We start from the raw sequence: 144,179 nt of genomic DNA on the forward strand, positions 1-144,179 counted from the left end.
CCTCCCCTCTCCTCAATGACTCAGAGTTTTTCTTTTTATACCATGATTAATTAGGAAGTTGCTAATAAAGAAAACTGACAGATCTTGATGACAGCAGTGTTTACCACCCATTTGCAGTGTCCCTAGGAAATATCTGTCAATTTTAAATAGAAAAGGCTAAAGCAATTGTTGGGAGGTTTTAAGGAGAACTGCCCCCCACCCCCAGCTTCAATTAAGAGCATTTGGGACCCAAGCGATGGCGGTACCCGCTTCAGGGCTCCAAGTCAATTGGCAGGTATAGGCCTATCTTACCTGTAGACTGATGGCCAAGGCCAGTCTGCTAGAAGTCAGCAATGGCTCAGCAATGTGAAAATTTTGAATGTCCCCAATTTTCTATTTGTTCAGTAGCAAATATTTTCAGACCAAATTTGGTAGAAAAGACATGCTAAAAGTTGCCCTTACTAATAAAGGAGAAAAAGAGACTTAAATGAGCAGAAGGCTAGAAGAATCTTTCAGTATAGAGGTTACCGCCATATTAAGTGGGACTTTGGGATCAGCTGGCAAAGCCACTAGAGTGGTAGAGACCATTGTTATGGAGACTCTGCCCAGGCGGGGTATCAAGGTTGGAGTGAAGGCTTCTCATACTCGGGTGGGAGCTCATGAGCACAGGGTGGGATGCGCTGTGTAAAACTGTGAAATGAGGCAAAAGGCAGTCCCTTATCATTTTGAAAAAGTACAACCAAAAGTTTCAACTTGAATAAATGGAGCAGCTTGCTCATCTGGATAGCCAGTCTGTCACTTTCTTGCAGATTTTGGGTTAATATGGCTCCATATTCTCTCCACCCTTCCCAATGGCTCACACTTTTGTCAAACGTCTCTATCACTTAGGGCAAGAAACTATAAAAGCACAACACATTCCAATCTACCGAAGAAAATATTTTCCATCAGAAACAGTTACACAGCAGCACAGATTGCTTACTACTTCCGTGACAAGGAGACAGCAAGAAATGGGGGAAAATCGGAACGACTTCAGATTGGGCAACGGAAGTCAGAATTAGCCAAATTCCTCTGCGAGACATTATTTTGAGACATATATCAATAAGTTACAAACACAATTAGTGAGGCCCCGTTTCACTCCATTTTAAATGTGGCAGATGGGTGCTAAGGGATGAGGGAGTGAAATGGAAAGAGGAAGATTTCTGAGGACAAAATACATGATGGTAGATTAAACCAAACCACAGCTATCCTTGCCTTTCAGTGGCCATTCTGTTATGTGTCTCACGTTTTTGCTAAGAGAAGACAATGGCAAGGCTAAAAAGACAAGGAGTTCCTTAACGGGCTGTGTCCTGCTATCAGGTGACCAAGAAATCTACAAACAAGAGATGGCTGCTGGTAAGTACTCTAAACTGTTCAGATTTACACCGGCCATCAAGGTACACTCGGTCTTCGTGATGCTGCTGGGAGTTAATGGCTAATATGCCAGAGCCGTCAGTTCTTCCTGATGTGGGATTATTGTGTGGAATGCGACACAATTTGATTGAGCACCATTGCTAGATTGTCCAAAGGGTAGCTGAAGTGACACCCATTTTCCTGGCACTCAATCAAAGATCAGTGAAACTGTGTACATACTCCTTTCTCTTTCAGTGGATCAGTGTTGAAAGAAGAATATTATCAAGGGCCGGAGGGGATGAGAAGGGAACTCCTCTTGAAAAAATTAGCTGTTCAGAGCAGTCTTTTCTAACCACAACCCTCTCCGTGGCTCCTCCTCTCAAGGTTTCCTTGTCTGGCCTATTTTCACCTATGTTTTGCAGAAATGCCCCACACTCAGGAGGGCCTCCCAGGCTTCCCCTGGAGGTACGAGGAAGGAAGATGAAAGTGCCTAGAATGGTCTTGACAGTGGGGCTTGGCACTGTTTTTGCTCACATATTCAACACTTGCATAGACACAACAAAAAATTACTGGAAGCCTAATACCTCATATTCAGCCTCATACTGAAGAACTTTATTTTCGTGTTTTTTTTTTAAGCTAAAATGTTATTGAAAACAAAATTTTCTCACTAGCTGCTTCAGAACAATATACTGTATTATGAAGCTCCGTACATTTTAAATGTTTTTGAAATCTTGACAGGACACTGTTAAGTCCCCGTTTTTTATCTCCCCTTGAATTTTGAATTTTAAACCATCTTCTTCCACTTCCAGGTTCTTCTGCATCAAGACCAGGCTGCTGGATGGAAGGAGCTGTGAGAAAAGTGCACGAGAAATAATAAGTGTGGAAAACACAGAAATGGAGCACCCATGGGGCTGAAGATGGCCTGGACTCAGCGAAGGCTCTGGCTCCCGAATCTGTGGTCCCTGCTGGGCAGCCTGAGGCAGGCCAGGCCAATCTGAAACAGCAGGAAGAGGGCTGTACAATGGGTCCCCTTGAATCATGCTACTAAAAAAGGTGCAACAAGAAACAAGTCCCTGTGCATTCTTAGTCACAACTGTGGGCAGAAGAACCCATCCGATTCCTCCCTTTGGTATTAAATAACAGTTTAAAAAAGCTTTTTAGAAACAAAGCAAATACACGGTGGGACTGGAAATGTGAGCCATCCCAGGTTAGTTGTCCACTGAAATGAGTCTCATCCCTAGTCATAAATAAATAATCTCTCTCCTGGTCTGACTTCCACGCCAGGATCAATATCTCTTAACATCTTACTTATTTTATTACTGCTTTTGGTTTTCCGGGACTGATTGAAAGTTGCTCAGAGGAAATCTTTGGTTTTGCTTAAGTGTCCGTGACATTTAATCATGACTTTCCTTGAAGTTTAATTCCAACCAGTCAATCAGTTAATCCACTTCGATTGATTCTGGGCTCTCGGTTATTGGCTTGCACTCATTGGGCATCCGCTGGTGTCGGCTCAGCTGGGTGGCCTGCGTGAAGCTCCTCTCACACCTCTCGCACCTGGTGGAGGCAAGAGAGAAAATTGAGACCAGGGAGCAGGGCCTGCAGGTTGATGGACTTCCTCTCATCCTGCCTAATCAGAACAGACACTCCAAAGTGGCTTCAGATTTTACCGGCTCAAGAGGTTTAATTGGTGGCTCCTTCCAAGGCCTGGATGCCTGAGATGGGACAAAGCCTGGCTGATGCAGAACAGAGGGATCTGTCAATAGGCAGAGGGAAGGTGATTTCTCCAGAGAGCCCTGTCCTGCTGCAGCTCTGATCACTGTCAGTTCAAATAGATAAAGAACAAAAAGAGATTTTTAGGAGTGAGCCATCAAAGCAGCAGCTTGTCTGCAGTTTTCTGCTCCGTATCCCCAAAGAGAAATTGATGACAAATAGAATTTCACCTGCTGCTAATTTAAAATCGGGACTTCTACTCCCCTCAGCACAGCAGCCAGAGAGCCATCATCTTTGAATTCGGAAACTGGAAGAAGCAGTGCATTAGTTTTCAGTGACTGTGGCGGGTGGGTGTGGGTGACCGCTTTTGGGCAAAAGCTAGAGTATCACAGCTCCACCAAAGTTAGGGTTAAAAAATGTTTGCATTGGGATAGGGGACTCAGAAAAACCCGAAATCAACCAATGTTTGTGTGCTTCAAATTCACCTCTACAAGGTACAGCAGGAAGAATGTACACGTGGGCCGTAATTAAGAGTTGGTGTGTCTGATAAGGAGAACACTGGCATCGCACTTCAGGAATATCTCCTCCCCTCCTTAACTTAAAAAAAATGCTAGGGCTTCCCTGGTGGCGCAGCGGTTGAGAGTCCGCCTGCCGATGCAGGGGACTCGGGTTCGCGCCCCGGTCCGGGAAGATCCCACATGCCGCGGAGCGGCTGGGCCTGCGCGTCCGGAGCCTGTGCTCCGCAACGGGAGAGGCCACAGCAGAGAGAGGCCCGCGTACCAAAAAAAAAAAAAAAAAAAAAAAAAAAAAAAAATGCTAACCTAGAGACCCTGGGCCTAAGCCATCTTCCCTGCAACACACACCGACTAGCTTGATGGCTACACAACCTTCAAAACACACACACACACACACACGCGCGCGCGCACACTGCTGCAGCAAGCTGGGCATGGACAGTGGCTTCCCTGTCACTATTCCACTTGTCTGGGCTGCCTGGAGCACTGGCCGAGCACCCACTGGGGCACAGCAGCCCCCTCAGCGCTCCCCCTAATGTCCTCTCCTGAAACCTTAAAAGGAAAAGATACTCAGGAGAGCTGCAGACAGTCGTTCTTCTTTTAAATAATGCAACCTTCGGTGTCAGGTCCCTGCACTAGTAGGGCTGTGGTAAAGCCATCAGAAGAAAATCCACACACGCCCAATCACTTGCCACGTGCCCCACTACCCGGTAGGCAGCCCTGTCTTTTTCCTTTTGAGTAAATTACACAAAGTGCCTTGCCAGGGAAATAATTACCTATAAAAATAAAACACATCTATCCCTACTAGGGAGTCTTGCATATGTTTTATCGTTGGAAGGCTGGAGCTTGACTATCACGCTTGGATTTTTCAGGGCTCCTGCACCAGCTGAATGTGTCAGCATGAGGAAGTTGTGTTTCTTCAATTGTCTTTCGGGGGATATTTTTAGCAGCCTGTTCCACTGTTAAAAACTGCACTGTGATCTTGACAAATGTATAATGTCAGCTTTAATGTATCAGCCCTATCAGCTCAATGAAAATAACTCAGAAGTATTGATCAGCTAATGATTTTTGGTGTATTCATTAACATCCATGGGCAGCTCATCCCCTCTCCAGAGCTCCTGAAGTGCTGATGACATGCTAGTGAATTGCTGATTGTTTATTAGAAAACTGATTAGTTACTAAATTAGTGTGTCAAAATATACTACCTTTCACTGCTTGACAAACTTTCAAATTATTATATTCCTTTTTTTAAATTTTGAAGCTCTAGAATCAATTTCAAGGAGACCAGAATAGTTTCAAAAATTATAAGTTATGACTAGTTACCGAGGTCATGTTTTTGCACCTCTGATCTTGTGTATCAGAATATAAAGAATTCAGAAGTGGGAGGTGTAGTGCTTCACACAAGGCAAATGTGTATGTCTATATGTAATATTAAACACCCAGATTGGGCAGAGACCGTAAGAGGGGAGTTAACATTTTTCTCCTGTGTTTGCCTAACTGCCTCACAGATATTTACACTCATGGAACCATTTGTTGTCATAGTCAGGAAATTTACTAAGTCTATAGGGCTCTCCTGAGATCATCACTGAAAAATCATCTCTAGGGCCATCTGCTCACCAAGTGTGAGTAAAAACACGTGCAGATGTGTAGAAAATTACCTTAACTTAGATCCTTTCCCTAGGAATTTCCCCTTCCTGAGGAAAGTGGGCTACTAGAAATAATACCCGCGTGTGTTGGTAATTATAAGAATGTAATTTGTATAATTAAGGATGTAAAGAGAACTTGACGTAAAAATATTTTTAAATAAGGGGAGAGCCTCAGTTTTATGTTCATCATCTTTAATTTCAGAACAAAAATCCCTTCACAAATTATTTTCACGGCTTAATGGAACACATCAGAAGGACAGACTCAACGCAAATGCTTAGGTTCTGGCGGGTCAGAGTTGGACTTCAGCTGTGTTGGCACGGAATTAACCCTGAACTACAATCCCAGCCAAGTGACTGGTCATGGGCACCTCTGAGCCTGGATTTCAGGCGGTTTAGCAGAATAAAAAAGAAAGAAAGATGCGGGTAATGATCCAGGAGACTAAAACTGCTCTGGCACACAGGGTCTTCCTCTCAGTGCTGACGTCACAGCCTTTAAGGAAACATTGCAGGAACAGTGAAGTGGAAAGCCATCCAAATATTTCAGCAAAGAGAAATTCCCCAACTTTCTGCCAGTGTGGGCATCTTAATGAGACTTGAGTTCCTTTTAGATTTGAGATCATCCTTTACTTAATGTGATAGTTGACTGGCTCACAGGTACAGAGGGAGCTTAACAATCGTCATCTGAAACTGACAGATGTGCAAAACGATGTCAAGTTTTGTTCACAGAAAACCTACAGGAAGCTTTCTTTCTGGTCCTCTATGGCCTGTCACCAAATATCTCCCGAATGAAACCAAATTGCTTCGTACGTATGATGTGCTTAATGCATTTTACTGATGTGTTTTTTTTGGTTTGCTTTAATTTTGCCTAGATCTTGCTAAAATATCAGATGCTCTTTGGAAAATCCTTTGATTATTTTTTATACTGAGCCAAACTGTCTTCACTTAAGGCACAAACTTAGTGGTATTTCCCCTGCTTCTAATGAAGAGGAAGAAAAGAAACTCTCCTATGGAAAGTCCTGGTCTTCCCAGGCACAAAAGCCAGGCATCAAGCAGCTCACATGGATCCTGGGCAGAGCGGCCTCTCTGAGATGTTGAGAGATTATGTTTAGTAACAGAGAAGGAGAAGGGGTTCTCACTGTAAAGAGTAAGTTTGAGACTGACAACTTCCTTCCTGCCCTCCTTCCTTCTTTCCTCTTTTCGATAAAGTGCTTGGCAATTGCTGTGAGATGAAATGATGTCTTGAATTTGTTCCTTGTTCTCCACGACTTCCAGCCTCACAGTACAAACGGAAAGTACAAACTTCAATATGATCCTTTGATATGTGCTTTTCCTATGATCTCCTTCACCTTATAAATGCTGCATCCACAGCCTAGGTTAGCTGCTGATAAGCCCATGATCTACCTAGAGCATGGGGGATGGAGTCTTTCAGTGGCATTTCAGCCAATCAGATTGTGAGACAAAGCCTGGAGTGAAACTCTCATCTCTTACTGCCAAATCTTCTCCAGGCTTCTTGTATGGCAATAATCTTGATCTGCCTTGAAAAATGACTTTTCAGCAGAAGATATTAGAAGCTAGAAAAGGCTCTCCCCTGTTGTGGCCTGGCCCCTAACAATCTTGCAAAGGCCTCCCAGGCCCTGGGTGGGTAGGACAATTTGGGGACTGAGCCATTTGGGGCATGGGTTGTGTATCTTTACAAGATTCTTTTCTTTCTTTGCAACATTGTTTCAGCCAATACCCATTAGTTGAAGTAGTAAAATTAACCATTGTGGCAAAATCCATTTTATTGACTAATCTGCAATAAACTTTTTTTGAATGTTTGCTTTATAGGCTTGTAAAGGGATATCCTCATAATATTTACAAATGTCCATGGGATGGATATCCATGAGCTATGGTTGGAAGATTCCCAAAATTCCCTTGGGGTAGTTCAATCCTGAATGATCTGGTTGTATACACTGAAGGATTTAGCTTTCCATTTCCTAGAAGACGTTTAAATTTTGCACTTATAAAATACACGTACACTCAGTTCTCCCCTGGCAATATGTTTAACATTTTATAAATTTAAAAAAACAAACTCTACAGCATATGGCTATCTTAATATGAAAAGAAGCAGGAGGAACTAAAACAGGCACAGTGAATCTAATCCAACCAACTCTGGTGTTTCCTTTTTTGTTTTTCCAGATGAAATCAGGTTATGGTCCCCAAAAATACTGTGAGAAAGGAAAAACATACAAGGACTAAAGCCCTTCAAATATTAATCTGATGAATTAAAATTAAGTTAAAATGGCACCTCTATTGGAAACAGGACAAAAACAGGATATTAAGGAAAAAAAACTGACTGGAGTCAACGAGGTTATACTTAAGTAACACCTTAACACTAATAGAAATCTATTTCCCATGCTGACCCTGAAACCTCTTCAATTAATTACTAAAATCTATTTACACAGCAACAAGATAGAAATCAATCTGATCCCTGGCACTGTCTCCATCTGGCCACCCTCTCTAATATAAGGGGCCAGGAGGATTGTCAGTCCTCCTGCGTCTCTGCTTTTGAAGAGCTCTCTTGCTCAAAGGCACAGGGAATGTGCCATTGTCATCTTCTACATCTAGAACAGTGGTGAAACCAGAATCTGTGAACCCCCGAGGGCCTAGGGGAAATGACAAAGCCCACTGTGCAGACACAGACACCTGCCACAGGGAACTCGAGGACTGTGCTAACCTACCTGGCCCTTAAGGGTAGATTTTAAAAAAGGGCCCCTTGGGGCTATGGCAGCCCCAGAGGGCACAGCTTGGCTGGCGTAGTGCAGGTTGGATTTTTAGACCCCATCCAGTGCCCTCAGCCAGATGCCTTTATGCAGTAAATAAGCCCCACCTGTGTACACAGACAAAAATTAAAACTTTTCACTATTAATTAATATCATAAATTAAACCTCAATGGAAAACAGTTAAGAGTAATGAATAAAGGTAACTAATTCATGGAGAGGTGGGTAAAGATGACAGCCTTTTATGAGCCTCTCCCTCTCCTGGCAGACACCAAGCCAGGCAGGACCCAGACCAGCAGGACTCTGCCACCCCAAGCTGAGCCCGGTCTCAGGCCAAGCACCATGGCAACTGCATGCTACGCCAGCAGGTCCAGAGGGAAAAGCATGGGTGATGAGACTCTGGGAAGACTCCTTGGCTGAGACCAAGAAAGGGGATTCACCTCCTACTGCCTGAATCATTTCCTTTCTTGCTTGATCTTGTCCTACAGAAGGTAAATAGGCTGTTCATCCATGCCCTTTTCATGTTCCTCCTTAATCAAGGAAAGTCATTATGGCAAATGAGGAAAGAGAGATATAAGAGAGTTGAACAAAAAAGAGTCTATCACACAGACAGTAAAATCTGCTCTGAGATGACCAACCACTCACCCAACCTGGCTCACCCTCCCAAGCCTTTCCATGTCCCACATGGGCTACCAGAAAGCCTCCTTTCCTTTGTATGTCTGCAAAACTCCTACTCATCATTCAAAACACATCTTAAACATCATCTTCTCCAGATAGCACTGATTACTCCACTTTCGTGCTACCCCAAAACACTGTATATACATGCCTTATTGTTTTTCACTTTTGCACCCTTCACCCTAGGTGGTAATACTTGCTTATTAATTGGGCTTCCCCATAAACTATGAGGTCTTCAAAGACTAGGGGGCTGAGTTTCATTCACCTTTATATCTCTTGTGCCTAGCAGGGTGCCTAGTACAAAAGAAGGTGTTCAATAAATATTTGCTGAATGAATGAACACATATATACATGAATGAATGAATGAATGAGCGAGTGAATGAAGAGACCATCTTGCAGGATTCAGATGTCCACCGTTTTCATGACTGTGCTATATCTAGAAACATAGTCTCTCGCTCAGGTGCCCTTACCTTGCCAAAGCCCTTGGAATTCCGTTCTCTTTCCACATTCCCTGAATCCTCAAGGACTCAGACATGCCCTATGTTTGGTTTGTTTTTCTTTTTTTGCATTAACATGATAAGTCTGAGATCCAAAGGGCACGCTGAAAAGCTACCAATTGGCTGCTATAATAGATTCAAACCCCCTTAACAAATATAAAAGAGGAGGAAATCCTTCATCAGAATCCTAAAGGGTTCAGATTTCCCAAGAGACGATTCATTCAGCTGTCCTCGATTGTGGCCACCTCGCTGATGGTCAGGGGACTTGCTTGCTGATGGCCAGAGATGGTATTCTGCATGTCTCCTAGCTCAAATTCTAGAAGCACAGACCCTCAGAAACCAGAAAGAATCTTAAAGTTACTTACTCCTACTTCCTGATTTTACTGGTGAGAGAACAGACCACGAAGAACGTCTCATGTCCAATGTTGCACAGCTCAACCCAGGATCAGTGTATAAATTTCCTGACTTCATTTCCCCAGTATCGACCACTAAACAAGCAGGGCCTTTTGCAGCCTGGACGCTGAATTTCTAAAACAGCTTTCTCCACCAGTTGGCTGAGCCAGGCAGTGCTGGGCCACCTTGTCTGCCGGCTCTCAGGAAAGGCTCAGAGAAAGAAGGGATACGGTGCGAGCCGCTACTTACTTGAAGGGCTTTTCTCCAGTGTGGGTTCGGATGTGGTTGTTGAGCGTGGTGGCCCCAGCAAAGGCACGACCACAGTAGCCACATTTGAAAGGCCGGTCACTGGAGTGAGTGACCACGTGGTTCCTCAGTTCTGAAGGCTGGGAAAAGGACTGGGAGCAGTGGCCGCACTGGTATGGTCTGAAACAAATGAAGACACTGCCTGGTCATTACGTTCTATGTCAGTCAGCAGACGTTAGCAACACGAGGCAAGGGCCAAAACGTTCTGGTGACGTTCTCTCAGTTTCTGTAACAAAGCATAGCACTGGGGCTGCTAGGTTCTCATGGCTATACTTGTTGCCACACGAACAAAATTAACAGAGCTGATGAGAGCCGTTCACTCCCCAAAGAATATTCCTTTCCGGTATTAGCCATACCATTTCAAGAACTCCTATTTCTTGTTTGGAGCCCCACCCCCAGGCAAATATTGGAGCGTTGAGAGTACAGACTTGATGAGGCACTATAGTACAAGAGAAGATATGGAATTGTCTCTCGTAATTCTGGGGCACTTTAACTTTTCAAAGTGCTTTAACATCAATGATCTAGTTTAATCTTTACAATAATCCTCTCAGGGAAAGCGGATGTTATGATCTCTGTCAGTTCAGAAAAGTGAGGATAAACTGTCCTCAAAGGAAATAAGCTCTTGATGCCAAGGTCACACTAGGGTGACTCTGGACCTTATTCTAAGTCCCAGGTAAAAATGCAGGCAAGTCAGCAAGCTGCATGTGTGTTTTAATAGATACTAGACTGTCCTGGGGTCTGTCTATAGCACACCCCCAACTTGGGGTTGTGTGATAGTGCACAGGCCAACACAGGCGTGCACCCAGATTTGTTTCTTTGTAAAAGAAATCCTGACTTCTACTTACTCTCTCCCCGCCCCGACCTAAACTGATATTTATCCACTGGGTCTTTTTTCGTGAACTTCGGCTCCCCAGTTTAATCTGGTAGCAAGCAATGATTTATAGCAGCACAGAAATGACAGGATGTCACTATGCTTGCAGGAGGACTGGGATGCAAAAGCAAATGGAAGGAAGTTGTGACAAATACCTGATAATTAGCAAGATTATCAGAGCGCATTCTTTTCAGCTCATGAGAAAGAAATCAATTTTTGGTTTTCATAAAATAAATTAAAATTCTGTCTTCTCTACAGAAGTTCTTCTGCTTACTTAAGCAGAATCTGGTGAGTGATATAAAACCTGGGGAGTTTTCCCTATTCGAGGCTATTTCATATCATTCCTTGACAGGGCTCTAATTTGTTTATCAAAATTTTTCTTGAGAAAATTAATAATCTGTCATGAGCGATATCAACAGAGCTCAGGAAGCCTTGGTTTGTGGCTCAGAAATTTCTAGCTGCGTTTAGAAAGCCAATGGCAAAAGCAGACTTAATTGCTCTACCTTTAGCAAATGCATAAGCTCCAATGACCAGAAACCAAAATGAAGGGCTAGGAAACAATGGTGACCGAGCATGTACAACAATTCAATTACATGCAAAATAAAGTGTACCCTCTCATTTGTCAAGTGAAGTGCTTAATTGTGGCTACTTGCCTCACTGAACACAAATACGATTATTTTACCAGGCTTCAGCGCACTGAGCACTGATTGTAGAATTTTTTAGCTTGATTAATAGTCTGGGATTGGTCAATAACTCAATACTATACAATTTTAATTACTTACATTTAGAAATCTATCTAACTGCTCTCAAACAAGTTTCAAAGAAATGTATATAAGAGTCCTTGGTAAGGAGTTTATCAAACTTGACAAATTGCACATGCATTTAATTACAATCATGAAATAAAGCTTTGAAGCCATTAAAATCATATGTAGATGAAAATATCCTTTTGTCAAATTTATTCTTTGTAGTAACCATTAACCTTAAAGGAGTCCTCAAGAAATCATTCCCTCAGGGGTGAATTTTTTAAACGTATTGAAGATTATAAACAAAATAATACATGAATATATGCTATATCCACTGACAATTGATTTTTCTAATAGTGAAGGACCATTAACATTTATTAGCCTCTGGTTATCTATTTTTAATAGCTATCACAATAAACAATTAGCCACTAAATAAAACCAATTAATCTTTTTTTTCTGACTCTGCTGTCAAAAGTTGGGGTGATTTATTTCCTATAGTCCGAAGTCATTCCATCCTTTTTATGCTAATAGTCAAGGTGGCAAAGATTTACACACAGAAGAGATGACCATAGAGAGGCTTTTGCTGAATTCTTATATCAAGGTAACACCAATCAAAGGCAAATCAGATTATAAAACATCACCTTGGCCAGTACCAGCCCGAGCGGTATTTGCTAGGTATCCCGTGACAGCTTTTAAAACTTTGCAGAATTCAGCTGACTGAATGGAACAACCTCGAATGGGCGAGATGGGAGAGGTGAGTCCTGCTTTAGCCTCTGACCCCAATTAGCTGTGGGACTTGACAAGTCGCCCAACATCCCTGACTCTCCATCTCCTCATCTCTCTGGTAAGCAGGATGGACTGAAGTAGATGCCCTCTCGCATCCCATCATGTTCTGCTCCTGCTTTCAGATAATCAACAAGCACGTGCCACCTAAGGATCTGTCCAAGACATGGCCTCACAGTAGACAGCATCGACAATGTGACCTCCATCCTCCATCGTACGTACCAGCCAGTGCCCTGCAAGGAGAGCTTTCCACGGTTTTGTGTGTCTAGTCATGCTAACTAGAATACAGACCATTTAAACTTACTTGGTAAACAGTTGAGAACTCAGAGCAAGAAGAAAATCTAGTACCAAAATACAGGACCCAACTTTAGTTGATCTCAAAAAACAAAGTGATATCCCTTTAATCCTGGTACCTTAAAGAGTAAGATTTTAGAGCATATGGTCATATTCACTGTCGCAGAAACTGATCTCATGCAGAATTTAGAACTAAAATGTGTACTCTATTTGCCACTGTGTTAACAGATTCCCTCTCTCAGCCTAGAAATACATGGAAAGTTAGGCCTCAGAAAATATAGACAAGATACTTCTTTCCCTAGATTTTCAACATTTCCTAAAAATGAATAAAAGGAAATGCTCAAAAAGTAATTTTAACATTAATTGTATCCTAGAGTTCATCTAAGGGCATAGGAATACATTCAAGACAGAATGAAATCTTCAAACCCAAGAGCGGGGCTTACTTAGAAAACATCATCATCACCATAGAATCTCAGACATCATAACTTCTTTTGGGACAACTGACCACAGGATTTAAGACTCTGTATGGATGTTTTTAGTAGCACACCCTGACTCCTCACCTCTTAGGTTACAGCTAAAGGGCTTTGGGGGCACAGAATCAGTTGCCATTACTCAGCTTTTTATTGTGATGACTAACATTCCCATTAACTTTTCAAGGTCTGGTCAAAGGGTCAATACTGTGGTGGGGGAGTGGCAGGTACAAACTACTGGGTGTGAGATAGGCTCCAGGATGCATTGTACAACATGGGGAATAGAGCCAATATTTTGTAATAACTGTAAATGGAGTGTAACCTTTAAAAATTGGATATTAAAAGAAAAGACTCATAGAATAAAGGGTGGGGTTTGAAAAGTTCTACAAATACTAAAGGGATAAAAAAGTGAAAAAATAAAATATCATCATCAACCAAAAAAAAATTAAAAAGTAAGCCTTAATTTCTTAAACTTTTGGATACAATCAATTTCAAATCCCAAGTTCTGTTCCCTTTGATGTGTCATACCAGAAGCAGCCCAGGAGGACTGGCATAGTCAAGTGCTATGTTCAGCTTCACTCTTTGTAGGATCTCATGTCATTCAGCAGCTGAATGGGACTCTCCTTTCTAAAGCACTTTGATTCTTTCCAAGTCATCATACACATACAGCATTATATTATTCTCAAAACAAATGCAATGAGCATTCTTCACAAAGAGATAACATTTCATAACCAGTAAAAACTTTTGGCGGGGTTTTTTTGTTGGTTTGTTTTGTTTTTAACGCTACTTGAGACATCTAGCAGTGCTGTCAATGACGGAAGTGTTCTATAACTACACTATCCAATATGGGAACCACTAGCCACAAGCAGCTACTGAGCACTGGACATGCGGCTAGGGTGACTGAGAAACTGAAGTATTATTTTACTTAACTTTGACTAATTTAAATTTAAATAGCCTTGTGTGGCTTGTTCCAACACAGAAATATCAAGCTTCACGAAAAACTAGAACGTGCTCTGTCCTCAACAACGAAATATCTAAAAAACAGACAAAGCCTGTGTCGATTTAGTTAGTGTATATCAATGCCAGTAGATTTTTAAGCAAAAAGAAAGCAGCAAGACAATTTTGTATGTCCCCTGGCATTCTCTGTAACTGGTGGCTCCTCTGCTAAAGATGACTCCAGTAAAACGTGCAATTCATTTACTCTGAGTCTGTAATTGGTTTGTTGTACACATAGGAAAAGGATGAAACATTTAACAAAATTAAGTGTGGTTTGGTTTAAAATATTATTAATCCTTCTTTGATTTTTCTTTCATGGCATGAAAGCCTCCAGGACAAAAGTTGTTCAGTTGGGCCCACAACTGAACAACAAGCAAGGAATGTCTCCTTGCTCCCCATCAGTCAAGCCCAAGTGCACATCTCCCGAGACTTCACACAGGGCGTTACTTAGGTCCACTGCTAGCTGTGTGGAGTGAGAAAAGAACTAAGCTCTATGTAAGGAGAAAAAGATTTCAGGAAAGTGGCTCAAGTATGCAGCCGAAACACTGGGAGAACATGGAAAGAAGGTAACCTTCACACTTGGGGGAGGGGGAAACAATGGAACACGAGAACACTGACACATTCCAAAGAAACTATTATGGTGATGGATTATCTCCAGGCTCCTCCCACCAAACAGCTCCTTCTAGAGTTATCTTCCCCTCTGGTACCACCACACCCAATTATAAACAAGGATACTCAAAACATAAATGTGAACGGCTGACAGTATGCCCAGGAGGCTAAAGGCAAACCTTCCCCAGGTAGCACAATCAGAAAGGAAAGGAAAAGGATGCAAAATAAAGATAAGCACTAAAAAGACATTCTGCAGAAAATAAAAGAGAACATATTCATCAGAAAATAATCCACTATGACTGAAGGCATTGCTTACCCCTTTCTGGACTGCCCCCGCCCCCAAATGGGACTGTTGAGAGTTTCTGTAGCAGAAAAACAGAAGAGAAAAGGGATTTCTAATTCCTGTTTCAGGCACAAGTCAGTCAAGCTGCCCTGGCCCAAGTAATAAGCTTATGCCAAACCTCAAATGTTTATGAGGTCCCTAAGTCCCTAGTCCTCAGTCTAGATCTAGGTTAATCTAGATTCTGACAGCTTCTTCCCTTTGAATTCACTCAGGAAAGAAAAAGTCGGTAGCTTGAGAAAAAAGAAGAAGAGACTTTTGGTTTTGTATGTTTAATATTAACAGAATAAAATCAAGAAATAACGATTCTGTGCCTCCTGGGCTCTCATACGGGTATATTTTTATCTTTAATGCTAATTCCTACTTTGAAAGGTCAAATGGAATTTTTTTCTGCGTTCAATGTAAATAACACGGTAGTGAAAAATGGTAATGCTGACAACCCAGGGTATCCTCGGATCTCCTTCCTTTATATCAAGGCATAGACTTACTGATGGTCCCTCACATGAAAAAGCTCACAAATAAAGACACACACAGTCTCTTTCATGAAGGTTCAAATGTCTTGGGTTTCATGGCCAAATACTCAGTGTGCTGAGTGAAAAATCTTTTGGACCTAAGATTCGGGGGCCTGTTTCAAATTTGGACGTGTTTGAAACTCTAACCTGTTTACTTTCTGACTTTGTCTTCTGTGTCTCCCTTTCTTGCCTCTAGTTCTAGCAAGATTTTCCTAGCAAAATAAAACGTTTGAGTTTTTCAAATAGAAGGGAAATGGTTTCTGACTGGCAGGTTCTAAGCTTTTTCACTGTATATGGCTGAATGGGCACAAGCCGCCAAAGACTAAAAGCCTCCAAATTTATGGAGTCAATCACTAAAGTAAATATGTATATTCAGCAGTTGTAAGTCTCCACATGGATAATAAGAGGAATGACTCCAAATTTCACAACCGTGCACAAACTGATGTTCCATTTTAGTGCTGCATGTTTCTCCTCTTTAGCAATTCACCTGTGTGGTCAAGAATTAGGGAAAGTATCTCGTACTTCAAAACTTGCCGGTACCAGGAGAGCATGCTAGGTTCTAGAACACCATACAGAACCTATATGCTAAAAGCAAATTATGTAACTCAATGAAGTTATGTATCTCAATGAAACTAGTGGGTCAAAGAGACTGGGCATCTCTATTTCCCTTATCTCCAGCAATCAACTCAGATGTGATGGAGTAATTCAAGCATCTCCCCATTACTAGTAAGAAACATTGTACTTTCTTACTTTGCCTATAAAGGGACTAATTCTTTGAACTCATAATTCTTAGTTTTAACTTATTCATGAATGACGGTGAATCATACCACCTCTTAAGTCTTCACCAACAAAGCACAGGGAAGAGAGAAGTAGGAACCCACTGCTTTAATAATGTGATTCCACCCTGGTGATCTACCTGAATATCAAGCACATTACTTCACCTCATCTGGGAACCTGGCCAAACGACACCTGGGTATCTGCATCAAATAAGCCCACCAGGGTCTCGCACTGGATGGGAGTCTCAAGCCACTTGGATTTTTGCCAGTAACTCTAGATTAGCTTGGAATCAGCGATGACCTAACAGTCTCTCGTGGAAGTCTATTTTGTACATGTTAAGTTTTCTAATTTGTAGGGTACTTTTCTGACAGATTACATAGATGCTTTATAAATTCTGACATTATTATTTGACAGAACAGACTTCATAGGGACTTAAACCATAATCCACATACAGTTTTCGAAGTGTAACTGGGGTCAGACAAAATAGTCTGTTTTGCTAACTTTCTGTTTACCAAGACATATTTTCATTGTTTTATATGACATTCAGCATGAAACTGTATCATACCTAAAGCTAAGCTTTCTGTTACTGTATCCAGAAACTTTCAACTATCATTTCATCTTACCTTGTATGTTCAGTTACTATGACCACAATGAACCTGTGCAAGTAACAGATCCATACACCTAAACTCATTCAATTCAAAAAGCAAGTTTATAATAACAAGATTTTAATGCATTTTTATATTTAAAAAAATAAAATGCTTTGCAAACTCTGAATAGATATATCTTGAGGCTATCTGTATACTTGCAAGGAAGGCAGACTTTAAAAAAAAAAAACCCTGTTGGAGTAAGGAAAACATTTTCAAAACTTTTGTGTCCCTTCTAAAGCCAGTAGTACTAAGATATGCAGAAGTCTGTGGATATTTTCACCAGGCAACTCTCCTATTGAAGGTAAAAGATTATAAAGACACAACCGCCTTAACAGCTGTAATACAAATGCTTCAACATCAATCAGTCACAGCAATGCTTGATGCCAAGCAAGTAGTTTCTAGAATGGCACAAATAAAAATATATACACATGTAAATGTGCACATGTACCCTAAAATGGATCATTATTATTTCTGAAAAGATTCACCCCCTCTCCACCACACTTCTATCCTCCCTGCCTGCTTGGGTTTGAGTACACTGTCGTATCCTGCAGAGCTGGGAGGGGAGAGTTGGGTGTATATCATAAGGCAAGGAGAGCTGAGTGGCTTAAGGTTAATCAGTGGCCAAATTAAGAAAATAATTCCGGAGTCCTGCTTTCGAGTCTCCTATCCTACTTCCAAAATTTACTTTCTGCTTTTATATTCAAAATATTCTTAGATATTTGGGGTTTAATCAAATTTTCATAGGATGTGAAGGGGAGATAAAACACTGTCCTTTCTTATTGAATTAATTTGATTTTTGTCTTTTGCACTCCCAGCTATCAAGACTGTCGAATAAACCAGTTTTGACTCATAAATAATAGTTCCATTATATCTACTGTGCCACTCGTCAGAGTACCTGAAATTTTAATTCACTTGTTCAGCTAAATTTCATCCTCAGTTCATGGCCATAAAATTCTTTATTGACAAACTTTCAAAGCAACTTTGACTCTGAGGTATCTAGTCAACATTTTTCTTCTGTGTGGATATTAGTTTATTGAATAAGTGGCATCTGTTTTCCTCCACATCACTAGCAGAGTAGGTATTTCCTTTTGACAGCTTTGCAGGATTTATGGGTTTGCATGCTCTGAAGAAAAATAGTACTAAGCAAAAAATTCCAATTCATTACCTCTTAGTACTTAATTAAGTTCATACCCACGGCACACTGGAGGTGAACCCTGAGACGACTGAACAGCAGCAGAGTGGCCAGCTATATTATCTTTGGAAGACAGAGAGGATTCTAATTATCCTGACCTCATTTTTCCATCTATGATATTCATCAATGTGCCTTCTATTTTGCCTCCCGTTAGACCTGGGCAGAGCTGTTTGGAAAGCGACAGCAGATTCCTTTCTGCAGCCACTGTTCATGCAGCGCTTCTACACAATAAAGCCAAAGAGGGGCCCAACATTACTCTCTGACCTTCCAGAATGCAGACCTCTGATCACAGAGTTCTCCCCGAGGTGTGACTGGAGGAGGCGACAGGAAGGCAAGCAGTGAGTCTCAGAAGCAAACACAGCCGGCGAGCAATGAGAGGTGGGGTTACCTGTCGGGGTTCTGCGTGCACACGTGCATCTGTAACAGGATCCTCTGTGTGAAAGTCTTAAAGCACTGCCCGCACTTCCAAAGATGCCAGTCACTGAACTCCGAGTGGAGCTGGCTGGTGGAGGTCGGGCTTGCAAGGACTCGCTGGTTTTTCACGTTGATTTGATTAAATCCTGATTCCATGGGCCCAGACTTATCCAGGAGGGAGAAGTTCCTGCCGCACGGAGTCTGCGGGAAGACGACGGAGCGCTGCTGGGCGGCGGGGGAGAGTTTGCTGCTCTTGTTGAAGGGCTGCAGGGGGTCCTGTCTGCACATGGCTTCCATGACCGTCGAGGGGACATTTACTGGGAGAACAGCAAGGGGTTGAGAAGATCAGTTTTATTAGCCCTTCAAATAAGCATGATAACACACACTTCTAAAAAATTCCTATAAGTCAACAGTTTAAAAATTGGTTTTTCTGGACTCAGAATGGACATAGAGCAGACAATTTGATTTAAGGGGATAAGCACAATTTACACAAATGAACTCATTCAATGCCTATATTTATTAAGCACCTATTTTCTGCTCGAGATTTTTCATACATGGTCTTTGCCCTCACAGAGCTCACTTACGACTTGAGATAAAAAGACTCCATAATGAGGCTCCACACTGCAGCCTAGTTTTGGGGGTTCTCAGATGGTAGGTACAGCAAGAGACAGGGAGAGAAAGGTGGGGCTCCCCAGAGAGGGTGGCCTTGAGCAGAGAAGGTAGATTCAAGCCTTCAGGATTTCAGGCCTTCCATCCAACCCTGCCAGCACAAAACAGGCTGAAGAAAAACTGGCTGAAGAGATGAAGGCGACCCTATGAAAGACGCCTGGAGACAGAAGTCTGGCACGCTGGTGGGATGGCACGGGAATCGAGCTGACCGAGCACAGCGTGGGCTTTCGGGGGGCAGATCTCAGAGGGCCTTTAATATCCAAATAAATAAACAGAAGACTTCAGGCCTAGGAAATAGACACTGACTGTTTCTGACCAGAGGAACAGCAAGAAAAGAATTAGTGTTCACGAAGGGCCCAAGTGAGGCACGATGCACAGACAGGGTGCAGTGTGTAAGGTAAGAGTGGGAGGCGACAGAGTACTCAATCTTGGAGCTCGGTGCTTGACACCCGGGCTTTGGAATCAGAAAGATCTATGTTCAAATCCTGACTCTGCCTTTTATCAGCTTGGTGACCTTAGGCAAGTTACGCAACCTCCCTGTGCCTCTGTTTTCTCATCTGTAAAATGAGGACAATGGAAGTAACCATCCTAACAGTAATAGCATTATGGCTTAGAGGTCGAGACAGCCTAAACTTAAACTCCACTATTCACAGCTATCCCTTGGTATCCAATGGGGGTTGGTTCCAGAGCCCTCGCAAATACCAAAATCTGTAGATGCTCGGGTCCCGTATATAAAATGGCACGGTATTTGCATATAATCTACTCATATCCTGCCGGATACTTTAAATCACCTCTAGATTAGTTATAATATCTAATACCACGTAAACGCTACGTAAATAGCTGCCAGCATGCAACAAATTCAAGTTTTGCTTTGTGGCACTTTCTGGAAATTTTTTCCCAAATATTTTCCATCTGTGGTTGATTGAATTTGCGGATGCAGACCCTTGGATATAGAAGGCTGACTGTAATACCTTTGTGACTGTGGGAAAATATAGAACATCTGAATCCACAATTTAGTCCTTGGTAAAATGTAAAGTGGCTACTGGAAGGATTGGGTGTGATAATGCATAGACAGCAGCTAGTAAATGCTATGGCTGCCACTCGGTAGATGTTGAGCTCTAGGAGCCCTGGCTTCCTTATCTTTAACCCCCCTTTTATGCGGTTTAAATGAGATACTGAAAGTGCTCATCACAGGGCCTACCATCAACAACAGCCACCATTCTTATTCTAGAAGAAGAGCCTGGAATGAAGGAAGATGGATTCAAGTACGGGTGGTGGCAGTGGGAGTGGGGAAAGAATTAAAAGAAACATTTTTGAGGAGGGGACCCTAATATACGTGAAATTTTTCTTTCTTTCTTTTTTTTAAGTTGCCATTGTGTTAATAATATATATCATGTATTTACTGGTCAACCCACAGGTTCAGAGGTAATTAGAACCTAATATGCTTAAAAACCGTTATTCTTTTTTTAAGTAACCACTCTGTCAATAAAATGTATTTCTTGGTATTTCAGAGATCATAGAGATTAAAGGTTACAGGGTGGTCAACAGAGGGAAATTAGAGACCAAAAAGTTTAAAAAGGATGACTGGCAAAAAGGTTAGTGATGGGAAGTAAACTATGGCTGTTGGTCACTAGTTCAAGGCCACGTGGAGGAAATACATGAACTGGGAGCTCTCATTCTTTCCTGACATGGACCATCTCTGAGAGTCCTACGAAGCACGAAGACTCAGGCGTCCTCAACTATAAAAAGAGAGTGGTAGGGGACCGTGACCGCCAGGAGGCTCCACGCTTGAGTGGACAGGTAGACACCACGTGTGGAGGTTAATGGGGTGCCACTAAGGACTCTTCAACTCTGAGTGTTCTACACAATCACATGTATTTGATGAATCCAACAAAAGGAATAGCTCATCCTACAGGGTTCTGTTGGCCTGGTCCATCCTGTCTTAGGAAGGAGAAATAAAACAAGAGACTCACAGACCAGGGGAGAGCCTAGTTTGTCTAGTTGGCAGTTCTTTACCCTGAATGCATATTAGACTCACAGGGGAGATTTTTTTTTTTAAATACCAGAATCTCTTGGTAGGGCCTAGGCATCTGCATTTTTTGAAATTCCCCACGTACTTCTAATATACAATCAGAGATGAGAACCACTGATCTAATCCTACCCTCTCTTATTACCAAAAAAAGAAAGAAGGAAAAGAAAATGCTAAAGACCAAGCAGGTCTAATAATTTGCCCATGGTCATACATTCGGTCAAGGATACAGCTAAGCTGGAAGCTTTAGCTTTCTGATTTCCAAGGCACTTTTTTCTGACCACACTCCCATTCTGTGTCTGCTCAGTAGCTGTGCTGCAAAAATAAAAAGGACATTTTATAGCTAGTACAGAGTTCTGTGTGTGTGTATACATATACCCATGCATAAACATATGTTATATATGCACCTATATACACATGTACAGACATATTTATGTATATATTTCGCATATAAAATTTATGTATAATTTCAACTTCTGGGGCAAAGTGTATAACCAATATGAAATGTGTGCACACATTTCAGACTCTCAAAAAATCTTTGTACACAGACTGTGACTTTTAAAATACATATTGAAAGAAAAGGAGAAATGTTTTATGTTTTGGCTCTTTCTTAATTAAAAAAAAAACAAAACAGCAGCATTGTCAGAGATTAGGGTAAAATTCATCTTATTTAGCCTGTTTATAACTAATCCGGAAGAGACAAAGCACAGGGAAACCCGCAAGTCTTCAGGCAACACTAAGCTCTTGCGGGTTGGGAAGGCCAGACTAGCAGGAAGGAAAGCGGGGTGGGGAGACTGTGGAATGAAGATGTCATCAACATGCAAGAGAGCAGGAAAACCAGCCAGAAGCTCACTGCTGGAAAGAGGAATATGATGCCTCTAGGGGAAATCATACAAATAATACTCTAAGTATAGATTATAAATGCTGACTTCTCACTTAAGCTCCTGGAAAGTAACCCAATAAATTCATTTTCAAAAATTGTTAAGGTCACACCACCTTTCTATTAAACAAAAGAATGTGTGGGTCAATGGATTTTTCTAAGTTTAATAATCAATGTCAAAATAGTGATAAAGAAAAGCTTATACCGGTTTGTATAATGATGTGGGAAAAACGGGATCTGAGTTAATGAAAATAATAGCATTTAGGTAATAAGAGTTGGGATGGTTATTCTCTGTCTTCTTTCCTCCTATGGGACACTTCAAGACAAACATACTATGTTTTCAAGATATAGCAGCGACACCTGCACTTATATTCTGCTTTTGGCATGATCTTTTCTTGTACTTGTGAATAAATTCAATCCTGCTGAATGAAATGAGCATATAATTTAGAGAGAGAAAAAAAAAGTAAGGCTAGGAATGGATACGTTTCATGAAAGCAACCATATTTGCTCTTGAAGCTGTCCTGCAGAGCGCCTGCATACTTCCACAGGACCCTAGAGGTCTAGATACAAAGCACAATTTTTTAAGCAGGACTTAAAAGGACACAGAGGATCATTCTTCCTAATACCAGTCTGACTGGCCCAACAAACAAAAGTATTAACAAAACACAGGGAATTATAAGAGGACAAGAAATGAATCGGAAAACACTATGTTATCCCAAGCCATGACAGTCCAGACCACTACAAAAGGCCCAGAAACGACTAAGGCAATTCTCCAAAAGGATGAAGGTGTTTCTACATGAAGACATAATGAGCAAGTACAATCTCTTCAGTCTATTAAGACAAAGGTTAAGGGAAAGAGGGCAAACTTTCAAAGCCCTAAAGGATTTAGTCAGGAAAGAACATAAACTCATCAAATCCTGCAAAATTAAACCCCTGAGAGAATGCAATGCAGGATCTATACAACAAAGTCCTACTTTACACCCTCATCCATTCATTCAGTCCACAAATGCGTACAGAGCATCAGTGACAAGCCTGACATTGCTGGCACTGAGGATACAGGGGAACAAGAGAGCCACAGCCCTGGCTTTCAGGCCACGTAAACTGTAGTGACAGAGACAGATATTACACAAATGTCCTTACAGGTAAATATTTACTCAGTTTCATCAAATCTAAACTTCCATTAATTGCAAGCCACACCGTTAATTTTAAGTCACTGATCATTATAACACACTTAGCAAGTTCAGAAAGATTAAAATGTGAAAAATATATGAATTTTAGAATTGACGATATACAGTTGCTACAAGTGTAATAAGTGGTATGACAGAGAAGAAAGGAGGCCAAGAAAATGTCTAACAGGGATGGCTAAACTTCGGGTGGGAATGATGGCTTCCCTGAGGCAGTGACCTTGAACGTGAGTCCTGAAGGGTACACAGCATCAGACAGGTGCAAAGGGAGGAAAAAGGGGATGAGAGGAGATGACACGTTGGCAGCTGTGTCACTAAGTCTGAATGGCATGCTGAGATGAGGAGCTCAGGGCATGGAAGGAATGGAAAGCAGACTCATGTGGCCAGAGAACAAGGCAGAGATGGGCTGTAGCTGAGGCTGGAGAAGAAGGCAGCACAATTCCCAATGCCCGTAGCGGCAGGGCACATAGCAGAAATAAGTGCTGGGAAGGAGGTTAATACAACAGAGGACGGTGTGGTCTTCAGCAAACTAAATAGGGCATGGCCAGCATAAAGATGTTTGAATTCGATTTTTTGCAAAACACTATGTGAGCCATACAAAACATGTCTGGAAACTATATGTAGCCCAGGGGCTATCATATTAAAGAACTAGGGATTGATTATAAGAGTAATGGCTAGCCAAAGAAGGGTTTTAAGCTAGGGTATAAGGTTATTAGATTTATGCTTTAAATGCATATGTATCATTAAATGAAAAAGCGAGGTGCAGAACAAAGAATATATAGTATGCTGCTATTTGCATACAAGGGGAGGGGTAGAGTGAGAGCGCCAGAGAAAGAGAGGGAGAATATGCTCAAATGAGAGAATGGGCAAAAAATACATCTGGAAGGACACCTAACAGTGTTTCAACTGATTGCCTTTTGGAAGAAGAATTAATATGCCCATATTACTTTCTGTATTTTGATCTATGGAACCGAACTACCTATTAACAAAACAAGTGAGGGCTTCCCTGGTGGCGCAGTGGTTGGGAGTCTGCCTGCTGATGCAGGGGACACGGGTTCGTGTCCCGGCCCGGGAGGATCCCACATGCCGCGGAGCGGCTGGGCCCGTGAGCCATGGCCGCTGAGCCTGCGCGTCCGGAGCCTGTGCTCTGCAACGGGAGAGGCCACAACAGTGACAGGCCCGTGTACCGCAAAAACAAAAACAAAAACAAAACAAGTGAATAAGCTGAAACAATAAAATCAACAAATCAGTGAATTTTCACTTTGGCTGCTGTGATACTAAAAGGGAAAATGTGACATGCAGGTGGCTACCGCAGGGGTCCAGGCCAAAGCTGATGGTGAGGCTGATCGGGAGGTGGCAGCAGAAATGAAAAGAAACTCATTTAAGAATACACAATCAACAGGGATTTATGAATGATTGGATAGAAGGGGTGAGAAAGAACAAGCGGTCAAGGTTTCTAGAAAGAACAATTGGATGAATGGGAGCGAGAGGTACTGAACTGGGGGAGAGGCAGCTTGCAGGACAGAGTAGGATGGTTTCACTTTACCATGTTTAGTTTGAGACGCCTCTGAGACAGGCAAGTGCAGGTGGGAATTCGACAGGTAGACAAGATCCTGGGGCTCCGGTGAGAGGTCTGGGTTGGCAGTATAAATCTGGGAGCACCTTTCAGCCCTCTACACCCCCAGAAATGGGGGAATGAGGGCCTCAATCCTAAAGCATGGCTGGGATCAAGGAGCCCAAGAGGTCAAATCTCTCATGACAACGGGTTTCCTTGTGTCTTTTGCCACTTCCTTCTGTGAAGGTGTTTTCAGTGGCTGTTGCTTTCTGTTAAGAGTCCTGTGCAGATACCAAGACATCCCTCTGGGGTGACTTCTCCTCTGTTTGTTCTAGGACCCTACAGGTTCCTCCGTTCTGAGCCAAGTTTTATACTACTTTTTGGCCCAGGGTTTCCACAACTGGCAGGTAAGGCAAAATCCAACCCTGTATCCTCCCATAGCTGGGGCTGGTTTTTTGGAGCATGACATACTGTTTTTTTCACCAATGGCCTATTGGCTTGAGGGTAGCACTTTTCTAGTCCCGTTAAGGGACAAAACAGTGACTTCTGGTTCTTGGATTTATGTGAGGATCCAGTCCCAGCTGCTCACTGTGCACAAGAAGCCTAGAACCGGGCCCCTCCCAACAGCAGTAAGACTGAGCCTAACACCCGCCTAGCCCAGGCTCGCTGCTACGGCCATCTCACATGGCACCTGCGTTAGGTTTGCTGTTGTAGTTTTTGCTACGTGCCTTCTCCTACACGGAGTTCCTTGAGGACGGGGTCTGAGGTTTTGTACCCCATCACAATGCTTCCCACAGGGCCTTGCACACAGATGTTCTCATTGGACTGAACTATACTGTAATCGCCTCAATGTTCATAGGTAGAAGGCTTGAGCGGGGCCTTTCTATCCGGGGCCTAGTTCCTTATTGTTGGTGGGATGGTGGGGTCAGTGCGCCGTGCAGAGGTGCCAATTTTTATTTTCTGCTCATTAAAATCAAAGGAAAAAGGCAGGCCTCTTGCGGGCAGAGTTTACTCCAGTGCAGCGAACCTCTGCGCTGCCATCAAGTGTCACATTCTGCTACCTCAGCTTCACATGCCAAGACAGAAAAAGCAGCAGGAAGACGTGTTTAACATTTATTCCCAGGTTTCTTTTTTCAATTTCCTCTGAAATGAATATGAATACACTATGGTCTTTACACTCTGCAGGAGCTAATCCTCCACTGGAAGCTTTGGGGAACCTCATTCCTTCTTGCGGATACAATCTGTCGACACAGGCGTTCCTTCAGGCTCTTCTGAAAGGCCCATAGTGGACAGAGCTGCGCTCTCTTTGGAGCTCTATTACACTTATAACGATGGGTTGTTTTTTTCTTTAAGAAAATAACATAGGAATTGCTTCCAGAACCCAAGTGCCTGTGTGAAACGCTGCCTTCTCTTTGAGGCAAGGCTGCTTTCAATGGCTCCTCCAGGCAGTGAGCGTGTCCCACTGCTTCGTGGCCGCTGCCAGAGGGGCCAGTGACTGAAGCCTGAACCCGCCCACATGCTCAATAGGAAATGTGTACTTTCGCTGTTGAAAGAACCATGAGAAGAAAATGATATTTTTATAAATGAAAGCGCTTAATAAGTATTATTCACTAAGTAAAATCATATTTTCCTTGAATGTCTTGGACCATGTATCAATTTCATTAACCAAGAAAAAAATCTAGCTGAACTATGTACCCCTTCTAGTAATGGCAACAAAATTCTCAATATGTATCCAGTGAGCATGTATTAATTGTTTACTGTGTGCATAGCACTATAAGGAGGCTCTGTGGAAGCATTTTGTCAAATAAGTCTTTGATCTCAAGAAGCTTCTTTTTAGGGTACCTAATTTATTTTGTGGCTAACTCGGTAGGATATGTCTTCAAACTGCTAATCCCATTGAGATGATTTCAATTACTCAGGGTTGCAGAAGGCTATCTGTTAAATTATCTGTCCATGCCCTTTCACACATTTGTGCTTTTAAATCACACAGTATTTTCTCAGTACAGAATAAGGATCCCTCATTATAAAGCATCCCTAGGTCTCTCCGTGAATCATATGGAATGACAATCCATCTTCGGGTTAGAGTCAGTCATATCTCTCCCCCCACGCTATCTGATAAAGCTTTCTGCTGGTTTCCTGGGTGGCCAATCACATGACAGATATATGACTTTGAGACAAGAACGGAAATAAAATTCCTGTAATACCCTTAGCGGGGAGGGAGATGGTCACTGCTGAGCATTTTAGTCAATGACTTAATTCCCTTTAAACTTCCCTCCACCCTTGCTTAGAGCTCTGAACTCAACCTATAAGAGCTGCATAGTTTACCTACTGAACCCACAATACTTCGAGGTGCGTTAGCTTTGTGAATTTTCTTCCAAGGATTTCAGGTGCTAAATGATACATAACATGTGCCCCGGGAGAGTTTATTCAATACTCTAATCAGCAACCTCAAGAATGCTTCACACAGGTTGGACAATGGGAGAAAGAAGGCCTCAGAAGCAAAGCACTTGGTGTTGCCAGAAAATACATTTTTGATGGCACTATCACACTGAAACTGGAGACCAGCTGGTACACTCTTAGACACCATCGTCAGGTGGCTGTGAATGGCACATACAACCCCCAATCCTCCAGCTCAGCCCCTAAATCCCTCTCGTCCATGTAACAGGACATTGCTTCCATCATGAGGTGGAAGCAATGTCGCAGATGTGAGACTTCCACCCGAGAGATCCACGTCAAGGGGAAGAAACACATTCCCTGAGCAGTCATTCCACAGTTCCCATGTCTGACTCATAACTCAGTAAATGGCCATTCCATCCATCCAGCTCCTCAGACCCAAGCCCTGGAGTTATCTTTGACTCCTTTCTCTCACTCAGCATCCAATGTGTCAGCAAATGCTGTTGACTTTACTTTCAAAATATATCAAGAATCCAACCACTTCTCACCACCTCCACCACTTTTACACTGGTCCAAACCACCGTTACCTCCCCCCACTGGATTCCAGCAAGAGCCTCTAACTGGGTCCTGCTCCATCCTCACCCTCACTGTCAGGTCCCCACTCAGTGGCCAGAGTAATCCTGTTACAACTTCAGTCAGATCATATCACTCTTCTGCTCAAAACTCTGCAATACCCCCTTTGTCCAAGGCACACAGAGTAAAAGCCAGGGTCCTGACAGTGACCTCCTGGGCCCTACGAGATCCCTTCCCCCAAATCTAAGGTAACCCCTCCCCACTTCAACCAATACACTCCAACTGACACACCGATGTCAATCTTTGTGATGCTCTTCTGACAGGCCAGTAGCATTTCCATCTTGGGTCTTTACACTTTGAGTCCAGCTGCCTGCAACACTCTGCTCCCAAAGAACACATGGCTTGTTCCTTCATCTCCTTAAGTCTTTGCCCAAAGGCCACCTTCCTAGCAGGGCCCACCCCGATCATCTCTAAAATTGCAACTCCCAACTCCTGGCACTCCTCACCCCTTCTCTGCTTTGTTAACTCTATGACACTTAACATCACCTGACAAATTATTTATTTACTCATATACAGGTTGATAATCTGTCTCCCTCTACTAGACTCTATGCTCTAGGAGGGCAGGAATTCTTGTCTGTTTTGTTCACTGCTATGTTTGTAGCACCCAGCAATGTTGCTGGTCCTTAGCAAGTATTCAACAAATATCAATGAATGAATGAATTTATTTTTGGACTGTGTGCCATGTACTTTACAACTCTAGACTTTGATATGTTTACTCCCAGACATCCCTTGACACACATACCACAATATTTTCAGAGTCTGGAGCAGGCTGTACTAAAGGAGGAAACAGAAGGTCTTATAAGATTTCTGGAATCTTTTTGGATCAGATTCCATCCTTTAGAAGGCGAAGTGACACCAAGGTTCTAATGTATAGACAGGCCCATGTCAGCAGATCAGGGGAGTTGATACTGGTGCTTTTCCGTGTGTGGATCTACATCTAGTTTTAGGGGAGCTGGGCATGGAGCCATTGTGGGAAGACAAAGCACACTGGCCGCCATGGCCATTTCTGCCTGTAATACCAACCACACACTCATGTCCAACACTGAGATTTTCTCCTATGAAACAGACACTCCCTCAAACAGGAGCAGGACTGCAGAAAAGAAACTTTCCAATGGAAACTTGGGAAGTAAGAAGAATGTACTTACATGTCCAGAGATTCATTTTTTGATTTGAGATTGGTTTGGGGTTAGGGTAAAGTGGAAAAGGAAAGTTGAGAGTAATATGCTTTTTTGAGGATTCTATTTTTTACAAAGAAAATAAAGATAACATGGAAAAGAAATACCTGATCAGCATTTCAATCAGTAGTATTACAAACACTTTTTTGGAGTTTATATGTGTGTGAGAGAAAGTAAGTAGAGAAGGAAAAATTAAAATAACACATTTTTTTCCCAAAATGAAGTTTCTTAGATAGATCTGTTCTCTCTGCGTCTTTTTCTACTGTATAATTCCAAATTATCAGTTCACAGATTAGTCAATTTGATGACAAGAAAAAACAGTGTCATTAAAACCAGTGTTTCTCACTGAAGCACATCAGAATCACTTAATTCTGTTCCAAATACTGGAAATCACTTCACAACATTTTCCCAAAGAATTGATAAAAACAAATATATAAAGTTTAGGTGAAAATTGTTGCAAAAGTTTGCATCTGCCTAGACATTAGATTATTTTTTAAACATAATGATTGCCATGGTAAGAAAGATAGAAGAAAATTACATGGTTCACTTTAGACTAAGTTGCTTAGAGAGAGACAAAGTCCTCAACCATACGTCTGTGATTTTTCCTACCATTTCTCATTGCAATGACTACTTAAGAGGAAGCAAAACCAATCGACTGGAGGGGTGTTACTCCTGATTAAACAGCAGTGTTTTCTCATTATTTCATTTTTGCAAATAATGCGACTCCAGCAAGACTGTGCACCCCTTCAGAGGAGAAGTTGTATCTTATGCTGCTCTTGTAAACAGACACATAGTAGGTGCTCAGTAAATACCAACTGCCTTAACATTTCTGCTGGCAATGATTTAAAACCAGGACAAAGGACAAAGGTTTTAAAATCATAAGCAGGCGAAGAAAAATTGGCCTGTACAAGTCAAGACTCCCTGTGAAAAAGCAAAGGACATACAAGGAAAAGAAAATGATGGAACAGACGTGCACATTTGTGTTACACAGCAGAGTGAACCGCATTTCAGGAGTTTCAAACAACACTCTTAAAAAGTTAGCTTTGAAATAGGTATTTGGAAATGTGAATTCAGAGCTAAAATAAATTCTTACAGTTTTCATCCTGGGCAATGCATTGTAAAGGGATCCCAAAGAAAGACGTATAGCTGTCATTGTACCACACCAGAAGCTCGGTACCCCTGGGAATATCTATACAGGCTCGGTAGAATATATTCGACCTATTCAAAACAAAAGAAAACCCAGCTTAGTAATCGGTAGGACTCATGTGCCCCATCCACACTTTTATTGCCCCGAAAAAGTTCTGCCCAGCTTTCCACCTAAACAGTTTCTGTTTGTAATAAAATCTGCACCCACCTTATCATTCCCAACAACCAATTAGAGCCTGTAACCTGGTATGATAAATAGCTCACAGTTTATTTCCACAGTGTCCCTCCACAGAACCTCTTGGCTGAAGAGACAAGATATTTGGCCCGAGAGACAGCAGAAAGGAAGAGTTCATTAAAAAAAAAAAAAAAAAAAGTTCCATCTCATACTAATGAGAAGATTCTCTCTATCGGCAAATTGCAGACTCTGGTGCCTCAACCTCACATATAAATTAATACTATTGATTTCTTATTTGAAGGGAAAGTGTTGCGTATATTCTTACAACTTGGCATTGGGAGTTCTCTAATTTGTAATAAAATTAAGCAGCTTTGTGATATAAGGACTGAAAGAAATAAAAGTCTTCCCCATTGCCTTTTTTCTAAAGTTTGATACAGGAGAAGAGAAAAACCCTCTTACGTGAAATGGATGGAAATTCAGTAAATACAAGAGGAGCACTTTACTCTGGCTGAAAGATTACACTCTGAAATGATGGAGTGAAGGTACCAAGAAATAACCATTTTTTTTTATAACAGCTGTGGCACTGTAAAGAAAAATCTACAGATTAAAAGAAAGAGGAGCCTGCGACGGGTTTTCTCAATGAAGAACTGCTACAAATATTAGCCTCAAGTTCAAGATAAAAGTGTTTAGGGTCGGCGGACCTTAAGTTTAGCCTTTCTGTAAGGAATTGGCCGTAGCAGGGCAATTTGTTCCTTGTATAACACTGCAGACATAATGCGAAGCCTTCACCACATTTTTCATGGCAGTGAGATATGCACTTGTCAACATATTTTGTCACCACAAAGTGGCTCTTGGCAATAGGATCATAAAGATCAATAAAAAAAAGTGCAGATTCTCAATATTTTACTTGCAGCTGCAAAAATTTCATTTATCTTGTTATTTTCCTTACTTGCTGCCATTCTGTCTCACGAGGGCACTGCTAGCTAAGCAGAGTGTTTTTTCCCAACATTCTATGAATATCTGACAAAAACTCCAGCCAGCTGTCCGGACCTCACTCCCCTTCCTCCCTCCGCACCTCCAAGAGTTGTGCATTTTATTAATTCTTTCCACTGCTACATAAAAAAATCAAAATTGGAGCCGGGCTATAAATCACTGGCATCTCCTAACTTGAGAAAAATTGAGTCGACTTTGTACTTCACCCTTGTAACATTTCATCTCTCGGTTTGGCTTCCCTTAATATAAACACAGCGCCCGGCAAATGAATGTGCTAAAACCAAATGACACACTTTGCCGCTGAAAGAGCAGAACTGTTTTCGAGCAATGGGTGGTCTTTTGAGGCACAGAGTAGGCCGAAAGGGGGAAAAAAATGTGTAAGCGTACACCGTTCTTTACAAGCGGGCAGAGCTTCCAAAACTCGCAGAAATCTCTGCATGTTGAAGCACATCAAAGGGATTTTTCCCTTTTCAGATAATATTTCCTTTGCTGACATGTATTTAGTATTGTGGTTGGATGACTCATAAAGATAGCTTCATGGCGTCCCAACGCAGCTGAAGCAGAACACACGCCAACAAACATTATTGTCAGCCTCAAAATAAAAACAAAACGTTCAGCTAAGGGTCAATCAATCAAGGGTTCTTTGAAGAAAATTCCATTTAGATATTACAAATCATAACAGAATGAATCTAAACCAGCTGACTTTTTGTGAAGAGGACATTCATGTACAATAAAAATTAGGCTAGCTCTTCAGGGTCCAACTTTTCTATTTTCTTACTCTTGGACGTGGTCACTGGTGACGGATGCCAGTTTTTAAATTGTGTTTTTGTAGTTCATTTTATAAAGATCTGAAGTAATCGAAAACAGATCGGCAGAGAGAACTTGATGTGTAAGTGCCATCAGGAAAGGGAGCAATAAAACCCACTTAATATCGACAGAAAGGTAATGATTTGCTCATACCCACCTTCCTCGTAGGGGTTTCTTATTTTCCCAAAGTCAGAATTTGCCTCAAGAGCTCCCTGGGTGCCCATGACAGAACCAGCCAATCTATCTCTTGCCAAATGGAGAAGCACAACCTTTACTAATTTTCTAGCTCCGAGTTTTATAAAAACTTCATGACAGAGATGCAGCTGCAGGGAAGGTGGGTGAAGCCCATATACAGACTGTAACCAGATCCCGTCGTACACAAGTTCGTTTAAACCCTTATGTAATGAAAGATAACTGCCTAGGAAACCAAGGCAGTGAGTCACATGCTGCCCAAATATGTTCCTTTTGAATTTGGAGGTCTTTGGAGAGCAAGCCAGATTTGTGCAGCCTTTAACCTATAAGGGGAATAAAGCTTTTTTTTTTTTTTTAAGTCTTCATTTAAAAAAAAAAAAAAAAGAGAACGAAAATAAATCGTCATAGGCAGGACTCCAAGTTGCCGAGCAAGGGCTCTTCTGCTTTGATGTGTCTGTGGTGCCTGGTAAAGCTAAACAGTTGCTTCTGATCCGAAAGGGAACACGGCTGTTTATAACTGAGGTCATATATTTACAGGGCACATGTTTTCGAGGGATTCTGAGAAAAGAAGGCTTAGTGGCAGGGCTTTTTTCCTATGGGATCTGTCTTTGCCTTTTTGTCTCCACTCCAGCTTTTAGCATTAAATGGAAATGCCTGACCAACAGGTGCACTGGGCAGGTGTGGCTTAGGCTCTGGGAATCCACCCTGCTTCTATGCCCCTACCCCACCCCAGGCCTCCCTATGAGACTCTGGGCAATGGGGATGGCTCACCTCATCTTTGTTACCCTTTGGGCTTTGCCCAAACATCTCAGGAGACCAGGGCCTTCTCTATGCTCCGGAACTACCTCATCCCCTGAAACGTACTCTGAATTGTCGCAGGACCAAAGCCAAACGCTTTGGCACCTTTCAAGGGATCAGAAGGGGTTGCTGTGACTCAGCCAAGGCTGCCGAGCATAATGGTTTTAGAAAAGCAGCTTTGGTAGTGTTGAGAGTTCTTGATTTCCCATGCCTTTGTACAAATCAAACTGTTCTCCCTAGGAGACAGCCAGACCGAAGGGGACTGAAGGCAAGCGACCTGGGGCTGAATCTCTAAACCCCTGTTTACGTGTGGACACGTCTGCTGCGGGGGAAATCACTCCGAGTCAGTGAGTTCTCTGGGCTCACTCAGGCCATTATGAAAGTTCAGGTGATGATGTGGAAGTAACTTTCTCACATGCAGTGAGTGAAAAAAGGCCTTCTCCTAGCATCTTTCTTCCCGAATTCTCAAGAAATTACTGTTAAAAGAACTAAGGAGATATCACAAACCTAGCAAAAAAAATTCCTGCCAGTCCTTGCAGAGTTCTTCAGGACTCTGCAGGATTTTTTTCAAAACTAGCAGCAAGCCTGAATTTATATATGCAAGGCAAAGGGCTTCGGCTTTGTAAGCGGTAAATCAAGGTATACTTTACCTGTACTGAACTACTGTTAGATTCTGTTCTCCGCAGTGCCTTGCACATCGGATATACCTCATCCAGCTCGACTTACTAGGTTCCCCACCATCAATAAAGTGCTGTAGTGTCCCATCTTGGTCATATATCTAGAGAAGAGGTCAGAAGGTCAAGTAGTTAGAACGAATCATCAGCAATCATTTTCCCTGCTTCCCTTGGTGTCTTTATGTGTCGGCTGCAGCAATTTATTGCCCGTAGGTTTGCTAGTGCTTATGAATGCTTGTGGAAACTCAACTGGAATAACAGAAGAAAAACATTTTCTGGTGATGCAAGTTAATCACGTTTTTCTTATCAAGCCAATCTTCCCTTTATTAAATATATTTGTGACATCTCAAGGATGTGAGTGACCATGTTTCCCAAAGAATATTTAACCTCTTTTGACAGGCTACTCTTAAGTAATGAGCTGCTGGGTAAACAAAGCAAGCTGAGAGGCGAGGCCACGCTGACATGGCTGGAACATCCACATGAGAGGCCCTCCTCTCAAACACATAACTGCTCGAAGGCATTCGGGAGGCAGGGACCGTCTGCTTAACAAGCTGGGTGACACCTAGCAGAGGCTGGAGCATTATGGAGCTGTATCACACTGATAAAGCAGACTCTGATTCAGATGAAATAAACAGACTCTCACCTCACAGAAGATGTAGGGTTTCAGCTGTCAGGACCTGAAACTATTAGGAGAGGAGTCATGAAAAAAGAGAGACCCTCACAAAGGGAAAGAAAAAATAATAATAACTGTTTCCTATGGATTTTTAATGTCTTAACTAAGGTTGGTCTAATAATTATTGCCTTAGGCCACCTCAAGCAGATTTTCTTTCAAGCACATTCAAGGAAATGAAATCTGCTTCAAACCAGGCAATAAGTGTGGGACAAAAAGTCTTCTGCGAAACAACTGGCCAGCCTAGGACATGCGGAGTCAGTGCTGACAGCAGAGACAATCGGCTCTCACTTCCAGAAACCAGGTCAGCCCTGGGTACCTTGAAGGCTGTGTTATCTAGAGGAGTGGGAGATCTGGGGTTATATATGTACAGCAATTCTCAAAGGTCATCCTCAGCCCTAGGGGCAGCCAGGAAGCAAGGGGTACAGTTCTCAGAAGGACCATGGCAAAACTGGACCTTTTCAAATAAAATCAGCAGTAAGATTCTGTTCCCCAGAGCATCCTGAGAAAATATTTTTTACCTTTGCTAATCAGACTTTCCACTTTTCCTTTCCAAATAGACACAGAGATAAGTCTTACAGAGAGCCTCACTGGTTACATTTCGGCCCTAAAATTAGTAGGGTCATTCATATTAATTTAGCTCAGTATTTCTATTCTGGAGGCCAAAGGGCTTAGTGATGACAGTTCTTTTTATCATCACCAGTCATTTAAAAATAGCTGATTTTTTTCTTTTTTTGGCTTTACTTGAACTCATTTGTCTTCAACCCCAATCTTTCCACTAACCCCCAGAAACAGAAGAGAGACACCAATCTAACCAATACAATTGTTGGAGAAGTTATAACTGGGTAGCAGGCCAGAGTGATTACAGCTGATAATCAATGTAGCCTGAGAAGAATGAAGAGATTCCTGGATTATATTATATTTAAGATTAACGATTTTAAATTCCTAGCTCGGGGATGATGGCAGAGAATGGAAACATTTCATGCAGTGGATACATCTGCTCTTCGAGCAACCTAATGACAGATTTCATATTTAGGTTAGGTTATTACACTGTACTTATTTTGTTGTTGTTGTCTTTGTTTTCGTTTTAGGAAACTGGTTCAAAGGCTCAAAGTCTCAACCCTGAGTCTGCTGTTGACAACCCGTGCAACACAGAACACAGCCATCAGTTCTCTGAATGCCACTGTTTATCTATAATGGAGCCCAAAATGTTGATGATCCAGCCTCCTGCCCTGTCCTTCCCCCATGAACAAACCACCCATGACAGCTGCTAGTGAAAATAACGACACATTTGGAGAAGCGCAGTTCTCCTTTGTGCTTGTAGCTAATGTCCTCAACAGCAAGTAAAACTCTCTAACGTTTATGTGTAGTTGTCGGTGTTGCCTTGAGCATTAGCTCATTTGAACACCAGACACTAGCCAGTCAGTCTTGAAAATGAGTATAAAAAAGTGTTTCCTTCTTTATCCATTCATGTATATGTATAACTGATTCACTTTGTTATGAAGCAGAAACTGACACACCATTATAAACAATTATACTCCAATAAAGATGTTAAAAAAAAAAGTGTTTCCTCCCACACTGTTTCAACAATAGTCTCCTTAAACTAAGTATATTGTGATTACAGGAATCCTACAATTTTTGCCTACCTGGTGAAACTCCTCTCGCCTTGAGGAAAGTAGATGGCTATGTGTCAGGCTTTCCCCAAATATCACACAATGAGCGCATAGCACGAGGTTGAGCCTCCCTGGCTTCAGCCTGATACCGAGATCACACGATTTCACATGAAACTGATGAAAATCCCATGTACCTAGTTGGATCGCACAAGTGTGCATCCAGTCAGAGTTGAGGAACTCATTCAACCTTGACACTGTTCTTTCCCTCAACCCCCCAGAGCCCAGCTATCATCAGATCCAGCTGAATCTGCCTCCTAAACATCTCTCCCTCTCCACCATCACCATCCTGCCCAAACCAGTTTCCTCTCTTGCCTGAAGGAAGACAAAAGTCCCTTAACTGATCTTCCTGCACCTTCTTCAGGCCCTTCCAACCTAGTCTCTAAAGTACAGCCAGAGTGATCTTTCAAAACACGAATCTGATGATATGCTTTTCAGCCCCCCCCAAAATAAAAACTTCATAAATGTCATAAAATGTCAAGTCATAACAACATATATTCACAGCATGTGAAATTTCGTCATGGGGGCCCATCACGCTAATACGGGCAGCACCTCCAACCTACGTTATTTAGGGAGGTGGGTCGAAAACACGTGCCTTTGCAGTTGGCTCAAGACCATCCTGGAGCACTTTCTGGCTTCTGCTGTTAGAAGTTAACATGTAAACTGTGTTTCTTGAAAGTGAAACAATGGGCCAGAAGGCAGTGATGCCTATTTCTGTTCATTTTCCTAATAGAATAAAATTGGGAAAACCAAGATACCCACATGTGCACGCTAAAGAGGAACTAAAGACGACTTCTCAGAAAAGCTCTGGGTCCTAATTTGAGTATTATTATTACTCTCCATCATTAGCTCAAGTTTGCTTCCATCTAAGAGCTTAGTTAAAAAAAATTTTTTTTTAAAGAGGGCGATAAAATTCTGCGTGTATCTGAACTATACAAGGACACTCTCCCTGTATCCAGACGGGCTGACATTATTCCTTCTAGGAGAGAAGGAACCACGAGTGGGGAAATGTTTCAGCAGATTTCGGTCTAGAGCAGCTGCAACAATTTCAAGTTTGGGAAGTTGTTCTTGGAAGCCGCATTAACATCTACATTTGTGTGATGCTAAAATGTAATTTTAAGCTAGATACCTAATAGGTCTAAAAAAATTAAGGAATCTAAGGAGATGTATTAATGCCAAGACCAAGAGTTATTTTGTTTCCATTACCTTTCAAAAGATTTTAAATAAGCAGAAAAATATCAAAAATCATGCATAAAGTGTTTAGACAATCTCCTCAGGACTGATGAAAATGTCAAAAAGGTCAGAAATTGTATTCATTCAAATGGTGAGAATAAAGGTAAGAGTTAAATTTAGATGAGGAAAATAATTCCTTGAAAGAACCCTTGAATCAAGCATAGCTTTGCTGGAAACTGTGCACTTTATTCTGAAAGAATATGAATCACCAAAGTTTTAATATTTGCTCTGTTTTTTCTAAAGAAGCTGAACAAATGCCCCTCTGGAGGTAGGGGAAACACATGTCAAGAAACACACAGGACACTTGGTAGGAAAAGGGTTAAATTTTGTAATGGAAACCCCTCAAAGCTGTAGAAAGTATATTCATTTTACAAAGCTAGTCCTAGCATTGCTGAAAGGGAATATAAAATGGCACAGTCACACTAGAGAACATTTTGGCAACAAAATAAAGTCGACAATGCATATTTCCTGTGACTCAGCAATTTCACTTCTAGGAAATTATTCCAGTGAAACTCTGATACATGTGCCTAAGGAGAAGAGTTCAAGGGCATTCACTGTAGCACAGCTTATAACAGTAAATAATTATAAATAAGAGAAATATCCATCATCAGAAGAATAAATTCATTGTGGTTCATTTATTCAACAAAAAAGTACAAAACACTTAAAATGAATGAACTAGATCTGTTTGCGTTAAGATCTAGTTGATATAAACATCAAAAACATAATGTTGATTGAGAAAATCAGGTTGCAGATTAAAGTATATGATATCATTTGTCAACATTTCAAAATATACAAAATAACACCCAATAGTATCTTTTATAAGAGTGTATATTGTAATATGCATATAGCAATATGCCTATCTATATGTATCTATACATATAGTACAACTCTGAACAGACACACAGGAAGGATTCATGATAACTTCATCAGAGTCATGGCTTTGGAAAGACGGGGATGGAAGGAAAACAAAGGGAACTCACATGTATCTGAAATGCTTCATTTTTCTTAAAAAAAAAAAAAGATTCTGAAGCAAATATGGCAAAGTGTTAACACTCACTTTTTTGGTGGCTTGTATATGGCATTTATATATTATACTTTGGACTTTTCTGATTCTTTTTTAAATCAAAGAGAGAAAAATAAATGAAAAGAAAGCCTAGCCATTTACTTCTCTGTACTTCAATTTTTGCATGTGCTGTTAAAATAGAGAAGCCTATTATCTTACCCAAGGTTAAAAACTGTATCTGTGTTATCTTCCTGGGAAACTCTTGGTAATAGGTATCACTACATTATCAGCCACTGATTTCCTTCCTGATTGTTTTGTTGCTATTTTAAAACCACTGGTTTTGGTCTGTACTTTTTCTTTTATCCTGTATCAGTGGGAGTAGAAAGATAAGTAAGGGGGAGAGCTCATTCTTACCTTTTTAAGGAAATTTTTATAGTTTTCAACCCAATATTTACTGAAATGCCACACATGTGGTTGAGATAATGATCACATAAATTGTCGCTCATTATAAACCATGCATAGATTAACTGAAAACCACCATGTGAAAGGTATTTCATGCATTCCTGAAGATCAGGAAACTGCATTCTCTCCTATGATCTTATTTTCCTAGAACAAGAATCTATTTTAAATAAGAACAACATGAGTAAAAACTGCACCAGTGTTGTGTCCTAAAAACCCTGGTGTCAGTGGCTTGTCCACAACTTTGTCATTTATGAATGCTGCCAATTAACATTAACAATAATAATAATCACAGAAACAATGTAAGCCAGTGACTGACTTGGGCCCATTTTAACATAATAGCAAGAAAACCATCTTCTGAATGATAAGAATTTGTGTATATTGGTGGTTCTGAGCAATCTGTTTCTCTAAAGCAAGATTTGCAAACGGGTGGCCCTCCGGCTGAATTCACGTAATTGACCAATTTTGTTTTCTCTCCGGTGTTTTAAAATTTTGGAAATTTTATCTAATTTCTAATTTTTCTTGAGAAAAAAAAAATCAGAAGATGGGTCCCCAATCTCTGGCACTAATCCACGGAAACATCCAAGGCCCCTTCAAAGTGGCCTCTTTAGATTAGCCATGGGCTTTTCTCCTTCCTCATACTCCCTACTACTCCCTACCCTTAAGTGTTCCTTACTTCACTCATTTACTTAGCTGCTTGGCCTCATAAAGCATTTAAGTTGGTAATTCCAGCTGTAAAGGAATTATTGCTACCCCGTGAAAATCAGTCTGCTACTGCTGGGGGCACTTTCAAGAAAACCTGTTTGAACTGATAGCCTGGAAACACTGCAAACATTGATCACTTGGGTGCTGCCCAAAAGCCATCATCTGACCAAGATCCAAGTATCTGTGCTGTAGTTTTCCAGGGAGTGGGAGTGCAGAGAAGAGAGTTCATTTCTTTTTACCAGAAGAGGGTTTCAATAATCTTTTTAAGCAAGGGGTCCGTTTTAATTCAAAGAAGTCATAAATGTAATTACACTACAAAAACAGATAAAAGTTGCTGTGGTCTACTATAAGAACAGATAAAAAGCAAGCCCACCAGGAAGCACCCCACCAGCTCAGTGAACCCCACCTTTGCTGTCTGCCACAGTCACTGGGACATCACCAAGGGCCCACAGTGAAGCGGGGACCCTGTTTGAAAAATCACAGGCAGAGCACTTCCTGCACTAGATAGGCTTCAGTCAACAACTCTGCTAGACAGTTGAGTACCTTGGCTAAGTTTAGAGGCCAGGGAAATGAAATTTGGAAGAAATCTCAGAGATGGGCTGTTCTAACCTGATCAGTTTGCAGTCAGCCCTTGGTTCTCGTGTGAGTTCTGCATCCGCGTATTCAGCCAATCGCGGAGGGCGCACAGACACGAGGGCAGAGGGCCGAATGCACCATGCTGGCTTATACAGGGCAGTGGTCCCCAACCTTTCTGGCACCGGGACCAGTTTCTTAGAAGACAATTTTTCCACGGACCGGGGTAAGGGGTGGGGATGGTTTTGGGATGATTCAAGAGCATTATGTTTATCGTGCACTTTATTTCTATTATTATTACACTGTAATATATAATGAAATAATTGTACAACTCACCATAACTACTCAGTCACACGCAGAATCAGTGAGAGCCCTGAGCTTGTTTTCACTTGCCACTCACTGATAGAGTTTTGATGTGAGTCTGCAAGCAATTGATTTATTATGGTCTCGTGCAGTCAAACCTCTCTGCTAACGATATCTGTATTTGCAGCTGCTCCCCAGCGCCCAGCCTCAGCCTCAGCTCCACCTCAGATCATCAGGCATTAGATTCTCACAAGGAGCACGCAACCTAGAACCTTCACATGCGCAGTTCACAGTAGGGTTCGAGCTCCTATGAGAATCTAATGCCAACACTGATCTGACAGGAGGCGGAGCTCAGGCGGTAATGCGAGTGATGGGGAGCAGCTGTAAATACAGATGAAGCTTCGCTCGCTCACCCACCACTCGCCTCTTGCTGTGAGGCCCGGTTCCTAACAGGCCACAGACCAGTGCCGGTCCGTGGCCCAGGGGTTGGGGACCCCTGATATAGGGGACTTGAGCATCCACAGAATGGGGTATCCGTGGTGGGTCCTGGAACTGATCCCCTACAGATACCAAGGGACGACTATATACATAAGGAAAAGGGGTCTCCAAAAGTTAGTGACTTAGACAAACTGAGACTCTAGTCAATGGCAGAATGAGGCCTCCTCACACCTCATTTAATTCTACAGATATTCTAAAGAGAGCCATGGACCTTAAACAAAAGGAACTTGAATCATAACTTAAACATTAATCTGCTCCTCCCAGAACTGGGATCTCTGAATTTTGGCATGGAAAAAAGGAAAAAGAAAATGTCCAAAGGTTTTATTTGAAAGTATTAGCCAATTTTCAGAGAGTAGGGAGACATCTCAGGCTCCCTCTCCTACGATTCCACACCGCGGCATGTCCCCGTGCCTAGGCCCAAGCAGCAGCATTTGGTCATGTGCTGAAACACCAGTCCCCTTCAGTTTTCCCCCAAAATTTGAGGTGAGGGTGCATATTTTATGTCCAAACATCTACCACAAGGCCTAACACGTTGGCGGAACTCAAAACATGCTGAAGTGAACTGAATTGAATTCTCACAATAATTCTATAGCTTCTTAAAGATCTCAGATTTTATTCAAAGCTTGAGAAGAAACTGCCACTAAATGCAATTAAAACTTCATTCTAAGCACTAGCAACCAGGGCTTTTTAAAGAAAATATTACATCGTTTTTGAACCTAACTTCTTTCAATTCTATGACATGCGAAGGTGGTTTTCATATGATGATTAAAATGTAATAAACAATTACCATAGAAAAGGGTCAAGAAGAGTTCTTGGGGAGTTTTCCAGTTTAAACCTAAGAGCCCAGCACTGTTTTAAGTCCCTTCACAGCACGTGGAAGATCCAGGGAAGAACAGATACAAAGAGGGTTTCTCAGATCTCCTCCACCTATTCTCTACACACTACCTTTAGACGACCCCATCTTTCTGTAAAATTCAGAAAACAAGGGCTTCAATAATCAAGTGTATTAGTAATTTGAGAAACTGAATTGAAAACTATACTGTTTGGCAAGATGGATAAAAATGTTTTACTGTGAGATTCCTTTGTATCAGAAGATAGAGGTGCAATATTTTGTTATACAACTATTTACACAAAAGAATAATTCTTGACTGTTTGGACTGAAAAGTTAAAAAAACACAATACCTTTGTTGCTCAATAAAAGATTTTACTTTTAATAGTATGGTTGTTAGAGGAGACTTTCTAAAGTATTACCAATGAAAACATGCAATAGGAGCCACCCCAGTCAGGAGGAACTGGAGAGGGTAGAGGGCAGAGGTTAAGAGCACGCGTGTGGGTGTCAGCTCCATTGTGTGTGAGTCACAATCATAGCTTCACCTCGGATGGCCAAGTGACTTTGGGCAGTTACTTAACCTCTTGAGGAAGCTGAAACCTTCTTGGAAAAAAAGGATGTTAATGACAGTCCCAGTCAAAGGGCTGATATGAAAATCAAATGAGCTAGTATATGTAAAGGACTTAAATCAGCGCTGGGCACATGGTAAGAGTCCAGAAAGCATTAGCTATCCTTAGGCCATCACTATAATTAGATGGGAAATGTCAGCCTGGACTTCATCTACTAACCTGCTCGTGGACACTGACCACAAGATAATACATGTGGCATTTGCCAACTCATTATTGCTAAGATTACAAGACCGGAACATTACAAGCTCATTGAGGGCAGGAATGCATTTTAAATATTTTAAGATTTTAACCATCAGCACCTTACACAAAGCTTTGTACATAACAGGAAATCAACTTTTGTTCAAAGAGAGAGAAGGAAAAATTGGGAATAACATAAAGGGGGTGTAGGAATAAACCAGTCGTTCTAGTTTATGGTTTTGCCCCGCCAATGAGTCTATCCAAAAGTAAAACAAAATATAAAAAATGCTGGATGAATGTGAATACTATCTAGAAAACAGTAAGGAAGCATTTCATCAGTTCTACATTTTCCATTTCTTAAAGTTAACACAGTGTTACAAACATGTAATCCAAAAGACACAGACACCCACCACACCTTTAAGAGCATTCCTGGAGTATCTCTGTAACTAACAGGTTGTTACAAGCATTTTAATTAATTGTTGTTCCAGCCCTCTTACTGAACATCCCCTACCATGCAGGACTGCTTGACCTCTGAAGACACTGACATTTCTGGCCAGAGGAGGCTCCAACTCACAGTGTCTCATGTCTACATGAGCACTGAGCATGGTCAAGGTAGGTGAGCTGTCTGTGCAGTCAAATGTACCTGGAGGAGGAGCAGGGGACATTTGTGGATGGCAGCCTTGAGCATCAGATCAACAGGGAGCACTGTCAGCCATGGCTTCCGGGCACTGCTTCCCAATCTAGAGAGGAAGACAGCAAGAACCACACCACTGTGGTCTCCTAAAAGCTCTACTTGTAAACTTTCAACTCAAGTTAAGTCAAACCTTGAGAAGAGAGACCACAAAACAATACTTTAGAAATGAGTTAAGCAGGAATTCCCTGGCAGTCCAGTGGTTAGGACTCTGTGTTTTCACTGCCCAGGGTACGGGTCTGATCCCTGGTCAAGGAACTAAGATCCTGCAAGCTGTGTGGCTCCACCAGAAAAAATGAGTGAAGCATCTGCCTCCACTTTAACACAAAGAAAGAACAGCAGCTAATAACCAGGTCATACACATTTGAGCGGGATTTTAGTTTATAAAATACTTTCCCAAGCTTAATTGATCCTTACAACTGACCTAGAAGGTAGGCTGGAACATTTATTCCATTTTACAGATCAGAAACTTTGGGCTGAGAAAGGTGAAATGACTCGCCCACAGTCATATAGTGGGTCTGTGAGTATGACATGGATAAAACCCTCCTGAATCATGGGCCACCATGTGACTGTTGTTTTTATCACATCCCATTTGTCTTATCAGGGAGAACTAGCCGAGCTTTTTCATTAAAAGCACCTGAAACTCTTCAAAGGAAGGAATGAGGGCCATGAAAATGTCCATAATGATTAATAATGTCATTATCCAATTCCTATTTTCAGAGCAAAAGTCAATTTAGTGAGAATTACTTAACCTGTTAGTCAAATTTACACAAAGCAACCACGCAATGGACAAAGCCACCACTCCCCCACTCTGTAAAACCCACTCTCCTTCCACTGGCAATGTGTCATAATGACCAGGACCACCAAAAAAATGGCCAAAGCATAAGTCTGTGGATGAAGATGCATATTCTAAAATGAAAGTTTCTTCATTAAAGCAAATACTCGTTACTGTGGCCAGATTTATTTGTGTTCAGTTTTTCCACTTTTTTCTCAAATATATAATACTATACATGTTTTTTCATTTCAAAAATTTCTCCCTCTATTAGAATTAACTTATTTTGTTGTTATTTTTCATAAGAAAACTCTTCCCTCTCATTTTGGTTTGGAGTATTTTGGAATATCTGGAATGCCAAGGTTTTGAGTTGAGGTTTCAAAGGTCAAGAAATGAGTAATGGTTATATACACCGTTGCCGTATTTTCAGTAATGCTGATATAAAGCTGTATACTGTACTTTGTCAATTCACATTCATCAAGTTCCAGAAATATTAGAAAATCATTAGAGGATTATGTTGACTTTGCAGATAATACTAACACATAAGTCAAGACTGAAATATGGTAATCAGAAAAACAGTTGAAAAGTGTCAATAAACCGTAAAACACCGGTGGGGGTACCCGTGAAGCCTGCCTCAGAGAGCCAGGCGTGGGAAGAGATGAGGTGGGTGTCTTGGTCACACTGTGGGGTAGCAGCTGTTCGGCTGCAGGCTGGCAGAGGAGAGTGGGGGACTGAGGATTCCAGCATGGAGATCGGGAGCTCCCGAGAGCCTCTGAGCATTTGGTGAATCCCTTTATCTCCGAGGATGGCGGTGGTCACCCATACAAAGCCTGCCATCCATCAATCCAGATTCTTCTTCAGACATCCTCTGTCTGTTGATCAGAGGGGAGACTTTGGGGATCAGGCTTGCGTTATCAGGACTTTGTCTGTGATCCGAACAAGCCACTGAACCTTTAACTTTTCACTTGGCAGAAGCATATATGCTGGAAAAGTCCTGACAGTTCATTCATTTTGCTCCATCCTGGAGCCCGCTGATGTCTGACTGGGGAGACCCACCCTCTTTGATGTTGTCCTCTTTTGAGAGTGCCCTGCTGTGAAAAAAGTTTTATCCATCCAAATTAAAGAGAAATATTTCTGCGTCCAGCTGTTAGCTGTGACACGTTTGCCATTTTTCAGGGCACTGGCTTGGTGCCATCCGCAGGCTCGGCTGCAAACCTATCTTTTCCCCTCTCCTCTGTCACAGCAGTAATACCCACAGTGCACAACTGTCTCCAGTATCCATACGACACTTACACTGAAAAGGAAAATACCGCTAATCCTATATTGCTAAGAACAGCCTTGGAAATATTTTCATGCAGCAATTTATCTTTCATTTCTTTCCTTTTTTTCTTTTTTTTTGTATCAGCACTAATGTTTTTCACAAACTGTAAAATCTTTGATGTAAGCCACCCATTTAAAGGCTGCTTTTACTCTTTTTTAAAAAAATCCAGTTTTAATTAAAGTAAGCAGCAAGAAGTCCTGACCAAATGAAATGAATTTGAATCCTGTGAAAACTTGTTTCCTATGTACTGGGTCCACACTTAAAAATGGACATTTGCTCAGTGGAGAGAGCTCTGTGTAAATGAAGAAAAATTCTCATGAAAGCTTGAATAAACATTCAATTCTAAGCAATCAAGAAAGCCTGTATCTTCTCATATTTGTTAAATGCCACTGGGGCTTATAAAGACTGCTGCCATGAACTGTATGTATTATAAGCAAAGGGCAGCTCACAGTATTACCACGTTTTTCTGTATCTACTGAGATGAACGAGCGAAACACCACAGCTTCCAGCTACCCTCCCATTCTGGCCCTTCTTGATCTTCTCTCTCATTTTCACTTTTGCTGAGGTGCAAAGGGATCCGTGGAACCAGATCTCAGCACTGAGCATCAGAGAATCCTGCCTTATGACTAATCTCAGACTCTGACTAGTGAACACGCACAGCTACTCTCCATCCTTTCTCAAATCAGTAAGAGGTGGGTTTTGAAAAAAATAAACAACAACGTGCTCCTTGTGAGAAAGCATCAATTTTGGAAAATTAAACCACAGGGAAATTTGAATGAACATACTCCTACAGTTGGAAAAACAAAGCCTTAGTTTTCTACCAAATAGGAAAGGGGACCATTATTTTGTTAAAATAATCCTAGAAATATTACCAGTGTGAACTGCTGGGATTTCCACATTATCTATGATAGTGTACCAAATAGTTCTACACTTGAAAGCCACAAAAGAACACAGTAAAGTGAGTGCATTGTGGTAAGCCCTTGAATTCTCCATATGGTTCATGCACTGTATCTTATGGGGTATTATTTAACCCTTACTGTAGTGGAAATTACTGGTTTATAAATTCCACGGGGTATGATACTATACAGACCTTTAGACCTTGATGAAAATGATAAGTGATTTTATACTTCAGCATGGTAGCTATGATTTCCAAGAAGCAGCCTGGACCAAAGCCTAGGTGCAAACTGCTATGTTAGTGATAACATTAAAAAACTTACAAGGTACTAAGTGGGGAATGTTTGCAAAGACAAGGTCCCTAAAAAATCAGAGCGAGGCTACTTCCATGTATGTGTAGACACACACACACCATGCCCTAGAGGTCACCCTCCTTTTTTTAGTAAGAACTTTCTGAAGACACAGAACGTTTGTTCCAATGAAATCATGGTTTCCTATGGTTTTACTTCTTTTCAAAGTAGCCTACAGCTTTATTTCTTCACTGCAATGTGTCACTCTCTAAATTATTATGTTTTCTCAAGTCTACGACATTCTTTTCCTAACCACACCAATAAAGTGTGATTGTCAGACACGCTTTATTAAGGGGAAGGTGACCATCTGTCAAGCGTAGAAAACGTATTTTCAGATCTTAAATAATTTAGGAGACATTCCTTACGTCAAGTTGGGACAGTACCAAGCGTGCCCTCAATTCCCAATTTACACCATCATGCCCTGGATCACAGGAGAATGGAAGGAACAAAATAAATCCTAGACTCAGGGTGCTCAAGAAAGTGAGAGTGTGGAGGCTAAAGCAGGCCTAAACCAGGTGGTCTCAAGGGAGAGCCCCCTGAGCTTGCTGTCCTCCCAAGATAACTGCTTACAGGCAAAACCGAGTGAAATTCTAAGTTTGTCCTGGAGCAAGAAACATGGGAGAGGGATGAAATTTGGCTTCTCAGAACCATTCTTCTTGAAGGAAGGTTTGCACAGTTGTGCAGAGGACTGAATGAACACATTGGCTTGCCATAGATCTCCTCCCCATCAAGATCCAGGAGATGAGGCAGCAAGGACAGAAGGTCATGGCATTAATGGTGAGCCTTGAATGGAGACTTCTGACTTCCCAGACAGCATTCTTTCAACAAACATTTAGAAAGCAGCTACTACATGCCAGCCACCGTGCTTAGTGCAGGGCATTAAAAACTTAAGACCCAGTCCCTACCCTCAAGCAATTAACAGTTCAATAGGAGAGATACACACTTAAACAAATCAGAAGACATTTATTCTGGCATGACGATCTGTAGATTTTCCCATCCAGTCTTTGAACATTTGTCTAGAATGGGGTTCCTAGGTGTAGGAAGGGTAATCCATTACAATTCTGTAAAAAGGACATCAGGACTTAAAGAGTTAAAGCTAGCTATTTAAACAAATTGTAGACTGTGAAGGCAGCATTAAACAAACATTTAATTAAAATCTGCCAGACTATAACCTCAATGAGGACAAAGATAAAATGTCTTGTTTGCTATAGTTTCCCTAACGGTTAACAGAGAGCTCAGCATACTGTAGTGCTTGGTGTTCAATAAATGTCTGTTGGTTAGTTGGTTTAGTGGGTGGATGGGTGGATGGGTGGATGGGTGGATGGGTGGATGAGTAGATGGGTGGATGGGAGGGTGGATGGGTGGATGGGAGAGTGGATGGGTGGATGGGTGGATGGGTGGGTGGATGGGTGGATGGGTGGATGGGTGGGTGGGTGGGTGGGTGGATGGGAGGGTGGGTGGGTGGGTGGGTGGATGAGAAGGTGGATGGGTGGATGAGAAGGTGGATGGGTGGATGAGAAGGTGGATGGGTGGGTGGATGGGTGGGTGGGTGGATGGGAGGGTGGATGGGTGGATGGGTGGGTGGGTGGGTGGATGGGTGGATGGGAGGGTGGGTGGGTGGATGGGAGGGAGGGTGGGTGGGTGGGTGGATGGGTGAGTGGATGGGAAGGTGGGTGGGTGGATGGGAGGGCGGATGGGTAGGTGGGTGGATTGATGGGTGGGTGGATGGGTGGCTGGGTACATAGATGAATGAATAGAGAGTCAGAAGGATACAGGTGATAGGATAAGGTGCCTTCTAGGTACCCAAGCACTAAAGGCTGGACCATGTCTCTCTGCCCTTTGGGCAGGCCAACACATCTAAGGCAGAAATGAATATCCAACTGGGAAAATTTTAAGGAATGCAACATTGCCGAAAAAGTGTACTTTTCCTTACTAATTAAAATTAACAGTACTTATATTATTTTTCCCCTAGTTCTTTCTTTTTTAAATCTCAGTTTTACTGAAGTATAACTGACAAATAAAATTGTAAGACATTTAAAGTGTACATGGTGGTAATTTGATATACACTGTAAAAGGATTTCCTCCCCTTCTAGTTACTTAACACATCCATCACTTCACAGCCTTATCTTTTATTTCTTTTTGGTAAGAACATTTAAGTTCCTTTAAAAATGTTCAGTTGCCTCTGCAGAGCAGAGGTCACTGCAAAGCAGCTGGATGGAGACTTCAGTCAACGGCAAGGCCAGAGCCTGGCACATACCTGCCTCTCTGCAGTTGTCCCCTCTCGTGCCGCTCACCCCACCCCCCAAATCTGCCCCCTGCTGTGGGTCACTGTTACTATCCCTAGTCTTCTCTTTAGGTGGCTCATTTTCTACCTTCCATCATCCTTTCAGCCTCTCTTCTGGGCCCAGTGCTTGCCCTCATTAGGCTCCCAGTAACTGAGACTTACATCCAGTTTTGAGTGTAGGTCAACATGCTGCTCCTGGAAAGAATATTTGCATTTAGAGCTTTATCTTCAAGTGAGGCTTGAAAGGGGGTCTGCCTTTTGAAAGGAATTTGAAGTACCATAATAGGGGCTGAAGTCATCCTAGGGAGGACAAATGACCATCCCTGGGACCCTTCTATTGCACAGATAGATGGTCCATTTTGGTCCTCAGTAGAGATACAGGGTTAGGCCGTTGACTGTGCTGCTACAGCTCCAGGTCAAGGGCACAGGTAGCTTCAGAAGTGTGGGGGGCCTGGAGGAGAGGGTCAGGGACTCTGGGCAACCCCAGCTCCTCCTGCAGAAGCGTTTTCTGCAGATCCTCTCCAGGGTGTGCCGGCAGTGCCACTCAGCCTCACTTACATAAAGAGCCTCAAATTTAGACCTTTGAAGTCATTTCCAAATGAGGTTATACATACAATCAGGAGACAGACTGACAGGATTAAAAGAAGGCAGCCTTTGCAAACTCTGAACTTGGGTCCTTTGACCAGACCACACTGCCTGAAGTAAACCATAAATTAACATTTTTATAAATCCTGTAATTAACTTATGAATAGCACAATTATACGTTTCTGGTATTAAAAGCATTAAGCTGTTAAAGATAAACATTTAAAGTATACCACTGTTTTTGTAACCCTGTTTCGGCATTTTTTCATTTTTCCATATATCAAGGACCTCAAAAAATGGAAGTTGCCCAGGTCTCTAAACAGCCCTGGTTAGGGCTTGTTAATAAAGTTCCTTTTACACAGTCAGGCCAGAGGGCTGGCCAGTGTGTAGCCGACATGATATTCTCCCACAGAGAGACAGTCCTGTGTTCCTGGATCCGCAGTCAAGTCCTCAAGGCATGATTCCCCAGAAATCCAACCAAGAAAAGTAGTAAACCTGAACGTCTGAGGCACAAGGTTTGCAACTCTCTGGCTAGCGGAGGTGTGACTAATGTCAACACCCAAAGAAAACTAACACCTAGTTATCACATTGTTAGAACATGCATGCTTCCTAACTTTTAGACAAGACTCAGGATTCCTTTCTTTCCACAGGAAGCATCTGTGGGATGAAAGTAAAGAATGGAAAGAGATCTCTCACACCGGGATCCATAGTGAGGTTTCAGGTAAGACTACAAATACCTTGAATCTCAAGAAAATGACATACGTGCATATGGGTAATCTTCTGGGAAGAAGTTCTGTAGAGTTAGTGGATTCTCAAAGGGGGTGTGTTTACACACACACATGAAACTACTGCCAGGTTCTACACATTCAGACAGGAGAAAGTACTGAATGAAGAAATGGAAATGAAACTATCTGTGGATGAGTTAGAATCCTTGAAGTGTTTTATGTACTTTTGGTGAGGTTCTCTTTAAGGACTGATAAGCTTCTTTGGGCCTCTGAACTGTCTGATCTCATTCTCATTTCCTCTTCTCTGAAGCTAGGGACCCTAAGCTTTCCGTGATCCCTTTACTGGATCATTTTGTGTTTGATTACAATTGTGTTTTTTTGTACTGGTTTTGCCTAAAACTCTGACCACATTTTCATGACCATTAGAAAAGTAAACTGGAATAGTAAACCTTTGGTTGGTTTATTTCATAAGACATATTTTTAGCTTAGAGATCATGTGAGTGGGCCAGATTACACTGGATGGCTCAGTGTTTCAGCTCGGTGGACATTAAGCATTCTGGATTTAGTGAGTCAATGGTTATTAATACTCCAAAGCATTCCCTTTCAGCTTTGATCAAACCCTTTGATGCCACCATTTTTTCCTACTAAAAAGAAAGTATATAGTCACACTAAATCAGCCCACCCAATAGAACCGCTTGCTTTATAAATTGTAAAGTTTTTCTAAATTAAGGCATTATTTACCTTCTTCGGCCTTATGCCTTTATATTTCCTAATTAATTCATTGGTAGATGAGCTACAAAATAGGAATCCTGGCTTCTAATTCTGACTTGGCCAGTAGTAACTTTGTGATGTAGATAAGTCACTTAACCTGACTTTTCAAGTCCTCCAATGTGAAGTATGGATGTTAAATTAGATGACTTTCAGGATCCTCCAGCTCAACTTCCATGATCCTATGAATTGATGACTGTGTAAATATGTCTTAAATATAAGTACTTGGTTTCTGGAACTCGGAAGGATAAAAGCTATAACAACCATTTCGAGTACATATAAAAATATTTTGATGTCCAGTAAGGTGGGGGGGTAGAATAACAACCTTAAGTCCCATACCTTTTCATTATATCTGTGCCAATTTAATTATAATTCATACCTTCCAAGCTGTAGAGTATACCTAAGTCAAAAATAAACTCTTCAACAGTTATATATTTTTAAATTCCATGTAATTGAAAGTGAATTCAATTATGCAAATATGTAATGGATACATTCAGATTTCAGTGAAAAGTAGACACAATCATGGAATAGAATCAGACAGCCTGAGTCTGAATCATAGATTCAGCAATTAGGAGCTGTGTCATCTTGGGCAAAACACTTATCTCATTTGTAAGATGAGGAAGATGTTAGTGCAACTTCCAAAGGGTTTTGTTAGGCTGAAATGAGATGATCCATATAAGTGCCTGACACATAGTAAGTGCTCAATAAATAGCACCAATTGTCATTGGTTTTTACTGGTGGGTTTGAGTTTTCCTTTCCAAAACAAATTTCCCTTTACTTCAGTATTTCTGAAAAACTAAGTACAGAAGAAAATGACAGAATTTTCATTCCTTGGGTGTTGTGTGTTCAATGGAATTGGGCAGAATAGGAATCAAATCTCAGCTGTGTGACTTTGAGTTGTGGGTGACTTTGAGCAAATTGCTTAATATTTCCAAGTTCATTTTTTCATGTGTAAAAAGAGAATAATAGGCTGTGCTAGGATTGAGAAAAATAAGGCACACAACAAAGGCTGAGAATAGTGGCAGACACACAGCTACAAAAAAGAATTACTAGAAAAATTAAAAATTTTTCTGTAGTTCAGTGGCCCCATTATCTTAAATACTAAGAGAGCCAAATAATAACAAATTCTGAAAAAAACTCTATACAATTATTTTTAATTAAAAACATAAATGCCACGGTACTCAATGTTTAAAATATTAACTGAGGCACATTCCAACTTGAAAATAAATTTCCACATCATTTCAGTTTTATCTCATTTCATTGTAACACATCGTATTTCTTTTTAGGTTAAAATAATAGTTTAGAGGGGGAAAATAAATACTACTTCTATGTCCTCAAAAGAATCAGAATTTGATATATTTATTTTACAGAACAATTCTGAGCTTGGGATATAATTACTCAAAACTGGGTTATAAAACCAAGGAAGTATAATCACAAGAAGCTTCACAGAATTTATATTTTTCTGTGGTGAACTAAATGGGAAGGAAATCCAAAAAAGAAGGGATGTATTTGTACGTATAGCTGATTCACTTTGTTGTATGGTAGAAACTAACACAACATTGTAAAACAACTATACTCCAATAAAAATTAATTTTTAAAAAAATTGTATTTTTCTCTATCTCAATAGAAATATTTAGTTTCTATAATCACCCTTGCAACAACTACCATAATTAACCCTAAAAAATAACTGACTTCATTTAAAAGAATTTTTTACCTTAGAACCTGAGGTTCAATTTAAATGGGAGGACATGACTGATGAAATATAGGTCAATAAAAATAGTTAAAAACAATAATACCTATAATTTATTTAAGAATTAACAACTTACCTTCTCTTGATCAGTAAACCATCTACAAACCAGCAGCAAGAGTAAATATGTATAAACATTTCACGCACCAGAGGGAAGACTGAATACAAAGATTCTCTCATTCATAACACCCATTTCTCAGACCTCTGTTTTCATTAGAAAGCAAAATAATATAGTCTTACCAAGATATGTTAAATTATATAGTCTTACCAAGTCATTATTTAATTGACTTTTTTTCCTATAACCGTCTTTACATTTTTTTGTCATAAATTAAATACATGTCAAATTCTAAATGGCATAATTAAAATCCAACAAATATACATTTTCCTTTAAGTTGAATAATTTTGTCCTGCTAAGAAGCTGCATAAATCTTGACTAGTTTGTACATTTTTGCTTTCAAGGATGTAATGTGACCACTGGAGCTGTTACATCATATAAATAAATTTCAAAGATGGTATTAATATAAGAACTATATCACATAACCCTAAAAATTTAATATAGCTGCCATGGCAATAACCAGATCATTTTTCCAAACAAATACATATTTCATCATGTCATTTTGAACTTTTTCTGACCTTTTTTTTTTAAAGAAAGAAATCTGCAATTGAGACCAAATGTTTTGTGAAAGAAAATACAGGCAAGCTGATTTGGCCAAGCACAGATAATTTCAGATTAAAGATGTTCTTATATCTTAGAACTCAGCATGGTAACTCATAAGCATGGTAATTATGATCTGAAATTATGATGTCACTTAGGAAATCTATGACCTTGCAGTTGCGCTTAGAGTATTTTTTGAATGGTTTGATACAAACTGTGACTATCAAATACACAGCTCTTTTTTTTTTAAATATCAAATGCCGGGCTTACTACGGTTTGAAATAAATTATACAATTATGTCAACATCTTTTAACAAACAAATTACAAAAACATTTGCATCAAATAGAGGCCATTCCTGCAGCCTCCTTTTTGCCACCCATCTGTCCCTGTTCCTGATCATCCTCCCCCATCACTCAGCCCAACCTCCGTACTCCTCTCTCCCCTATTTAGTTCAACTCAATGAGCAAGAAGTTCTGCCCTCTTTCAGTTCAACTCTGCCTCTGTAATAAACCCAAAGTCCCCAAATTCCCACATTTTAAGCATTGGCTGGATCAGTCAATGGAATCAAAACAGTAGGTGCAGTGACTTTATAGAAATAAGGCACCAGGGTCCAGCACAGCCTGCACACACCAAGGGAAGACTGTGACCTCAAGGATGCGCTCAGCATACACCAGTACGGAAATGACTCTCCAAAGATCCCTTCAAGAACGGCAAAGACCCTGTGGCCCACACTGTCCTGTATCCTCCTCTCTCTCAAGCGCACTATCCCAAACTACATACAAAAGAAATTACCCAAAAAATGGGTGCTAATTTTAACACAACAGCAAGACCTAACTTTCACTAAATATTATCTGTAAATGACCAGCTGTGCTTCTGAATCATCCACATGAGGAGATTAGTTCACAAACCACCTAAAAAAGAACTGGCTTTCAGAATCTACCAAGATTCCAAGTTATACTTTAAAGCTGATTTGAGCCAGGCTAGCTCCCTAGTTGGAGGGATAATAAGCAACTTCTCCTTTTTCTTATTTGTCAAAGAACAGCCAATTTAATATTAGAATTTCATTCATTTAAAAAATGACCTAGTGCACTTTCCTGGAGGGAGAGATAGAGAAATGGTGCTTAACAAGGGTGGGTGAAACAACACAGATGGAGCTAGAGATTGTCATACCAAGTAAAGTAAGTCAGACAGAGAAAGAAATATCGTATGATATGGCTTATATGCAGAATCTTAAAAAAATTATATAAATGAACTTATTTATAAAACATGAACAGACTCACAGACTTAGAGAACAAACTTATGGTTACCAGGGGGAGAGGGATAGTTAGGGAGTTTGGGATTGACGTAGACACACTGCTATATTTCAAATAGATAACCAACAAGGACCTACTGTATAGCACAGGGAACTCTGCTCAATATTGTAACAACCTAAATGGGAAAAGAATTTGAAAAAGAATAGACACATGTATATGTATAACATCACCTGAACTATCACAACATTGTTAATCAACTGTACTCCAATATCAAATAGAAAGTTAAAAAAAACACAAAAAACAAGGGTGGGTGAGAGCCCTGTCACTCCTCTCCATGAATCCGGATGACATTTCCAAGGGCTTCCCTCCATGTCTTCAAAAACAATCAACAAACAGCACAAATAACTGAAACAAAACCAAGTATTTGTTACCTAATATGCTCAAATCTTGAACATTCTAATTATGTCTGCTTTGCTTTAAAAAAAGTGATATATAAATATCCAAATTTATACGAGATAAAAGGGTGATTTTGTTTGACAAAAAGCTTTACTAGTTTTCCTTAGAATATTCAACTTCTGCAGAACCCTAAGGGATAACCCAAATAAAACAAATTCAAAGTATTTATAACATTTCAAAAATATAGCTACTGTTTGAAAGAGGGTTTACCTGTGTGTGCACATACAGCTACAGAGAAGAGATGATATGGGCGCTTCACAATCTTTGTGGAACGTGAATGGGTAAATATGCATCTGCGTGTGATAAGATAACCCATTATCAGAACCATTCCTGACATGTGGGTTTTCATATCTGTCTTTTCCCTCTAAAGTGCATCTCACACTTCCCTCAGCTCGGTGCCAGTGCCAACAACTACTGCTTCCCTTTGTACTTAGAATTCTAGAACAGGATGTCATACGGTTAACCAATATCCGTTTTTTAAGTTACTAGAACAGGAAAATCTCCTCGGGCCGAAGAAGTCTCTTTGGGCATATAATCATGAATTTAAAAAAGATCTTAAATCATAGAAAACCGTGCGGGCTGTCACATAGTTCTGGCCTCTGTCAGTATCTGAAGGGACAGGGGTGAACCTGGAATAGCAGGATTTCCCATACCTCAGGGTCGGCATGAATGATTTTTGCTTTATCTTTACACTACCTATACCATTACCTACTTGATGTCTTTTTTTTAATGACTTTAATTCAATTTGTTCACATAACTTAGGCTTGACATAATCAACACTATTTATAAAATTGTGGGTTTGCTGTATACTACTAATGCTACTGCTTTAATACTACTAACCCCGTAGTAAGTTTACTACTACTTTAATACCACTAATATGGTAGTACTGAAAACATTTTTCTGTACACTACCTAAAATTATTTTAACTACAACAACATACACACTTTGGCAAACACTGACTTAAGAAATAAGAACACTGCATTGGCTTCCAAGGCCAGCTCTGCCCTAGTTATATGTGGCACGCAGGGAGTAATTACAGGCTCTGTGGATCTCCTGGTTTGCTCGGCCATAAGTAATGTCAGGGTAACCTTAAGTCTCTTCTAAATTCTAAAATGTGATGATCTCAGGACTCCTAGAATGATCTGCACCGTCATCGCACACAGAAAGCCAGAGCAGAACCAGATCCAGACCTCGGGTTTCCTGACTCCCAATTTAGTGCTCCTTCATCCTCATCCTACCTTGCACACAAATTTGCAAGTGGCTTGGAAATAAGCATATTGGGAAATGACAGCAAACATCTACCTAGTGCTTACCTTGTCTCAGGGATGGTGCCATGGATGCACCATATATTATCTCACTTTAATCCTCACAACCATTCTTTAGCCTATTTCACAGATAGGAAACTGAGGCATGAAGAGAAGGAACTTGCACAAGATTATAGGGTTAGGTAGGAGGTGATGTAGCTGGGAACTGGAGCCCCAGAAGCCTGCCTGCAGTGTGGACTTTTAGGTTCCCATGCACACTGTACTGACAGAACTCTGAGGACGTGAGGAGAGCAGTAGGAGAGGCAGAGAGAACCAAAAAGTAATATGGAAAGTGAATGACGGCTGGAAAATGAAAAGGAAACTGAAACGAAATACACTGCAACATATATTCTTTAGACTAAATTTAGCTTAAATGCCATCAGTAACATTAAACCTTTTAATAGCACTACAATCAACTGAAAAATAAAAAACCCAAATAATTCATACCCAGCAGCTCCCTGTCCCGCCCCCACAAAAGGATTCATATTAAAAAGAAAAATTGTGGCCTAAAATGTACTTGCAGTCTCTTAGATTTAGTGGCTAATTAAATAATTTGCAATTAGGTTATTTTTTTTCTTTTTATATGTTCATTCTTTCTACAAAAAGAGCAGAAAATAATAACGATTGGAAACACTTCGGCCTCTTGGGTATTTAGTTTGTGAAACAGTCTACTGTATTGGGTGAATAACGTCATATATCTCACTGCCATTCTTGGCCAACACGAACCCTATAAACACATTAAAACAATTAGAGCAGAAATAAAATAGAAGTGGTGTGGGTCGTCTTAGGCCTACATAGTTCACATTACACCATGCAACATGCCACAGAATACATTCAGAGTTGCAGTCATATGATCACAGCCCTAAAACTTAAATGGAACAATTTCCGAAAGGAGATAAAAGGTCTGACTTCAGGGCTTCCCTGGTGGCGCAGTGGTTGAGAGTTCACCTGCCGATGCAGGGGACACGGATTCGTGCCCCGGTCCAGGAGGATCCCGCATGCCGCGGAGCGGCTGGGCCCGTGAGCCATGGCCACTAAGCCTGCGTGTCCGGAGCCTGTGCTCCGCAACAGGAGAGGCCACAACAGTGAGAGGCCCATGTACCACAAAAAAAACAAAACAAAACAAAACAAAAAAGGTCTGACTTCATAGTATGGTGAGGCTTAAAATATAGCCTTAAAATGTAACTCTTCCCCTAAAGTTCCCATAAGAAACCTGGTCGCTGTCAAGTCACAGAGACCTCCGAAAACTCATGAATGTCAGCAGAACAGCGAGACTTGGCCTAACAAGAAAGTTTCATTTTTATTGTAAGATCTTAGACCATCTGCAAATGTAATTTTAATACGTTCCTTCACTTGGTGAGAGTGAAAAAGTAATAAAAAATTGAAAAAAATATCCCAGGGCAATGTGACAGTTAACAAAACAAACTAATGAAATTCTCAAATAATTAAGTTGTACTCTGCTGTCCAAATAGATTGGTCTGGTTATTTTAATATTTGTGTAACATGGATAAATATGCGCGTGTGTGTGTGTGTGTGTGTGTGTGTTTGTTGGGGGGTGATGGTGCATGAACAGATTCTAAGGAATTCAGAAATTCACCCAAAATCCAGCAGTTTGAGATGACTTAATGAGTTTGATAATAGGCTACAGAAACTTTAATTCTTAAATCATTTGTCTTATTTCAAAGCAGTCAGGGGTGATTAATCAGCTTTAATAATAGTTTAGTGGCTTAGATATAGTTCCTGGGGCTCTGGGCTAAGAAGATGAGGGTGATTTGGGGTAATGTTGCATTACCAACATCTTATCTATAGCGACCCTTCAAGGACACACCCTCAAGTTTTATTAAATCCAGTCTTTAATACGAAGCTGAAAGATAGCCTTCAGACATGAACACAGAGTGGAGTCACATCAGTGGAGAAACTCCTGCATTCACTCTTGGAGCCAGGGATGGCTTTCTGGTTTGTTGTGTATTGTTTGGGGGAATGGCCTTACCTTTTTCAGTGTGGTGAGTTTCACAATCCTACACTGCCTTAAAGATGTTCCACGAACACTTTTATCTGAACTGCTGACTTCTAACCCTCCCTCCGTTAGGATGAGTAAAACGTTTTCAATGCTTATAGTTTCATCCAAGTTTATCTGACATCACGGTGCATTTGTGTAGAACTTTATTGTTCTCAAAACACTCTCATATATTTTACCTCACTATAGTTTCTAGCCTGTGTAAACCATCCAATAATTGCTAATTCTGGGATGACCATGATCTTTTAAATCAAGACAGCCATGGAGATTGATTTTCAGCAAAAGTTTCTAATTACTTAAGGAGAACAGGGATCCATGAGCTTTTCTTAAAGAATATTTTGCCTCTTTTTATGCATTTATTTGGTACAATCTGGGTGTCCTCATATCCTGCAGAGGCTGAATGTGTCAACCATTGCAGGTTAAATGTTCCTGCACTGCAATGTGATCAGTTTCTTAAAACACTGACATCTCTAACGTTCTATTACATATCTCTGCATGCTGAGCAGTAACTAGAGATGAACCAGTCTATTGAAATGTACTCAAAGAACTAATTCCTGCAAGCTAAACCACATAGACTGTTTAGCAGAAATCTTAACTGAAAATGACTGGTGGAGATGTGAGGTTAATAATTTTTATATGGCTGTTTACAGTTATTCTGTCTTAATTTCATTTAATGACTGCATTTTATGACAAACACATGAACAAGTTCAGGTCCTTCCAAAAATAAATTAAAATATGCCTGTAAATTAGCTTTCTGTGTGCTACAATAATTTAAAATACATACAAATTAAAAAGCTTTCTAAATAGATGGAGGGGATCGAACATCTAAATCTATTTCCTTATACCGATTCATAATTTGTTAACAGACTGTACCAACCCTCTTCATTAAAGTAAGCTTAATCTATTACTTTGAAATTAACATGTACAATTTTTACCACATTTCTTCTAGATGCTCATTTGAAGTACCAAAATAAGATCTCTTTAAAAACGTACTGATTTTGAATGCATCCGCATTCTTTTTGGTGTTACATTTTAGTTTCCGATAATTAAAGCCATTACAACTGTTAAGAAAAAGAAAACAAGGAACCCAAATGCAGTGGTAAAATCACGCTAGGAAAATATTATGTAAACCTCACATTTATTTTTCAGATACATTCTGAGTTTTTTACAAGGGGAAAAGAACTACAACTTGGCTGACAATTAGAGAAAGCTCTTTGTAAAAAGACAAAGTGACTCTGAGTTGCTGGAACTATTTATACAGAAGTAACCCTAAAGTTTATAAAGTGATCCTTAACTGGTTTGATTATAAGAGGGTAATTAACAAATGACAAGACAGAATGAAAAGTTCGGTGTGGCATTTGATAAACCACCCAAGAAGTTAAATCAATGCTTTTCTGTTTAATTTCACTATTTGTTTTTCCATTTGAGCTGCCAATTTTTTAACATGCTACAGAAGGAAGAGAAACTTTCCCTTTTATTTTTTTGATTGATAAACATCACAGATTTTTGTTTCAAATCAATTGAACTTCTTCAGGATGATCCTTGTATTTGCTGTCACACTTCTGGTGAAGCCATTATTCCATCAAAACTCTTTAAATAGCCCCCCTTTCTTAGCTACTTTGACAAGAACACCATAACAGTTCACATCACCCTTGACCTTCAGGGTGTATATCATCTTGTCAACATATAAACAAACATACTATTGGTTGTGTTTTAATAGATTCTGTAAATATCAAGACTCAATTTATCAAAAGGTTCACCCTATGTGACAGTGCTGAAGTTCTGGCTTGTATCTGCAATGCTAATTATGACTTTTAATGAAAAAAGACATTTTGGTTGTGTTTTGTTCTTTTGTCTTTTTTTTTTTTCTTTTTAAGAAGGTATAATAAGCTACCAGAACTTTTTTTTCTGTCCTTTTCTATGATAGAAGCTTTGACTCTGATTCCACTTCAAAAGGAGAGAACTACCAGTACTATCAAAGATGGTTATTTCTCTCAGTTATAGGAGGAACATACATGTTTGAACAGGAAGAATTTATATGAGATTCCTACTCTCTCCTCAGTTTGGCAAAATGCATAACCTATGATAATAAGAATACTTTGCTTCAAATGGAAAAGGAGATTATAACAAAGGTAATTAACACTATTTCTGCAATCAAGTCATTCTTTTCCTTTTACTTCCATATTTATAGCCATCTCACACTAGATGTCGCTGACTTTGTATCTTCTTTCCAAAACTTAAAATGTGTTATCAATATCAACGTGTCCTTTCTCCTTACAAGGCCCTTCACTAGGAGATACTGTACGTTTCCAGGGCTTGGAGAATTGGATGGACAATATGTCCTGTTCGTCAGAAAATAGCCTTCTAGATAATATTTGCCAAAGATAATATGTAAGAGTTTATCAAAGTTCAACTGTAAAGATATAATATCTACATGCTGGAAAAATAGAATAAAATTAACAAAACCTAACACACCTGAGAGAGTAAATGTTTAATAAATAATTAAAACCTCTAAAATAATGACAATAAGAGAAAGGCAGTGCTCTGGAAGAGATATCAACCTGTATAATACATATGTGTGTACAACCAAAATTCTACCATGTTAGAAATCATCTTGGAAGCTATCTTGTGTAGGCACATTTCTCTGGGTCTGGGTCAACCACTCAGCCCAAAACACCGATGCATTTAGAAACATTCAAAGCTTCCTGAAATGTCAACACACTTTAAGAGTGCTCCACCAGAGATATGGGGATGTTATACCTGCCCTTGTGGAAAACTAAACAAGGAAACCCATTAGAAAGTACTTACAGAACATCCAGGATTTGGAAACTTCTCTTTGGTAAGTTAGGAAGAGGAAACAAAAAACCCTGCATAACTCGTTGTTACTTGGACAGAGGAATATGTTTATCCCGCTTATGTGAAGGTTGAGCCAGCAATAATTCTAATTTTGAAAGGCCTGAGGTGTTTCTCCACATTTATGTATCCTGTGTGTTAATGGATGGGCTTCTCAGTGCTGAAAAGACCATAATGTAGGAATTTAGCTTGAGGAATAGACAAAGGAAGTCTGGATCTCTCTACATGAACATTTTTAAGCGTAACAGCAAGAAAGCTAATGTACAGTCATGATAACTATACTTAATAACACCATACTGAACAGTAGAAATATGCTAAAATATAGATTTCAAGTGCATGATCACATACCAAAAGCAATAACTATGTGAGGAGATGATTTGTCAATTAGCTTGACTATGTAATCATTTCTCTCTCTCTATATATATATACACGTATATAAAAATCCTCAAGCTGTCACCTTATATGTACACGATTTTTATTTAAAGATATGCAAATAGTTTTTTTAAAAAGAAATATAGGTGTTTTTATAAAAAGAGCACATACTTTGGAATGAGACATGCCTGGGTTAGAAATAATAATGATAGTTAATATTTACAGGCTGCTTGCTCTGTCCCAGGCACTAAAAGCTTTGTATGTTAACTCATTCACTCCTCAAGATGCATTATAGAAAAGATACTATTATTATGCCCAGTTTGCCTTTGATGCACCTGAGGCACAGAAACGCTAAGCAACCTACCCAAGGACACACTCCTATTAGAGGACTAAGTTGAGACACAAACCTAGATCATTCTAGATGCAAAACATCTCGGCACAGAGTAAGTACTCAAAATGATAACTCTTATCATCATTGTTCATCCACCAAATATTTATCAAAACTGAAAATATACAGCTGACCCTTGAACAACATCGGTTTGAATTGAGCAAGTCTCCATTATACACAAACTTGTTCGATAGTAAATACTATAGTATCACAGATCTGAGGTTGGTTGAAATCTCTGTGCAGAACCACGATGGGGAGGAACCACAGATACAGAGGAGCCTATGGAAGTTATATGTGGATTTTCAACTGGGCAGAGGGTTGCCACCCCTAACACCCCGCGATGTTCAAGAGTCAGCTGGACACTTGAGTCAGACATGACCTTTGACTTCAAGTTGTTTTTTATTCAGTCTACTGAGAAATACAGATATTAAACTTTATGACCACAATGCACCATGATGTTATGATAGATATAGCTTCCCAAGACCTCAGTTCTTGATGTATAAAATGGGCATAATGAAACCACCCTCAGAGGGATGACTCAGGGATTAAGATGGATAACGTGTGCAAAGTGCACAGAACAATGCCTGGCACATGGTAAATGCTGTTAATATTAATAACGATAACTTTTAACATAATGAACAGAATGTAGTAGCCTGGAATACTGTGTGCTGTCAAGAATACAAGTGTAATTGCAGCTGTATTAAGTTCTCAGACCATCTCTTGAGAGAATTCATAACTGCTTATTGACTATCATTTGGCTCAAATGCAATTTTTAATCTCTTAATACTGGAAACACTTTAATGGAACACATGGACTTTATCATGTAAAAAAAAAAATCCCTAAATAAATGAGAGTATTTAAATAAAGTCATTACAAAAGAGAACCTCTGTGCCTGATTCTAATCCAAAGATATACGTGCATTGTTGCATGCATTAAGAAATGAGTTGTTCCCCATGGTTGAAGATTTCCTGATTCTTCAAGATGTGTTTCAGGGCTAACTGCTGTGGAGAAAAAGACAGAGAAGGGATGAGAAGGATGAGAAGGGAAGGAAGGAAAGGAAGAAAGGAAGGAGGGAGGGAAAAAGGGAGGGAGAAAGGAAAGAGGGAAGGAGGGAGGGAAGGAGGGAGGGAGGGAGGAAGAAAGGGTGCCAGCCCTTTCAGACGCTATTTTTATAAACAGGAATTGCTTAGGTCTGACATAGTAGCTTTGCTGATTCTCTCTGGCTTAGATGTTAAATGGAGCAGAACTTCATACTCTAGAGTTTTTTTGAAAAAGCAGTGAAGGGAAGGAAACATTTACTGAGAACTGACTACGTAACAAGCAGCATGCTTCATTTATATAACTTAGTTGTATTTAATTCTTATCAAAGTTAGATAAGACTGGTATTCCTCATTTGACAAATGAGAAACCTGAGGCTAAGAAAAGTTAAAAGTGACTTGTCCCAAATCACATGAAGTGGAGTCAGGGTTTGAACAACCTGCATGATTACCAAGGCCTTATTCATTACATCACCCCACGTAGCTCCTTTCACATAAAGGCTCATTCTTCACACAGCACTGGAAGGAAGGAAGATGCTTGGGAAGATCACACAACAACCTCTACTTAATGTCCTCAAATGGTGTTGTGCTTGTTTACAATGCAAAGTGTTTTTCAGACACTTTGAATTAGTATATTCAGGGTAGAACTAAAGCTTAATGAACACCTCAGGAGTTTCTTACTATGCTTAGATTTTGGAGATGTTGTTTGTTAATAATAATCCACATACTAAGTCCTGAATTCCATATAATCTTAAATGACTTCAAAATACTAACATATTACCAAGAAATCCCTTAGAATATAATTCCTCTAAAAGTTCTGTTTTAGGATCAAAATCCTTTGCTTTATTTTCATCCACAGATCTTTCCAAGGCATGGATTTAAAAGTTAACAAACCTTGAAAAGGGTTAAGACTCATTACTAACAGTGTTTTCATTTTTTTCAACCCCAAATATGTAGTCACTTCTCCATTTACTTCTCTCAATGGTGCTGCATACAGAGACCACATATTTTACCTTCAAACTTACAATTCTAAGGATTAGAAATAAGAACTTTTTTCCAACCTCTTGATTTTGTTTCCCTTCCACCTCAACTGTCAGATTTTCCCAGTGCTTCTGATTAATAGGAGTAAAAGGAAGTAAGTGTTGGGAGTGGGGTGCGGCCTTTGTCTAAGTTTTGGGAGCCTGGCTTTTCAGTTAAACTTACTGCTCAGTCGTTTGTACCAAAACAACAAAAACAATAAACATTTATCAACTTTCCTTACATCAACAGAAGAAACCACGTTGTATCACATTATAAGACAAAAAATCTTATTAATAATTATGATTATGTTAAAAAAAATCTTTGGAGACTAGGATCAGGTGAGTATCTGGAAGATTTCTTTTGTGTAAAACCTTCGGATATTCCTGTCATTGGCAAGGAATATTCTCCTTAAAGTTAATCTTATTTCCTACATTCTAAGAAAATGTAGGAATATATATGACCTGTTGTCTAGGAAATATATCTTGCTTAAACAAACAAAACTTGGTTAAAACAGAATCTAAGAAATTGGTAATGTCTTAAAAAGAACTGGACCGGTTCTGAGAATGTTTCAGAACCCGGGTATAGTGGTGGCTGGTATGACACCATTTCCATAAATAATTAGCTAAGCCCAGAGAAAATGCTCTTCCCAAACAGAACTAGTTCACTGGTCACTGCTAGGGGTCTCAGATCTACAAAGATCCACTACAGAGAAGCTACATTCAAAACTTCACTACGAAAATCATCATCAATTACAGTCAACAATCCCTGCTGGACCTAGAGTCTGTCATACAGAGTGAAGTAAGTCAGAAACAGAAAACAAATATCGTATGCTAACACATATATATGGAATCTAAAAAAAAAAAAAAAAGGTTCTGAAGAACCTAGGGGCAGGACAGGAATAAAGACGCAGAGGTAGAGAATGGACCTGAGGACACAGGGAGGGGGAAAGGTAAGCTGGGACGAAGTGAGAGAGTAACACTGACATATATACACTACCAAATGTAAAATAGATAGCTAGTGGGAAGCAGCCGCATAGCACAGGGAGATCAGCTCGGTGCTTTGTGAACACCTAGAGGGGTAGGATAGGGAGGGTGGGAGGGAGACGCAAGAGGGAGGAGATATGGGGATATATGTGTATGTATAACTGATTCACGTTGTTGTACAGCAGAAACTAACACAAAATTGTAAAGCAACTATATTCCAATAAAGATGTTTAAAAAAACAAAACAAACAATCCCTTCTTTCAGACTTCAAAGCAGTTACCTAAGGATAAAGGAGGTGTTCTTTGACATTTCATTCCAAGCATGAGATATAGTGATTGTCACAAATGTGACATAACTCATGAACTCCTGTTCCCTTCTCTTTGCCTTTATTGATACGACCCAATACCCTCTCAGATTAATGAGGGATTGGGCCTAGTTAGGCATGAACAAGAGTGAGAAACTGAAATGAACTGGGGAGAATTCCTGGCAGGTTGGTTCCTCATTTCCAGAACTTATCTGCTGTGCCAATTTAGTCCCTATTTCCTAACTGTTAAAAAGTAAGTAATTACAACCTTAAAGTAACATCTGTCCAGCCATAAATGAACGACTATATCTCTATTCCTCCCTCCATTCACATAAGCACAACAGAATGAACATAGAGAGAGAAGGACAGGACCCTATATGGGCTTGACAAGGACTTGGAAATGAGAGCGCGTACACTGTTCTCCATGATCTCTGAGAAAGGACATTCTATGGTTTCTCTCCAAAAGCCTGCATGTTAGGGCTCAGTGTCCTTCAGACCACGAAACTCTTCAATGAGAACACTTTGGGAAACGGCCTCTTTTTCAGACATCTGAAACCAAAAATATTTTTTTTTCTAACTTTCAAGTCTCTCCCACTAGAAGTCACCAAAAAACACCAAAGAAATGCAGGAGGAAGTGTTCCATTTTGAGTATCAGGTAGCTTCTTTCCTAAGCCTAATTACAATGTCCCCCACCCAAGAGTATTCATCTAGCTTACATTTTGCTTTAAACTTATCAAGCACACAGAAGGAGTGAGATTGGAGGAGGGACCATGTCAAGTCGACTTTGAATTTCTGGCAAATGGCTCACTGCATATTTCATTTCAAAGGCCCAATTATGTCTGCATAAATAAACTGTGCTACGCAGCTTGATGCATGGCCATTTGTCATATTAAAACAATAGCAGCCAAAGTAAATCCCCATTAACATTGTTTAATTTTAATGCTTTGGGGTGTCTGCTACTCAAATGATTTTTAAAAAATGGAGTTATTTATGATACCGCAATTTAAATGAGGCAAAAATAAAACCAAATAGACTGTGAGTCACCAGACTTAAAATGGACTACAAGCCTAGCTGGGTTAGCAGCACGAAAGGCACCCACAGCTGAAGAGTCCCTGGGTGTGTGCGTGTGTATGTGTGTTTATGTGCACTGAGCAGGGTACTGGGAGAGTTTTCAGGAAAACGCAACAGAAGGTTTCAAAAAAAAAATGTTTTATAAGTTGCCCACACTACGTCTCCAGGGAAATATCTGTAATGATGAGTTTCTAGCATCAAATCTTTGGGGTACACAATATGTGACTAGAGAGAAAACAGTTTTTTCACAGATCTGGATGCAAAAGCATGGATGGCTTTTCCCTTTATTTTATTTTTTTAGAAAACTGTAAGTAGAGTATCTTTATTTTATATGAAGAGAAAAAATACAGAGGTAGAAGACATATCCTTTCAGAGGCCATAGATCAGTCTTCTAAAATAAAGCATGATGCAAAAGCTAATAAATTAATAAATGACAGAGTTGTCTAACTTTCCAGACTTCCCTGGTCGTAACCATAAATATTCCGGATGTGGCAATGTCTTAGTTTTCACTGCTGTCAAACTTGTCCACTTAGCTCCTGGGTGGAGTCATTTTATTCCCTGATCCCTGTCCCACCTAAATCAAGGCAGTGTGACTGCCAAAAACAGCAGAGTTTCTGAATTAGACAGTGTATCTGTGAAAGACCAGAATCATTCCACTGAATGCCAGCTCTATGTTAGGCTATTGTCTTAAAAAGCAGATTTGGATAAATACATTTACCAATGAAGTAACAATATTTTTGCCTTAGCCCTTGAGAACCAAACTTCCTGTAAACACTTCCATAAAAATACTTTGAGGTCTTTTAAAACAAAGCACCATATGAAGTGTGTATAAACAGCACAAAAGGAAGCTAAAATTTGGCAACATTCATTGTACCAACGTGAGTAGCCACACTGGACAATTTAAGATAAAATCATTTCCATTGGAGTCTAAGTTATCCTGCTAGCCACCTAGACTGAAATAATTATTCAGAAAATCACCAGATTGACTCTTCCTGTTGTGCTGCATAAAAAGTCACAAATGCAAAGTATTTTGGTGTGGTTGCTCGGGACAGTTGCCGCACACAACAGAGATGCACAACCAATTTGCCTTCAACACAAAAGTAACAGCAGCTCAGCCTGTCTGGTCAGGCTCCAAGGTTGGCCCACCCTGGGCCAAGCTGAAACTTACAAGGGATCCTGTCTTCCCTGACTTTGCTCATTCCACTCTGATGAGCTTTGTTTAAGGACTGTCATCTACTCCAAACCATGGTTTTCAACAGTTTTTAAAAAATATTCAAAGACCCCAGGTCTCCCTTTCTCCATCCAAACCTTAGCTGTCTTTCCATGGTATTCCTTTTTCAGTCACCCTGTAATGACAGCCCCTAGACCTCCCATCTGACACAAGAGACTGGACTGAAGGGGAGCCAGAAAAGCTAGATAATAAATCAGGTACATTAAGGGTCTATGTCACCCAGGGCTAAAGTTTCAAACTGTATCAAAGTGGTATCAGAGTTTGCATGGGAGGAGAGAGAGAACATATGCCTATTATGGCATCAGTATAAATGTCGAAAAGAATGAAGGGCAATAAAAATGGAAACTATACAACCAACTGTAAAATATTTTGACTGCAAATGTGGTCTCTGACGTTACTAAAGATAATTGACAAAGTTCATTTATTTTGGATTCATTTTGCTTATCCACAAAATACAGCTACCTCTAGAACTAGGACATTTCATTATCTATGCCACAATGCAATATTTAAAATGATCAAACTACACAAAAAAACTCAATAGCAGCTACATGATTCTACCATCCTTTATCCCTGTAATGAGAGCTGAGGGCTTTGAACTGACCACAGGTGGAATCCCTGACCTCCGAAGTGTGTTTCCTAATACTCCAAGAGTCAAAAGGATCAAATACTGAATCATCAGGTACCACGTGCTTCAGAAAGCGTAACTGAGTGTAAGTGAGGTCCTATATTAAAAACCACTAATATAGGGGCTTCCCTGGTGGCGCAGTGGTTGAGAGTCCGCCTGCCGATGCAGGGGACACGGGTTCGTGCCCCGGTCCGGGAGGATCCCACATGCCGCGGAGCAGCTGGGCCCGTGAGCCATGGCCGCTGAGCCTGCGCGTTCAGAGCCTGTGCTCCGCAATGGGACAGGCCATGACAGTGAGAGGCCCGCATACCACAAAAAAATAAAGACACTAATATGAAAGAGGGAATGACAAATAACTGGTTTATAATAGAAAAAGAGCACAATGTAGATATGGGGTCAGGGAAATAAATAGTTTCTCATCCACTCAGAAGAATGTAAACTGATAGAACCCTTCAGAAGGCAAATTAGGCAAGATTAAAAGCCTTTAAAGTGTAAAAACATTTTAGCTTAGAAATATAAAAAGTTAAACCAGGAAAACAATCAAACATACGTTAAAAAAATCTATACTGATTCTATTAGAGTATTATCCATACCAGGGAAAAAAATTAACAAGACAAATACCCAACATTAGACCATACCCATATGCTGGGATACTAGGCAGCCATTAAATTTATAGTAAAGAATGTTTAGTCGCTGAAAAAAACATTTACAATATATCATGTTAGAAAGTTACCAAAATACTCATAATAGAACTTAAAACTTTGCTTTTTTTTTAAAAGTTGACTGCCATAGGAAAAGACTAGAATGAAATAGTGAAAATACTATCAGTGATTACCTCTAAACAGAGTATAGATAATTTTTATTTTCTTCTTATTTCCCTACATATCCTCATTTTAAAATTTTTTTACAAAGATAGATAACTATATATATGATACAAATAGACTGAGAAATTTTAGTACTGATTTCTTAACAGGAAACAGTAAAAACACCTATCAGGAGGAACAATCATCAAGAGAAAAAGAAGTTATTGTGAAAAGAAACCATAAATCACCTCAATCATCACCCATACAAGAAGTAATTCTCATTTTGGGAAAATCCAATAAATAAAGGGTTCACATTTATAAAATAAATAAAGCAGGGAATTAGGGGGTGATTATTTTAGTATTTCAAAAAGTTTACTCCTCTACTAAAAAATTCACTCCAAAGGTGTCTTAAGTATGCTCCTTGATACAGAGATTCTCTGTTTCTCCATCAGAATCACTGCTAGAGCTTCTACAAAACGCAGACCGTCAGACTACCTCCCTGATGATCCTGATTCAGTAGGTTAGAGGGGAAGACTCAAGAACTTGCATAAAAGAAAAAAAAAAAAAAAGCTCCACAACTATTCAACAGTTATAGATTAAAAGAGACCTAAGAGAAATTTCAACAAAGTGCAATGTGACGATCTTGTTTTGATCATTATTCAAACAAACCAACTGTAAAAATGATACTTGGGAGGAAATGAGGGAATATGGAAATTAGATAATATTAAGAAATTATTGTTAATACAGCTGAGTGTGATAATGGTATTATGGTTTTGTGGGTTTTTAAAATCTGTATCTTTTAGAGAAAGTATCTGTAGGTAAGATGCTATGGTGCCTGGGATTTACTTTAAAATATTTGAACAATAGCAAAAAATACAAAACAAAATTAAAACAAAGCAAAAAAAATGGCAGGATAGAACAGAAGGAAGAGAATGGAAAGAAAAATTATTCAAAACAGATGCTGGGTACAGGAGGACTTGTACTAGTTCTCCCTTCCTTTGGGTAGATTTTAAATTTCTACAGAAAGTTAGGGAAAAAGCTTCCCAGTGGCTTGGGAACCACTGCCCTAGTGATTTAAAAATATTCAGTTTGCAAAACTGAACCTAAGGCAACTTTTCAGAACGCTCTCTTGTATAAAGTTAGGAATTTTACATTTTTGTAATTATCATTTTCAAAATATCAGTAAGTTAATGTTTATAAACATCAACTCAAAGATCTTAAGACAGCCCTATTCAGGCCAAAGGTAAAGAAAATGGAGGCCCATATTTAATAAGAACCTACTATTTGTCATATATTACCTTATTCATTATTATCAATAACCCTGTAAGAGAGAAATAATTCCCAATATACAGAGGTCAAAAGCATGGTAAGTAGCATGTCTAAATATGTTCATAAAAATAATGAAAACCTGTAAACAACACAGATGCTAAATATCTAACAATAAGAAAACAGTTAAGCTAATCCTGACTCATCCATTTGCTGGACAATATATTAAATAAAGTGATTACAAGAATATTAATTATACTCCAACATGCTTAGGCAATAATTTTAAGTAAAATTTTTTTCAACATAATACACACACACATATATATATCTTTCTTTAAAAATACATTTAAAATTTAGAGTTTGTAAAATAAAATAAAATAAAATTTAGAGTTTGTTGCCAGGTGGTGGGGCTATGAGAATTTAATTTTTTTTGTTTTTTTAAAATTTTTTACAATAAACATCAATTACTTGTTTCATAAGCAAAAAAACAAACAAACAATAAAGAAACACAGCATTGCACAGCTACAGTCAGCTACACCCCACAGACAGATTTCAGCCTGCCCAACTCTGCATGTGTCGCTCTGTTGCCTCCAGATGATGGTAGCATCATACCCATTCTACAAGCAAATAAACAACAGAACACCTGGAGGGGGAGTAAATCAGGTAACCATGTCAAGACAACACTATTTGGATATAACATGTTCTAGCACCAAAACAATACCTAGAATTTTTTTTTTTTTTTTTTTTTTTGCACAGGCTCCGGACGCACAGGTCCAGCGGCCATGGCTCACAGGCCCAGCTGCTCCGTGGCATGTGGGATCCTCCCAGACCGGGGCACGAACCCACGTCCCCTGAATCGGCAGGCGGACTCTCAACCACTGCGCCACCAGGGAAGCCTACCTAGAATATTTTTAAGCTATGCACATTTGTTGCTATTTTCCATTTTCATATCCCTAAAATATTTATCAGTCTCTAAATGCAGACTCTCTAAGAGCCATTTTAAATCTTTTTGGAACAAGGTAAAATGAGAATAAATAAACACCTTGAAAAAATGAAAGATGTTAAAAACTAAGCAATAACTCTTTACAAAATAGCTAATGTATACTGGGCACTGTAGAAGACATGATGAAGGAAAAACCTGTAAAAATAATTTTTAACTTAAAATGTTCAGATTAAAGAAATTTAAAAATATAAATTAAAATATAATTTTTCAACCTTGTTTAAAGCTCTGGAATAAAACTGACCTGACTTAACTTGGTAGTATAAGCAGAGACATATTTTAATTTAAAATGTCTTTATTTAGCTTGTCCCCTTGAAGTCCTTTCTGTTGCTTAATTTCCAAACAAGAGATATTACTGCTAGTCTTAAATGGATGAATCATCTGAGAAGGGTCTCTCTGACATCGCTGACAATGTAGTTCTAAAAACAGAAAATTATAGATTATCAGAGAAGGAAGTTTAGAAGTATCAGCTTCGCGTCTGAAGCATGTCTTGTGAGGCCACCCAAAAAGACAGCTTTCCTTGTAGTCCCCCACCCGAAACTCTAATCTGCAGCCCACAAACAGATGCATTCCTCTAATTCCAAGAGGGGGCAGGGCTAGGCATCACGGGCAGAAGCTGCTGGTCACTGTAGCAGGAGTGGAGAGGAACAGTTATAGCCAAGCTATAACAGTTTCTGCCTGGTCATCAAAGAAACATGTGCTCTTGCGTTATCCTAATGGAAGATTATGTGTTTTCTGTTGACTAATTCCGGACGCTTTTCGTCGAGTGCTGCTTTCAGTTGGTCTAACTGGGAACAGTACTTGTTGGAATTAATCATTCGGCTTTCCAGAAGGAGCTCATAATAGAGGACTCCCTTCCAATTGCACCATATACACAACATCACCTTCTCTGGATGAAGACCAGCCTTTGGTGTGGTTGGTGGTGGTTCATTTCACTTGCCCCACAATCTCTTCCGTTCCACATTATTGTACAGTATCCGCTTTTCATCACCCGTCACAATTTGTTTTAAAAACAGAACATTTTCATTACATTTAAGTAGAGAATCACATGCAGAAACATGATCAAGAAGGTTTCTTTTCCGCTTAACTTGTGTAGAACCCAAACATCAGAGTGATGAACATAACCAAGCTGGTGCAAATGATTTTCAACTCTTGATTTGGATATTTGGAGTATGTCAGCTATCTCCCGCGTGGTATAATGCTGATTGTTCTCAATTAATGTCTCGATTTGGTCGCTATCAACTTCAACTGGTCCACCCAACCGTGGAGCATTGCCCAACGAGAAGTCTCCAGCACAAAACTTCGCAAACCACTTTTGACACGTTCAATCAGTCACACTTTCTCCATATACTGCACAAATCGTTTTTTGCGTTTCAGTTGCATTTTTACCTTTCTTGAAATAGTAAAGCATAATATGCCGAAAATGCTGCTTTCTTCCTTCCATCTTCAATATTAAAGTGGCTACACAAAAATGCACCAATTTTGATAAGTTTTTTTTTTTTACTTCTACGCTGATATGACAGCTGTCACAACACAACCTAACAAAATTGTTTCAAATGAAGTTAAAGACAACTAAGCGCTACTAGAGCCATCTTACGGAAGAAAACGAACATTTTTGGGCAGCCCCAGTATATAGACTGACCGGTTGAGCGGCTCTCCTCGGTCACAGTGTGAACTCTTCCAGATCTGGGACTGCCCCTGTTAACACTTTACACATCTCCACAGCTTCTGCTCCAGTTTTCAGCATGCTAGTCATCATGCATGCAAAGCAAATGTTACTTGGATTTTACATTCATTCCTATGTGACACTCTCCACGGTTGCTTCGAGTGATGCTCTCTGCTCTGGTAACTTCAGCAAGATTTAAATAGAACTTCCATCGTTAGACATCTTATGCCAGTGGGGTAAATCTGAGCAAAACCCATCGGTGACTCTAGCCAAACAGGAGAGGTGATAAGACACCAAAATGAAACCCACCTTATTTCCTACTGGTTACCTAGTCCTTTAGAATGTGTTCCTAAAACAGGCATTTTAAACTTTCCAGACACAAACTTGCTGCGATCCAAAGTTAAGAGTGTGAAAATTTCCATCATGCCAGGCTACTAAACAGTTTTCAGAAGTCACTACCGTTCCTCTTCCTTGGCCAGGAAAAAAAAGCCAAAAACCCAAGGTACCTCAAATGACCCACTGCCTTCTAGGGCAGTCCAATTTTGGCTGTGACCACTTAGCCATAAGCCCCCTAGCAGAGACTGCTGGGTGTGTTCACTGCCCTCTCCCAGTACCCACACCCCTCATTAGGAGCCCTAAGATTGTTAAAAGTTGCATAACTCTAGAATTACTCTGGACCTGGGTCCAAAATTAAATGAACTGTTGGGATATCAGGCATCCTTGGAAGCCCCATGGGGAAAGTCATCAGAAAGCCCAGAGCTTTCAGGGCTCCAGAGCTCCCTGGCAGGGTGGCGGGAACCAGTTTGTGCATAAAAGCAGGAGGTAACACAAGAGTCTCACAAAAGAATTTGGTAGCTGGAAAGTCGGTTTATTTGAGGTACAGAACTTGAGGTACAGGAATTTGTCAGCTACAGAAAAGTGAAGTAAATTAGGGAGAACAAGGAAATTACTGGCTGGGAGACAGAGTTATTATGAAAAGCTGATTTCACTGTCCAAAAATGTTAGCCTGCATTTATTCTCAAAATTATCCAAATATTTCAGCAATTACCTATTTATATGGCTGTTTTCTGAATATATTCTTACTGCTTCTCTCCAGTCTTTTATACAGTGTGAAAGTGATTTGCTTTTGAAACCATTTCCCCACTTTCGTCACAACCTATAAGGCCTAATCTATCCACCCCTCTAGATCCCAGAAGGTCCGGACTTGGAAAAGGGTTTCAACTGGCCTGAAATGAAATGTCCTGAAATAGAAAAAAAAAATTTTCATTTTGCTACACAGTTAAGTTTGATTTGCATATTTATCCCCTCCAAGAGCCACTGTGGACAGTGATTCAAGTGTGCTTTTAAAAGATATTTCTGGAGGGGATATGGGGATATACGTATGCATATAGCTGATTCACTTTGTTATACAGCAGAAACTAACACAACATTGTAAAGCAACTATACTCCAATAAAGATGTTAAAAAAAAATTAAATTAAAAAATAAAAGATATTTCTGTTTTCTTGTAGAACTCCAGGCCTGGAACACAAGATGTGCAAAGACGTAAAACAATTTTCTCAGTTGGAAACCAGTTCAGTACTACCTCGGCAATACAGAGTTTGCAAACCAACTTCTCCTGTTTCGTACATTTTCAAAAACAAAGCTCACAATAATGAGTGCGTGAGTCATTCACGTGGAGGTGACTTATAATTCAAATTGAATTAACGGTAAATGCAAGCGATTTGAAAAAAATGAAGCCCTTATGTTCAGTGTTGTCACTACATTTGTTAGGGATTTCATCACTGTATGGAGGCGTTTAGTTCCAGGCTAACATTTGGACAGATGGAAAGCTCCCCTGGAGCAGTCGGGTCAAAAGAGCCAGCTCCACCCGCCAGGCCTTCCAAAGAGCAGAACAGGCAGCCCCCAGGACCCAGCTTCCCCATCTCACTCATACCAGGCAGCACAGAGCACTCCCTGCATTTGAGAGGCTGCAGCAGTAACAAAATCAGTCAGCCGGTTGTGAAATCTCGAATAAATTAGAAAGTGCAGGACAAATGTCTCCTGTTGTTCTTAATGTTATTTTTGTTAGTATAAACAGAGTTTTTCTGTGTGTGTTTTTTCCTGCAGGTATTTTGGCAAGCATGATCCAATACACTCAGAATATCAAACGATTAGTAATACTTTCAAAGTAAGGAGAGAGGGTGGAAGGAAGGAAGGGAGGAAAGGAGGGAGAGAGTGAGGGAGGGCCAATACAAGTACTCAACAATTGGATTCAACCATATTAAGAGAATATAGCCAATCAACATCACTGGCTATATACTCAAAGAATTTTCAAAATGGGGAAAATGCTTACTGATTTTATGATAAAAGGCAAACAGCATACTTTCGTCTGTAAATGAAAAAACTAACTGCAATAAGAAAGAATGACACCAAATTAATTACAGCTCATTTTTCTTTTCTTTTAAAAATATTTTTCTGCATTCCAAATTCCCTTTCATAATATGTTTAGCACTTATAATCGTAAAAAAAAATAAAATAAAGACCTCTCAAAAAGCATGATGAAAAATGCAAGAGAACACGGGGATGACTCACTACGAATAGAGAACATACATGAGATTTTCCACAGAACATGTAGGTGAGTCAGATTAAGCATCCTCTCCTTGGGGAAGGATCCTGGTACAGACCGCATCTAGGACATATAATGGCTTCATGGTTCACAGATGCCAACACATTTCAGAGCGGCAGCATCATTCCAAGTCGCTGTATTACTGCCTCACTGCCATTCAACCACCGAGGCAAAAGTAAGGACAGTTCCCATTACTGGCGCAGGAGGGAAATGAGGTGAGGCATCCACAGATATACCTAACTACATGGTCCTTCATCCACATTCAACCTGCAGATCCAATTCACAGAGGTTTCTAGAACTAGAGACATCGTAGCTCTCCTCTAGTCAAAGCTCTGCCTACCCACACTGCCCAGCTGACCTCAAGTAGTCCTATGGATTTAAATAACAGCCAAATGCTCACAACTCCTATTTATTTCTCCAGTCACATCCTGTCCTCTGAGTTCCTCCTACCAGCATCCACCCTTGTCCCGCCACAGACTTGTTCTCCACACAGTACCCCAGAGTGATCCTTTTAAAACAGAGGTTGGGACTTCCCTGGTGGCGCAGTGGTTAAGAATCCACCTGCCAATACCAGGGTTCGAGCCCTGGTCCGGGAAGATCCCACATGCCGCGGAGCAGCTGAGGCCATGCACTGCAACTACTGAGCCTGTGCTCTAGAGCCATGAGCCACAACTATTGAGCCCACATGCTGCAACTACTGAAGCCCGCACACCTAGATGCCACGCTCTGCAACAAGAGAAGCCGCCACAATGAGAAGCCTGCACACAACACAGTAGCCCCCGCTCACTGTAACTAGAGAAAGCCTGCACACAGCAATGAAGACCCAACGCAGCCAAAAATAAATAAATTTATTTTTAAAAAACAACAACGACATAAGTTGGCCTGTGCTACTCCTCTCTCAAGATCTACTTTGCTCAGGATAAAATGCAGTCTTTCCCATGGTCTAATTTACCTGATCCCAGATACCTCCGACCTTCTCTCCCACAAAGCTCCTCTGAACTCACTGGGCTACCAGCACACTGGCCTCCCTGACAGTTCATTCCTTTTTTCATCAGGTCTCTCCTCAACTGTCACCTTAATAGGACTGCACATTTCACACATAAAAATACAGGACACTCAGTCAAAGCTGAATCACTGACAAACAAGCAATTTTTTAGTCAAAGTATGTCCCCAAAATGAGCTTACCAAACCGAGGCTGCAAGCAATATCAGGCGAAAGAGTAAAACTTTAACAACTGTCAAGGACAGGGTTGAAGGAAAGAGAATGTGGAAAGGGTGGTGGAGACCTGGGGTTAACCCACAATGAATTCTTGGAAGATATGACTCTAAAAAAGTAAAAGAAATATAGGTTGACCAGAATAAGAAGCAAAAACCTTCTAGGTGAAGTAATAGCTTAGGCAGAAAGCACAGCAGTGGAAATTAGCAAGACATTGACAAAGAACAGGAAGCAGTTCACTTAGAATGAAGGAGCAGAGGGAGAAAACGGGCTTCTAAGGACCAGGAGGGGATGGCTGAGCTTCCCCTAGGAGCATCTTTCCTCCCAATCCCTGACTCTCTGAGTATTAACTATGTCCCGAGGTCAAATTTCTCCTCCTTCCCTGATCTCAGCAGGAACCTCTCCCCTCTGTGTACCTCAAAAAGCACTTTCCGGACACAGTTTTCAACTGGAATTACTTGCAATCCTACTACTCTACAGTACTTGAGGGCAGAGCTGGTCTTGCCCATCTCTGTGACATGCACAACACCTCATGCACAGTAGTTTCTCCATAAATGTGCTTCCCTGAATGCTGGGGAGTTTACATTTTCTGGGATGATAAATGTGGAGCCCATGATCCTGGAACACAAGGTGGACTATCTCAAGGGCCTGAGCTATGGGGTCTCTTGTGAAGCTGGCTGGGCTGTGTCTGAGAAACCAAAGCAGTGCCCACCAAGGAGGGAGTGTTCCCAGCCAGATCCAGAGACCAGGTTGGATGCACAGAGAAGTCTGTGGCAGAGACTGGAGCCCTGTAATATGATGGGAGTTCAGGTCTGAGACTGCAAAAGGCAGGCAGCACAGCAACAGATGGGTTCAGAGCAAAAACTCTGCAGCTCACACAACTCAGTGGAAATCCTACCTTTACTACCTACAACCTTGGGCAAGTTACTTAACTTCTCTCTGCCTTCATCCGAAAACTTGCTTCGTCTGAAAAATACTGTGGTAGTCTTTACCTTATTGGGTTATTCTGTGGGTGAATTAGGATAACTCCTATAAAGCTCTCAGCAGAATGCCTGGCACAAAGTCTCAGCTTAAATGTATTAGTTGTTAATACTGCTGTCAGATCAACAGCGTTTCCAGTGTCAGATTATTACCTCCTTACTTTTTACAGAAGTAGGCTCTGAAAGTGGATCTTAGCACCAATTGAGGCTTGTGTCTAAGATGTCCCACTGCAATTTTTAATACCTTGTTTATAAAAGTGTCACAGATAAGATTTCTTTAGACATCTTTAGTAATGTCAAATGTGTTCTCAAATTTCAAGAATAAAAAGAAATCTTTTATTTTTTATTAGCAACAGAGGATATTTGCCTTTCAGTAATGGATACTTCTGGACAGAAGCAAGGATGCAATTTAGGATTCATATCTGGACTTTATTTTTTTTACAAAATAATTTATATGCACTATTAACTTTTACTTGAGTGATCCTCAAATTTATTGTTTTTCAAATTTGTTCATATAACAACTCCAACTCTAAAAAAAAAAGATCCACAGTGTTTATTAAGTGCTTTTTGTGTGCTACTCTGTTAGTTGCCAGAAATACAAATATTTTAAAAAGCCATTACAGTAACTCCAAAAATGCTAGGCTCATAGGCCAAAAAGCAGAATGAGAGAACGGTAAGTTAAGGATAAGTGGATTCCTATTTGAGGAGGTGTGAGGTGGTCGCTGTTAGTGAACTCAATTTGAAACAATGTCAGGATACCTAAATGGAGATGTCCCACAGACAAGCGAGGATAGAGGATCTCAGACCCAGTGTGGGAAACGGAGTCTGACAGCCACCTCTCACAGGGAGCAACAGAAACAGTAAGAGCAGGTACAGTACGCTGTGATCAGAATACAGGCTGCATGCTCCCTCAATGGGCAGAAATGGGAACCCGAAGAGGAAGACAGAAAACAACCAGCACATCTGCAGATAAAGTTAGCATATGGAAAATTTACAGACCGCAAATCACAAATATCATGCAAGGAGTATATGGCCTCTCTACGATATAGGGCTGTACAGAAGGGGCTGGCAGGAGACATGGAAAGAACAGTGCCGTCAGATGTAGTGCTGGTAAGAGCCGAGGGAGTGAAGGTTTCTGCTTGCAGTCACACAGCTCACACCCAATGAGGGCTGGAACTCAGGCCCTGTGAACGCCACCAAATGCCTTCCAGAGGGCCACCTCCTCCTGAAGCACACCTTGATTGCTAAGGGGCTAATTACACACTGCAGCTGACACGCAGTGGAAAGCTTTCTGCCTTTTTGGCTGCTTCCTTATACCTGGCCAGAAGGACTTCAGAAAGACAGAAAATATGAAAGTCAGGCAAGTCCATTTTGCTGTTAGTAGTTCTTTAATATTTATATCTATTTTTATCTGTCTATTTACCTATCTTGGGGTGTGGGTGGTAAAGGAGGAGATTGGAAATGCCCAGAGATTAGCAAGGTGTAGCAGGAATGAAAGCAAGGGGTGAGACTAGAATTAACATAGGAACAGACGAGACCAGATATAGAAGGGAAACCGAAGAGATGCCAGGTTTGCTCAAGAGCAGCCAAGACAAGGGAAGAAGCACGAAGGGAAGCTGACAACCTCAGGAGTAAGGCCGACAAAGGGGGAGCTTAGCATTTCGTTCCCCAAACTGTAGTTCCAGCACCACGTGGGACATTGGTTCAGAAAATTGATTCCTGGGTCCCAATGCAGGACCACTGAATCAGAATCTTTTGGGGGCAGGTCCTCAGATTGAATTTTGCTGGGCTCCCTGCACCTGGAGATTCTTGTCTCCAGGATGTGAGAGTTTAAGAATCACTGAGCTAGAAGAAAAATCACTGAAAATATAGTTATTATTCTTTTCTTATTGTGGTAAAATACACATAAAAGTTACCATATAGTTTAGTAGTGTTAAGAATATCCACAATATTGTACAATCTCCAGAACATTTTCATCTTGCAAAACTGAAACTTATGCCCATTACAGACTATTTGTTTAATGGCTTTGCTAAAGCTCTGCTAACTATCCTAGCTTTGGAGCTGATATGTAGCCCATGGAGCACAGATACAACTGTAGGCATCCAGGTTTATGAGGCAGGGTCTAAGCTGGATTGGTTGTCAAATATTTTGACTATCACCCCTGATTAGGTTATCATCAAAGTAAAAACTCCAGATAACATAAGAGATATGGTTAATATTCAATAAATATATATTAGAAAAATATTAGTTTCAGTTTAATTTTTGTTCTCTATGACAAGTTTTGGTATTGGTTTATTTTTTCATTTAAAATTTTCTGTCACTTGGAATCAACACTGACACATTCATAAGTTGTATAATGTACTATTATGTAGGTATTCACTGGTACACACATAGCTGCACACACATTTTTATGGACAGTGGCAAAAGTGCCACTACGTTGATTTGTTGTCATTTAATATTTATTGACAAGTCACGACATGCTGGGCATTGAGATGTTTTTCTATTCAGAATTCAATATCCAGGGTCAAACCTACCTAATGAATTGCTCCTGATTCAAGGCCCATGGTCAAAAGACCTTCAGGTTTAGGGCTGCCTGGTGATTTTACTAAGTGCTTCCTCTTGCATGTTCATATTGCAAGTCAGTTCTCTGTTGTGAGGATTATGAGTGACCATTTCACTTACTGAAATCATGTACCTCTAGGAAATGTTCTTTATGTGTCTAATATTTGTAGTTACCCTGTTGCCCTCCATTAGAAATGTTCTTTTAAAAATTAAAGCCAGCAAAAAAAAAAAAAAAATTAAAGCCAGCAATGATTTTTTGTACATCTATGTTGTATGGTATCCCCTTAATACATAATCCTTTCTTACTTGTAAGCAGTGCTAAATAAATTTGCATTTAAATATTAAGCCTGATTTTATAGTAAGTAATTAAATCCAAACTGTGTATCATGGGCTACCATGTACAATCTTTTGTTTCCACAGACAAATAATGAGATTCTTTATTACTATATGCAAGTCCACTACAGACTTAAAAATTATTATTAAAACCCCAATTGAAAAAGGGAAAATCTCTTTTGTTAAACAAGCATCATAAATATTGTCACTCAAATTTGTGTAATAGTACAATATGGCTCTCTTTTACATATGGAGAAATGAGAGGTACAAAGAAATTAAGTAGTTTCCCTCAAGTCTCACACACAGCTACATAAATCAAGGAGTCTTCTTACTTAGAAAAGCATTTCAAAGAGATTTGATTCTTTTTTGTTAATACCTTGATATATAAAAAGAAACACAAAAATTTTTTCCTTTCTCCCTGAGGACTATTAAAATCTCCCTATAGATCTCAGAAAGGCTCTGGTCTTATTAAAGATGTGCTATAAAACATGAAAATATCAGTAGAAATGCTGCTATAGTATCAGTAGAGTCTGCAGACTGTAAATGAAATTTCCCACCAGGGAAGATACAGAGAGCGGAGGATGGGACTAGACACAAAATCAAAATCTATTCATGGGTGAGCCAAATTTAAACATCTGCAGGAGATCCTATGAAAACAGTGTCATTAGTTGCTGCTTTTAAAATGTGTTTTGCAGTATCAAGGAGATAGCACAAGTATCTTTCAGCAAAACTGTGATTCAATGTATATACAATGCAAATACAAACTGATGTATATTACATTAAATAGTCATCTCTCAAAAGACCATTATAAAAATTGTCAATAATGGTTACCACTGGTTTATACTTTCATACAGTTTAAATTTCTTATGACAAGAATTATTTTTAATAGAAAAGTTCATTTCTACCATTTTAAAGTTTAGCACTTAGATTTTCTACTTTGTAGATTATCCAGGTCAAATTTTAAATTGCAATTAATTGCAATAAATTGAAATTAAGTGTTTTCCTCAGTAGACCAATATTTTTCAGGACTCTCTCTCCCAGGAACTATTTGTGCATTTTGTATATCAAAAATAGATTTTAATATTAGTGTGGGACAAACACAACAGGTTCTAAAAACATTATATTCTAACCTAGAATTTATTTACGGGTTATCTACCATTTGGGAGTTTGCAAGGATATCTAGGAATTTAGTACTGTTACTTTTGCGATAAACATTAATATTCCCACGTGTGCGAACAACACTTGAGGCCCTGGTGCTGTACAAGACACTGAAAACATGACTTGATTACATTTAATTTAATTCCAATTATAAAAAGCACTTAAGAACTTTCTCCTGAATTAGATTACACCGAATGTTCTACAGACACTTCATTATCTGAGGCAGGCTTAATTTAAAATGATCACAGAGAGTGAAAAACACTGTTCATTTTACTAAAATGGGCTTAATCCCATATCATTATTTCACAATTGCATGCTGTAGGTGCTGGTTTATTAAATAAATTTACAAGGGGACCGGCAAAAACACCTATAAAACTGAGTGCTTCGTTCAGAGTTCCCCCGAGACAGATCTAGTCACACGGCTTTTTAAGTCTTAACAGAAACCAGAATACTGTGTAAAAAAAAATTTAAATAAAACTGAAGAGATCATATCAAGACACTGAATTGAAACACTGCCTTTTTTACTCAATTTTTAAGCAGTGAATTTTACAACTAATTAAAAATGAAAATGAACTTCTGACTTACAGTATTAAGTAACAGCAGCCAGATAAGTGCAAAGTGCCCCCAAGCCACAGGACTTCCCAAAACATACATCTTCAATTTAAAACAAAGAACTACCTTGAGATCAAATTATTATATATTCAAATCAGGACAAACTGAACATTTTTTGCCTTCCCAACAGTGTTAAACAATTTTCTAAAGTGTTATTGTTTTACAAGCCACAGTTTGTGTTAGATTTCCAAAAGGGGAAAATTATGATTAAAAACAAAATGATGATTGAAAACAAATGTCTAAAGTTAGTTATTCTGTACTAAGCATAAACTGCACGGCCAGCTTTCACTGGATAGAGCTCTGCAAACACATCTGGCATGCCCATCTCTGATATTTCAGGAAATAAAGACAACTTGTGGTTTGTGGTTAATGATTAAACACCAAGTGAACTTGTGTGCATTCTTATATAGGAAAATCTGCAGCATTTTGAGCATTTCACACTTGTAACAATGTCTTTATTAGGCTTTCCAGAATTAATTGACTTAAATCCAGTGACTCTCTGATGTATCTATTGGGTAATTAGAACTCTAAGGACCAACAAATAAAACACATTATTGACTTTTAGATCTTCAATCAAACAAATATTTACAGATGCAATTTGCAAAAATTATTTCCTTTTAAGTTGGAAACATCTCAAAATCTGTGCTACTGATCTGAAGCATATGGGGATCATCAATACCCTCCCCACAAAGTATGATTAAAATATAAAAACAATGCTCCAACCTTTTTTTTCTTAACATTTTTATTGGAGTATAATTGCTTTACAATGGTGTGTTAGTTTCTGCTTTATAATAAAGTGAATCAGTTATACATACACATATATCCCCGTATCTCTTCCCTCTTGCATCTCCCTCCCTCCCACTCTCCTTATCCCACCCGTCTAGGTGGTCACAAAGCAGCAAGCTGATCTCCCTGTGCTATGCAGCTGCTTCCCACTATCTATCTCTTTTACATTTGGTAGTGTATATATGTCCATATATACACTACCACTCTCTCACTTTGTCCCCGCCTCCCCCTCCCCCTCCCCATGTCCTCAAGTCCATTCTCTAGTAGGTCTGCGTCTTTATTCCCGTCTTGCCCCCAGGTTCTTCATGATCTTTTTTTTTTTTTTAGATTCCATATATATATGTTAGCATACAGTATTTGTTTTTCTTTTTCTGACTTACTTCACACTGTATGACAGACTCTAGGTCCATCCACCTCACTACAAATAACTCAATTTCGTTTCTTTTTATGGCTGAGTAATATTCCTTCGTATATATGTGCCACATCTTCTTTATCCATTCATCTGTCAATGGACACTTAGGTTGCTTCCATGTCCTGGCTATTGTAAATAGAATGCTACAACCTTTAAGAGCAACCCACACCTACCCTCACAGTCTAGGTTAGTCTCCTCTGAAGACAAATGAAACTTCATAATTATAAGCTTATTTGAAATCAGTCTGCCTGACCTTGAGACCAAGAACAGAAGGGGGGTGAGGAATACTGACCTGGTTTAGTGACCAGTAGCTATAGATATCAGAATGTGCTTGTTGTCAATGATCGTTGCTGAAATCTGTCTATACCACACTGGAACAATCAATTTTGTAAATGACTGCAATAATCAAGGAAATTGCCTAATTTATAAATCCTTGCATACAGCATTTTAATGGATTCCTCCATTTTAATGCTGATGCCTTCAGAGTTAAATGAATTGTTGTCCAGGCTGTCATTACACAAAATGATAAAAACATTTGTCTGGTGGGGAAACCTTCAGACCCTCAACCCATAATCAGTCATTAGTGACTTCCATGAAAGTTTCACCCTGCTGAGCCCCAGGAAGAGCAAAAGAACGGGCTTATCTGTCTCTCTGCCTTGGTAGAAAGCCCTGTTACAGTTCTGCAACTTAAACAAATTACCTTTCACTGAACTGTAACGCACTGGATGTGTCTCCCAGTTCGGACAGCCCCATATTTTAATAGTTTTTTTTTTCTCTCTCTCCTGTCTAATGCTAGGGGCATTTTTTACCACCCAACTCAGAATCAGCAGGCTCTGCCGCTCTGAACTCCCAAATCGTGAAGCATATCGACACGATGATGCCGGATGCACCGCAGCAAATGGGTGACATCCCAACCCTTACAGGTAAATCTACAGACTCCACCTGGAAACCCAGACTGCACACTTTGCTCCTTCCCTAAGTCCACCACACAGAGATTGCTCTTCTCAGTTAAAACTTGGCCAATTGATTCCAGCCAATAGTGTGCTGTCAGTACTTTACTTACTGCTCAATCTCACTAACCTGACATTTATGGTGCACTGATTGGCCTCTGTCAGTGGTGCTGGTTGTAAATTCACTTTGAAAAGCTTTGTGTTAACAGCCTTCAACCAGGCTCCAAGAAGAGTACGAACAGGCAGCCTGACAATTGCTCGACCTCCTGCCCTTATTACAGTGAGTAAATCAGGGTTTGAGCCATTAGGCTGGAGCCTGGGGCCTACACAAAAAGGATTGACATGACAAAAGGTCAACCTCTGTCACACATGTGTAACAATTTGGATAATGGAATTCTGTAACTTATCTGAGCGAGGTGGCAAATGCTTACAAGGAAAAGTATACGCTGTTCTGGCTGCTCTGGCTTTTATGCTAAGTAGTTATACCGGAGTCTGTATTTCTTGTGTAAATACACAAGGAATGTCTGAACTCATGAAATTGTGGAGTATATATGATTCTAAAAAAGAAAAAAGGAGAGCAAGGCAGTTTCATAGTGGTCCCATGCACAGCACTTTTTAGAAAAGCCAAACACCAATGTATCACATCCACCCTCTGAGAAAAGAGGATTTTGATACTGTGGACGTGATTCCTCAGCTGAGTAATAGGCAGTTTTCCGTATTCAACCAAAAACGTTTAAAACTCATAATATTATACAACAACTACACGTGGTTTCTGGGTAACAGTAGATTTCCTTGAATAATTAAAACTGCCTTAATTGACAGTGAAATTAAAAGGCTCCCCTGCAGGTTTCTCTGACCCAGTGTTACCAAAATCACATTTTCATCAGATCACTTGCTGCCACGCAGTGATTGGAGACAGCAGATTTCATCTGTCCAGTAACCTCTGCAATTCTGATTTTAATTTCCATACCCTATTTTTAAGGCAGTGTGGAAAAAGGAAAAAAATTATACAATGTAAGAAAATAGGCAGTTATGGACCAGGAAATACTTGTGAATTACTTTCTTCACATGGACAAAATGCTATCAAAAGAAGCAATCTGTAAACAATAGATAAACTGCACTGACCAATGAGAAAAATAGTCCTGCAGATACAGAACACATCATTCTTTATAAAGTACTTGCAACTAAAACACGGTAGTGTCACATGCATATTTGGATTAAACTTCACTAACATGAGAATTTCCAAATGGCTGTTATAATTTTTTTTAAAGCAGAGTCATTTTTGGACTTCGAAAACCAAGGGTGGCATTTGGTACATAAACCAAGAGGACCAGGACTTTAAATGGACCTTTTCAAAGCCAACTTTAAGTACTAAGTTTTGATTTTTAACACAATTCTGGAAACCATTTCAAGAGGCGGCAGATGGTTTTACAGTTTATGTAAAACTACAAAATGCTCACACTCGATCAAATGGGCACCACTATAAAAGATATCTTCAAATCAAATGAGGCAAAGCCAAAGAGATGCACCAGCTGTTACTCTGCATAATTAAAAACATAATAGTAACTGGACTATGGTTTATTTTGAAGGAGACATTACTTTGATTTCATGGAGTTGATATATTCAAAACTAAAATGACAAGCACTCTGCTATATTAAATGATAAATTGCTAAGAAACACAATTTTTACTTCAATATAGCTGTGACAGCCACATAATTCTGTACCCTGGTGTTTTGGTGAATAAGGCCAAAATGAGCCCAGGTCTATAAAGCAAAATATGGAGTATACAGTTACAGCACGATCACTGGAACAATTTTTAAGTGATTTTAATTGAATTTAAAAATGATTTTTATTGAATTTAAAATTATTATTTTCAAGTGATTTTTTTCAACATCTAAATATATACAAATGGGTACAGTACTATAGATGGATTTGGGTCGCTTATGGAAACATACATAATACAGTTAAAATATGAAATCAATTCATTTCCTTCTAGTACCAATTACCTGTGATGGCTTTGAAATATAAACATTTAGCAGCATGTAATGTATTTTTAAAATTGGTTTTCATTAATGTCTTTTGACCTAAGCTAAATAGTAATGATGAAAAATAGGCCATTTGCTTCAAAGTAAAACTCTTATTAAATCTAAAATATTATGGCACAAAATCAAACCACAAAAAGGACCACATTATGTTATACCCCTTGATTTTCTGAAGAAAAATAATGAAGCTTTCTACGTAGTGCAATTGAAAATGAGACACTCAAATTTTACTCAGACAAAGAGAAATTCTGTAAAATTAGTACCTTGACTGTAATCCTAACAAGTTACTGCATTATTTCAATTAACAGAAAAACTTTTCTAGGGTGAAAATAAGTGCAATTTATTTTGTCAATGTTGGTAAAATTTCTTGTCAAATCAGACTTTGAGTTGAAAGGCTTGAGTAATTCTAGGCTATCTTAAACTGTAACTTAATTTTAAATTTCCGTATTTTCTTCCAGTAGAATTTAAAGTATACACCATGTACATTCCTCAGGTCCAGTCGTATTAAATTCTGATGTTAAGCAGAAAGGGGAAACCATGTACGACTAGATTAATTTATCTCAAGGGAAAAGGGGCACATTAATAATTGAGATAATGTTTTCATAAATGTTGGAATCAAATGTGCCTTTTCACTTCTTTATTAGAAAACACATTAGGACAAAATTATCTCACTCTCATCAATAAGACCTAATTGCTGAGAAAGACTATGCTTTCTTTGCAAAACATTCAGAAAGATCTTTCCCGTCATGGCCAAATAGCTAGAAATATATCATGCATCCAAGTCTTGCTGGAATACAGGTATATAAGCAAGGCAAGTGATTGTTTAATCCATCCCGTAACATTTCTGTTTTAAAGTATCTGAACTTATTATTTTTTTGTAAAACACATTAAAATTCTGATTCTAAAAGAAATTGGCCCAAAAGAGGACTAATAATTTGGCTTTTAGCTTGTTAACCTCCTTAAACTACAAATACCCAAAAGAGTCAAAACATAATGAAGGTAGTAGCATGATATTAAACTTTCTTTAAATTGTATTTTTATGAACCAGGATTATACATAAAGAAAATAACTAAAAGATGATAGCACACTTACAAACCAATCAAACAAGCTCTTCGTAAATGATATATGTTAAATATTTAAAAAGTCATTTTTCTACAAAAAACAAAAAGAGCCTTTAATGCTTCAACAAAAGGAGTAACTAAAGTGAATCTGATTGTTTCTGTAATAAGCCTTCATGTGTATAATGAAGTACAACCTTACTAAAAACAATGAACTGTAAACTGAAACAAAAATCCATCATCTACTTGGAAACAGTGACTAGCAATCCATTTATTGTACTGAAATAAAAATAAGTAACCTTGGTAAGATCCATCAGGACCTGAGTATTGAACTCTAAATATAAAGACATTTCTTCACCTGCAAGTGACTTGAAAGAACATGTGAGAAAGAGAAACGATTCCAGTTGACTTTTAAAATGAAATAGTAATGATCGATTGCTTTTAATTTTTTCAAGATCTGCTTTATGTCGATCTGATAGTCTGGAAGATATTTTTAAAAGTATGTTTTCAAAATGGATAATTATTACATGAATCATTAAACAATTATTGCCAAAAGTTTCCTATAGACCTACAGTGTATTCCAATTACTGATTCTTTCTAATATAAAAAATATAATAATTAAAATTTTTCACAATAAAATTTAGATTTGAAAGACTAAAATCTGAGGAACAATCCCACATTTAGAATTTTCTGTTATAAATATAACAATTCAAATGGTCACATTTTATAAAAATAATAAATTATAATGCTTAAAAATTAAAAATAAACTTACACTTCATATCTTAAAAATAATTATACTAGTAAAACTCTGAAACCTATTAAATAAGTATTTTATCTTACACATGGACATTGGCACTAAGTTACCTGACCCTGGTCGGTCACATTTATATGATCTCCCAGGAGTCTGATACATATTACATGGCCTCAGTTTTAATATCCCTTCAATCCCCTAAATGCACGTTATTTGTAACTATTCTTACAGATGATAAAAATAAACAGATTATGTCCTTTTTAGAAGTAGATCATTCAAGCATAAACTCAGCAAGTCTTTTTTTGTAACACAGAACCAAGTCTATGTACCACCCCCCTACACACTCAACTCACATACCCTAAACAGCAGGTAAAACTCACTTTATATCCACCGAAGTATCATCAACAACAACAAACTAATTAAATTTCCCAGTCTCTTTGCTACAACAGAATTTTAACTTCATCAAGTACAAGTAAAGGTGCAGAAAAAAGGCTCCACAGTTTTCAGTATTGCTATACATCATCATATTCTATCTGTAGTGGTCTCCTGCCAACATCCCAATCATTCAAAGCCTTTTAGGAAAACAAAAACCAACAACCACAATAAGCTATGGGATTTTTTTCATATTTGTGGCTTTGTCCCCTGGCACTCTAAAAATAGACAGGCACTAAACCCAAGGCATCAGAGGGCAATGTAATAGTGCTCAGTTTTAACATTTTCAGATAGAACAAATCTGTACCACTAAGCAATTGCTTTACGATTTCCTCAGAAAAGTACTGGCAGATCTTTAACTGTATGGTATAGAGTTCCTAATAATACCACTGGAACAAGAAAAGTGACTGGAATTGTTTTATAAACTTGAAACCACAGTGGAGGTAACAACTAATTAGTCAAAAACAAAAACCAACTAGAAAATATTTCAAAACCAGATGCTTTATTTCCCACATGTCAGTTTTTCCTATCTAAAAGCTCTAAAGTCTAACTTGACTCAATGTATTGACCATTTTCTCCTGCCCCATTTCCCTATATAAAATTTGTTTAAAAAAAAAAAAGGAACTATTTGGTAACATAAATATGCCTCATTTTTCCTCATTCAAGAATTCTATTCTGAAAGATTAAAAATGTATAATTGTTTTCCAGTAATAATTTCACAATAGTTTAGGCGTGAAATGGAACCTGGGAGCCTGGGCACAGTGCAGTGCACCAGTGGATAACTGTAGGGTACACAGTCCAGTGGCCACCATGTGGTCATCTTGGGCTGCTTGGCTATGAGCTCATAGATTTAGTTCCTCCCCTTTAATCAAAGGCAGCTCTGCAGACACAGGCCTTAGTACCCACTGCCAACAGTCATACAAGCATTCTGGAGACCAAGTTATAGTGCTGGCCAGAGTGGGTGCTCAGCAAAATCTGAGTGGATTATTGAATTGCATGAGTTAGTGACTATAAGGCAACTTGCAGTGAAAAATGATCATCTTGCAGGCTACTGAGCCAAGAGTGGGGGGCAAGCTATTGCAAAAATGAGCCATTAATGGAGCCTTAAGGTCCATGCCAACTTGGCCCCTGGCATTTAAAAAAGTTTGTCTTTTGGCAAATCCCACTCCATTATATTGCCTGGCCTGTCAGATGTACATACTGCTTAAGAGTAAGACTTCTGGCACTTTATTTTCATAAATAACTCTCCATGGTGGGAGTATCTAAAATTGTTGTGGGGGAAACCTACATTAAGGGTCTGTCTCTTCCGGAATGGACCTCAATAATCAACCATGAAGATGTGAGGCAAATCTCAGGTTAATAGTTTTCAGATACGTTGCTGACTTTTAAGTAATAGCATCAGGTAAAATTGTACCATTGAAGTACTATCAATTGGGTTATACCAAACTGCCCAGAGTTTTCCTACAGTACCTTGTTGAAGACTGAATAACTGTACTTTGTCAGAGAAGTAGAATTTGTGGTATCTGATTCACAGTATGATTTTGCTTTACTTTGGGCACTTTGAAAGTTGTGAAACATGTTACAGTCTCTCACATTCAGCGTTTACCAAATTGTTTTTATCTGAGAAAATGAACCTGACTCTCCTTCCTCCTGTTTATGCTTATGTTCCTTCTTGCCCAGTGGGCAAAAACAAAAACAACATGTTGGAAGAGCTTAAAATAGGACACAAAATTCACCTAGCTCACATCCCAATGCCCAGCCTCCTCTGTTCTATCTCCTCAGGTGTTTCTCTTTTTCTCAAGATCAAGGGAGACAACAGTCAAATCTATCACAGCTAGAATGGAAGCTTGTTATGGTGATTCCATCTTCAGAAACCTGTAAGCCCTGTCTTCCTGGCTGGGTTGCTGTAGTGCTGGGCCTGGCTCTGCACCTCTTCACTGCAGGTGCTGCAAATACCAGGCATCTGCGTGACCAGAGAAATCGAGCCTCCACTACCCTCTGGGGAACAAGGGCGGCTCTTTGCCGGCCAAAGCTCCAGCTGAGTGGCAAGGTTCTCGGTGGCGGCCCACTTACCTCCCAGAGATGCTGCGTGTTCCTCACGGCGCCGGCCTGCACCTTCTCCGGCGGCAGGAGCACGCCCTGGAAGGGCCCAATCCAGGTGCCCTGCTGGATCCTCTGCGCCGCGCAGATGCCGTAGGCCAGGCCGGGCACGGTGCTGGTGCACAGACACACCTCCCGTGGCAAGTCCCGAAGCCACTCGGGCAGCTCCGGAGGGGGCGCGGCGGCCGCGGCGCTGCTGGTACCCACGAGCCGGCGCAGCGAGTGCAGCGGCCCGTGCATGGGGCACTCGCCGTTGCGGTTGTCTGCGCACATGTCGCAACCTGCCGGAGACACGCGAGAGGGAGGGAGGAAAGGGAGAGGGTTAACCCCGGGTAAACCCCGTGCCAACAGCATCCCCGCCCGGGTGAGCCACCTGCGAGGGAAATGACGCCGGAGGGCGCCGAGGCCACTGGGAGCAGGGGGAGAGGTGACCCGACGCGCTCCCTTGGAATTCGTCGCACCCAAATCCATCTGGCACAGGGTCGAGGCCCCGGGCGCCTCCAAAAGCTTCCCGAGTTGGGTGCGGACGGCGTTGTCGTCTCCAAGGAACCGATGGCTCTCGGCTTTTCTCCCCGGCCTCTGCCCCTTTCTCTCCCTCTTCCCCTCTGCCTCTAGCTCCCTCTGACCCTCTCCCCTGTTCCCTCGGGTTTTCTCTCTCAGTGGTGTTTCAAAGTGTATTTATCGTTGTACCAAGAGAAAAGGCGGTCTCTCGACCAACCTGATATCTCGGAGAGATTCTACCTTGGTCGCCAGGGTATGTCTGGTTTTCCTTTCTTTACAGTTATAGAAGAGACTTTCAAAATCACCACAGCAGATGGGCGACCGGTCCGGCGCTGCACGCCATCCCCACTCCTCGACCCACGCTCCCCTCCCGCGAGAACGTCCACGCAAGTGGGCGGAGCCAGCCTTGGCCCCGCGGAGCCTCAGTTCTAGACCCCGGCCACAGAGGGCGCACTGGCGCTAGGGTCTCTCGAACGCCCCGGAAGCGCCCGCTCCGGGCACTCCGGCCAGGTGGGGATGGGTAGGGAAAGGGGGTGCTGTTCTGTCGGGTTTGGGGTGCCCTGTGCTTGCGTGCAAGCTCTTCCCGGAAGCCCGCCCCCAAAAAAACCAACAGCAAATTTAACGATCAAGATAATGGGTCTTTAATGATGAGGATAAAGGTTCAATGGAGAGGGCCCCAAATCCTGCCCAGACGGTTGAGCCCGAGGCTAAATGCAATTATTTTGCGTTATAAATTGAGAGCTGTAGTAAAGCCTACTCTCTCCTATGTTCCTCAGAGGAGCCGGCGCGCGAGGGGACCCCCACCCTCTGGGGCGGCCGGCCGGGGACCCCCACCCTCTGGGGCGGCCGGCCGTGGACCCCCAGTGTCCCTCGACTCAAACTGGTCAGGAACAGGTCAAGCAGCCGCGGGAAGCAGGCCCGCGGCGACCATGCTGTCTGATCGCAGCGCCCTCCGGGTTATTAATGGGCCTGGCGGAGCCGCCGTGTCTGCGCCCTGGCCTGGCGGACCGGCCTCTGGGAGGCGGCCTCGGCGCCCGCCGGCGAAACCGGCCTCCCTGGCCCAGCTTCCCTGGGGAGCCACGGCGCCCCTGCGCAACAGAGTCCTGTGGCACTGGGCCTGATATCGGGCGAGCCCCGACTGACGGAGATGGCAAGAGCTGGGCACCAGCGGATGCGCCAGCGCTAGGCGGCGGGTCCCCCTCTGGGCTCCTGCGCCCAGCCTTGGTCACAGCTAGTCCTGGTGGGTCGCCCTGGGTGTGCCCTATCCGTGCTTGAACAATTGAAATGCCCAAAGAACTTGTGAAAAGTGAGTCACTGAGGAACCTTCGAGGAACACCTAATCGCAACCCAGCATGGTGTACGATACCATTTTGCCATTCGCTTCACCGCAAACTGAAGGTTGACTAGGTATCCTATTGCAGTGAAGAAGGGCTCCAGCCCACGGCGCCTTCCCCTCCGGCAGCTACTCCTCCACTTCCCCCAAAAGAGCCCAGGGAATGAGAGGACCTTTGACCTCACTCTTGAGGGTGTCCCCAGGCCTCTCAAGTGAAAAGTAGCAACCTGTTTCTGCAGGTAGTGAAGTGGCCATGCCTCCTGGACCTCCATCACACAAAGGACCCCTCTTTCAGCAAGACAAACTAATGTCAAAACTGTGCCAGGCTCTGCTTTTGACCCTAGGGCTAGATGGAAGGAGGCAGTCTCACCGTAAGTCCACTCCTCCAGAATGCAGACACTTCACACACCCTCTCAAGCTTCTGATTGTGAAAACAAAAACCTTAAGATAAAGGGGGGATAGAAGGAAAGACAATAAAAACTCACAATTACCAAGTGCCTACTATGTGCCAGACACCTACCTTCAACCAAACGACCACCGTATTATCTAAATATCACCATTTCCATTTTGTAGATGAGGCAACTGAGGCTTCGTGAGCAATGGAACTTGACCAAGGATCAGAAACTAGAAAGTGGCTGAGAAGGATTCACAATCAGGTCTGCCTGACTCCAAAGCCTCCAAACCTAGAGATCTAAGATTAATGAAAACTAGGAGAATTTTATATCCAAACTCATAACTCAATTAATATAATTGAAATATTTCACTGAAGTCACGATTTGGGGGCTGCAAAACTGTTGTAGCATGATTGAACTAAAGAGATTTCTCTCTTTTTCCCACACTCTTGGGTTTGGGGAGGTTAATGTAAGAGGATGATTTGAAAAGTAAGTAGATAATGTCCACAATTTTGAATTTCAGTGCCTAACTTCAGAAATGAGCTTTCAGCGCCTTAGCAAAACTAGCTTAAAACAAATGACAATAAGCAAAGGCAATATGCCCATAAAAATAAAAATAAATCACCCCAGGGAGTTAACAGACTTTCCCTTTCTGGTTGGCTCAGTGAAACAAAGGGTGAGAAGAAAGAGCATTGGTATTTCCTCCCTAACAGTCCATACCAGAGATTCTGTCAACTTACAAGATCTCCACAACCTGTAACGTCACACCCACTACATCAGCAATAAAATGAGGAAAGGTGCCAACTCCGGCCACCACCCACACAGACAACAAGCACACTCCTGTTATTTGTTATACACGATAGAGTATGGCTAGTCCTTTCTCTAAGAAGTCCTCTAAAGTACTTCTTCAACTTATTAAATTTCATTTGTCTCCATGAAGTATTGAAATATTTAATAGCAGCATTCCGCAGAGTGACAAGCTGAGGCTCTCCCAATATGTAGAACACCTGCAGGGTAGGCAAGGCCAACCCACCATCATTAGTCCATCCAGTATAGGTTTTCTTCATTTATAAACCATTTCATGCTATTTCAAAATACTCTACCTGAAAGGCTATGTCAAAATACATGTTATATCCTAACGTTACTGTTTCTTAATACAAAACTTCTGCCACTGAAAACATGTGGCTTCTGACTTATGTCTCGGAGTCCCAAAGGAGCCTGAGGACGACTAAAACAAGTAACTGATTAGCTGGGGTTGACAAATGTGGCCCAAGTGGACAAACATTCTAGCAGAGTGTTTTCTAGACAGCAAGCCACTAACACCTACATGAAAAGATCTGAGGAAAAAAGTGGGCTAGATGCTTAAACTACACATAAAAAATACGTATGTATTATATACATGATACAGCATTCCAGGCCAAACAATACATAGTACATCTATTTGTATTCATAAAGAAGAGGCAAATAAATGTTCCTATTTTCTCTTAAAATCAGGGTAAGTTTTTTCACAACTTCGTAATTATTATTCATAAAATGTTGTCTACATCTGTGAGAGATATTATATTCCCCAAGCAAGATACTTCGAAATGCCATTTTAGCATTAGGGAATGTAAGAGATCATGGTCTCTTCTCTCTCTTGAATAGATCTGCTAATACTCTTGTTTATGGGTCTCTGAGTAAGAGAAGGAGGTATCATTAAGTTATTGACTAGTTCACCCACTGGCTTCAGAAGGCCAGGCCAAGTGGAGTGAAGACCAGACTCTCACTCTTCCCGCCTTATCCTTCTGTATTGTTCGAATGTTTTTACAAGGGCACGTGCGACTTGTGTAATTGAAAATGGATCTATTTTAAGGTAAAGGGGGCAAAGCAAGCCAGAGTTCTCAGGTATCTCATTTCTCGTTCTAGGAAAGGCGAAATATAAAACGTCTCAGGGCTCTTTTGCCTTCTGGAGAGGTGGGCAGGAGCGCGTGGGCGCAGGCGGAGCGGGGACCCTCGGGACGCGCCTGACGCGCTGGGCCTTCGCTCCCCAAAGCCTCTCCGCCGCTTTCGCCTGCCCTCACGTATCCTCCGGGAAGGCAACCGAGGAGCAGCTGAAAAGCCTGTCTCCCCGCCTGGGCGGCGGTAACCGCCCGGCTATAAATTCTCTGCGACCGCCGCCGAGGTCGCGGCCCTCTGTCCCACAGGCCGAGCCGGGTGGGGGCCGGCGCCCATCGATCGCCGCCCGGTGACGGCGACGCGGCCCCGGGAGTGCCGCCTGCTGGCAGCTCCGCGTGCTTCGTGGCGGGGGCACTGGGCCTTGGGGTCGCCGAGGGCGCTGGCCGACGGGGCCGAGGGCAGGCGGAGCGCTGTGGCTGGGAGTCTCTCGCACCAGAGTTCCACGTCCCCCTCCAGCCCGCACTCCCTGCTTAGCCCTCCCCGCGCCAAGCCACTGGCTGGCTGGGATGGCGGTGGACCGTGCACGGGGTGGGCGCCAGGCCCCCCAGCACTTAAGCTGTATGTTGAAGGCCTTGCCCATTTCCTGCCAGCGGGAAGGGGTCTTCTAGGCTCCCAGGAGCGGGTCTAGGAGCAGGTCTAGAGGCGAGGCAGGCCCGCTAGGGGAACCGATTGTGGTCTTGCCCCCGCGGGGCGGCCCAGCTCCCAGGAACCTTCTGGGAGCCTCTCTCTAGAAGAGTTTAAGGCTTCCCTACGCGCTGGGCTTTCCCTGCTCGGCCTGGCTGCCGGCTTGGCCCTGGGACCAAGAGGGAGAGACAAAAGGGGGAGAGAAAGAAAGAGGGAGGAAATGTGGGTTTTATTTGTCTCCTGATGACTGTATTAATAAATTAAATGGCAGCGCCAGTGTGTGAGGGTGAGAGAATATTGCGCCGAGATAAACCTCGCCGGCCCCTGCCCCTGCGAGGCCGCCATATACATTGCGGAGATGATGAATAGGAGGCGCGAGAGGAGATCGAAGCGGGTCTGGGCTGGCTCCACTCTCTCCTACAAAACTATAGGGCAATTAATTGTGGCTTGTCCCCTCATCCTTCATCTTCTGGTGGCACATATCGATGGAGATTACTGCTGATGAACCGTTTTATCACCTTAAATAAACAGTCACCACCTCTTCTAACCTCAATCTAATATATGGCTCTATGTTCAGTTTCAGGGCGCTAGATAACGAATGATGTAAAATAGCTAAATTATGTGTGTTACGGGATGGGGCTGGGCGTGCGCACAAAAAGAGAGCAAAGAGAAAAAGAAAAAGAGAACAACACAAAAGCCCACACAGTGACGCCGAGCCTCCCTCCCACCGGAGACCAGGTCTGAAATCTAAGTCGCTTGCTGGCCATTGACAGCGGGGAGTAGCGCAGCGACTGTGCCTTGGCGTCAGGAGAATCCCACTGGTGGGTTACTGGACTCGGGAGCTTCCCAAACAGGACCTGCGTTTTCCAACTGGGTGGGAAGAGATTAGGGAGGGTCAGTAAACACTCGCCCTCCTTTCCTCTCTTCCCCTGACCTCTCAACCAAACAAACCCCAGATTTCCTTCTCTCCCCAATATCTCTCCTCAAACCCTTGGAAAGGATGACACCACCAACAGGGGGGCCTCGGGCCCAACTCCAACACCTGCGCACACGCCGGTGCTGTTCCCTGCGCAGCAGGGCTCCCCGAAATACGGAGGAGATAGAGACCTCCAGCTGGGGAAGTTGCGGACTGCCCCGACTCAATTCTCCGCAGAGAGACCCCAGGCGGAATTAGTCCCCTGCTCTCTCCCAGATACGAGGGAGGAATGTCTTAACCAAAAAAAAAAAAGGGGGGGGGGGGGTGGGGGATGAAAAGCTAACTGGCTCGGCCGGCTGTCTCCGAACAAACACAAACGTCCGGCGCTCCCCTTGGCCGCTGCTCAATACCTTCCAAGCGTAGTGACAGGGTCTCAAACAACGCACAGCCCCCGGAACCCGAGAAGAGGCCACCGCAACGGAGCCTGACGGAATCAATGGCTTCAGGCATACCGGCAGCAAATGAGGGCAGTAATACAGGAGGAAGAAAGGTCCCCATCCCCCATTTGCATTACACAAGCTCCACCTGACTTTAGAGATGAAAAAAGAGGCAACTAAGCAAGCATTGAGAGCCTCAGTGGAAAGGGTACTTCAATCATAGAATATAACTTCATACACGGAAGAGCTCACCCGGGCCAGCTGGTATAGTTTCTGCTGGTTTTAAATCTTTTTATGTGTGACAGAGAGCTACAACACCCTTCACTGTGGCATTTGCCATAGGTGGCAATAAAGTTTCAAGGTGAAGGTGATACTGAGTCACAGGTGTTACTGGGTTGCTGATCCCAGGCAAAAAGTTACTCTTCTAAAAGGAGAAGTACGGAGGCCCCTTTCTTCGCCTTGTAAGAAAAAGAGAATACGACTCAATACGTTTTTAAATACAAAGTAATAAAACGAAGCAATGCTGAGTGGTCACTTCACAGAATTCTTTTAGAGGGAAAGGGCAACAGACTAAAAGGAAAACTAGGATGATCTGTGCCTGATAATAGGTGCCTCCCTTCTGCCCGCCTCTCACCCCACCCCCGACCCACATACAACCTGGGAGCGGGGAGAAGCTGTTATTCACCATCTTTCAAGCGATATATCAACTTTCCCTGCCAAGGGAAAAAACAGTTTCGCACTGCTTGCATTTCTGAGTTGTTCTGATCCCCTAGTTAGATTAAACTCAATCGCTTCTCACTTCATCTTTGTAAAACACATCTCATGGTTTCAAATGAATGCCTACTCTTGCCCAGAGAAGTTCCTGGAAGCATGGCAGACCTAGTCTCCCAGCATTACATGGAGAGCTACCTCAGCTTTCTATTTTCTTTCTCAGTTGCCCTTTAATTAGACAGCAATGTGAAGTGTGAAATGTCTCATTAGAGAATGAGACAATTGTCTCATTCTCTAATGAGACAATCTGACTTCCTTTCTCTCCTGTCCTTGCCCCTGCACTTTGCACACTGAAGCAGTCCAGTCGACTCAAAAGGAGATAGCAGAAGATTAACACAACAGGAATAATTTGAATAAATCATAATTCATTTCCTCCAGCCACGAAAAAGGGTAGCTAGACAATAAACTGGTTCAATAGTCACATATTAATTAGGAATCTGTCCCAATTCTTTCTCTGATTAGTCTAGGTTTTTCTCTGGTGAAAATGTATTGAACCTCAAGATTGCACTGTAAATAGCACATGGAGCTCAGTGCACAGCCGGGGCTTTGGGGTGCACTGCTGGTGTCTTTTCCAGCGCTCATTTAATTCAGAAGAAAGACTGCAAGTTTGATGAAGCACTCTCAGTCCACAGTGACTACATTTCACTTAGGGGTAAGAAATACCTTTTATGAAAGCATTTCTTATCTTTTTTATTTTACATTTTTAAAGAACTGTTTTGAAAAAGACAATCAAGAAATTCAGTAGGAGATAAGTATTTTTTGAAATCCATTAAGACAACATAGTTTTATAAAATTTTCTGGAACTCTGAAATATAGGAATTTTCTTAACTGCAGAGCAAATCTGAGTTGAAACCCTCATTTTAAACCAAATACTTTACCCTCAGACTCTAGAAAGGAAAAAAGTAAATACAACTACTCTTTTTACTAATAATAATTATCTCCATTAGAACGATTATCTCCAACCATTATGAAAAGATTAATACACCTCAATCACTAGGGTCATGCTCAGTGTTTTTAATCAAAGAAATACATTTGGGAGTCCTTTAAATAACTACAACCTGTAGTTATTTTGCTTTTACAATGAATTAAGAAGCTCACGGATTAGTAGACATTCTGCAAGAAGGAACTTGTTCAAAATAGAATGATCATATACATTTACAATTAACTTTCCTCATACAGAAGCTAGATGAAGGAATGAGACGAAGAAAGAAGCTGAGCGCTGTTTCAAATCCCATATTGCTTTCAACCTAACTCTTGACCTGCTTTAATGTTCTCTCCTGGGGTCTCTGGAAGTATACTTAGCATTTATCTCAACACATTAAGTGTAAACATAACATAACTTCTGAAATTACCGAACAGAATTGGATATAAAAAATAAATGACACATCCTTGACCTTCATTTAGAGTTTTGGTTCAAAACCTGAAAATGGAACTACACTTGGGATCAAGAGTTTGAAACTGTGAATACAGGAACGGAAGCTAGAAGAAAATTGATGTTAATTTAGGCATTTTGTCATTTATTTCGGGAAAAGAAGAGCAAGCTTCTTATACTAAATTACTGTTACCCTCATTTAAAAAAATACGTTAAGTCAACAAGCGTGGTGGCTACGGACTGTAAACGTTTGCAGGGTGCAGGGTGCACGGAGAATGCGGGATCCGCAGGGAACGACCCTGCCCTGAAGTCGGAAATGTTTTCTCACTAAGCAACTGGCATTCTTTTTCTCTTCCTTCTTCTCTAAAATAAATAGTAAACCTAAGAATAATGCCTGCCTGCAGGGAGAGACTGACCCAGTGTCATCCAAAACTCCTACTCCAGTGAGGCCGGGCCAGCAAGCAGTTCCCGGCCGGTCCCCCGACAACCCCGCGGTCTGAAAATGAGCTGACGCAGTTAACCCCAGAGGTAAGATAGCGAGAAGGAGAAATTAGCTCTGGAATCCACGCTCCCCAGGACCGCTGACAGTCCCTGCCCTGTCCCCTCTAAGGCCAGGCCGGGCCGGTCCCCGGACACTCCCATCGCGCGCCGCTAGTACCCGCCCCGCACGAGGCGAAGTACGCCGCGGGAGGGCTGTGATCTGTACTCTCCGGTCCGCGAGCAACTCGGGTCTTAAAGATTCGGAGCTGGGAAGCAGGGAATGGGAGGAGGGGGAAAAGGTAACCCAGAGATGTCACCCGGCCGTCCCAACCGTTCTCCTTCCTTCTCTAACCCATAAAACTTTGGTTACAGTGGTCTGAGAGGTGCGGGCCCGCGGCCTGGAAAGCCCACAAGCCGGTGTCCCCCTCATTCGACCTGCCTCCCGAACCGGCGCCCGCGCTCGACGGAGCCAGCGCCCCGAAAGAGAGCGCGCGGGCTGCTGCTACGTACGGTTGTTGGGGTCGCTGGTGTGCTGGTTGAGCGGGATGATCTCCATGCGCTGCTGGCCGTACAGGTAATAGTCCAGCTCCTCTGCGCTGCAGCGGAAGCGCGGGGCGCCCCGGACATCCCCGACGCCGCCTCCGCCTCCGCACTTGGAGGGCCCCGGGCCCGAGACGGTGCCGAGGCACAGGTCCTTGGAGGGCAGCGGCTCCGCGGCGACGGCGGCGGCGGCCAGAGGCGCGAACACTGGCAGCTGCGCCACGGGCAGGGCCGAGAGACCGGCCAGCGCGGCGGCGGCGGCGGCGGCGGCCGCCGCGGCGCAGGAGGAGGCAGAGGAGGCCGAGGTGGAGGAGGAAGCCGGAGTGGAGGAGGCGGAGGAGAGCGAGGCGGGCCGCGGGCGCAGGCTGTCCGGCTGGGGCTCAGTGCGCTCCGGGGGGGGCGGCGGCTGGAGAGGCTGCGGTGCGCCCAGGGGACCCGCGGCACCGCCGCCCTTGAGCGGGCCGCCGCCGCTGTGCGGGAAGAGTTGCTGCCAGTGCTGCAGATAAGCTGGGTCCACTTTGAGGAATGCCGAGCCGCCGGGGTCTCCGGGCTTCAGCATGTCCGACGCTTCAAACTGGGGGCAGAGGGCAAAGAAGAGGGTGCGCGTGAGCCGGACTCAGGGCCTGGTGCGAGAGGGGCGGGGAAGACCGCCGCCAAGACACTGGAACGAGAGTTTTGAGTCCCTGGCTCCGCCAGCGGCAACCCAGTTCGGAGGCTCCCTCCTCCCAATTCGGCTGGGGCGCAAAGTTTACTCTGAAGCCGCAGCGCCGCGCGGGGGGAGCTGTATGCACCGTGCCTTGCCTCCCAGCCCGAGGCGCCCAGCGCCCACCCGGCACTGTTGAAGCCCGGAGAGAGGGCGCTTCCCAGCAGAACTCGGCGGCAGGACGCAGCCCCCACCCTCTGCCGCCGCCCGGAGCCGACCCGAACTGGAGTGGCGCAGCGCCTGAGCCGCGCTGGCCTCCGGCGCCAGGAGGCGGGACAGTCTCGCCCCCCGCCCCCAGCGCAGGACCTCCAGCCTCCTATTGCCCGGGTCCAAGACCCTCAGCCCTAGACAAGCCACGCTTACCTGAAAACTCGGAGCCGCCGGCGGGTGCGTGCGTGCGTGCGTCTTGGTGAGTGTGCGGCAGAGTGTGCGCCCCGGCTACGTTACATGCCCCTGGGCAGCGCGGGAGCAGAGCCCTAGAGATCCGCCCGCCCGGGACCCTCCGGGACCGCAAGCCAGGGATGTAGAGGCCTGCGGAGGGCGTGAGAACAGTTACGCTGAACGCGGGAGTGCGGGCGGACCCGGGCGCCGAAGCCGCGGCGGGCTGCTGCGCTCGGCCGCTGCCGCGTCCCGGCTCCTCCGCTCCACGCTCTGGCAGCCTCCCCGCTGGACACGTGGGTTTTACGACAGCACAAAATACAAGTGTGTGTGTGTGTGTGTGTGTGTGTGTGTGTGAGAGAGAGAGAGAGAGAGAGAGGGAGAGGGAGAGAGAAAGAGGGGGGGGAGAGAGAGAGAGAGAGAGGGAGAGGGAGGAAGGGAGGGAGAGAGAGAGAGAGAGAGAGAGAGAGCGCGATGGGGGTGGGGGGTGGGGGGAGGCGGGAGGCAGGCCAGAAGAACGGAGGGGAGGGGAGAGGGGAGAAGGAAGTTCTAACTCGGCTGTATCCACACACAGCTCGTGCGCCTCTCCTGCACAAAAACCTCCTCCTCCCTCCCACCCCCCCACTTTTTTTTTTGGCGTGACGTCTCCCGTTCGCCTGTTGTCTCTTTCTGCCCATGATATGTCTTTTCTAGGTGCCGGCTCACCGCCCTGGTCCTGAAAGCAGTGGAAACGCGGAAACCGGAACGCATCTCGGCACGCGCTCTGGTGTCCGCATCCGGGCGGGCGCGCGCGGCCAGGCGAGAGGACCGAGTCCCCGCAGCGGGTTTGCGCTTTTCCCGGGCTCCGTTTTTTCGGGAGTACTGCTGGGTGCCAGAGTCGACTAGCCCTCCACGCAATCTCTCACATAAATCTTGGCGGAGGTGGGGGTGAAGGGGGAGTCGGGGGCGGGGCGGGGCGCGCGCTGGAATGAAACCCTCAGCCGGCGGCGGAGGAGGCAGGCTTTGCGAGCTGGGAGGCGTGAGACCGAGGGTCTCTAAAGGGCGCTGGTCCTGGCGGGACTCAGGCCTGGCCGCGGGGCTGGAAAGGCGGCTGCAATGGAGTCTCACACCGTCCAGCGCTGAGCCAACCCACTCTCGAGTTGTCTTGCTGGGGGGCTGGCTCCTTCTCCCTTTTGACATACAAGGCAAGTATCCAGAGCTACGTCTGGTGGTACAACTGCTCCCGGACACAGACGAGGCTTATTTGCCTTTGGCTGCCCGGGGCTGCCCCGAAGGGTCATGTACAGTTCCCTCTCCCCAAAACCTGGCGTCCGAGGTGTAGGGTGCGAGCGCAGCCCCACACCCACCTTACCTACTCCTGGCGCCTTGGACCGTGGCAGCCCTTCCAGGCGTGGTCTCACATCAAGGAATTAGACACCCGCCCCCAGTTCTTCAAGGCGTTCACAGAAGTCGGTGGGCGGAGGGCACCGACTCGCTGTGTGAAATTGACCGGCTCGGGCGCTTTCCCAACGCCGGAGTTCTGTCCACACCTCAAAGAGAAGAAATAACATTTGTCTTTCCCCAAACAAACCAATTCATTTAGCACCTACCACTCCGAACAATTAATAGCCATTCTTTCCTGATTTCTGCTTGTTTCTTTTTGTCTTCCCACCGCTCATTTCGTCTGAGCCTGGGAAACGCGCTGTTTAGACTTTGTCCGGGTCTTACTCAGGATGCTTCGCGGTGCTGGTTGGAACAGAGCTGGACCGAAAATATTTTGACTGGCGTCGCTGTGACAAGGTCATCAGTCATCCCTGGATAGATTGATAGTACCCAAGTTTAAGGCAAACACCGCGAGGGAAAACCCACGGTGCTTTGGACCCCGAGGCTAACTACGCAGTCTCCTTGGGCTTTGAACAACTCCATGGGAGGACAGGGTGAAGTTCTAGGCCCCTTTCAATTAAGCTGCTCGCAGAGCTGCCGAAGAGTAGCTGTCGGACCACAGAAGAGGCATACTCTCTTTCTCACACTCTTTCTCTGTTCTCCCGGAAAGACAGCACCGAGGCTCGGAGACCGGACACTGCGGCAGCGGCCCCACTGCCTTCTTGGTTTTGCGCAAACCCGCTACTTGCAAGTGCTCGGTCCCCAGAACTGGCCGTCCCGAAGAACTCCTCCCTGAACTGACCCCCAAACACACTTGAAAATCTCAGAATTTTGAGATGCTAGCTGCAGCAACTGCTCCCGAGGCCTCTTGCCACCCACACTCTGGGAAGCCCGGGAGTTCCCTTCCTAACAAAACTAGCTGACCGTTTGTGAGAGCTTTCGACAGGCCAGGTGCGGGTACAAGCTTCAAGTCCGCCCAGCAACCATGCGGAGAAAGCATTATCATTAACCCCCATATTACAGATGGGGACACTGAGGCTCAGGAAGTTAGGTATGTTGCATGAGGTCACGCCATTAATGAGTGATGGAGGCAGATTCAAACCTGGGTCAGTGAGGCACGAAGTGCATTTTCCTGCCCACCCTAGTCCGGAAGAACTGACGCCAGAGGGGTACAGAGACACATGGCAGGGATTTGGCTCGCTTTGCCAAGGGGAGAAGCAGAACTGTAGCGGAGCCCACCTCTCTCTCTATGCCCGTGTGCGGTCTCCCTGACCCGCCAGGTTCGAGGACCACCGTCCGCCCCCAGCGGCCCCAGGGTACGTGGGTCTGGAGGCGACGGGACCCCAGGGCCCAAAGGCCTTAGGGGACTCGCATGGAGGAGGTGGGTTAACGTTAGAGGGGGCGCTCAGAGGGCCCGGCAGTCCAGGAGGGCACGAAAAGCTCTCAAGGGCAGTGTCGCGGGGGTCCGAGCATCCCCAGAGCCTACCTGCAGGCTCACAAGGCGGGGCGGGGCCTTTGCTCCGACCGCGATCTGCAGGAGGCCGGCGGGGCTAGGTTGGGGCAGAGGTCCGCGCAGTCCACCCCGGGGCGCACCACTGCTGCCTAGGCGGGACAGCCGGCGCCCCAGGCCGCTTTCCGCTCACCCAGCTGATCCCGGACGGCTTGGTCACAACCACACTGCCATGACTCGGAAATTTTCAGAAAGTGAGCCCGCCGACCTGCGCCCCCTCAAATCCGTGCCCCTCCTCTTCATTATTTAGAAGACCAATGAAACAAATCACTTCGACCACTTAGGAAGCGATCCAATCTTTCTAAAAATCCATCGCTCCCAAATCGATGGGTGAATATTTGCTGGGAATTTGTTCCAGAGGAATAAATAAGGAGCGAGAGTGTATTAAAGGCAAACGGGGGGACACGGTGGTGTTTTTCTTCATTGATTAATGACCTCTAAAATAAAACATGTGGGAAGAGGAGCCAGGATCGATAAATTAACTACCCAAATTCATCATTTTCTCGAGCAATTTTTTTTCCCAGAAAATTATCCTTAGGAAGCACTGGACCCTTAGCTCGGAGGGGAAGTGGTGGGTGGGAGTGGGGGGCAGGGCAGAGAGGGAGAGGCCAGAAGGGGCAGGAAAGAAAGAAGAGGCTTCTGGCTGGGAGACTCTCTATCTGATTTCGTTTGACATACATTTTTAAAGTTTGCCTTTCATATTAACTATTTTTTCCTGATGCAGGAGGGGAACAAATGGTCGGTTGCCTTTGACAGGACTCCAATAAAGAATTCAGCAGCTCTCCTCTCTGCCCTCGGCGCTCCCTCTTCTAGGTTTAAGGTCATGGGTGGCTGAGTTAATAATTCATTAATATAGACGTTTATTCAGAAGCGTCCTCTGAGATCCACTCTCCTGATCTCCTCCCAGAGATTTATTTTCCTGGGAAATGGATGGGATGGGACGGGGTGGGGGGGACTGCAGGTGAAAGAAGGGGAGGAGAAAAAGGAAAATGAAAAGGTTGGTTGGACACAGGAAGAATCTTTGTTTAGCCAGATTAGTGGACAGATCCCTCTAGCCTGCCATTAAAAACGTGGCTGAAAACGTGGCAGCCAAAGAGCACAGGGCTCTGCCTCCGGTACTCCTTTCCCTATTTCCGCATCTGTTCATTCACGCTTGTTCTGACAGCTCCACCCCTCCATTCTTTAGGATCAGGGAGAGCCACCTGAGAACTTTGGAATGCAGCAAAAGGGGGAAACCCCTGAAAAAAGACTACCCTACTCCTCATCCCTATGACGTTCCCAGCGGAGGAGCTTTGCCACTTGCCCAGACCTGGGATCTCAAGGAGGCTGCCCTCCTAAAGGGACAAGCAGCTTCTGGTGGCCACTCTATCTCTTCAGAAAGGGGCTGTAGGGGCTTTAAAGCAGAACCAAACCAAACCAGAAATGTCCAGATCCCCATGAAGCTTACACTGTGGGGCAGAGAGACAGAGAGTAAACAATAAACAAGTAATTGTCAGATGGTAGGTAGTAAGTGCTAATGGAGAGCAAAGATGAGAGCAGCAGGTGGAGTGTGTTACTATTTTAAATATAGTGGTGAGAGAAGGCTTCTCTCATAAGGTGAAATTTGGGTAGAGACTTAAAGCAAAAGAATGCCAGTTTTGTGCCTGGAGTGGAGACAGTCCCTGCCCTAACCTGTGGCTCAGGGGCGAACACAGTGAAAGGGGCTTCTCCTGAAGAACCCCCAAGGCACTGGGGAAGGCTCCTGTATCTTCAGCCTCTGGATACCCTTGGCTCCCGGTGGTACCTGTTCCCACGTGGTTCCCACAAGATGCTGTGAGCTACTCAATATCCTTTCAAATACATCTGTTCGCTATTTACATCAGCTGAAGTCACCTGTGCTGCTGGTGACTTAAACTTTACACAGTGATCTGTTCCAAACTGTCTGAGCCTCAGGTTCTTCCATGGCCAAACAAAAGGATGGGACTAATGTAGCTTTCTACTCTAAGCTCTTTCTCAAGCAACTACCAAATTCTGCCCTCCCTCTCCACCACCCGTTTTCTACCCCACCTCCCAGACGCCATGAGTCTAAGGCAACTGGTATGTAAAATGTCTTTGAGAAACTGAAAACAAGAAAACCCACACCATTTACTTGAATCACTGCCATCTTCCCATTGATCCTTTTGCATCTTCACTCGTTTGTCCTTACTCAGTTTTAGAAAACAGGGCCAGCTACTTTCGGAAAGCAAGAGCGTGAGAAATAAGAAACAGGTGGGGAAGCCACTTTAGAGCTTAGCTGGGAGAAGTCAGCCCTTCCTCTGATGATGCTTCATGAGCCTCGCTGTTCTTCTGAGGCCTTGGCTGTTTTGTACGTGTAGTCTCCTCAGCTTTCCTCCTGTCACAACAGTACTGGAAAGGCAAGCTCCTCACTTTGCCAAGTCGAAGATGGCCTCTGGGGCCAAGAGACCAAGTTCGGCCTATTTCTGACCACAGTCTCTCAAGCTCCACCAAGATCACCGCAGACAGCACCTGTTCATTGCACTTGAAATGCAGCCCAACCCTCCAGCTCCTCTCACCCTGGTCACCGGACAGCTGTCACTCAAACAATGCTTCTCAGCCACCCCAGGCCTGATTTGGATTTGACCTACTGACCTCGAGGTGAAAGGCTCAACAGTCCATTACAATTCCCCAGGGCCAGTTCATTCTCCCAGAAAAGCCTCTAAATACATCCTTTCTTTTTGCAGGGAAATCAGCTATTATTATTTACAAAGGCCTCGTGCATTTAAAACATACTGGGGCAGTTCAATCCCATAAAGATTTAATGAATAGCCATTGAGTGAAAAACAACTGCTCTTTTTTCTTTAAGTCTTAATAAGTAAAGGAAAAGAGTAATAATTAGACAAGGGGAACTGGCCCTTCAGAAACTCATATGTTCCCTTCGTTAACTCCATCACATCCACCCTTCCCCCCAAAATTCACTCTTCCATTTTTCCAAGAATCTGTAAGAATAGACAAGCCCAATCGAAGTTACCTACCTACAAATTAACAGCTATACATAATATCTAATGAGCACATAATATCTAATGCAAGTGACTCTTGGTAGGGATCTTTGGGACAATCTCCTTTGAAACTCTTCTAGCAAATGCGACCTGGTTCTAACACAGTCTTCCTTTGGTCACCAGTTTGTCGCCTAACTTAGTTGAAGCCTGTAGGCCTTAAGTTATAATCAGGACGAGGCAAGCATATTGCAGTGCATCGGTTTGAAATTAGGAACATATGCTATAGTTGATTCACATCCTGGGGGTTGGTGGGTCCTAGTGCATGTTGAGTTCCCCTGAGTGCTCCATAGTCTCTAAGAGCCAGGATGGCCTACAGGTAGCCTCATAAGTGAGGGAGCGCTGAGGCCTTCCCCGCAAGGCAGCCTGAGGATATAAGACCCATACTCCCACAGAGGCTCTCACTGGGAATCCTGGAAGCCCGTCTGCCCCTCCAGCCTGCACTCTACTGCCTGGATTGGTGCCTGCCCTTTCCCTCCTCTGAGTTAGTGTGTCAGAGGATGACACAGAGTCTTGTTTTTATTGTATTATTTCTGGTGAGTCTATGTTCTCTGTGTAAGAGCCTCTCAGTTAAAACAACAAGAACAACAACCACCTATTCTGTTTCCTTTTTGGAACCGGAAAACTTGTCTTTAAATCAAAATAAATAAAGACACTATGGAGGTTACTGTGGGGAAACCCAAAAGAATGTAAATTGCAGTGCCCCTGTCCTCAATGATCTTATACTGGGGAAATCTTTCAGAGACTCAGCTTCCCCTCTCTAGTTCCTAGGACCTGGGGCCAGTGAGTGGCATAATATTTCAGAAGAGGAGGCCATCACTTTAGGTGAGGAGATGATCAAGCAGAGCTTCACAAACGAGATGGGCCATAAAATTTTTCTGCATTCAGGCAGGTAGAGAGGAACTGAGAAAAGGCATTCTAGTACAGGGGAGCTGCCTGAGCAAATAAACTGTCTGTACAGATAAACTGGGAGGCCAGGTGACTTTTTCCTCCATTCATGAGAATAACGATTGGCTGGCTGGCTGCCCCGTCTCCAAGGGCCAGAACTCCATTTCCTTGGGGGATCCTGCAGTCATATTCCATAGATTCAGAAAGATGTTTTTATGAGAAGTGTCCTGACCCAATATGCTCAAGTTCAAGTCTGAAATCAACTCACAATTAAGATAACAAAAACAGTTGAGGGGTCCAAGATAAAGCCATCAACACAGCAGAAATTTCACTGGACCATGATTTGGTAAGCTTGACAATGCCATTTCCTGACTCTGGAAGATACAAGCTATGATTCTCTGAACTGCTCTTTTTAAACTGTAAAGAACTATGCAAAAATACATATATAATATACATTTATCATATATATCATATATATATATTTATCATATATATATCATATCATATATATCACATATATATATTTATCATATATATAAAAGAGAGTGATCTAGATCCTTCTGAAGTAAAAACTGTATAGGAAAGTGTTTTAGAATAAGCAGATATGTTTTCCAAGGATCCTTACTATGGTTAATCCCTCTTTAAAAGAAAAAAAAGGAACTACAGAAAAACGACAAGATTCTTGAGTCTCAAAGAAAAAACAATCATTTTTTTTTCATTGACAAGACTGCTGGATTCTTAAATAGAACTTTTTTAAAAAGGCTATACATTCTTAGTTCATTTTTATAATACAGCAATTGACAAATGACACTGAAACCTTGATTGGAAAATTAACGTTCAAAAAATTCAGTAATTAACACTTCGGCTTTTTAAAATACTGTTAAGTTTGACTACGTTTCCGACATTTCCTTCTTGTCTGTCTACATTGGTAAGCATTTTTCATTGAAACGTATGTTTAGGCAGACAAGTATTGTATTTGGCAGCAACCTAATAGTTTAAGTATAGATTAAAATTTAATAGTACTTAATAGTTTAAGTACCATTAATACTTAATACTTTAAGTATAGATTTCAAAATCAAATGTTTGCTCTGTATGCAAATGTTTTCAAACAGCAGCATTTCTCACAATTGTTTCCTCAAAATAAATGTTTTGTCTTGGAGCCAGCCAAACATTCCAGAAAACTTCTTCCATATATCCATCACTACTATTCTGCCACCTTCAAGATTTTCTATTGGTCACATTCCCTTACAGATTTCCATGGGTTGCTTTACAAGGCTACCGCCCAAAATGCTTTGTAAGAAAAGGTCAAGCATTTTCAAAATGATTTGTTCTTGGTAAAAATGGATCAGAAGCACGTTCACATTTAGCAATGTTTCATTTCATTTGCGTAGATGCCATTTTATTTGTGATTTGATTATTGGTACCATCTGTCTTCTCATTTCCAGAGTTGTGAAAGTGGGCAACACAGGCCCCTCCACGCCCTTCTCCCTGATAAAAAGGAGAGCGGGTCAAGTTGGTGTGAGTCTCTGAGTGACTGTATATGTGAGTACGAAGAAAGAGAACCACTGTGATTTGTCCCGAGTCTGAGAGGGACGTTAAGAAGAATCAGGGCTGACGTATCTGGCTATATTACTGAGGACTCTTTCAACTTCAGGTGACAGAAATTAAATTAACTGATAACAGCTTTATAAAGGGACAATTCGATGACTTATGAAAAACCAGGTTACGGGATTTCAGCTATAAATGGATTCAGAGGTCCAAACAACCAGATGAAGTCTCAGTCTTTCTCTTCATTTCTTGGTCTGCCTTCCTCTGTTCTAACTTGAATCTCAGGCAGCCATGTGGTTACCCCCAGAAGCTCCAAACTTACCTTATTCTTCTAAACAGCAATCCAAGGGAAAAGATCACTTATTTCCCAATTGTTTCAACAAAGATTCTGGGGTTGAGTCTTAACAGGCTAATTTGAGTCACCCAACTACCCCTGAACTAATCATTGTAATCAAAGAAGTGCAGTATATTGACTGCCCAGGCCTGGACATTGGCCCTGACCAAACCACATAGACTGAAGTTAGGCAGGAATAGCTTTCTGAAGGAAAACCAGGATGCTACTCCTAGAAAAGGGGGAGTGAATGCTGACAAGTCAATAGCAGATGTCCTCTCCACTAGGAAGGTTCTGCCTGCTAATACTTTCAGGTCCCTTTTGGTAAGGAGTATTACCATTGACAAGCCCTAGGCTGCTCATAGCAAATCTCTATTCATTCATTGGACAATGGGCAGCAGTCCTTAGCCTTCCCTACCAAAGCCGCCATGATTGTCTCCTAGGAGCAGAGCCTTAACTAACAATTATGGCTCCAAGAGCAAGTCATTCTGTGACACACAACAGTTGCCTGACTCAGCTCCCATTCGCAACTCTCTTCTCCCTACACACTTTCTAGGATTGATTTAGAAGTAGCCAGTGAAATACAAGTAGAAGTCCTTGAGTGAAACTTCTAAGGAATCTTTTAAGAAGATATAGCTTCAGCTGCCATGCCCTTTAGATTTTGACTTTTGTCTTTTGCCTCTTCCTATTTCTTCCATCCTGGAACACAAACACAATGAGTGGAGGTAAAAATTATCTTACAATGCTCAAGAAGAAAGCTACAGGCTAAAGACAGAAGAGCCAGAATATAGAAGGAGACCTTGTGGAATCACTGAGCTACAATCCTAGCCTGGGACTATCTATTCCTAAACTTCTCTTTGAGCAAGACGAAAAACACTTTACACGCAGCCAAATGCAAAAATCAATACACAAACCTCCAAATCATCCATGTAATTCATGATGTGGTTTACCAAAAAGTTTTATTAATTAGGACACCACCTGGTGGCTCCCTATTTTTATTAATTATTCTTGCTAACTAGGTGCTAAGCTCATAGTTTCTATGCTTTAGAAAGATGTATCCTGTCAACATAGGCAGTAGAGTTAGACAGTAGAGTTAGTGGATATAACACTAAATCAGGCATTTAAATTCAAACCTAGTTCCATACTTAAATTAGCAGCTGTATGACCTTAGATAAGTTACTTAACATTTTTATGCACCCCACAGACCTCATCTGTAAATCCCTAGTGTTATCCTGAGCATTCAGTGTGCTAGTCCTTGAAAAAATAGTTAGAACATAGCACTCTCTATATGTTATATCTTATAACGTACGTTGTCTTTTTAAAATTTTTTTAAGATTTATGTCCACTACATTTTGGTATCATGGAGGTAACTCCAGCTAACATGTATGGCTTGGCAATGGACACACAGCATGTAGACAGAGATGGTTAATTGTTCAGTTCTTTGTCTTCTTGTCTTCCCACTTCCATAGTTTGGAGATGTTTGGCTCCAAGGACAGCTGGCAGTTCCAAAATCATGCCACCAGTCTGCTTATTCAACTCCTGCTAAAAACCAAGGCTAATTATATTTTTACCTCTAAATGTTTTTGAATCACAGCCCTATCTATAGAGACTGCGTGTCAGGACAGTCAGTGCCATCTTTACCATATACCACATCCTTTCTCCTGCAACTTGATTCCAGTCACTTTCAAGATATTTATTCTGATGTTTGGGCTGATCTCTTAAATGCACATTTATTTGCTTTGGCTGAATATATCCTCTCTTTGGCTGTAAGAAAAAGCTGGATATGAAATCAATAATTATGATTGAGAACATACATATTTCACACAAAAAGAAATGCCTCAGGAGAAATATATGCCATTTAGAGTCCATAAGAAGTAGGCTAAGTAGCTGGTCACTTTCTTGACCATTAGGACACTCATCCTGGAGTTAACTGGTTAACTTACCACCTCAGACCCACAACCCAAGTACATGCTGTTTGCCAGGAAAAGGACTGGGTTTCAGGATAAAGCTAAATACTTTCAGCTAAAATTTATTGAGCATAGACTGTGTGCCCATTCGTGGACTAAGTGTTTTTCATGTATTATTTCATGTAATGTTCACTTTGATATGAGTTACTTTTTTTTTTAATAAATCTTTAATGGAGTATAATTGCTTCATGATACTGTGTTAGTTTCTGTTGTACAACAAAGTGAATCAGCCATATGCATACACATGTCCCCATATCCCCTCCCTCTTGAGCCTCCCTCCCATCCTCCCATCCCACCCCTCTAGGTCATCACAAAGCACCGAGCTGATCTCCCTGTGCTATATGGCTGCTTCCCACTAGCTATTTTACATTCTGTAGTGTATATATGTCGATGCTACTCTCACTTCTACCCAGCTTCCCCCTCCCACCCCGTGTCCTCAAGTCCATTCTCTATGTCTACATCTTTATTCCTGCCCTGCAACTAGATTCATCAGTACCACTTTTTCTTAGATTCCATATATATGTGTTAGAATACAGTATTTGTTTTTCTCTTTCTGACTTACTTCACTCTGTATGACAGACTCTAGGTCCATCCACCTCACTGCAAATAACTCAATTTCATTTCTTTTTATGGCTGAGTAATATTCCATTGTATATATGTGCCACATCTTCTTTATCCATTCACCTGTCGATGGACATTTAGGTTCCTTCCATGTCCTGGCTATTGTAAATAGTGCTGCAGTGAACATTGTGGTACATGTCTCTTTTTGAATTATGGTTTTCTCAGGGTATATGCCCAGTAGTGGGATTGCTGGGTCATATGGTAGTTCTATTTTTAGTCTTTTAAGGGAGCTCCATACTGTTTCCCATAGTGGTTGTATCGATTTACATTCCCACCAACAGTGCAGGAGGATTCCCTTTTCACCACACCCTGTTCAGCATTTATTGTTGCTAGATTTCTTGATAATAGCCATTCTGACCGGTGTGAATCAATACCTCATTGTAGTTTTGATTTGCATTTGTCTAATAATTAGTGATGTCTTGGTGAAATGTCTATTTAGGTCGTCCACCCATTTTTAAATTGGATTATTTGGTTTTTTGATGTTAAGCTCCATGAGCTGTTTGTATATTTTGGAGATTAATGCTTTGTCTGTTGTTTCATTTGCAAATATTTTCTCCCATTCTGAGGGTTGTCTTTTTGTCTTGTTTATGTTTCCTTTGCTGTGCAAAAGCTTTTTCTTTTTCTTTTCTTTTTTTTTTTCGCGATACGCGGGCCTCTCACTATTGTGGCCTCTCCCGTTGCAGAGCACAGGCTCCGGAGACGCAGGCTCAGCAGCCATGGCTCATGGGCCTAGCTGCTCCACAGCACGTGGGATCTTTCCGGACCGGGGCACGAATCCGTGTCCCCTGCATCGGCAGGCGGACTCTCAACCACAGTGCCACCAGGGAAGCCCACATTTAGGTATTTTTGAGTTTATTTTTGTGTGTGGTGTTAGGGAGTGTTCTAATTTCATTCTTTTACATGTAGCTGTCCAGTTTTCCCAGCACCACTTATTGAAGAGGCTGTCCTTTCTCCATTGTATGTTCTTGCCTCCCTTGTCATAAATTAGGTGACCATATGTGGGTGGGTTTATCTCTGGGCATTCTATCCTGTACCATTGATCTACATTTCTGTTTTCCTGCCAGTACCATACTGTCTTGATTACTGTAGCTTTGTGGTATAGTTTGAAGTCAGGAAGACTGACTCCTCCAACTCTTTTTCTTTCTCAAGATTACTTTGGCTATTCGGGGTATTTTATGTTTCCATACAAATTGTAAAATGTTTTGTTCTAATTCTGTGAAGAATGCCATTGGTAGTTTGATAGGGATTGCATTGAATCTGTAGATTGCTTTGGATAGTATAGTCATTTTCACAATATTGATTCTTCCAATCCAGGAACATGGTATATTTCTCCATCTGTTTATGTCATCTTTGATTTCTTTCATCAGTGTTTTATACTTTTCTGAGTACAAGTCTTTCGCCTCATTAGGCAGGTTTATTCCTAGGTATTTTATTCATTTTGTTGTGATGGTAAATGGGATTGGTTCCTTAATTTCTCTTTCTGATTTTTCATTGTTGATGTATAGGAATGCCAGAGATTTCTGTGCATTAATTTTGTATCTTGCAACCTTACCAAATTCATTGATTAGATCTAGCAGTTTTCTGGTGGCATCTTTAGGATTTTCTATGTGTAGTATCATGTCATCTGCAAACAGTGACAATTTTACTTCTTTTCCAATTTGTATTCCTTTTATTTCTTTTTCTTCTCTGATTGCCGTGGCTAGGACTTCCAAAACTATGTTGAAAAAGAGTGGTGAGAGTAGACATCCTTGTCTTGTTCCTGATCTTAGTGGAAATGCTTTCAGTTTTTCACCATTGAGTATGATGTTTGCTGTGGATTTGTCATGTATGGCCTTTATTATGTTGAGGTAGTTTCCCTCTATGCCCATTTTCTGGAGAGTTTTTATCATAAATGGGTGTTGAATTTTGTCAGAAGCTTTTTCTGCATCCACTGAGACGGCTGTATTGTTTTTATTCCTTAATTTGTTAATGTGGTGTATCAGATTGATTGATTTGCCTATATTGAAGAATCCTTGCATCCCTGGGATAAATCCCACTTGATCATGGTGTATGATCCTTTTAGTGTGTTACTGGAGTCTGTTTGCTAGTATTTTGTTCAGGATTTTTGCATCTATGTTCATCCATGATATTTGTCTATAAATTTCTTTTTTTGTGATTCTTTCTGGTTTTGGCATCAGGGTGATGGTGGCTTCATAGAATGAATTTGGGAGTGTTTCTCCCTCTCCAATTTTTGGAAGAGTTTGAGAAGGATCAGTGTTAGCTCTTCTCTAAATGTTCGATAGAATTAACCTGTGAAGCCTTCTGGTCTTGGACTTCTGTTTGTTGGAAGATTTTTAATTATGGTTCCAACTTCATTACTTGTGATGTCTGTTTATATTTTCTAATTCTTCCTGGTTCAGTCTTGGAAAATTGTACCTTTCCAAGAATTTGTCCATTTCTTCATGGCTGTCCATTTTATTGGCATATAGTTGTTTTTAGTAGTCTCTTATAATACTTAGTATTTCTGTGGTGTCAGTTGTGATCTCTCCTTTTTCATTTCTGATTTTATTAATTTGCATCCTCTCCCTTTTTTTCTTAATGAGTCTAGCTAAGGGTTTAGCAATTTTGTTTATCTTCTCAAAGAACCAGCTTTTAGTTTTATTGATATTTGTAGTTGTTATCTTCATTTCTATTTCATTTATTTCTGCTCTGCTTTTTATGATTTCTTTCCTTCTACTGACTTTGGGTTTTCTTTGTTCTTCTTTCTCTAGTTGTTTTAAGTGTAGGGTTAGATTGTTTATTTGAGATTTTTCTTGTTTCTTGTCATAAGACTGAAATGCTATAAACTTCCCTCTTGGAACTGCTTTTGCTGCATCCCATAGGTTTTGTGTTGTCATGTTTTTGTTGTCATTTGTTTCATTTGTATTTTTTAATTTCTTCTTTGATTTCTTCAGTGATCTCTTTGTTATTTAGTAGCACACCATTTAGTCTCCGTGCATTTGTGTTTTTTACAGTTTTTTTCCTGTAATTGACTTCCAATCTCAGAGCATTGTGGTCAGAAAAGATGCTTTATACAATTTCAATTTTCTTAAATTTTCCAAGGCTTGCTTTGTGACCCAAGATGTGACCTGTCCTGGAGAATGTTCCATGTGCACTTGAGAAGAAAGTGTATTCTGCCACTTTTGGGTGGAATATTCTATAAATATCAATTAAATCTATCTGGTCTATTGTGTCATTTAAAGCTTGTGTGTCCTTATTTATTTTCTGTTAGGATGATCTGTCCATTGATGTAAGTGGTGTGTTAAAGCCCCCTACTACTATTGTGTTACTGTCGATTTCTCCTTTCATGGTTGTTAGCAGTTGCCTTATGTATTGAGTTGCTCCTATGTTGGGTGCATAAACATTTACAATTGTTATATATTCTTCTTGGATTGATCCTTTGATCATTATGTAGTGTCCTTCTTTGTCTCTTGTAATAGTCTTTATTTTAAAGTCTATTTTATTGGATACGAGTATTGCTACTCCAGCTTTCTTTTGATTTCCATTTGCATGGAATATCTTTTTCCATCCCTTCACCTTCATTCTGTATATGTCCCTAAGTCTGAAATGGGTCTCTTGTAGACAGCATATATATGTGTCTTGTTTTTGTACCCATTCAGCCAGTCTGTGTCTTTTGGTTGGGGCATTTAATCCACTTACATTCAAGGTTATTATCGATATGTATGTTCCTATTACCATTTTCTTAATTGTTTTGGGTTTGTTTTTGTGGGTCTTTTTCTTCTCTTGTGTTTCACAGCTAGAGAACTTTCTTTAGCATTTGTTGTAAAGCTGGTTCAGTGGTGCTGAATTCTCTTAGGTTTTGCTTGTCTGAAAAGCTTTTGATTTCTCTGTCAAACCTGAATGAGATCCTTGCTGGGTAGAGTAATCTTGGCCATAGGTTTTAAGTATATCCTGCCAGTCCCTTCTGGCCTGCAGTGTTTCTGCTGAAAAATCGGCTGATAACATTATGGGGATTCCTTTGTATGTTATTTGCTGTTTTTCCCTTGCTGCTTTTAATATTTTTTCTTTGAATTTAATTTTTGTTAGTTTGATTAATATGTGTCTGGTGTGTTTTTCCTAGGGTTTATCCTGTTTGGACTCTGTGTACTTCCTGGACTTCGGTGACTATTTCCTTTCCCATGTTAGGGAAGTTTTTGACTACAATTTCTTCAAATATTTTCTCACACCCTTTCTTTTTCTCTTCTTCTTCTGGGACCTTTATACTTCGAATGTTGGTGCATTTAGTGTTATCCCAGAAGTCTCTGAGATTGTCTTCAATTCTTTTCATTCTTTTTTCTTTATTCTGCCCCTCAGCAGTTATTTCCACCATTTTGTTTTCTAGCTCACTTGTTCGTTCTTCTGCCTCAGTTATTCTGTTATTGATTCCTTCTAGTGTATTTTTCATTTCAGTTATTGTGTTGTTCATGTCTATTTGTTTGTTCTTTAGTTCTTCTAGATCTTTGTTAAACATTTCTTACACTTTCTCAATCCATCCCTCCATTCTGTTTCCAAGATTCTGGATCATCTTTACTATCATAACTCTGAATTCTTTTTCAGGTAGATTGCCTATTTCCTCTTCATTTATTTGGTCTGTAGGTTTTTACCTTGCTCCTTCATCTGTGACATATTTTTTTCCTTTTTTTTTTTTTTTGATGAGTAGGATTGTGTTCCTGTCTTACTGGTTGTCTGACCTGAGGCTTCCAACACTGGAGTTTGTAGGCTGTTGGGTAGAGCTGGGTCTTGGTGCTGAGATGAGGAACTCCATGAGACCTCACTCCAATGAATATTCCCTGGGGTCTGAGGTTCTCTGTTAGTCCAGTGGTTCCACCATGGAGCTCCCACAGCAGGAGCTTTGGCCCAACCCCCATTGGTTCACTTAGGGGTTCCTCTCGTCTCCTTGGGTGTCAGGGTCCCCCACCAGCAGCCGGTAGGTGCCCTAGTTGTGGGGAAACGCTAACTTAGTGTCTTCCCTCACTGACCTCTTGACTCGGCCCTGATATGAGTTATTTTTTTAAGGGAAATGTTTAGTGTTTTTTTTTATAGTTTTACTACTTAAGAGTGCATCTCTAAATAATATACTTCATTTCACCTGTTTTTGAACTTGATGAATAGAATTATAATGAATGCTTTCTTTAGAATTTTACTCCTTTGGTCAAAATTATATTTGTAAGTTTTATCCACATTGTTGTATGACACAGCACATCCATTTTTAACGTTGCATATTGTAAGAATATACCTTACTTTATCCATTTTACTGCTGATGAACATTTGAATTGTCTTCATTATTTGGTTATTATGTCCCTATGAACATTCTTGAACCTGTATGCTTTTACATGTATGAATGAGGTTCTGTATGGTATAGACCCATAAGTGAATTTGCTGGGTCATAGGGTTTGTATATTTTAAACTTTACTAGAAAGTACCAAACTGTTTTCCAAAATAGTTACATTAATTTGTACTCCCATGATCAAAGGTAGAGAGTTCTTGGCATACCACACTTTATGAACACTTGGAGTTGTTAGTTTTTAAAATGTTTGTCTACCTGGTGGCAATGTTTAACATTTTGATATGAGTTTGCATTTCCCTGATTACTAATGAGTTGAACGCCACTGTATATGGTCATTGGCTATTTAGAGTTTCTCTTTTGTGTGGTGTCTATCAATGGCTTTTCCACTATTTTATCTTGGGCTATATTTTTTAGATCTTAATCTGCAGAGGGGTTTTTTTTTTCATCTCATATAGTCTATTTATGAGTTGTTTGTCAATTATATGCATTGCAGATATCTTCTCCTCTTCTGTGACTTATATATTCACTCTGTTTATGGGGTCTTAATTTTAAAATAAAATCTTAATTTTGTGTGAGCAATGTTCAATGTTTAAGAAATCTTCCCCTATCCTGAGGTCATGAAGGTATTCTATTTTTTTCTAAAAATTGTATTTCACTTCCATTTCCAGTCAAAATGGGATAACAGGGAATGGATTTACCCTCCTGTCCAAAAGAACAGAGAAACTGAACAAAATATATAAAACAATCACTGTCAAAATATTAACATCAGGCCATGAAGGACAGTGATTCCCAAGAGGTCAAAAGCAAATGAGATGAATTCTTTGATTGCTTCAGCCTACTGCTGTGAGGCAGCTTCCAGGACACAGCACAAGGAGGAGGAAACCACATGGAGACCAGCAGACTCCCTGAATTGAGAAGATAGAGCCAAGATTCTGGGGAGTCCAAGGCAGCTAAAGTTTGCAGAACAGGGGACTCAAGAGAGAGCTAACTAGAGAAGGAACTCCAGAGAAAGAACTCCCTAGAGTTTTCAGCACAGTGCTGCTCAGTATATGCGTGTGAATCACCCCCATTTCTCCTCCCCCGAGGAAATCAATGATTCTAGTTTCTTACATACCCTTTCAGAGATATTCCACGCATATATATCCCCCCCTTTCCTCAAGTGTTATATGATATGCACTGTTATGCACCTTAGTTTTTTTAACTTAAAATATAGCTTAGAGATGCTCCATATCTGTAAATAAAGAGCTTTCTCAATTTTTAAAACAACTTTATTATCTAATCATTAATTTAAGCAGTTCTTTATTGTTGCCTACTTAAAATGTTTCAACTCTTATGTCATTATACATAATGGTGCAATTTCATACATATATCCTTTTGCAAATTCTAGTGAATATTCAGTGATATGCTGGGGCAGGCTCATCTGGGCTTGCAAGAGCCAATTATTAAAATTTCAGGAATTTGAAGAGCTGATTGACGTCAGGAGAATAGCTTGAAATTGACCATGGTGGAAGTATTCACACCATTAAAACTGGCAAAGTCTACAAGTAAAAGGACCCCATTTCCTTTTGGCTGGGGCGGGGATGGGGGCAGAGAGTTGGTCAGCTTCCACTGAATTCATTTCGAATAGTGGAATTGCTGGATCAAAGGGTATGTGCATTTGCAATCTTGATATATATAGCCAAATTGCCCTTCAAACATTTTTACTAGCAACGTATTCCTAGAATCTCATCAACAGTGTTATCAAAAGTATTGATTTTTGCCAATTTGATGGGTGTAATTGGTTTCTCAATGAGGTTGTAATATATCACTTATTGTTGAAAATTAACATCTTTTTGTATCTTTTTGAGTTTTAATTTTTTTTAATAAAAAATCTCTATTCATATCCTTTGCTTATTTTCCACTTCAGATTGTGGGTTTTGGGGTTTTGTTTTACAAAGCCTCCTATTATTTTAAGGAGATTAGCCCTATTCTGGGATATGAGTTGTTCCTATCTTTGCTCCAGAATATTATGTGCTATTTAAATTTGTTATGGTAGTTTTTGTAATGCAGATTAATCTAAATGATTTACATAACTAAATTAATCAACATTTTCTCCTATGGCTTTTTTTTTATAACTGCTTTATTGAAAAATAATTTACAAATCATGAAATTCATCTTTTTACAGTGAACAATTCAACAGTCCATAGTATATTCACAGAGTTGTGCAACAATCATCACTATCTAATTCCAGAACATCTTCATCACCCCAAAAGAAACCCATTCTTTTTGGTATGGATTTCTTGTTGTGGTTTTGAGTTGCATTTCCCAGACAGCTTATGATGTTAAGAAACTTTTTATGACTTTATGGGCCACTTGTATATCTTCTTTGGAGATATGGCTTTTGAAGTCCTTTGCCCATTTTCAATTTAGGTTATTTATGTTTTTACTGTTGCATTCTAAGAATTCTTTGTGTATTCTGGATACAAGTCCCTATCAGATACATAGTGTACAAATATTTTCTCTCATGCTGTGGGCTGGCTTTTCAATCTCTTGATGGTGACCTTTGAAGCACAAAAGTTGGTAACTTTGATGAGGTCCAATTTATCAATTTATTATTTTGTCACTGGGCTTTTGGTGTCCTTTTGCGATCAAGGTCACAACGATTTACTCTCATTTTTTTCTTCTAAGAGTTTTCTAGTTAGCTCTTACATTTAAGTCTCTGATCTATTTTGAATTATTCTGTATTTGATGTGAGGTAGGGGGGTCCAACTTAATTCTTTTGTATGTAGAAATCCAGTTTCTGAGCACTATATGTTGAAAAGATTATTCTTTCACAATTGAATGGTCTTGGCATCCTTGTGGAAAATCAACTGACCATAAATGTTTATTTCTGTACTCTCAGTTTTATTCCACTGAATTATATACCTATCCTTATGCTTGTATTACACTGTCTTAATTACTGCAGCTGTGTTTTAAGTTTTGAAGTAAGGAAGTGTGAGTCTTCAAACTTTGCTATTCTTTTTCAAGAGTTTTATTTTCTTTGCTATTCTAGGCCTCTTGAATTTCCATATGTGTTTTAAGATCAGCTTGTCAAATCCTGCAAAAAAGCCACCTGAAATTTTGATAAGGACTGCATCGAATCTGTAGATCAATTTAGGAAATATTGTAATTTAACAATATTAAGTCATCCGATGTAGGATCATGAGATCTTTTGCCATTTATTTGTCTTTAATTTTTTTCAACGTCTTATAGTTTTCAGTTACAAGTCCTGCACTTCTTTTGTTAAATTTATTTCTAAGTATTTTATTCTTTTTGGTGTAATTACAAGTGGAGTTGTTTTCTTAATTTCACTTTTGCATTATTCATTGCTGTGTTGATTTTTTATGTTGATCTGGTATCCTGCCACCTTGCTGAGCTTAGTTAATTCTAATAGTTTTTTTTTTTATTATTAGCTCTAATAGTTATTATGATTCCTTAGGATTTTTTTTTTTTTGCGGTACGCAGGCCTCCCACTGTTGTGGCCTCTCCCATTGCGGAGCACAGGCTCCGGACGTGCAGGCTCAGTGGCCATGGCTCACGGGCCCAGCCGCTCCACGGCATGTGGGATCTTCCCGGACTGGGGCACGAACCCATGTCCCCTGCATTGGCAGGTGGACTCTCAACCACTGCACCACCAGGGAAGCCCTCCTTAGGATTTTTTATACTAGATCATGTCATCTGCTAATAGAGACAGTTTTACTTCTTACCTTCCAGTCTGGATGCCTTATCTTTCTCTTGTCTAGCTGACTTGGCTAGAACCTCCAGTACAATATTGAATAGAAGCAGTGAGAGTGAACATCCTTGACTTTTTTCTGATTTTAGGGGGAAAGCAATCAGTCTTTCACTAGGTTAGCTGTGAATTTTTCATAGATGACCTTTATCAGTTAGATTAAGTTCCTTTCTTTTCCAAGTTTCTCAGGTTTTGTTTGATTGTTTGTTTGTTTACCATGAAAAGGTATTGGATTTTGTCAATTCTTATTCTGGTTCATTGAGATGAACATGCAATTTTGTTCTTTCTTCTATTAATACAGTGTGTTACATTGATTGATTTTAGATGTTAAACCAATCTTAACAGTGTGATAAATCCATATTTGTCATGGTGATAATCCTTTTCACATATGGCTGAATTTTGTTTGCTAGTATTTTGTTGAGGATTTTACATCTATATTCTAAAGGGATATTCATTTGTAGCTTTCTTTTCTTGTAATGTCTGTCAAATTTTGATATCAGTGAAGAAGTATTCCTCCTATTTTTGGAAGAGTCTGTAATGGATTAATATTATTTCTTCTTTGAATGTTTGACAGAATTCATCAGTAAAGCTATCTGGGCCTGGGATTATTTGTGGGAAGTTTTAAAATTACCAATTCAACCTTTTCACTTGTTATAGGTCTATTGAGATTTTCTGTTGCTTCTCAAGTCAGTTTTGGTAGTTTGTGTCTTTCTAGGAATTGTCCAGTTTCATCTAGTTAATGCAACTTTTGGGCATATAGTTGTACACAGTATTCTCTTCTAATCCTTTTTATTCCTATGAGATCTGTAGTGGTGCTCTTATGGTTTTTGCATTGTAAAAGCCTTCCTTACTCTGAGAGTACTAAAAATTCTCCCATTTTTTCTTTTAGTATTTTTATGTTTTCATTTCCCACATTTAAATATTTAGTACATCTAGAATTTATTTTGGTACAAATTATATGGTGGGGATGTAATTTTATTTTTCTTCACATAGCTATGTAGTCATCCTAACACCATTTACCAAATAATCAAATGTGGGCTTTATCATATCCTGAATCCTTGATTTATTTTTGTCCATTGCTAGGCTTTACATTCTGTTCCACATTCATGTCTGACTTGTCATATCATGTTGTCTTAGCTATCATAGCTTTATAACAAATTTTCACATCTGGCAAGGCTCATTATTCTTCCTTTGAAAAATTATCCTAGCTATATTTGCTTATATATACATAGTTTCCCTACATGAACTATAAAGTTAGCTTTTGAAATTTTACTAAGTTCCAGTTAATCCTTAAATTAAGATACTTGAATTGACAACTTTATGATATTGAAACAACCTATCCAAGAACATGGTATGCCTTTCTATTTCTTCATGTCTTTTTCTGTGTCCTTAAGTGTTTTAAAGTTTTCTTTAGGTGCATCTTGCATAAATTTTGCTTGGTTTATCTTGAAGAGTTTTAGCTTTCTTCTTACTATTGCAAATGGGGTTTTTGTTAAATTATATCTTCTATCTAGGTGGTTTTTACATATGAATATGACTAAATTTTATATTTCATTTTATAACAAGTTGATAGACTGAATTCTCTTATTATTTGCAGTAGTTTTTCTATTGCTTCTCTTATTGTTTTCCAGGTGTAGAATCACAGTATCTACAAATAATTATTTTACCTCCTGATTTTCAATGTTTCACATTTGTAATTTCTTTCTCATATGTAGTTACGTTGTTTAATATCACCAGAATATTGTTAAATAATGATGCTAACATTTTATATGGAGAGGTATTAGAAGTGTAATGGTTAAGAACATGAACTCTGAAGTCTGGATGACAAGGTTGGAATCCAATCTATATAACTTGTTAAATGTATAAACACAATGGGCATCCACTTTTTTCATTTCAAAAATTGGGTTGACAATAACCTATCTGATAAGGTTGTTTTGAGGATTATATGAACAATATATATAAAGTGCTTACAACAGTGCCTGGTATATAGTAAGTGCTATATAAGTGTTTATTATTGCATTATTATATCTGTATATAGTAAGTATGTTCTTGTTTAAAATTGTCTGTGGGAATTTGGATATGTAACTGGTGCTAAATGTTTAAGAGAAACATAATTGGTTAAATATGTGAATTATTGGGACATTAATCAAAAAACAAATAAAAGTGATTGTCTTCAACTTCATGTAAAATTACTGGAGTTATAAATAAAATCCTCCCTCTTTGCCCTGAGCCACATCCTTAGCCCTATCCTACAGTTTAGTCATATGAGCCAGTACATACTCCTTTCTAAATGAGCCACTGCACACAAGGCTTTCTCTCACTGGTAAACCCTGTTTGATTCAAGTTTACCCATGTAAACGTATATCAGAAAGTTCTTCAGCGTATCACACAAGGTTAGGAAAATTAGACATTAACCCTCCTTGTTCTTTTTTCCTGTCCCCTTCCCATTGCCTATCAAGGAGGTCATCTTTATCAGGGTTCACCTCCAGCCTGCACTCCCAGGCACACCAACTGACTATTGGGTAATAGTGAAATCCTAAACTATTTTAAGTTTGTTGCAACAGCATCACATTTATATTCAAGAGTGCCAATGGCTCTCAGACCTGTACTGAATAAAGTCCAAATGTGCTGTTTCTTTCATTCAAATTCTTTCATCAGTCTGGCCCTGATCTAATTTGACATTCACCTCCTATAACTCCAGACATGGCCCCTTTTCTCTGGCCAGAGTGGTCTCTCCACTCTCCCCCATAAGCACCACTGTCATTTATGACTTTCTGCCTTAGCTTATTCTGTGTTTTCTGCTTGAGTTTCCTTCTCCTTATTCCATACCTGCCAAATGCCCTTATTTTAGGGTCCTGCTCAAGTCCTACTTTATCCAGGTAGCCTCCACTGCTCATACTCACCTTCCCAGGAACTCCCCCAGCTCTTACTGTCTGGGTCGTATTTTTGGTACTGATACCCTGAACTGCAATGTATTGTACTAAACTCTAAAATATGTGCTAGATTCGTCTCTCAAATAAGACAATAACTTTCTGGAGAATAGGGATATACTTGCTCAGTACCTGATATGCTGCAAGGCACATAGAGGCTCTCATCAAATACGGTTAAATCGGGACTTCCCTGGGGGTCCAGTGGTAAAGAATCTGCCTTCCAATGAGGGGACACGGGTTCGATCCCTGGTTGGGGAACTAAGATCCCACATGCTGCGGGGCAACTATGCCCGTGTGCTACAACAAAAAAACCCACAACGAAGATCCAGCATGTCGCAACTAAGACCTGACATGGCAAAAAATAAATAAATAAAATTTAAAAATACTAAAACAATTTTTTAAAAATACTGTTGAATCATTGTCAAATGAGTGCCTTAGTGAGTGAATGAACGAATGAACAAGGGTACAAATAAATACATGTACAAGTGAATGAAGGAATTATCCCCAAGGCCCCACCATGTGGAGGATTGTCAGAGACAAAACCAGAAAGGTCAAAGCCAGCAAGTGACTCATGATGTCCAAAGCCCATGGCAGGGGTAGAAGATGGGGCTGGAACACCCGGAGAGAGAGTTTGAGTCCAGCTCCTTTCCCTGTGTCAGGAGAGTGCTGTCTGGTGCCCTAGGCGTACAGAGCTCACTCTCTATTATAATGCCAGGCAAGAGTAAGTACAAACTGAATTATTTCCCCATTAGTATCTGTTTATACTCCTATACCCTTCCTGAAGAAGAGGGTCTTTGTCTGAGATTCCCACATGGCCCTCACACAGCCCTCTGGACTCGATGAACTATACCTTCGTAAACAGTTCTTCCAATGAAGGAAGGAAAATTAAGGGATTCCTTCCTTCAAATAGAATGACCGATAAAATGATCACATCTTCCCTCTGGTCTAATAATTCCCATTAAGACCTCATAAGCACAGCAAGAAGTGTGCGGTCCATTTTCTTTTTAATAGGGAATGCCAGCACACGTCTGTGGACTGGCAGAATGCACTCATATCTCACACCAGAGTGACGCCACGACATTCTAAACGAAGTCCGTTGAGTGTAATAATGGTGTGGAGAAATCTAAGTATAAAACATTATGTGATCTAATCAACCCAGAGGAAAGAAGCAGAAACTTGACCAGTCCTAGCAAAGACCCAAATAATCTGAAAGAACAAATGAATTTTAACTCTGTGGCTTTCATGAATTCCACATGAAATATAGAGTTTGGAATTAACATAAGCTCCATCAGCTCCTGGAACAATGGGATAAATTTTCATTTATTAAACACACCAAATTCACAGATTTCTGAGTCAAAACTGAGCAAATATACACACTCAGGAGAGAAACCCTGGACAGTTGAATGTTATGGTACTGGGGTGGAGTGAGGAATATGGTAGGCCAGGGTAGATGGAGGTCTAATGAGGAAAGAAAAAGTGGGGACAAAGAACAGAGAAATCCTCTCACTTCTCTGAAAGAACAGCATGCCAGGGTGGGGAAATTAAGTTAGGGGCCTTCTGGGAAACTTCATTGTATCTGCCATTTCAATCGCAGAAGTAGATGTACTTAAGAAGTAGATGTAACATAGAGGTGTTATCATCTGAAACCAGTACACTGGCCACTGCTAATTTGACCAGGAATGGAAGACTGACGCCATCACAGCTATTTATACGTGACTAAGGTAGTCTCATCACAGTCTCTGCCCAGAGGCACATTCTGCGTTAGAGGGGGATTGACTGACCAATCAGATCATTTCTCTTGGGTAGTGTGAATTTCAAATAGAATCTTGGGTCTCCAAGAGCAGGTCCTTTGGAAGAAGAGAGAAAGAAGCTAAGTCCTTCCACAGCAGCAAAGTAGAGAAGTGAGGAATAGAAAGATGCCAGATGTTGAAGGAACAATGTGATCCCTTCTCTAAAGTTGGGTTGTTTCTTGAAGGACAGCACAGTTTTAGTGGGGCTGGGCTCTTTACAGCATTCTGAGTGAGTTTCCTTCTTTTACAGCTGAAGTACCAACACACATATTCAGAATTATTCCCTGCCTGGGGTCTCTGGGGTGCACAGAGGCTGTTTGAGCATTTCTTGCGCTTATTTTGCCTTCAGATGAAAAGATGCAGCCCCACCAACTAAAGAGTGTGTCCTGTTGGGCATCTAAGTTCCTTGGACAAAAGAGTAAGAGTGTCTGATCCCAGGTAGCAGTGGCTGGCACATAGTAGGTCTTCAACAGATGTTTGTTCAATGAACAAGTGTTGGATAAATAAACTTCCCTATAATCCCTCTCTCTTTCTCTCTATTAGGGTCAGGAAAATGTAACTCAGTCCTGCTGTCTTGCTAGATGTTGAGCTGTGAAAGGTAAGTCTGCAAGCAGGGCAGACAGAAGATGTGTCTCAGAGAAGCTGCTGAGTTCCACCCCGGACAGGTCAGTTGTCTGAGGTTTTTAAATGTCCTGCACAGATCCAGACACAGAGATCTGGGGTCAGGTTTGGGGGAAAGGCCAGGTTGGGCTGGACAAGCTTCCTCCTTTTCCTCTCTTCCCTCTCTCCACTTCCCTCTTACCCTTGCCCCCTCTTCTTCTTCTTCTAACATTCTTGCTCTTGAGCTAAGAAAAGGAAGCTTGATCTCATCAAAGACAAAGTCACATCTACTCTCCTTTCCATCAGATACCTTACAACTCTTCTTTTTAAATTCTGGAAATAAGACTTTCCTTGGGAAATCCTAAATGCCTGCTGAAGTCTTTGAAAGACCTCATCCCCTTCTCTCCTCCTTGTCACCTGTCCTCTGGCCACACCGGCCTCTTCACTGTTCTTCAAACAGGCATGCTCTCAAATCAGGGCCTTGGTACTTCCTCTTGCCCCTGCCTGGAATGCTTTTTCCCCTAGATAGCCTCATGGTACAACCCTTCTTCCCTTTCAGGCCTTTATGAAAATGTCACCTTCGCAGTGAGGCCTGCCTTGATCTCTTCCTTCCTTGCTCCATTTTTCTCCATGGGGTGTATCTTCATTTTGGATAGAGTGTGTTTAATTTATTTATCTTGCTTAGTGTCTGTCTCCCATAATTGAATGTAAGCTTCTTTAGGGCCAGAATCTCTACCTGTTTTGTTTCCTATTCTTACCCAGCGCCAAGAACAGTTCCTGCTCTCAAGAAACACTTGTTGAATTTTGAATGGATGTGCAACGTTGTGAGGTGCAGGCGTCCCAGAGCTTCATCTCCCATTATGCCCTGCCATGTCCCCAGTGAGCAACTCTGAACTCAGGCACCACTCAGCCCACCACCAGGTGGGAACAGTAGGGTGCCACTGGGTAATCACAGGATGGCTACACAGTGTCGAGGGCCACATGGAGGACCTCGAGTGACCCAGTGCAAGTGACTGCATCTGTACCACTGAAATGAGATCAAAACTGAGTGGAGAGTTTGTCCACTTAGGTTAAGTGATCAGCTACGTTCCAAAGGCTTAGCAATATCATTCCATACAGATTTTGTAAAATGTGGCAGAAAGGTAAGTGGTAGCAATGACAGAAGACATCATCATTTGGTGTTTGAATCCTCATAAAGTCTCACAGGATCAAGGAGAGAAGCTAGACAGATGAAAGACCAAAAGTGAACCCCACCACTTCAATGTCACCATCTTGCTTACCATGAGGAAAATGAAAGGAAGGAAGTTAGATAACTTATTTGATTTTCTATGGACTGAAATACTTCATCTTCACCTCTCTGTCTGGATTGAAATGCACTATACATTATATAATGTTCAGGATATCCCTTTATCACCAAAATTAATGGTGGGCAAAAGGAGAGAGATTTAAGAAAAAAAAAATTGTTAGTATTCTCTAGACAACTAGCTAAGTTAGAAGACAGTTTTCTAGGAACAATTAGCCACCAAAACTAGGATTTGAAATGGTTGAAGTGTGCCTGCCTGAAAAGCCCAAAGTTGTGAGTATTGAAAGCTTCGATTGAGGCAAGCTGGTTTTAATGATCCATGTTTTGTCCTAGAATTGGTTCACAAATTACCCATAATTTCTCTTCATGGAGCACATGTGTACTCTTCATGGAGCGTGAACTTCATTAGACTATTTTCTTTCTATAAAAACCAGGGCGATTTTACAAGACAGCAGGGCAGTGTGCCTGTCCTGCATGGAATCTGAGCAGTAATCTCATCTGGTGTGTGTCAAGGCAGCTCCTCTACACATTTATGAGGTGCTGTACATCTGAATATGTACCTGGATTCTAGAAGATTCAGATTATGATTAACTGGCAGCTCACATGCTCTTTGTTATAAGGTCCACAGAGCAGCAATAGCTATTAGATGGAGGGATGAATCACAGGCTAATATATTAGCAGAGGTACCAGCAGAGGCTACAAGACAGTAACAGGAACGAATGTGTAATTCCATGTGGCAGCCAGAGAGAAGAGGGAAACGCTCTAAAGTAGATTAGTAAATCCAATTAGCAGAGGTGGTAAAATTTGTCTCTCTGTCACATTTAGACATCCTTCCTTCAACAAACATGTGGTTGAATACCATCTCCGCACCAGGCACGCTGTAAAATCCAGGGGATGCCAAGATGAATAGGGGCAAGATGTACACAGTCCTAGTGACAATGTATACGTTGCACAAAGGTATTGAGGCAAGTCAGGAAAACTAAGTGATGTATAAGGCATTTGGCCCATGACCTAGTGATAGCTAGATGTGACAAGAATATACCACATTTAAGAAAATGTAAAAAAATTTTTAAATGAAGGAATATGTTTAAGACAAGACTCCACAGTTCAGGATCTGACACAAACAAGTTGAGGGCAAAATATAGGAAGAATAATTTTTCAAATTCCTTAACTCTAAAAATCAAATCGCTCAAGTAATATCCATTCAACTCAACCAATTGGTTTAAAGATTGATTTTTAAAAAAATAAGGTGGAGAAAAATTCTTCATTCTAAACACCTCCTCTGATAGCGGTGATGGCAAGAAGTGTCTCTGGATAGTTCTAAGGCTCCCAAATTTCCATCAGAACTTCCCACCCTTTAACCCCTATTCATTGAAAAGGAAATGGACTTTTCTCCAATCTCATAAAAAGAGCTGTGCAAACATAGCTTCAAGACAAGGCCCCTAGCCCTGCCCCCCACCCCATCTTTTACCACCAGACTGTGGCACTCAAGACTCTTCCCATATGGATATTCCAGTGATGTTTAACTCTTGATCATGCCTTGGCAAGAGCACAGAAGTGGTGATTCTGTGGGAAGTCAAAGGGGGAGTTGTGCTGGGTTGAATAGTGTCCCACGAAATTCATGTCCACTTGAAAGCTCACAATGTGATCTTATTTGTAAAGAAGGTCTTTGCAGATGTAAGTATTTAAGTTAAGATGAGGTCATATTGGATTAGAGTGGGTCCTAAATCCAATGACTGGTTTCCCTATAAGAAGGCCATGTGGAGACAATGATACACAGAAAGACGGCCATGGGAAGATGGAACAAGAGACTGGAGTTATGCTGCCAGAAGTCAAGAAACACCAGGAGCCACCAGAAGCTGGAAGAAGCAGGAAGCATTCTCCCCTAGAGCCTTTGAAGGGAGCATGACCCTGCTGAAACCTTGATTTCAGATTTCTGGGCCCTGAACCATGAAAGAATACATTTCTATTGTTTTAAGCCATCCAGTTTGTGGTACTTCGTCAGAGCAACCTGAGGAAACTAATACAGGGGTCATGAAAAGGACCATGGTTAAAAGCAATAGGTATCAGTTGAAAGAATGAATGAGAGGGCATGGAGAAAAGGGAACCTTCCTACACTGTTGGGGGGAATGTAAATTGGTGCAGCCACTATGGAAAACAGTATGGAGGTACCTTATAAAACTAAAAATAGAGCTACCATACAATCCTGCAATCCCATTCCTGGGCATATATCCAGAGAAAACTCTAATTCAAAAAGATACATGCACCCCACAGAAAGAGAAAAACAAATACCATATGCTAACACATATATATGGAATCTTAAAAAAAAAAATGGTTCTGAAGAACCTAGAGCCAGGACAGGAATAAAGACGCAGATGTAGAGAATGGACTTGGAGACATGGGGAGGGGGAAGGGTAAGCTGGGACAATGTGAGAGAGTGGCATGGACATATATACACTACCAAATGTAAAACAGATAGCTAGTGGGAAGCAGCCACATAGCACAGGGAGATCAGCTCAGTGTTTTATGACCACCTAGAGGGGTGGGATAGGGAGGGTGGGAGGGAGAAGCAAGAGGGAAGGGATATAGGGATGTATGTATACATATAGCTGATTCACTTTGTTATACAGCAGAACTAACACACCATTGTAAAGCAATTATACTCCAATAAAGATGTTAAAAAAAAAAGATACATGCACCCCAATATCCTTTGCAGCACTATTTACAATAGCCAAGACATGGAAGCAACTTAAATATCCATTGACAGATGAATGGATAAAGAAGATGTGGTACATATATAAAATGCAATATTACTCAGCCATGAAAAAGAATGAAATAATGCCATTTGCAGCAACATGGATGGACCTAGAGATTATCACACTAAGTGAATAAGTCAGACAGATGAAAACAAATACCATTTGATATCATTTATATGTGGAATCTAAAAAAAAAGATACAAATGAACTTAGTTATAAAACAGAAATAGACTCACAGACATTGAAAACAAACTTATGGTGACCGAAGTGACCAAAGGGGAAAGTGGGGGGAGGGATAAATTAGGAATTTGGCATTAACAAGATTAACAAGATACACACTACTATATATAAAATAGATAAATATAAAATAGATAAATAACAAGGTCCTACTATATAGCACAGGGAACTCTATTCAATATGTTGTAGTGACCTATAATGGAAAAGAGACTGAAAAAGAATATATATGTATATATATAGTGAATCGCTTTGCTGTACACCTGAAACATTGTAAATAAACTGTACTTCAATAAAAAAATGTTTTAAAAAGAATGAATGAATGACAGTGGGATGACTGTGTCCCATCTCCCCTGCTGCAGGGAAGCCCCTGAAGTACACCCAGGCACTTAAGATGAAGGACCATTCCAAGTGGCTCCCGCCTGCACCAGAGGTTGTGAGTTAGGGGATGGGAAGGAGTTCCCTGGGCCCTCCATGCCTGTTTTGGGGGTGGAACAAGTTCTCTGGGGCCTCAGAAAAGAGGTCCAAGTCTAAAGTCTTTGAACCCACTCACAAAAACCACAGTGTGAAGCACACAGACCGGGTTTGAATTCCTACACAACGGGTGAAATTACTGTGGCGCTTTGGGCAAGTGCCTACAGTCTTTGAGCACTAGTTTCTCTTGTCTGAAAAACAGGCCTAAGAAAACACTGAACTCTTACTATCCAAATATTTCCCATAAAACTTGCAAAATTCACTCTCCAAGTTGCAAAACTGCTTTAAGTAGAATGACTATATATCTCACTTCGCCCCAGATAGTTCCAGTTTCAGCTATTAACCCAACATAGTAATTAACAGTTCTTTTACTCACAAAAACTTGACCCTGAATTATATGATCACCCAAGTTTTGAGGAATTCTCATGGAGAAAAAGTAAAGTTGCACACCTGAGCCACAGTCACATCTCAGCCATTCGCCTAGAGGGTTGCTTTTTGTGATATTTGCATTCATTTTGTATCTTTAACATATATGTGTATTGCTTATTTTCATTACCGTCCATTTCAGTGTAGAATGAAAATATAGTCGGTATGGAATACCGGACAGTATTGTGTACCAAACACAAAACACCCACTGATGTGTTTAAGAATTAGACGATTGGTGTTCTTTAGGCTTTATATGAGGCAGAAATCCTTGATGGATTGTTACCTAGATGTTTAAGATGTTCTGTGATATCTGGAGCAAACTAACTGCATTTTTGGGTAAGCCTGGAATTCATTATTTTTTTAGATTTAAGAAAATAAAACATAGTCTCACTCATTCCAAAATTCCTCTATCTGGCACATTTTCAGGAGCAAATTAAATTGATAATGAGGCATACTTACCTCATTGGGTTGTGAGAACGAACCTTACATTGAGAGTTGGAATTTCAGCTACCAAGCTCAGGGCAAGAATAATCACTTCCTTTATTTATATTTTAAGTGCTCACTTAGGCTGGGTAACAGAAATTTAATGTCACTTGGAGGGAGCTTCCAGCCTTCCCTAGGACAACGACAGGAAGTTCTGGGGTGCTCCTGTCACGCCAGGGCACTGGGTTGGGAGCCCACTGGGCCCTTGGTGCCCAGTCCACACAGTCAGCTGGGACTTCTCTTGCGCCTGCGTGTGGCTCCTTAACCTCTACTTCCGGTGTCCTGCTGTTGCTGGGCCCACTTGGGGTACAGCAGATGCAGGGCATGGCCTTCCGTCATCCCTGCCTCCATCCCCGCTGTTAGTTCCCAAGTGCTGCTGCGACAAGTGACCGCAAACTCTGGCTTAAAACAATGAGAAAGTATTACCTTACAGTTCTGGAGGTCAGAAGTCCAAAATGGGTCTGATGAGAAAAAGCAAGGTGTCAGCAGGGTTGGTTCTTCCTAGAAGCTCTAGGGGAGAATCCGTTTTCTCGCTTTCGCCAACCTCTGAAGGCCATGGGCACTCCTCGACTTGCAGCCTTTACCTCCATCTTCCAAGCCGGCAGTGCAAGATCGTCACAACATCTTCACTGATTCTGCTCACCTGCCTCCCTCTCGTCAGGATCTCGGGATTACATTGCACCCGCCAGGATAATTTTCCCCATCTCAAGACCCTTAACTTAATCTTACCTGCAATGTCCCTTTTTGCTATGTAAGATAACATATTCACAGGTACTGGGATTAGAATGTGGACATTTGTCGGGGGGAGCGTTATTCAGCCTAGCACATCCAACACGATTGTTCCCTCCTTGGGGCCTCCCAGGCTCTCCTGGAAAGCAGGGGATGGGCCCCTCTGCTCTGGGACCCATACTCCTCTCTGTGTTCGTGCCCATGTACCCACCTTAGCTCTCCTCATCCCCACGCCAGCCCAGGAGGATCTTTCTTCAAGTTTGGGGGTAAAAGGAAAGCCCCTCCCTCACCCAACCATTTTGTTCAAACCCAGAATCTCCTCTGCTCCCCTAACTATTTGGACTTTCAGAGCACATACAAAAAGTAACTTACAGTGTGCTTCTGCTTTTTGGCCAGTCACCTCCTTCTCCTGAGATTAGGGAGCAGAGTCAACCATTTGATTAAAAGGGGGGAGGTAAAAGGGGGAAATATGAGAAAAGTCTATAAATTAATATCTCAAAGTATTATCCAGTCACATTTGCAGAAGAACAGAGGCTCTTGTGAGGGGTAAACACTGAGGAGTGTCAGGGTGGGGCCTCAGAGAAAACCTGCCAGAAGTCTGGCTCCCAAGCCTCTCCCTCCCTCTGGTGTCTTCTCACCCTTATTTCTACGGCAGCCACCACCTCACTCGGCTCTTTGAGCTGCTTCCCCTTCAAAACATTGGCCCAAATCTGCCCAGAGCCTCTGCCCATGTTCTCCTTAGCATACCTGAGACAGGCTGGCACTTCTACAAAGAGCTGCACTCAGTACCAAGACAGACAAAAAGGCACACAAAATACAAACAGCATAAAAAGTCTCATGACTCCCTCGGGCAACTGTCTGACCGTGAAAACACCCTTGTAGCAGCCAAGAGGTCCAGCCACATATGAAGAATGTCTGGCTTTCTCCCTTCAACCCCACTGCCACGCCATCCTGACCTTTCACTCCAGAGCAGGCACCCCATTAGCCCCTGACACAGGGCAGCAAACCAGGCAACTTCTCCTTTTCCTGATCCAAGTTAAATAGAAGCCCATGTTCCCAAATCTGCCATCCACCCTGGTTCACCCTCTGAAGGGCACCCCAGTCTGAGGATAGCACGATGGTGACTGACAAACGGATGGTCTCAGTCTTCATGTTAGGTTATCAACTCCATCAGCTGTGGAGACCTTTACATCTTATTCATAGGTAGGAATGACCCCGATCACATACACACACACGAAAATATCTCAAGAACACGTTAACTATTTTTTCCCTGCATAAAGACACACTAATGGAGCAGGAAGGTAAAATTTCCAAGGGAGCAAAAGTGGAGTTTTGGGGGGAAAAGAATGATTTATTATTATTTTTAACTACAGAAGCAACCCAAATTAAAAGTGGGCAAAGGACTCAACAAATTTCTCCAAAGAAGATATGTAAAGGACCAACAAGCATATGAAAAGATGTTCAACATTATTAGTCATTAGGGAAATGCAAGTCAAAACTACAATGAGGGGCTTCCCTGGTGGCACAGTGGTTGGGAGTCTGCCTGCTGATGCAGGGGACACGGGTTCGTGCCCCGGTCCGGGAGGATCCCACATGCCGCGGAGTGGCTGAGCCCGTGAGCCATGTCCGCTGGGCCTGCGTATCTGGAGCCTGTGCTCCGCAACAGGAGAGGCCACAGCGGTGAGAGGCCCGCATACCGCAAACAAACAAACAAACAAACAAACAAGCAAAAAGAAAACTACAATGAGATACCATGTCACACTCACTAGGATGGCTATTATTAAATAAAAAACAAAACCAGAAAATAAAAAATGCCAGTGAGGATGTGGATAAATTAGAACCTTCATACATTTCTGGTGGGAATATAAAATGGTACAGCTGCTGTGGAACACAGTTTAGCAGTTCCTCGAAAAGTTGAATATAGAATTATCATACTCCTAGGTATGTACACAAGAGAATTCAAACATATGCTCACACAAAAACCTGAACATGAATGTTCATAGCAGCATTATTCATAATGGCCCCAAAATGGAAACAATCCAAATATTCATTAACAATAATTAGCATTATTTGAACAGATGTCCAGATGTTCTCAGCACCACTGTTAACAAAAACCAAAAAGTGGAAACAATTCAAACACCCATCCATGAGTAAAGAAATTGTAGTGCATGCAAAACATGGACTATTACTCAACCATAAAAAGGAATGAAGTACAATGCGGATGAACCTCAAAAACATTATACTAAGTGAAAGAAGCCAGACACAAAAGGTCACATATTATATGATTTCATTTATATGAAATATCCAGTTCAGGTAAATCTATAGAGACAGAAACTGTATTAGTTAGTGGTTGCCAGGAGCTGGTGGTTGCCAGCTTAATGGGTACAGAGTTTCCTTTTGGGGTGATGAAAATGTTTTGAAACTAGAAAGAGGTAATAATTGCACAGTATTGTGAATGGACTAAATGTTATTTAATCACCTACATTAAAATAGTTAATTTCATGTTACGTGAATTTCACGTCATTTTTTTATGAAGGGAAAAAGAAATACAGAACCAGGAGGAAGAGGACCAGAGATTGAGTCCTGATTTCAGTACTTATTAGCCATTTCACTATGGGCAAGTAACTTAAAATCCCTCTTGCCTCAGTTTCCTGAGGCTTATTTATCTGTAAAATAAGGCTGATAACGTTTGTACCATCTATTTCACAGGGTTATTGTAGAAACAAAATCAGGTATTGTTTATTACATATTTATATCATGTAACAGTGATAAAATGCTAGCTATAATTGTTATTGAGGTAACAGTCCTTAAAACGTACACTCAGTAAGAAAACTGAAAGCTTCCTTTCATACTTTTGTAAGATCCACGTTGCCATAAATGTACTCACAAAGTTCTATTTTTAATTATTTCATATTTTGCAAGCAAAGAATTAAAATAGATAAGTCTTATCCCAATAAGTAGGCAACATCTTAAAATTTTATTTAGGGTATCAAGTCTCATTAGATAATTGACCCACAGGGAGGAAGATAAAATACATCTCACAAATTCTTTATGGACAGGAGACAGAGATGTGAGTATTTTAAATGCCCAACAGGCACAAATGATACATGGTTACTTGTGGTATATCTATCTTCTGTGGAGCAGATTTTCACAGTATATTCAACAGAGTAATGATAAAAATATGGGATGGAGGAGTAAAAACATCTTTAGTTTAAGGAAACGTGAACAGGATTTATGGTTGCAATGGCTTAACGTTTAATTTCCCTCTTAGTAAAAAATACCCTCCCAAATTTCAATCTGGCTTCAGTCTAGTTCAGATAAGGAAAATGGGAAATTTGACTTAACAATACAAAATAACATAAAATCATCCGCATGCTAAAGGAGTCAGGAAATACTACCCAGAGATCAAAAGATCTTCCTCTCTTTTTCTTTCTTTCTCTCATACCATAAGCAGTCCCATAGGAATTTGGAAAGAATGTGGTAATAAACAAAGGAAGTATGATGAAATCATTAGGATTTTTATAACATATTTATGAGGCTAGTAAATAGTTTCTTTCTCTGATTTTATATCTCTACACTATCTCCTCAAAGTATACTAGCTGATAATTTCTTGAAACATTTTAAAGGATAAAATACAAGAGAGTTGAGGGTTTATAGGATTTCACAAATAATCTGGACTATATAAATATAACTCTAGGGCTTCCCTGGTGGCGCAGTGGTTGAGAGTCCGCCTGCCAATGCAGGGGACACGGGTTCGTGCCCCGGTCCGGGAAGATCCCACATACCGCGGAGCGGCTGGGCCCGTGAGCCATGGCCGCTGAGCCTGCACGTCCGGAGCCTGTGCTCCGCAACGGGAGAGGCCACAACAGTGAGAGGCCCGCGTACCGCAAAAAAAAAAAAAAAAAATATATATATATATATCTATATCTATTTTGCTTTAGAATGCCATAGTCATTTCATGCCAATGTGAGATTCTGGACATCTAGTAATAAAAGCCTGTGGTAAAATTATTCATTATCCACTATTTAGTAATTTGCAATAAAATCCTCTCACATGAACTAGACATATGTAGTTGTTATGAGTTTCAAGAAAAATTACAACAGCTCAGTCTAGCCAGCACGTGTGTTCTTATTGTGGTGAAACTGGTTTAGTTTTGTTGCTAAACACACTTGGAGTGCCCAGCAGCAAACACTTCAGCTCCCCAAATTCTGTAAGCTCATCATAAATTCTTGAGTTGAGGGCTAGATTCAAAACACATGCTTCTGAGTAACCAAGTAACCAACACATGCTTCTGAGTAACTTCCATTGTAGTTGCAAGTAACCAAGGACACCTCATAAACTCCATATTTTGAGGTTTTATACTCAGTTACATACCTGAATAGTTCATTTTCTCATTTCTAATTAATCTGAGACATGTATGTATCAAGAGAGATCGCTGACTAGCATGAGTCAGCAAGTTGATTTCCAAAAAGCTTAACATTTTCATTACTATTATAATAAATAAATATAACAAGCCTTAGCCTTCTTGAACTATCACAAATAGTTTGCAGCCCCTTATTACTACTTCCAAGGAGTTCTACACTACACATCAGTAGCTTGATCTGTGCACAGAAGAGATTTAACATTCTTGTATACTTATGCCGTACTAGATTTTACATATATATACATTTTTATATACATATACATATATATATAATTTCATTTAACTCTCACCAAAATCTTGTGAAGAAGGTGTTGTTATCGCCTCCTTTACAGAGATTAAGACATAGAAGCTCAGACAGTTTAACTGTCTGAGGTCTCACAGTTAATAGGCCAAATTGGGGTTCCAACCCAGGTCTTTTCACTCCAAGGGCAAAGCTTACAAACCCAAGTTAATGTGTTAACTAAGGAACCTAGCATCCTGACATCAAACAAACCTCCTAGGTGGTAAAAATAGAAAAAGCAGAACCAAGCCTGCTCCTCTACCAAGTATTTCCAAGCGCCTGCCATGGGCCTTGTGAGGGTGAAGGAGACAGATGTGGTGCCTCCCTCCACAGAGCTTTACCCTCCAGACGTAAGCTGAGATACTGAGCCAGTATGACTCAAATACTCAAAAGAACTATGGAAGTGGCAGTGATAACATGCCACAGCAGTAAGCTCTTCTGGCTCCCAAGCAGCCTCTCAGGATGATAGGGAGGAGGTGAAAATAAGTCTTACAACTGTGTCAAACATAGTAAGTTTAACATGAGACCTTCAATTGATTTAACAAGCATTGATAGAGCACCGACTAAGCGCAAGGCCCTCCCTTCCACAAGGTATTCCAATATTTCATGCTTCTGCTGTTTCAGGCACACCGGCATCTCCCGAGAGAAAGCTGTACTTCCGTTGAAAGATCTCAGATATTTATTAAAGATCTCATTGATTATTCTAAAAGTGGCATGGAGATAAGAGCCTCTTCCATGGGGGGAGCCTGGCTGGACTTGAGGACACAAGGGTGGGGTGTTCCAGACCAGATTACATGCAGGCAATGACCACAGAATTGAAGCATTCAGGCCCTGTCTCCCTCCAATGCATCTAACTGTGGAAACTCAATCAGGTCCAGAAATGAATCAATTTCCTTTGCCTGTGTCCTTAAATTTGATGAATAGAGCCTTTGCTTAGAGCTACTGAAGCTGCTATTCATCTCAGTTAGTTGCTAAATAAAACGTTGTTCTTGGATGTAATTCTGGCAAATATGACTTTGGAGATTTTTCGTTTAACTATGTAAGTCCAAATTATTCCCCAAGTGATTCTACATTTGAGCTATTTTTGTTACACATGCTCCATATTTTTTTCCATGTCAGAGACCAGGAATCTAGGAAGACCAGGTTTCTTGTTGACAGTGAAGAGGATAAACTCAAGTCTAACTGCACATTTTTGTGACAGCTAAATCCTTTTTGTAATGTTTATTAAGAATTATTTTTCTATTCGACAAAATTTGATAATCTGGAAAAAGTTTTAGACCTTTAGACATACAAAATTTTAAGTAATGAAGAAAGACAAAGTTTAAATAAACAAATAAGCTTGTGTCTGATAAAAGAATCAGCGGTTTTGACTTGAAGTAGAGGGTGTAGTTGAACATTTTTCATACAATAGTTCAGAACCCCACGGTCTTCTATGGATAAGGACTTGCCCATGGTCATGAAACTAGTAGGGGTAGAATGTAATTGGACTGTGAGTCCTTCTTTCCTTTCCTTTCTAAATAAATTTTTAATTTTTTCTAAGTGAAGCAGGCTCATAGCTTAGAGAGTCAAAAAGTAACAACTAAAAGCCTTCTCACCAAAAAACACCAGCCCCTGACCCGCCTCTCACCACAGCCCTAGTCTCCATATTCAGGGAGCTCCTCTCTGATCTGTTGCTTCCAGTGTTTATACATCATCATTTTCTAAATCATAGACTTTTATCCCTAATTTTTCAATATGAAAGAAATGTCAAATAAATATATACATCTAAAACTATACATACACTTTAGATAAATTATTTAAAAAGTTGGAAGCATCATTACACTTTGCTCCTAAATACTATGTAGTAATACTAAATATAAAATTATGCTATCTTTGCTTCCCTTGTTTTAGACATTATCACCTGACTTTCTCTTATGGTTGTGGAGGGTTTAGTTTTCTTACACCACCATCCAACTGTTTCACAGCTCACATCCACTCTGTGTCATTATGGTACAATTTTTGTTTAAATATATTCAACGTTGTATAATCTTTGTTTCTCCTGAAATTAATAACTGCCTTTATTTTTCATTTGCTTACTTTCTTCGCTTAGTTTCTTATTCATTCCTTTGACATCTTCCAAAAGCCTTTTAAAACATTTTACTGACATATTTATAGCTATAATATATCTATCTATCTATAGATTTGGTTTTGGTTTTTGTCTTTAGACCTCCCTCCTGGAGCTCTCCATTCTCCCTTGGCTGTCATCCTTGACCTGCCTTTGCCGATCTCCAAGTCTAGATTCCGGGTCTCCTGGTCTCATGCTTGATGTACTCCCTTGTCTCGATGCGACAGAGCCTCTAACAGGCTCATGAGGAAAAAAGGAAAGCATAAAGGACCACTTCTATTTCTTGAGTCACGCTGCTCCAGTCAGGACTGTTTTCACTACTCACCTGGTGTGCAGATGTCCTCCTGTTTCCATTTATCCTGAGGACTCCTGTCACCAGCTCCTGTGATCCAGCTCCTAGCACTGTGTACCATGTCTTCCTCTTTCTTGGCTTATTTACTCCCTTGCTTTGGTGGAACACAGTCTCCAGGAGCTTCCTGAGAAACAGTGCATGGGAGGTAAAATTCTTTCGAACTTTCATGTCTGAAAATGTCTTTATTCTACGCTTGGTTGATATTTTGGCTGACAATGCATTCCAGGCTGGAAGTAATTTTCCTGCAGAGTTTGGAGTCATTCCTCCATTGTCTTTTAGCTTCCAGTGATGCAGGTGAGAAGTCTGAAATAATTCTGATCCCTGATCCTTTGCATACGACCTGTTTTTCCTTTGTTGAAACTTGTAGAATCTTACTCCTATTTTGAAATTTTTGCATGACGTCCTTTGATGTGGATCACTGTGATTTGTGATGCTGGACATCTAGTGGGCCCATTCAGTCAAGATTCATGTTCTTCAATTCTGGGAAATTTTTTTGAACTTCTTTTTGATGCTTTCTTCCCCTTCTTTGTCTTTTTTTCTTTATTTTCCAGAAAATTTATTCAACTTTCTCTTCAACATTTCTAATTACATCCCTAATACCATTTCTGCTATTATGCTTTTAATTGCTAAAAACTGGTTTTTGTTCTTTGAAAGTGCTTGGGTTTTCAGGGGTTTTTGTTTGTTGTTTTTGCCTAATAGCATTTGTTTCCTAAATGCAGTATCTTCTCAACTCTCTGAGGATATTAATGATCTTTTTAGTGTTCTGGTTTTTTTTGTTGTTTTCTTTTCTCTGCATTGCTTCCAATTTCTCCAAATTGCCTTTTTCCCTGTTGGTTCATTTTAGCTTCTACCTTCAAGGTTCATGACATCCCGCAGATATCTGGGAATCCTTGACTGTCTACTTATGTTTAATATGGGGAACCAGAAAGCTGACTGGAAGTTTTGAGATGTTTGGTTTGGGCTTACCCATACTGCACTTCACTGTAAAATGATCTGGCTGAGGTTGTTTGTTGGGGAACTTTGGATGTCGGTAGGTTTAGGTCTTTCCCTTAGGGCTGGGCAGTTTCCAGCTGGAATACTTTTCTCTTTCTCCTGTCTAGAAGGTCAACATCTGGCTTCCTGTATTCTGAGAGTTAAATATGAAAAAAAGCTGAAAGGAATCATCATTCAGAGCGCAAACATTTGCTTCATTTCTCTGTTTTGATATGGTAGCCCTGCCCTTAGCACTGCCTGGCACCCGCCAATCCAGATAGCCTCAGTTTCCCCTCTGCAGGGAAGAAACCTCCAGTGCATTATGGGGCTGGGAGGGGGCCGGCTCTTCCAGAAGTCCTTGCACTGCCTTCTGAGGACCGACTGTGCATAGAAATCAGGTTGTTCTCCGTTTTCTCCAGTCCAGGTTTAGAATTTAGTTTCCTGCATTTTTAAAGATGCCTGCTGTACATCTGCTTTCCAATTTGCAAAATTGTTGTTGTTATCTCCTGTTGCATCCACCTGGCCCTGATGAGTTTGTCTTTTATTTTAAATCACTTTACTGTAGTTTTCATAGGGTTTCGGCAAAATTAAGCAAATGTGTTCAATCTGTTATATCATCTAGGAAGCTCTATTGTGATTTTTTCTACTCCATTAAAAACACTGTACAAATTTTGTAAAGTATATAATTCAAGATTATATGATAAAGATAACTATGATACTTTTAATATAAATAACCACTCTAATCAGCTAAAGTAGCTATATCAGATAAAACCATGAGGTAATAACCAGAGGCACCGAATTTTAAAGGGAAGGAATGTTTAAAAAAGGAGGTGAGAACAGAAAAACTTAAATTTACTGTACGTGATATTATACGTTTCAACTTCCAACAGAGAAAACAGAAACGACTAGGTGGAAAAGGATAAATGTAGACTAAATCCCCCTTAAAGGGCAACCAAACAAAAAATGGGAGAGACGGTTCCAGGAAAAAACCCTGACACTGATATATGCAGTAATAAAAGTTGAAAATAATCAATCGATGACATTTTATTGAGTGCTTGATATAAACAAACCCTGATCAGTCCCCCTTTTATATTTTACATAAACAACCAAAGTCTATATTATAATATTTTAGATGCACATTAATCTATAGATTTCTGTAGGACAGCTGAAATCTACTGCAATCTACAGCCATGCAGTTAACATGTATGGCTCCTCGTGTGAACAACTGAAAGGAGATGGTCCCTCAAAGCAATGACTTTTTCATTAAAGAAGTAGGAATTAAAATGTGGAAAGTGCCAAACGACTGTCATCTGTAACACCCTGCACTTCCTCTTAGGCCTCCGTCCTCTAAGTTTCACAAAGAGACCTGTTAAGAGAGTCAGTGTCAGATACCTGGGCCACTGGGCATTGCAAATGGCATCTCAGAATTAGCTAGAAGAATGTGGGCAAGAGGAAAGAGTTTATGAAAAATCTTGAAATATATTATTTTTTAAAAGCATATTTGTTGCACTGTTATGGGCAAAGAGGATAAAGGGGAAGCCCTAAGGAATGACATTCTCAAAGTCTGGGCATTCTCCCTTCAGGGAGATGCAGCCAATGCCAGGCATGATGTAACAAGATCCCTCACTGCTGGTCAAGTGCCTGGGCTTCTCCCAAGGTGGATGCCATGGGGATTGAGTTGTGGTTCAGTGCTACACCTAGACAAACAAGCTGTGTTTTGCAGCAGTACACTCCTTCACCCCGTAAGGTTCCCTCCCCTCCCAAAACCCCACCCCCACCTGTCAATCAGAGAAAAGCTGGTCGTTGACAATTCCTCCCGACAGGGTTTACCTCATCAGAAGCAATAACTTGACTTTGGTTTGCTTTTGTTTCTTCCCATTGGCTCTACTTTATCTTACTTATAAAGTAACACTTGGAATGGAAACATTTTTTAATGATATACTGGCTGACTGAAACAAATTACCTTTGATTCATTTTATATCTTAAACCAAAACGAATTCTTGATCTGACATTAGCTTATTCAGAGTGAAAGTTATTTCATTCTTAAGGTGAGAGATCCAAAGAATAATCTCTAAAAACCTCTCTGATATCTGGGTAGGAGATATCATTCCTCATTTCCTCATGCCACAGGGGGAAAAGGTCACCGATTATATTTAAGACATGTCTTAAATTGTGCCACTAAAATGAGTATATGGCAAGCCTGTGGTAGGAGGCCAGGGTTCCTGACTCAGTTAAATGCTGTCTAGATAGCTCAATTTGGACCTGGTATCCTGGCTTCTTTTCTTCTTCAACCACCTTGACCTTGCTCTCCAGATGTGGATTCTTTCCTTCATTTTTGGTAGGACCTGAGGTCTCTGTGGGTCGACTTTTTGTTGCTGGCTCAGCCTATCCCTGACCCAACAGTTGCTATTTGAACCAGGTATTAGGTATTCTATAGAATTTCTGGAGAGGCTAGAGAACTGGGCTTGGTTGTTAGCGAGTTTCAAAGCAGCCGCGAGAAATGGCCAACCACTGCACTGGACTGTTCGTGAAACTTCCCTGCCACTGCCATTTGCCACACCCTGAACACCAGGGATGGACTCCAAAACCTCCAGTGAAGCTGAACCAGGAAGTCCAGGTGCCTCACT

The 144,179-nt window shown here is 41.2% G+C and overlaps 1 protein-coding gene across 1 annotated transcript; it reads right to left on the bottom strand.

Annotated features, from left to right (window-relative positions):
* Positions 1–1,955: 1,955 nt before the first annotated feature.
* Positions 1,956–101,662, bottom strand: PRDM6 (PR/SET domain 6). The gene is made up of 8 exons (XM_032627679.1): positions 101,370–101,662; positions 100,274–100,877; positions 90,976–91,283; positions 33,795–33,922; positions 30,127–30,251; positions 18,489–18,831; positions 9,810–9,986; positions 1,956–2,922 (listed from the first exon to the last, which is right to left on the bottom strand). The coding sequence occupies exons 2-8, from the start codon at positions 100,860–100,862 to the stop codon at positions 2,808–2,810; spliced, it is 1,785 nt and encodes a 594-aa protein (XP_032483570.1). The 5' UTR covers positions 100,863–100,877; positions 101,370–101,662; the 3' UTR covers positions 1,956–2,807.
* Between the last annotated feature and the right edge of the window lie 42,517 nt (positions 101,663–144,179).

This window comes from Phocoena sinus, chromosome 3 (assembly GCF_008692025.1).
Source record: "Phocoena sinus isolate mPhoSin1 chromosome 3, mPhoSin1.pri, whole genome shotgun sequence".
Classification (NCBI taxonomy): Eukaryota; Metazoa; Chordata; class Mammalia; order Artiodactyla; family Phocoenidae; genus Phocoena; species Phocoena sinus.

Bases quoted from the DNA above. Each gene is read 5' to 3' on its own strand.
- PRDM6 (XM_032627679.1), bottom strand. From the start codon at position 100,862: ATGCTGAAGCCCGGAGACCCCGGCGGCTCGGCATTCCTCAAAGTGGAC. The intron at 30,252-33,794 runs GTAAAGTATACC...TGTTTTGAATAG, and splicing joins CTAACAGTAGTTCAGTACAG to GTCGAATATATTCTACCGAG. The intron at 9,987-18,488 runs GTAACCCCACCT...CATTTGTTTCAG, and splicing joins TGCACGCAGAACCCCGACAG to ACCATACCAGTGCGGCCACT.